Source organism: Myzus persicae, unplaced genomic scaffold, assembly GCF_001856785.1.
Source record: "Myzus persicae strain clone G006 unplaced genomic scaffold, MPER_G0061.0, whole genome shotgun sequence".
NCBI classification, from domain to species: domain Eukaryota; kingdom Metazoa; phylum Arthropoda; class Insecta; order Hemiptera; family Aphididae; genus Myzus; species Myzus persicae.
In genome coordinates this window covers 33,144-177,322 of record NW_019103880.1, presented here as the reverse complement: position 1 = coordinate 177,322, position 144,179 = coordinate 33,144, and the positions used below count along the sequence as shown (strand labels likewise).

The 144,179-nt window shown below is 30.1% G+C and overlaps 6 protein-coding genes and 1 pseudogene across 7 annotated transcripts in view; 4 read left to right on the top strand and 3 right to left on the bottom strand.

Annotated features, from left to right (window-relative positions):
• Positions 1-14,752, top strand: part of LOC111035825 (fringe glycosyltransferase) — a 15,687-nt gene extending 935 nt beyond the window's left edge. The window contains exons 3-11 of the mRNA XM_022317607.1: positions 3,489-3,537; positions 5,630-5,672; positions 5,811-5,870; positions 6,350-6,491; positions 7,587-7,669; positions 12,533-12,603; positions 12,693-12,787; positions 12,862-12,941; positions 13,042-14,752. Coding sequence (XP_022173299.1) covers positions 3,489-3,537; positions 5,630-5,672; positions 5,811-5,870; positions 6,350-6,491; positions 7,587-7,669; positions 12,533-12,603; positions 12,693-12,787; positions 12,862-12,941; positions 13,042-13,099 — 681 coding nt within the window. The 3' untranslated portion in view covers positions 13,100-14,752. The remainder of the gene's footprint in view (positions 1-3,488; positions 3,538-5,629; positions 5,673-5,810; positions 5,871-6,349; positions 6,492-7,586; positions 7,670-12,532; positions 12,604-12,692; positions 12,788-12,861; positions 12,942-13,041) is intronic.
• Positions 14,753-35,138: 20,386 nt separating this feature from the next.
• LOC111035824 lies at positions 35,139-97,854 on the top strand. The gene is made up of 12 exons (XM_022317606.1): positions 35,139-35,792; positions 59,236-59,372; positions 65,988-66,285; positions 79,301-79,578; positions 80,938-81,153; positions 86,146-86,462; positions 86,669-86,872; positions 87,110-87,295; positions 88,133-88,562; positions 88,756-88,971; positions 89,622-89,743; positions 91,681-97,854. The coding sequence occupies exons 1-12, from the start codon at positions 35,465-35,467 to the stop codon at positions 92,006-92,008; spliced, it is 3,060 nt and encodes a 1,019-aa protein (XP_022173298.1). The 5' UTR covers positions 35,139-35,464; the 3' UTR covers positions 92,009-97,854.
• A 5,379-nt stretch (positions 97,855-103,233) lies between these two features.
• On the bottom strand, positions 103,234-107,529 carry LOC111035831 (mpv17-like protein). The gene is made up of 4 exons (XM_022317617.1): positions 106,856-107,529; positions 106,506-106,769; positions 104,461-104,592; positions 103,234-103,797 (listed from the first exon to the last, which is right to left on the bottom strand). Exons 2-4 carry the CDS (start codon positions 106,755-106,757, stop codon positions 103,627-103,629), a joined length of 555 nt encoding a protein of 184 aa, XP_022173309.1. The 5' UTR covers positions 106,758-106,769; positions 106,856-107,529; the 3' UTR covers positions 103,234-103,626.
• Positions 107,530-112,873: 5,344 nt separating this feature from the next.
• Positions 112,874-115,234, top strand: LOC111035821 (snRNA-activating protein complex subunit 3). Its single transcript, XM_022317603.1, has 3 exons — positions 112,874-113,094; positions 113,546-114,191; positions 114,515-115,234. Exons 2-3 carry the CDS (start codon positions 113,582-113,584, stop codon positions 115,021-115,023), a joined length of 1,119 nt encoding a protein of 372 aa, XP_022173295.1. The 5' UTR covers positions 112,874-113,094; positions 113,546-113,581; the 3' UTR covers positions 115,024-115,234.
• A 978-nt stretch (positions 115,235-116,212) lies between these two features.
• Positions 116,213-117,653, top strand: LOC111035822 (small integral membrane protein 20). The gene is made up of 3 exons (XM_022317604.1): positions 116,213-116,477; positions 117,190-117,255; positions 117,334-117,653. The coding sequence occupies exons 1-3, from the start codon at positions 116,363-116,365 to the stop codon at positions 117,375-117,377; spliced, it is 225 nt and encodes a 74-aa protein (XP_022173296.1). The 5' UTR covers positions 116,213-116,362; the 3' UTR covers positions 117,378-117,653.
• On the bottom strand, positions 117,355-128,025 carry LOC111035823 (annotated as a pseudogene).
• A 5,061-nt stretch (positions 128,026-133,086) lies between these two features.
• LOC111035832 (nose resistant to fluoxetine protein 6-like) lies at positions 133,087-143,598 on the bottom strand. 2 transcript variants are annotated; one of them, XM_022317618.1, is made up of 7 exons: positions 137,623-137,720; positions 137,073-137,241; positions 136,818-137,011; positions 135,792-136,123; positions 134,803-134,930; positions 134,523-134,640; positions 133,087-133,246 (listed from the first exon to the last, which is right to left on the bottom strand). In XM_022317618.1, the coding sequence occupies exons 2-7, from the start codon at positions 137,235-137,237 to the stop codon at positions 133,167-133,169; spliced, it is 1,017 nt and encodes a 338-aa protein (XP_022173310.1). In that variant the 5' UTR covers positions 137,238-137,241; positions 137,623-137,720; the 3' UTR covers positions 133,087-133,166. The 2 variants fall into 2 exon arrangements, 1 of the variants encoding a protein (XP_022173310.1); XR_002604685.1 differs by lacking the exons at positions 133,087-133,246; positions 134,523-134,640; positions 134,803-134,930; positions 135,792-136,123; positions 136,818-137,011 and adding exons at positions 137,888-138,072; positions 138,167-138,252; positions 140,190-140,410; positions 141,205-141,431; positions 142,503-143,598 and having other exon boundaries at positions 137,134-137,241; positions 137,623-137,782.
• Positions 143,599-144,179: the final 581 nt, after the last annotated feature.

The following is a 144,179-nucleotide window of genomic DNA, read 5'->3' as shown; positions in this document are numbered from 1 at the left end:
TATGGTATACTTATAATCTTTATATATATCTATTACCTACTCTGCAAAAGTTATTAGTATTAATAAATAAGGCATTTTTCTTTATTCTTTTTCATTTTTCTACACATCCAAATAGGTATGTAATATTTAATTATTTATAAAATGTCATTTATTCCTTTAAAGGCATTCAAATAAAATAAGGTATTGAATATTAATTATTAATATTATATGTCTATGTCATCAGGAAAGTTATTAAGGTTACATAGATACAATCTTATGAGTTATACAAAAGTAAGAAAAAATAAAAATGAATAGATAATTACAGAATCAAACGTTTTACATACCCTTATTTATTTTCTGCTTAAGTTTGTTGTTCTGAATATTTGATGAGTAAATTTGTTATTGTGTTGTTTACAAATTGTTATACAATATAGGTACTTATCTATATTCCAATACAATGTGCCTTATGCCTTTACCGTGTTTAAAACCTTTTAGATATGTAGAAAGTAGTATAACTCTTGGTAATTGTATAGTAACTTAATTGACCCTGTTACCAAGTTGTATTAAGACCAAAAAAAAAAGTGTATAAATGAAAAAATAGAAAAATGTTTGATCTTTTAAGAATAATATGTTTTTTTGAATGTTTTCTAAATTATTATTTATTTAAATGTCTGTATCAATATCATTGTCCTATTTGAATGTCTTGTTTTTTGCTAGCTTACATTTTATCACCTATGTTGTGTTTTGGGGTTAATCTTAATTGTAATAATTTTTTTTAGTTTGAAAAGATTTAAGTTATTTTTCTGGTTATTAGTTCAGTTGATATTTATGTTTTATCTACTGATTGTCTTCTTTACTTTTATGCTTTGAATTACATATCAGTTTATAGAATACAAATTTGAATTTCATAATGTAATTAAAGTTAAAATTTGGTGTTTGTTAAGAATACTCCTCACAACATCCCAAAAACATTTGATTAATACCTATTGTTTGTTGATATTTTATTTTTATAAATTTTGAATTCTGATGTTAGTTTGTTAACATAGGTAGTCTTACCTTTATTTAAAACCATATCATGACTGTTGTAACACACTTTGGTTTTGCAGATGATATATTGATATTATGTTATTGTAAAAATTCTATAGCACTATCATCATACATTTTGAGATATAATAAATTGTTAAACTCATAATTATTTTTAAAAAAAAATTCTGAAAATAACATATGACTTCAAAATTTGAAAATTGTCAAATATTATTATATTATATTATATTATAGTGGTGCCTGGTGATGATTTACAGACAACTACAACGTTTTGGTAGGTGTAAAATGTAAATTGAAAATAATTTATAATAATTAACAAAACACAATACAATATAGAGTCGATGATATGGGTATTACTTTAACAAGGTTTTTATCTTCATATTATTAATAACTAAAATCGGATATCAGCGAGTAATGGGAGGATTTTTTTCAGGTGGTTGTGGAATTTAGGGAGCATTCTACAATGTAGAATCTACATAAGTAGCAAAAAGGTAAAACATTTTGCTCAAAGTTTACCAGGGTTATTAAAATAACTTATATTATAACTGTACTGGTTTTATTAGTTTTTATTTTTAAGAATAAGAATTATAGGTTTTAGAATAACGTGATATTTTAATAAAATGTTATCTAAGTAAGTTCTAATAATAACTATTAAACGTCTAAAAAGCGGTTACAAATTATTCATTTTTACTTGTTGCCTAAATTACCTAATATAAATTTACGGTAAATTTAAGAATCTCTAATCATTAATTATTTTAAAGTAACTTAAAATTTTAAAAGGTTCGTACATTTTTTAATGAACCGTTTTTCATTAAAATTATATTTTGAAGAACAAAATGCATTATCAATTTCAAATTTATAAATATAATATATTAGTATATTACTATCATAGTATCATGCGTTGAGGTAAGTGAAGTGAGGGGGGAGTGCTCTACATGAGGTCTCCATACCTAAAACGACATTTCGCTACTCTTCGAATATGCTTTAGTATATTAATTTGTATTTGTTACTATTTTAATTACCACTGTTCAAAGAAAAAAAACTAGTATTTGCCGCTGCGACGCTGCCCAAGGCTCAAAATCTGGCACTATGATATTATTTTAAAATTATACACTTACTTTCAATACATATGAATATGATTACACTTTTGTCTTGCATATTTTACAAGAGTCCAGATTGGATTTTTGATTTGTAGTATTTTTTATAATTGAATCGAGAGATTTGAAGAGGAAATTATTAGATTCTATGATTTTTCTCACTGATAAAAACTCGGAAAACAATAAGTACAAAATATAAAAGTATGTAACATAATAATATTATCTATTATTAATTTATATTTTAAACGTTATTTATTTTTAATTTCCAAAGTTTTTAACAGTTATTATTCTTATTTGGATCCTGAAAAAAAAGGTTTATTTATTAAAAACCAGTTTATTGATATTGATTCATGTAATCGAACTTGAGACATTAGACTGCAGTAGAAACTTCAATAGTTTTACATGTATTTTATTTATAATATACATATATAGTGTTATAATTCATTCGTATATCTATTGATTGTAATATAGTTAAGGTCCTAATAAATTATATTATTTAATAATTTGATTGTACAGAGAAAATACCGATCTTTTTTTAAAACTTATTTAACCTTCCTAGGTCCAATTTGTATTTAATATTATTTAAAATCACCTCATTTGACCATGTGTTAAGTAGATATTATGGATACTTTCATAAAACATTTTCGAAGGAATACTTCCTCTCTTTATATGTTTGTAATAGTTTGTATTTTCTATGACTTGTAAAAATAACTTTAATTTAAAAAAAAAGGTGAAATAAAAATATTTATTTTTTAGTTAAAAATAAGTTATATTATAATGCGATCATTTATTAGTTTTATTTATTTTTTGTAGTGATTGCTTAGCTCTAATATTTTTTTAATTAATTTTATGCAGTAAATAAATTGTAGGTATCACAATTATTTTGTAAAATTATTTATAGCTCTTGTACAAAAACGAACAATGAAAGTGAAGGATTAATTATATTTATAGAATATGCCACGTTCCCTTGTATTTATAAAATTACTTATGTGGTACCTATATTGGTTAAAATACCCAGGTCCGCCTTGGATAGATATCGTAGCTATTATACTAGGCACATCGCACGTGTCGATGTCGCTGATATTCCAACTGTACATTTTGTATTTAGGTTTCGTTACATTAACTATGTATTTAGTATTTAACTCATCGAGCATTTGTAAGATTTGTAAAGTTCGTAAAATATATTGGGTAACTTATTAATTTTTATAAAATCAAGGTTAACTAGATCAACCGTATTATAAAACCCAAATTGATACGTGCGTTGTGCGAGCATGCACATTCTAGATTGTATATAATTAAAGTCTTTGATGTAATGGTGCTGTGTTATTTTTAATTATAATAAGTTCACAAAAATTTAATTTGTTACAGACTTGGTTTTTTACGGACACTAATGATCAACATTTAAGTCAAGTGACGGGTAAGTTGTATGATTACTAGTTTTTAATATAATTTAGGTAAGGCGTACACAAAATTAATAATTTTCTTGATGCATTCATTTTATGTAATAATATGTATCAAAGTATTATTGATGTTTAACATTTATCCAGCTATAAAAACTCGATACTATTATAAACGCAACGTAAATACAATCTAGCATTTTACTTATGGAAGACTGTACACACTAACACACTGTGATGTATTATTTCAATAAATTATTTTTCTTGTAACAAAACTGCCAAAGCTACACTAATGTGTATAATAAAAGTTAAAACTCAATATTTTGTTCAACGTACAAAAACCACGCGGAAACGTATTATTTTCCACTGGTCATTTGGTAATCTGATAAAATGTTCGCGTTATTAACAGGTGCTGTAAACGTATTATTTAAAAAACTATTTTTTTATATTGTATCCTCGATTTGAGTACAAGTATGCATTGGTACTAAAATACATGTTTATATACTTGATCCTCAGACTTCATCACACCGCTTATTATTTCGGTTTATATGGCTTGAGCTAATCATAGTAATCATGTATTAGTATTCATCGCTTTTTTATAATCTTTTATTATACCTACCTACCTACTTTATTACATATATATATATATATTGGAATAGGACTTTTAATGTTTATACTTTTTATATGTAGGTTGTTTCGCTTTAATACTAGATTTTTAAGAGATTATAAAAATCGTATTTCCGAGTAATTACCATTTTTAAAATGCATATTCAAACTGATAATTTACCAAGTTATACATTTCGTATCTTTATGAACATTTAAATACGTTCACATTTTATAAAGCTATTTTAGTTTATCTATATAATAAAATAGTTTTATAAAAAATAATATCAGTCTTATTTTAGATTTGATTAAAACTAACAGATCTGAGTAAATTATTTCTATTAATTAATTAAATTATTTTGAGAACTGATATTTCTTAATTGATTATTATTTTATGTATGTATTTCAAATTAAAAAATTGATGTTTGAAAGATTTCATTGTAGATATTAAAATAAAAATGCCATAGTTTTAATATTTAAAAATGTATTAAATATTGTCTTATTAACTTTTCAGTCACTAGTCTGTACGTAATATTGATTTTTTTTACTATACATATTATATACATTAATAACTATCTATAACTATATGTTATAACAAACATTTTTCAAAATTAATTCTACCGATGTCAGTAAATATTCGCCATCTGTTTTTATTCACTTTTTTAAAATCTGTACCTACCTAATTTTTATTTTCTAAATAATTAGTAAAATAGGTGATTGGCTAACAATAATAATAATCCATCAATAATTTGTTTTATGTTAAAAAGCTTAAACTATTTTTACATTAACTGGATACAAATATTTTCGTACTTAAATTATATTATATAAATCTTTAAAATTAATAAATACAAAAGCACCATAAGGTTTTTGTATACCTATACATTCATTTTAATCTCAAGTTATTAATTTAAAAATACCAGAATTTTAAATGGAACAATGGTTCTTCTTGTTTTCAAACAATATGAGCTCAACAATGACTTTTTTGTCTGAGTAGGCTAATGTACACTCTAGAAATAATTATGTACAGAAGATGATTGTTCAAAAAATTATTTGCTCAATATTCTATTCAATCTTCATGCTATTACATTTTTAAAATTAGACAGTTCACACCCGATTTTTAAAATCATTTTTTTTTTAGATTTGTAAATTGTAGTCATCTTATAAATAAATATTTTTGACAAAATAAGTATACGTATGTCCTATTTATTTAAATAATAAGTAATTCAAGATTTATTTTATAACATTATTGGAGTTTAATGATAATGTTTGTAGGTTGTAATTTTTTTCCCTAGGCAGTTGACTATGATTTATGATCAATATTTTATCAAAATATTATATATATATTAATTTAGTATAAGTTTTTTTTATAGATAATGGATTCACTTATTCGTTTCATATTAAATATTCATAACGACAAAGATGCTTTTAAAGAAAAAAAAATATAAAATAATTTTATTGATGTGATCGTTTCGATTTATGTTTTTTATGTTATACTATTTCTTATTCTAGGTGGTCACGTCATAAACACTAACTGTTCAGCCACTCATAGTAGGCAAGTAATACATATGCATGTTATATTATTAATAAATCGCAGTGGGATATCAATAAATAATTGTTTTTAAATTAAAATCTTTTTATAGTATTACGATTTTATATAGTATTTGACGCTAGTTTTAATTTGATTTTTTAGACGTGCGCTGTGCTGTAAAATGTCCGTCGAATTGGACGTGTTCCTTGAAACGAAAAAAAAGTTAGTATACAACTATTTAAATCGATCTTGTTTAATATGTCATTGCCAATTGGAATGCAGTGTAAAATTCATGAAGTCGTATTGTTATTCTATGGTATATCTAATTTTCCATACCTAAGAAACGACAAATGTACATTTAATTTAAAGTTTGTTATGTAGTATACTAATTTACTACTATATACGTACTATAGGTTTTTAAATTTTTAAACATTATACGCGTTTAAATTGCCTTGTTATATTAAAGATATTTATGTTGTTTTGAAGTTATACATTTTACATACACTACCGTTAATAGTTGCAATAGAAATAAAAAATGTAGGGCACGATGCTACAGCTATAAGAGTGTTTTAGGGTTTTTTGCTGTTTGATTAAACATTTTTTTCGACGACGCTATCTAAATATTGTTTAACATAGTTATATTGTGCTTTACTTCCGTGCATAATACTTCATTTTTTATTTTATTTTATTATTGATTTAAGGTGGTTTTGTCACGTAGACGACGACAACTATGTTAATGTTCCTGCTTTGGACGAATTATTGAAAATGTATAATCCAATTGGAGATTGGTATTTGGGACGCACTAGCACTCCGAAACCGTTACAAATTCGCGCCAAATCCCAAGTAAGTTAACAATTATATAATAATATACAATTAGTTACATCTATTCCTTTGGTTAAAATAATTGTTTAAAGTTATAAAGTATCTTAAAGTTGATAAAATATTGTTAAGACTTAAAACTTTCACTAAAAAAAAACTTACAATGTCATTCAAAAGATCTATTTATATAAACAATAATACATTTTTAGTTGCAAATCTTGATAATTACGTTGTTAAGCCTTTAAAATGTAGAAACATTAAATAAATAAATTATCAAACAATTTGTTTATGAATTACTTTATAATAGTGTGGAGACAATTTTTCGAAAGCTGTTCTTAGATTTTATATTTCTTTTTTATTCAAAAAAGAACACGAAACAAATCGCATTAGCATTTATTGGATATTTACCTAGTTGCAAAAAAAATTATTTTTCTTCAACCAATTTTAGTTATTTTGTTTTTATTCAACAAATATTGATATAGATGTTTGAAATATTTAACAATACGTTTATAATTATTTTATAAATATTCCGATTAATTTTAATCTATTTATGCGACAACCTATTAATTATAACATCATTATTCATTATATTACTAATAGAATAGTATATAGTCTACAGACTTTATAATATGTTAACTAGCAAGCTATGTGTGATATTTTTAACAAAATTAAGTTTTTCCTTCCGAATTAAGACAGTAATAATAATATTATAGATAGGTACTTAATATAATATTAACTATCCTTAGGAGTATATTATGCTGATTCACCCGTTTTCTTCACGTTTCGTTTTGCTTCGTTCTTAACTTAATCGTTTTTGTATGTTAACCCGATTATCATTGAATTAAAATTTAAAGTAATAGGTATATTCAAATCACATAATCACGTATTACGTTTTATGTATTAATTACAATTACATAGTACATTCAAATCCTACTATACAGCAGATTCTGCTGATTAGAGCTAGTTCCTAGGGTTTTTGAATATGTAAATAATAATAATGTATTCGTTATATCTATTTAATTTTTATTTATTAATAAAGTTCGTGCTTAAATGTTGGTTGTTATGTCTGTTAAGTATTTTTTTTTGAATCTAGTTAATCTAGTTGTGATTTTGTTTTAGAAAACCACATTTTGGTTTGCTACTGGAGGTGCTGGATTTTGTTTGAGCCGTGCACTAGTACTTAAAATGGCACCAATATCTGGGTAAGTTTTTTAAAATATTTATATTTTTTACTTATAACTACCCTTAATTTCATTCTATATTTTAGTTGTAAGAATTTCAAGTATTTATTTTTGAGTAAAATAAAAAAAACTATATCAAATTATGACTAAAAATATAAACCATCGAAAAATATATAAGATTTTATACTATAATATTTCAGACTTGAAGGTTAGGAACTTAGGTTAGGCGTAAGTACTAAAATATAGAATAGAATTTTAAAAAGTTAAGCGGAGATTTATTAAGTGTTTTAATTTTAGTTCAATCCTAGTCAAGTGTTACTGCTGGGTAGCTACTCCCCTCAAGCATTCATTGCCAATATATCTTTACGCGCATATGCTTATTGAGATTGTATAATATATTCTAATAAATGATAAAAAAAAAAGTTCAATCCAAATATGGGTGAGCATATAATATTTTCATTGTCCACCTACAATTTAAAAACTAATCCAAAACTTAGAATCTTAGGTCCTAGAATGTACTTAAATATAATTTTAATGGTTTAAAAGAACTACATTTTTATGTTATAAATATATTATGATCGTGTATATACAATACAATATTTCGATCCATATACAATTTACAAAGTTTGTGTTAAATTTTGTAAGTGACTTTTATATCAAGATAATGCTTAAAATGTTAATTATATTTTAATATTTTATTCGTATGTTTTATAATATGTATGTATAATGTATATATTAATGTCTGAACTAGAATAATGGTTTTATATTTATGACCGTATATATGGTGTCAAAAGAAACGTGCTCATGCATGTCACGAAATTTGAATTTTTATGTATATTTAATCTAAATTAGATGAATATTTGATAGTAGTGGCGAGGCTAAGAGGGAACGTCCCTTTCAATTTATTGCTCTTTCAAATTAAACTATGTACCTAAACTAAAATCGTACAATATTGTTGGTGTACCTGTTAGTTACCACTGTCTAGACATTCTTAGTTAAATTGATACCGATCTAATTCTTTAACATTTGTATTTACATTTATGTGATTGTGTACCTATTCGTATATTTTTATTTTATTTTTAAATCGTTGATACTCGGAGAATCAATAAATGATTTTATCTCTTAAAAATTTAATGCTTATTAAAATACATTATACCTACCTATACTCGTTTCATTGATATTAAACGTGTGAACTGTTGTGGAGATATTATTACTGTTCGAATTCATTTTGATAATATTCAATACAATATCAGGTTTCTAACTGGTTCTTTAAGGTGAATAACATTTAAATACAACTATGATGATTTTTCGATTTATATTTTTGTCATTTTTAGGTAGGTATAATGTCGCTTTTTATATAAAAGTCGACCGATAAAAAATTCAGTTTTAATTGCTGGGATAAAACGAATTCAGTTCTTTCCAATTTAATGACATGCAGTCTCCATGAGTCAAAAGTATATTCGTAACCCGTTTTTTAAATTGAATAATAAATTGGGAGTTCCAATGCAGCTGCCAGTTGACGCCCCTTGTCCCCTCTGTTTTCCTTCATTCCTTGTCGTTAATCAAGTTGCTGAATTGACGAGTTAACCGGTTTATCACGTCAAGGCTCTCCGAAAAGGAGTTGTCCTGTGATGTGTTTTTCGCACTAATAAGCTCAAATTCCAATGGTAACAAACTATTTTTTATTATCATTCGTTAAATTATAGGAAAAAAAAATGAAAGGAAAATTTCCCGCCATTGTTAAAAGAACCAAAATGGGTTTCGATTGGTGTTTGTCGGGGAATGTAAAGCGATTGTCTAATTGGCAGATTTTAATTGGCTAAAATTCTTTATCGAAGTAAAATACCTAGTTGGAATCGATCCAAATGCGAAGGTAATACTTTGAAAAAAAATGTAGTTCCAATAAATAAGATATTATGTTGCCAACAAAATGTTATTGCTGGTGATTTGTTGTAAGCATTATTATTGGATGGTAAACTTAAAACTTAATATCCAAATTTAAATAATTCGTTAGTCATATCCATATGGTAATACGCACCAGCAGCTAGTCGCTAGTTTATAGGTAGTAGTATAGATTTATTATTTTGTAGACAAGTAATGAAAAGTAAACATTGTATACATCAGAACATGTGCCTATAATGTTCTAATTCGGAAAAAAAAATACTAAATATTACCTTTAATTCATGTTTAAATTGTTCACATTCAAAAAACTTTAATTTACAACGATATAATTTACTATAATTTAACACATGCTGAAACATCACGGGGCATAATTTATTGTTATTTCACATGTTATATAATATATGTACGAAATACTATTTAAGGGTGTCATTAAAAAATAGTAAATCAATTTTTGACAATAAAACATTAAACGATATATTTAAAAGACAAAAGTTATCTCTATGAGCGTTGGCTGAAGAATATCGATATTATTAATTTTATAAAAAGTTTGATATTGGCAATCCATAATGAATGTTGTGATGAACGGCCCAACCATAACAGTTATTTTACATAATATATAGACATACAGTATACTGTATACATATTACGTATAGTAAAGAAACATTATTATTAATTAGTTATTATTATTTAGATACGAAGTACGATTATGTAGTTAAAATGTTTATATTTCGTTCAATTTAAATTTACCTGGGAAACATCATGGTTCATCAATTAAAATATTGTTTTAAAAATGCTATTTAATACTTGTTGCTGCGTGTTACCTAACCTTTGTTAGACACCGATTTATTTGGATTGGCAAGGAATTTGCAATCGAGAACAACAAATTTTCCAAAAACGTACAACCCCTAATTAATAATTATGTTGCGTATATCGTAAGTTTGGTATTTAATTCACCTCAAATGTTAGTCAAAAGTTTTAAAACTTGCCGTTCATACCCTTAATTTGTGTACGACGTTCAAGGCGTTACACTTAAAAGATAAATTGATTGGGTACAACAACTTTATAATTAAGTCAGGATTAATAATTTTTAATTTTTAATTGATATTTGTGTGTATATAATGTAAAAACTAAGATATAAAAACCCGCTTTATAAAAGCTGCGGGCTATCATTTTTTTTGTTCCTCTATTTTATTTTAATTATATTTATTTAAAATATCTTACAACAATTCTTTCGCATATTGTGTAATTTTAACATCATTATTTTTGCCATCAAAAAATTAGTTTTTAAATTAATATCAATTTTCAAATAGTATTCAGAACTTTGATTTTTAATTTAATTAAAGTATATTTATTTTCGAAATAAATCAATGATATTAATTAATAAGATTTTTTGCAATGTTATATTTGATATAATTTTTTTCTAGAATTAAAAAAAATAGTAACTAACTTTCTTTTATTCAAATATATCATTGATATAATCATTCAATCAATTATAAAAAAAGTCAAATGTATTGCAATTAGTACATAATAGGTTTTAAAAATATTGTGACTTAGGATATAGGTGCAAGGATTAATAATATATAAAATAATATAAATAGGTACTATTTTAGTAAGGCAATTGGTGCTGGACAGTTTTTAAGTTCAAAATAAGACAATTTTCAAAATGCATGTATGAGTCTTTTGTAAATATGTACGTAGTAAGTGATCATTAGTGTGTGTGTGTGACTGTATATAAAATAAATAGCGAAGCGCTCTCGCACGCGAATGTAAAAGTCATCGCCTTAGCGGTTCACGCGTTACGGTAAACAATTTATGGTTGTTCGTATTTATTTTTTGAATTCGTTATAATGTCTACTTAAGATCGACCTGTCGGCGTTTTAAGATTTTTGATTTTAATTCCAAATAATCGACGTTTGAAAATTCCTTAGTTTTAAAATATTCAAACCAAATTTATAGGAATTTGGGGTTGCAATTGAGAAAAGTGACTGATCGGTATTTAGTAGACATAATAACGAATCAAAATCTGTTTTCAAAAGAATTATTGCATTACTAGTTTGATTAGTAAGATGGAAAAGATTTGTATGTTTTGGATAAAATAAGAAACAACTGATCGCCACCAATTGCGATTATTTTTCCTTATTTTTGTTAACTAAATGCTCTTCGGGGTGTATAATCATCAAATAAAATAAATACACAAAAATATTTAAGTTCTCGATTTTTAAAACTTACATAATTTATTGTAATTTGTATACTATTTTACGATTGCAATACATTTTTACGTAATATAATTTATTGTTCACTGAAAAGTGAAAACTGCAGAAAGTATACTTTACCTGAAACATCTTCAAGTGTAAATCGATGCACGTCCTATTGATTAACTGCAGTAACATAAAAACTGGACCACCCATCAATAATGATTATATTTTAAAATAAATATAATACTATTGGGCGATATAAGTATAACGTACAACTGTAAAAGTAGTTGTGTTTATTTTATTACTATAGGTATAATTTCAAGTGTCTGGTATTTAATAAAATATTATGTTGGCTTTATTATGTTAAAATGTGATTTTAATAAATAAAAATTATCCATGCAATGTTTGAGTTTTCATTAATTCGTGTTTAGGTACTTTATGGGAAATACATTTACCAATATTATCATAATATGGCTTAGTAAAATATTTAATTTGGAACATTTGGAACATATGACGTGTGAATGATCGTTTATTAGATGATTTTATTTTTTCACAAGCCATGTGTCACACATAAAGTAGTTAACTTGTCAACCATCCAGAAAATATACATATATGAACACGTTTAGAATAACAATACTTAATAGTTTCCTGGATGAATAAATTTAAATCCTGGCTCTGGCTCTACGCCGTTCACTATTATGCAGACAGAATCGTAAAATTTAATGGCGTCTTTTTTGTCTTTAAATGAATTGGTTTTAATTAAATTATCTGATTTTGTTTGTCACAGGAATGGGAAACTTATGGCAATCGGGGATCGTATAGGTCTTCCAGATGATGTGAGTGTCGGATACGTTATAGGTATAATATGAAAATCATGCTATGTTAATTCAATTTTTCTTGAACCTCTATCACTTCTATAATAATCAATGGTGTTTTATTTTTTGTAGAACATTTGTTAAAAATACAACTGACTAGAGTGGAACAATTTCACTCGCATTTGGAGCCAATGAGACTTATAAAAAAAGATCTATTTAACGAACAAGTAATCAAAAAAAAAAAAATATGTTCTTAGGTAACAGTATTAATTTTAATTATTTCGTGTTTTTGATAATATAGCTGACATTCAGTTATTCTTTGGACAATGAGCCGAACACTGTGGACGTGGATGGGTTCAACGAAATTACCGATCCTACCAGGTCAGTTTTTTTACTGTTGAATCTTTTCATTCAACTATAATTATTCAGATGTTCGTATTGGTGTATTAAAATATAATATATTTACTATATTATTTTTCAGATTTCTTTCACTGCATTGTTTTTTGTTTCCTGAAGCTTCGAGTTGTGTCGAAAAATGAAAAATACACCGTTACTCGTTATATTGTTCCAGGGACAGTGAGAGTTAATAAAATCAAATTTAGTGTCGTTTAGTAATATTTTGCCCGGTATTTTTTAAGTTTTTGTCTTGTTTGGCCTAACGTTTTATTAATCTGAAATACGAAAACCATTAATCATAAGGTCTTCAGAATGTGCATGTCATGGTTGGTCAGAAGGTGGGAAACCGTCATAATAGTAGCGACTAATATTCGTGTGCTTACAGTTGGATACTCATTTCCCATAATGTGCTCGAATGACAGGACTGATAAAATGCCCTCATTACTATATCGTTTGTTACGATAATGACATCAACAGAGTATATTTTCGATTAATCTTAAGTTTATGTTTGCCTAAATCAACTATATAATAAATACGGCGCATTAAAGGATTTCTTTAATTTTAGTTTGTCTCTCTAGAAATCATAATTGTATTTCGGGTGTTAATATTGTGACACTATTATCGTAATTGATTGGGTATTCAAATGTTATATCTAAAATATTTTCCGTGATTTCTTGTATATAGACTCAAAATGTATGTATAGTATACATAGAACACATTATTAAAACAATAAATCAGTAAGAATAAGTGTGTATACACAGCAGAAACAATGAAATAGTTTTTTAATTATTAGTTTATGTCCAAACGGATCATCGTTCAATGTATTACGAGTAATCATCATTGTTTTAGTAGTGGAATAAACGTTCTAACGAGCAGGGGCGCACAATATCGGTTCATATAAGTTACTTAAATTCGTCCGCTGTTGTTGTGTGTTCATATTAAACGCATTAGTTTTGATATTTTTTTTACCCCAAGGAAACTGACAAGGTCATTACCTATATACACATTGTTATTAATAATATGTCTACCATAGATACCGATCGTCTGCAAAACGGTCACATATATGTCATATATTCATCCGACGAACTAATCACCGATATTGTGTATTTGTGTGTGAGACTCATTTTATTGATGGGACAAAAATTAATGCCGAAGCGTTAAAATAATAATAAATCTAAAAAATAACTCGAATGTGAATTCTACGTGCAGTTTAGTTGACTCTGTTGACTGATATTGTCTTCGAAAGTGGGTGGATTACCGACGGTAATATAACGATGTGTCACCCCGTTGACAGAGTTATACAATTTTTTATTATAATCATAATAATAGCTAATGCTTACACACCGTTTCTAAGGTTTCCCGCTGTTCATCGACCCCCTTTGCATTTGAACAGAACATTTCTCAGTCACTTACATATTATTATATTATTACGTGTAAATATATTATGCATAAAGTATGTAAATATCTCACGTACGTGCCACCGGACGGCGCCTTATTGACATGCACGTTATTTTTATTTAGTTTTTCGTCTGTGATATGTAATTTTAAGTCATTATTTTTGTACAAATATAATTTATTATTATCATTACCTAGATTGTGATTTGTTTGTTATTTAATCAAAACACTTGTACAATACGGAACCGCAGCTATATATTGTGCCTTTAATTATGTATTTTAAGCAGTTAAAATGTTATTTTATTTTTCGTTAATTTAAATAAATTGTTCATTTTTTATACTATTATGGTGTCTACCGCTGATGTATTTTTAATGACAGTAAAGGTTTTTATCAACACTTATTAATTTTCTTTTTTTGTGGTATTATTATGTGTAACAATGAAGCTCATTATAGTCGAGTTCCATTATCTGATATTTCTATCAGATTATATACTGTATAAGAATAAATGTTATTATTATTATATGTAGGCATATAGCAGTATATACGAGTACCTAAGTTATTTATTATCATTTTAGATTAACATACTCCGACGTCGAACGGTGGAAAAAGAAGAAAACTTTTTATCAATAATCTATCAAGATATTTTATTATTGGATTCAAAAGCTAATAACGTTTTTTTTTTCATGTTCCCAAAGCCAGGCGCACAAAGGAAGGGAGAAAAATGTATCAAATCTGTATTCACTATTCATCACTGCGTGAACCGCATCACAGCCGTCGTGTACAATAATATAATATATATATGTCGACGGAAGTAAAACTAACGTTTTATACGTTTAAGTGGTTTACTCCGAGGTGAGGTTAAAGGAGAATGAGAGGGAACGCAAGAAAAAGGAAATGAAACACATTTTTTTTTCTCAAACTCCGACGACGGGAGGACGTCTCGCGCGATAAACGCTGTCATATGCTCGTGTCACGTACAAACTTTGCTTGGGTTTTTATATACCCTCGGGGGCATCAATTGCCTTAGAAAACTAGCCCTTATATTATGCCCAAGATAGTATATATATATATATGTATTGATATTATGGCTTTTTCTCGGCGGCGGTAATAAAGTATTATATTTTTATGTATCGCATCACGCTCGTGCAAAAGTGAAATTTTTCGATCTCTCTGCTATACGCTAGTACCAATGTATACAGAGTGATTCCTCTAGCGGCCTAACATGCAGCGGGTTACTAGGTTTCCTTTAATATTGCTTTGGTTCGTTTTTAATTTTTAATAAACACTGAAGAAATATGTTTAATAATATTTTTAAAAACATTTATTGCGTAGTGTACCAGTTAAATAATTTGTTTTATCATTTAAGGGATAGTTTATGGTGGTACAAACTTCTTTATATCAAATGCGAACCAAATAGAACTACTTTTTTTCATCTAAAAATTGATAAGCGAGTGATTTTATTATGTATAATATGCACCTTGGTCGAAATTCTAACTAGAAGTTTCCGAGTTATTAATCTTTAAGTATCTACTAAATAGTTTTTTTTTTTTTTTTTTTTTTAAAGTCGAAATATACGATCTATATCAAATATGACACAATAAGTATATATGATAAAGGTACAAAAAACATGAGTATACAAAAACAAAAAGTGAATAAAGAAGCCACCCAATGATGACACTTTAATGTTGATTTTTTAATTTTTTAATTTTTTTTTTTTTTTTTTTTTAAATTTCTAAATTAAAATTTGTAACAGGTCTCTGCACCATTTACGTTTTAATCGCCTAGGAGGATTGCCGGGGATTGAGAGGGAGGAAAGGTTAAAAATTAAAAATAAAAGGATTTGAATGGGAGGAAAGACGGTTGTGGAATCTTTTATAAAAGTGTTTGGCTTCCTCGTGGATAGTTTTTAGTTTTAAGTCTGTATGGAGAGTATGGTTAGATATGTATGGGGGAGCATTTATCAACTTTCTTATCGCAATGTTTTGAAAACATTGAATTTTATTTAAATTTGTCTTTTTTGCACTTATCTATCTACTAAATAGTAAGTTCTTAATTTTTGATGATTTTGCATACGATATAAAATCGATGTACTATTTAGTCTAGTACTTATAAGTTATTATACTCAGAACAATTTTTACAAATTATAAAACTTTGGTAGATTATTAATATTATATAATTGATATAATATTAAAATCATCGATACCTATGTCTTCTAAAGGTTCGTATAGCAGAGCGTTTGTTCAATAACTAAGAACTCGGTATTTTTCAATCATGTTCGGTACCAAACTGATAACAAAAAAAATCATGATATCAATTGAAAATGTTGATAACTGAAGCTTCGAAATTTTTTTTACAAAATCCTTCGTATCCTATGATAAAATTTGTTTTTCTTAATCATGTAAAAACACAAAATTTAACATGTACGAGACACAAGTCATTGGGGGGGGGGGGGGGGNTCTTGGACCCCTCCACCGTAAATACACCACTGTCCTAAACCGATTATTGCGGACTATAGTACCCTTAATTAATAACTCAGGTATATTTTCTGAGTTTTTCAATATTTTCAAAAGATCACATGCTTGTTCGTGTGAATCGTTTGTTTCGTCATTGAACACTCCTTAAATGGTAAAATATAAGAATTTGAATAAATTCATTATTAAATAAGGGGGAAAATGGTGGTGAGCATGCTTGGTAATCCACCCTGTATATATGTATACTGCGTAACATTTCATTTTTATTTTATTTCATTTTTCTTTACTTTGTCGTTGCCTGTATGTGGGGTATATGTATCACACACATATTATTATATCGATCTTCATTCGTGCGTGCACTATTCATGTATGTATAGTATAAGTAAATATATATTATTATAGCCGTGTCTGTGTGTGCTCGGATAACTGGTATCGTAAAAAAGGCCCACCCGACCACATTACCACGTTTCGCGAAGACTCCGAAGATTTGGACACTTGCAGTGAGGTCAAATAACTAACAGTTAATACAATAATAATAGTGTAGCAGAGACTAGAGAGACATTTAGTATGAGAAATTTAATTTAAAAAATGAATAAGAGTTGTACCCACCTACTTACCAATATGCATATTATGCAAAAATGAAACTGTAGACTGTAAACATAACATATAGGAAGCACATGCAGTAAAATATTATTAGGAAGTCGGTTAAGTTTAAAAAAAACGACAATACAGGAAATTAAGAAATGTACAAGTTCAGTTTAGCCTGCCGTCGAGTACGACTTCCGGAATACGACCTGTTATATGGTTTGAATACACCCCAAGAAGAATGTACCTAAGCAAAAATAGTTTTTAAACGGTTGTTATTCAAAAAATAAAAATAAAGAAATATCGGAAAAAAAAGAACGGATCGCACGAACCCCGTGGGTAATACGTAATTAGTAGTAAATACCTATATATATATATATATATTATATGTAGCGTACTCGAGATGTTTTGTATACTTATATAATCGGGAAATATTGTAAAGACTATCTGCGTTGTATATATGATCTAATTTGATGTCAGATAAGATACGTCTGATACAGCGGTCGTCGGTGACGAGCGATCGGCCGTTGTTCAGTCGCAGTAAAACCCCGTACCTATGTAAAGTACGCGTCGTATCCGCTCCATAGGTGACTAGCGAATAGTGAAAAACAATATTGATCAAGTCAATAATTTTGTAAATTAAAACCTGAGCTATCGTAGACATTATAAAAAAATAAATAACCTAGGACAAGTACTATTGTAGATACTTCGACGCTCACTCGCGAGAAGCCATCGGAATGGAAGAGAACGTTATTTATTTTTATTGTTGTTCCTGCGTCGGAGCCGTATGCCCACCCATAATAATTGGTGTCTACGGTGTGGGAAATAGTGAGTTGTTAACAGACGCGGTTACTTAAAACGTCGGTTGATTGGCGTCTTCTGTGTCATTTGTGTTCAATCCGCTTTTGGCGAACATATTCTAACGATATCATTAAGTGAGCATAAAGACATCCCACAGAGTTTATATTATGCGAGACTTTCATCCGATCGTCATCCCGCGTTGGATAGGTAAGTACCTATCTCCGTATAGTTTGAATATCTACGTCTCTGTAAGGTTCATTATTATAACATAGACAATATACGCACTATTTTTGCGCGTTTAATATTTTAATGATATTAACCCACATAATATATTACAATGTACCTATCTTGTATATTGCTTGTTTGTGTATGTATGGGAATTTCAATAATTGTTGAACGATCATTCCACACTCGACAATACAAAATATAGTAAATGTGTAGGCAATGTAGGTACAAATACCCAACCTACCTATCATCATGACCGACAGAGCACTGAATATCGTATTGTTTAGCTTTAATTTTATAGAAATGCATGTCCGTACATTAAGAAAATAAAAATATCAAAAAATACTGTTTGGAAAAAATAGAAAACCAAGACCACTCCGAATTCAACGCAAGTCCCGCCCCATATCCCATAGGCATACTCCAAAATAATGACGTATTAAATAGAGATTCTAATATGATAATAAGGAATAACTTTGCTACTTTAAAAACTATTGGATATATACGAGTGTGCATGCGTCGAGAATATATTCATTCAGTCTATATTATATTGTATAGTTTAAAAAAAATGTAGGTCAGGTTAGAAAAACAAAATTCTCATATTGTATATTATTATGATGAATATTCTAACTTTTCCAAAACAAATATCGACGGCAGTGTCGCACTTTCAAGGGTTTCCTACACACACCACACATACACACACACATGCACCTAACCTATATATCTATATATATATATATATACAAATGGAATTCGTTCTAGTTGCAGATATTGTATTAATATCAAGCATCTAAATATGTGAGTATTATTATTTTTAACTCGAATTTTTAACTTTATTTTGTGAAATGTAAATACAAAATATAATTCTATAAATATACTAATGGTATACATGGCATCTGAATTAACTGTCATATAACTAAGCTTAATTTTTTTTTTTGCTTTTGCCAATATCGATAGATGAATCCAAGATTGATGGACAAATCCAGATCGACGGATTGACAGTTTAATGGATGTACCCTGGCTGATGGATTAATACCACTATATATATATAATTATATAGTTAATATCTGTATAAGGATATTATAAACTACTGGTGATATAAGTATAACATATTGTATTTACTCAGCAATCGTGAGGCAAGCTATTTTAACAAAAGCAATATTTAGCAATTATTTTCAGCAAAGATTTTAGTCTACCCACCTACCCAATATTTTATCAAACACATAAAAAAAATGTATAGACTATATATGTTATAATATATTTATAATTTATATCAAAGAAAAGAGAACATTTTGAATTAACTATTTAAAACCAAAAAAGAGAAAATATAATACTGGGCCATTATTATCTCAACATTGGACATTTGCTACCTAACCTAACCTTGCTAAGTTAATGAGAAATTAGTAAAGACAAATTATAATTGGGTTGAATGGAATTGTGTCAAGCAGGTGGTTATAGGCCATAGCATTAATTGTTAGTCAAGATAAGGAAAAGTAACCACTTTTCCAGTAATCTGTTTTCGTTAAATTGTTTTTTTCTTTTATGTGCATTACCAGCTACATCTTATACGACCCCTAAAAACTACAATGAGTAAATCTATTGGTAAAAGTATACTATTAATATGTTTTTGTATAAAATCTCGGTGTGCGCACATATGGAAACTATGGCAATAATGCAATATTGCATACGTATACTCTATTTAGATTTCAGAACAAAAAATGTACTACTTCAGGTTAGCTTTAGGCCAACATCAATATTTAAATTATTTGAGCGTTTCTTTTTCGTTGTTCGACAGGCCCGTATTTAGAGGTGGGAGCGCGTTGGTGGGCACATGTCCAGAGGGTGGCATGTCTTAAAGTCACAAAATATTTCAGCAAAATTAATTTTAAAAATGATATTTAAAAAAAATAAACAAACGCATTTCATTTAATATTTTTGTAATTTGTAGTTGTGCAATCAATATTTAAATTCTTCAATATATTGTACATTAGTAAAATTTCTTCCGGATTGAGTTCTGACGAAGTGGTTATCGCGTTACTAGTACGACGTACCTAGCTCGAAAATGGCCAAGTTCCAGTGACTTCATTGTAGCGCTTTGACCGCACAAAAACAAAAAAAAGCTTAATTTATTCTCATTGGTCGCTAGAGCAGAGCGACAACCGATCGACAACCGAGTGACTATTACACGTTGTTTTATTTAAGATTAGTGCTTCATGACTTATATATTTACTTACCTCTATGTTAGTTTTTAATACTCACCCATCCAAAATTTGGAGGAGCGGCCGCTCTGGACACACTTCACCACGCCATTAGTGTTTAGTATAGACTGTGTACAAACGTGTCATATAATGTGTGACGTCGAACGCTCGTTAATTGTTAAGAACATGTTAAGGTATATAAGTTAATAAAGTTAACGCGACATTATAACTTTAAAAGAATCTAAGCTACTTTAAAGTAAACATGGAGAAAAATACTAACCCAACTCGGTTGAAAAAATATATATTATTACATCATAAAATAAGTTATGTTAAAAATACATTCTATATACTATTTCTTATTATTGCACAATAACTGTAATTGTTATGTTATTTCATTTAAATCGAACTGATTCAGAGGAGATAATATTCATTAAATGGAATATTAAGCATAACATCATATCGATTTCATAGCTTTTGACTAAAAAGTAACAGCTTCGTGGCTCTGAAATAAACAATGGGAAAATTGAACAATATTTACACACATTCATTGAACTGTTCTTGTTGATCTTGGTTTGTTTAAAATTAAATTATGTAACGTAGGGGCGTAGCTTCATGGTAAATATAAAAATGTGATGAAAATTGTTGTACAAATTAAGGATTATAATTACTTCAAAGACAAAGTAAAATATTGCTTTGTTGGGGGTCCAAATTATTAATACACAAAGGGGACCTTACTTTATTCTCACTAATTAATTTAGAGCATAATTATTTATAGTAGGTAGGTGGGTAGGTAGGTAGGTGGGTCGGTCGGTACTGGGGTTTTTTTTATCCACAAAAATGTATAACAACCGCGGTATCCATGTACAAATTGTAATTATTCCTCAATAATGTCGTTTGGATAAAACACACATTAGTACAAAGAACTCACTGCTACGGCTGACAAGTTATTTTTTTTTTCAAAAGTGAAGAAAAATAAATTTTAATCAAACAGAAATGTAGGTTTTTTGCATGTTCAGAATTTTTATACGCACATATCATTGTGTTATTTGACAATACAAGAACTGTGAATAGAAATTATAAATTTCGAAACGCCTTATAAGTGAACACGAAGTTTATGTTGTTTTTTTTTGAATTTACATATTTTATATTCTCGGATACCCATACAATCATACATATTTGGCGAATAGCTCGGTTTGTTTTTTATTTTAAAGTCGTATCACAAAAAGTTTATGTAATTTACTCATTTTGTTTATTTATACGTACACCTTTAAGTTTTAAGCCATAATACCTATCACACTTTTATAAATTCTTTTATTCTGGAAAAATGTTAAGTTTTGTGTTCTAAAATCGTTTCACAATATCCATTATTATGGACCGAGAGCAAAAATTGTTTCGAGGGTTTTCTAGCTAATACCTCCGTACCACGACTAGTGACTATCGAGAATTTTCAAAATAATTTCTCTCACGCTATGTCACTACTTATTTTTAGCCTGCGTTAAACTTCTGACCAAAGTTTCGGATTCTTGTAGATTTGCGACACCGCCTACCTAAGTTCCCGCACTCTTGGTCGGTTGCAGCATTAATGTCATTTGAAAAGTTTTTGTTGAAAATGTCCCATCTCAGAAAAATTGTTCCGCTGGCAATTTTATTGACATACCCAACAGAAGTCTGCAGCGTTATCACTTAAAATTAACTTTAAACGATTCAGTACAAATTATATACATCCATTATGGGTTGCAGTCTTTTATTGTTATTTAACTACTGTTTAAAACACGCGTCTTAAAACTGGTGTGCGTTGAATGTTAATATCTATAATTAATTACGCTTTGGTTAAAATAAATGTTTAGTAAATACATGTTTTCTGTGTAAATTATTATACTCGTATGCATTCATAAAAATTAGATTTATTGTTTGTGTTCTTTCAAGTAGGTATTAAATTCATCGTTCACTAATTATATAGTTAGAAAACAGAATCGAATAATAAACTGAACGCATATAACAGGTATAAAAAAAATACTTTTGATTAGCAAAGTAATAATTCTAATGATTTGATTTCCTCAAAAAAGATTATACTATTATATACAAAAACTACTGTTAACTGTAACTATATATTATGTATAACAAAATATAACAATCAACAACCGAATAACTAAATCTTAATACATTCAGTACCATCTTAGTACATCTCAATACTAATCAGATTTAATGATTCAATAGTGTTACAAATTATTCGAAGAATTTTGGATTATCATATTATGGTGGTTACAATTTGTATTGATTATTATTTAAAAGATTTCCCAGGTAGCCTCGAGGTGTATACAGGGAATGTTACTTTGTAGTTTGCATCTATCTATGCAATATATATGTTCCATACACAGGCATGTTATGGCGGACAAGCCGATAAAATTGGTAGGTCGCAGGTACATTTTGAAATTTTGAATGCGTTCCTAAACTCAAATGTTCAAATTTTGAATAACAAAAAGTATTCCGGGGCGGTCCGCGCACCTGCCGTACCTACTTTGGGGGTAGAGTTTTGTGGCTACAATTCTTATCACGTTTTTCGCGATAAATCTTATAATAAAATGCACATGCATTACGTACCAATATTGATTATAAATATAAGATGGATAAGACTAACCAGATGTGTCCGTAGCCTATAGTCATTGATTGCCTGGATTCACATGTCGCCATTCGCTTATTGTGTTTTTGTATTTTGATCTGTGCGGCTTACATAATATTTGACTTCAATACCACAATCTAAACAATAGCTGACTTTACAAACGGGATTTTTTTTAGTTTCCTCTGTTTTAATTAATTTTAAAATATATCTTCACTTTTTTTGTAAATTGTAATCTATTTTTTCGTTTCTATTCTTTCTTTTCGATAATTTACTCTCGATGCCGCAGCGCGATTTTATTTATTATGTGTGTGATCAAACAAATACCTATACAAATATACAATTACATTACAATTAACTCTATATTTATGCAACTATACAACATTATCACTCGAAAAAGAATGATCTATTATCATGAAAAAAAAATACACTTTCATTCCTATCAAATACTCGGAAATAGTAGGTACTAGCTGGTTGGTATTTATTATTCATAAAACGATTACCAACAGTGCATTAAATACGAACAATGAAATAGGTGATTTAAAATGTAATATTTCAACTAAAAATGTACGGGAATTGATCAATTAAAGGGTTTTAAATAAAAATTTAACACGATTATTCCACAGTTGAATCTCTGTGGGTCTAATTTTAGTAATACAATTATTTAAATCTACACCGAGGTTTCATCGAAATTTCATTACAGTCGACTCTAATATCAGGTGGAATATATATGTTAACAGCCAGTGCTCGTCGCACCGAGTGTTTCTGAATTCGAGTGCTGATATAGCGAACAAGTACAAAGGGGAGAACGGCCCTTTTCATATTTTCATTTTATTGCCCACTATAATTGTAGTATTCACGCGTACCTACTAAGTCTGTTATCATTGTATCCCACAGGATAGAACGCGATTTTCTCCACTCGTGCGGCCAAGTATATTATCACCGAGCACATCGACTTATACGGTAAAAGCCCAGCTAATATCCATCACAGCCGTTGGCCCACACTTTGTAATACGACGGACAGACGAACACGGTACTTGAGTGTACACGTCACTGCGGTTTGTGACGAAACCGATTGTTCCGCGATAAAAATAATCAATAAATCTCAGCTAAACAATAACGTAATATTATTTCGATTTATTCGTGTATAATGTATATTATACGCGTATAATTTTTTAAATGTACTCCCCCCCCCTCCCATTGCAAATAGCTGTGCACGCCACTGGTTCTCGTATATTTGACTGATTTCCATTAGGTACTGGTTGTCTGTACATTATTTTCAACAGAACTCGTGCACTCAAATCTGACGCTCGGATAAAATAAGATCTTATAAGTAATTTATTATAAAAAAAAGAAGTCAGTTAACAAATGACCATCGTTTGCGAATAAATTGTCAACTGCCAAGTTATAAGTATTTTCTACAGATGTAACACTTTCAGTGTTGTGTATATATTGCGTGGCATTATATCACGTGATACAGCTGGTTGAAAGAAGTACCATCATTTGAGTTTGTCCAAAGCTTATACCGAACAAACCGAAAGGCGTTACATTGAAAGTAATTTTATCTTTTTATTATGTATATGTATATGTCCAGTCTTGTAAAAATACTTTTGAAATTGGATTTAAATAGACACGAATAGGTAGGTAGGTAGGTAAACTAACCGTCTAAGCCATTGATGGTGGTCGGTATATATTATTTATGAGTTATAATTAATATACATCTGATAACAGCCGGCCAACTTAACGAAATTTTCAATCCGAGGAAGAGTGGTTGTTTTCTTATATTAGACCAAAATATATAATATGTGATTTTTAAAACACTTCCATGGTTTTATGTAGTAAAAAGCAGAGTGTAACCGCTGCTAACCCGAGGTTTTTTTTGTCAAAACGTACCATCATATTTCCGGTATTCACCTTATATGGTTGGTAATTATGCTACCTAATACTACAATACTACATGCGCAATTTAGGAATGCGACTTACTCGAAATCGAATCCTGCTAGTTCTCTTTGGTCTCAAACATTTTCGGCACTACTTTGTGTATCATAATCCACTAGACGCTCACAACACATCTGAATTAATTTTTACTATTTTTCTCTACAAATTGTGTCGCGCACTTCAACTTCCGCTCGTAAACTCATTTCTTATCCTATCCACAGACGTCATTCCAAGGCCTAATCCACTTTAACATGTATATGTGTCCACCACACGCATTACCTTCTCTCTTATTTCTACCCACTGCAGGCATATCACTCGACTTTTAAACTTTTAGCCGTGATAGCCGTATACATAGGTTCGCTTTTATTTTGTTCGAGTTTTGTTCGCTTTTAACCGCACGAGTTGGGATTTCACCGTATTAATAACGAGTATGTGCATGTTCATTTAGCCTACCAAGTTTCAGGATGATCCACAAAAAATCGCAATACCCCAATACCTATATACCTACTTGTTGGTGCACCAAATACCAATACATGTTTGTAAATCGTCCGAGAGCACAATATTCTATAATATATTAAATTCATAAGATTTATACATTTGAGCAAAGGTGTCTCAATTTCTTCAGTGGTATAATATGGAGTATTATAAAACCATGATCCTATATATATTATAAAGTATCTATATATACTATATTGTGCACAGCAATATTAAAAATAAGTTTGCTCAAATATTTTTCTTTGCGCTTTAAAGTTAAAATAAATAAGCCTCTTTTATATTATGTTTGAGTACAGGATTTTATGGGCGTTTCAAAATATATTCATACTCTACTTTCTGCACATTTAAAAAATGGCCGTAGTTTTGGCATATATATTTTTTAATTTCCTAATAGCTTTTGAAAAAAATCGAGAAAAATAGTTGAAGCTGGCGAAAGAATGTAAACGAGCTCGTTAATTTTTATTATTTTACGTACTTATACAACAATAATATATTGGGTCCCACTGAGTCTCTCGTGTCCACGAGTTTAATCTATAGCATATACAATACAATTGAATCCAAAACGAGCCTGTACATTTAATTAACACACACAAAAAAAAAAACAATTGGAATTAATTTACTAATTACTAATAACAAAAATAAAACACACTAACCATCGTTTCTTGAAATTATACTATTGTATTACCATACTTCTAGGCCCCACTTCTGTAGTGAAATCGGTTTTTTACCAATGTGTTACACGCATTGGTGACGTTCATTTTTGTCATGTTCACGCAATGATCATTAATGCCAATACAATTTAATAATTCGATAATTTTTTGGTCAGCGTGACAGCTGTTTTAGTTATTATATTATCTTTTAATGTCTATTTTAGTACACATTTCTTATTCGATACATATTATTGTTCAAATAATTATCTAGATACAATTTTGCACGACTTTGAGTACAATACATCCTGTAATAATAACATTCTCGTCTTTTGTATTCGGCTTTTGATAGTTTGTAAAGTAATTCATAAGAAATTATAAAAACACACTTCGCCGGTTTCGCGTTCAGTTTGTTTACTCAACAGTCATTAATCAAATGAATATCAATATCAACTATATTGATTAAACGGCTACTACTTGTTTATTAATAATACAAACAAAGTGATTCACCAAGCATGCTCAACCCCGTTTATTCTTTTAATGATGAATTTATTAAAACTATGATTTTTGGAATTTTGAAGTATATTTAAAGACCGCATTTTTTGATATTTTTGTGCTATTTAAGGACTGTTGTGTGGTGATACAAACTTCTGTTTATCAAATTAAAACCTCCTTTTTTATTGTAAATAATTATTTAGTGGATCATTTTTTTGAAAATGTTGATTTACCTCATTCAAAATTCCAACGAGTTGTTTTTTATCATTAAAATGTAACACAGTTTATTAAGTAGGCACTAGAAACGTCAAGAATTTGAAAATTTGCCCTTTAAGTATATTTAGAAATTGCAAAATCTGATTTTGAATGGCTGCGTTATGGAAGAAAAAAGGGAACGGGCAAATGAGCGTACTTGCCACTTGGTGAATCGCTCTGTGCCTGTATAATGTATAGTTTAGGATAACATTTAACGTGTCCACATTCCTGTGAATCACAACTACTGTAATTGGTCATGTTCACAGGATGGGATCCGATCGAATGTGGTAGATATTTATGTCAGCCACTGGCAACTGGCAAGTATTTGGTATGGAGTTGATTTTGATTTAATTGCATTCTTTAGTTTACCGGCACACCCTGATTGGTGAAACTGATCGGAGTACGGTCGGTATTTACCCCTTCCAGGTTCAATTGTGATGAAAAATGTCACCTACCGAACGATTTCTACCAGATTGATATTACTTGAAAAAAAAAAAAAACATTGATCATTGAACACATCTCTTCATCCTTATTTATTTACACTTTCTGTGCGGCTGAATCCTAGGAGAACATTGGTAATATTTTGACATTCATAAGTTTTTTTATGCCTGCGTGTCTGATGTCGATTATAAATCACACCTTAGATAGGTACTTAAATATTTAAATGATCGTTTAACTTTAAATAAATATGAATACTATAATAATGGAATTTATCGGGGGTTAATCGCTTTTTATAATCAGTGTAGGAACGTTTGGAAATCTCTGAAAATCATTGGAGATCTTAGGAAATCTCGTATAAACTGTGGAAATTTGAAATATGGTGTACAAAATAGCTCCTATAATGGTTTACCTTCTAAAATTTACTTAGTTGTTCATTTAAATGTAATTAGTTCCAGTACGCACAGTCACTATAGTGATTACACCTCTGCAGAGATATTATTTATGATTTTCAACTCAGTATTTATTATTTCCTACCCTATACTTACAAACGTCAAATTTAGACAATATAATTTAATTTTATACACGTTTCATAATTAAATGGGAGAAATAATTTCAAAAGAAATAAAAATAAACACTTCACTGCTATATCTACCACCACTACCCTCAGTGTCAGGACATAGTGCTTTTTGTCGTAACTCGATCGGTGCGTAATTACGGAGATCAATAAATCCCAAAAGTTTTCCTTCAAGATAACAATAATTATATATTTTTTTAAATGAAGGGTTACAATGCAAAACAATACTTTTTTCATTTTTTTTAATCAAAAATATTGATTTTCTAAAAACTCAAGTACTGTAGAAAAAATAATTTTTAATGGTTAGAATAGAAGCTCGGATTATATAATAAGATATTATAGATATTTATTATATACTATAGAAGATAAATATTTCTAAATATAAACTTATAACAATTATAAATTAACAACTCACTAATATGTACTTTTATCAATTGAATGTTAATGTATTATTGATGATCGTAAAATTTAAATTGAACAAGGTTTTTCATTTTTTATAAAATAATTACCAGTTGGTAGTTACTGAAATATCCTAATAAATGTGTACATGATATTTTTCCTACTTACATATTTTCTTCTCTGGTTTGGTTATACCATGATGGATTAGTCACAAATATCAAAATGCTTTGAATATTGTCTGATCGCACCTTATCTATTATTAAACATGTGATGAAAGAACATTGTGAAACATAAAAAAAATAACGAACAATAAGTATCAACCTAGATTATTTATACGTTAAGGTTAGGTACATTATACCACACAAAGTATAATATTTGTTTTTTAATTAATACTATTTTTATTTTCTGAAAAATAAATAAATAATATTTATATTTAATTTTTATTCGATATAAAATATTTATTTAGATGTTTGAAAAATAAATTTAACTGAATATTGTAGATCTGATTATGACTATATAGTGAACAATCTCAGATTTATTGCATTTAAATCGTAGCATTAAATAAATGTTCATGAAAATATATTATTATTTTATTTGAAATTAGTTTTTCAGAATGCTATTGTGTGCACGTTTATCATTTTCCGATAGAAGAATATTATACTGCTCGTGTAACGATACACAGTGTAATATTTATTGACACACAGTTAAATTACTCTCTATGTTTACATTTATATTATACTTGTACTCTTTTAAGTTTTAATGTTCTTACAATTTGAGCTACAATGTATTTTTAAATGGTTAACTTAATATAATGTATTTTATAGGTTATGTACTATACAACTATATATACATACATATTACAATTTAATATAGTACCAGCTGACCGAGGTTAGCTCGGGCTCAGTTTCAATTTGGCTATTAAACTCAAATTAGGTGTGCATTACAATAATATGGTGCGACATTTCCCAAAGTTTCTCGGCTGAAAATTTTTAGATTTTAGTGGCGGAAAAAAACTCACAATGGGATCATCCAGAAAAATGTAAGTTAATTCACTCTGGGAAGCAACTTCGACATTTTTTTTTCTTTTTCAATTTTTGTTTAAACTGTACTCGAGGAAAAAACTTAAAGAAAAGCGGTTGTCAAAGTAACCCAGCTATGTTCCTCATTTTTAGAATGCTTAGGATAAATGTACATTTTCTTGGAGTTGAGATCTTCACCGATGAACATCACTTACATCAAAAATCCTGTACAAAATTCTGACAAAATCCTTGGAGCTTTTTTTGAGAAAAAATGTATAGTCAAATACGCAATTACTTGTCTGTTAATAGTAGATATATACCATTTGTAAGTATATTTATCTATTATTATTTTCTTAATTCAACTATAAATTTATAATCGAGGCTAGAAGTGTACACTTTTATTTTAATCGAATACGTCTATGCAAATGTCATTATTCACAGTCAGTGTTCGTTTACTCAATTTTACAAGATAAATTTAATTTGTTTATATTTTGTGAGTACATATCAACTAACTGCCTATTTTCTTTAGTAACTTCTAATTATATCTCATAGATCGATGGAATTTTCTAACAATAACAGTGTCAGTGTGTAGACATTTTAGCATAAAATTATATTGGTATACCTAAATAACGATATTATCAATAAATGTCCGTTTAGGACAGTTTTTTTCTTTTATTTTAATTTTAACTTAGCATGGGTTAACAGCTGTTTGGTATTAACATGTATTTTCCTGTAAAGGATTCTTCGACTAAAATTGAATGGATATTGAACAAGTCTTGAATTTAAATGGAATATGATTTAGGTAACCATCTTTAGTCCTAACTGATATTGAGAAGTACAAATACAAAGTAAGCCACGCCCATATTCTTGTTATTCTGTTTTAAGTTTTTGGGGAAAATGGGAAAACATGATAGCCCACCCACAGAACATATAGTAATTAATCATAAACTGTAATAAAAATCGGTAATTTGTTTTAAATAATGTTCCTTGCACCCTCTAGAATAATTCACGGTCTAATAGCATCCGTATTTATTATTTATCAGAGTTCACCATTAAGTACTTACACAATGAATAATTACTCAACTTTTTTCAAAAGGAGAAGACGATATTAATAATAATAATAATAGTCAGGTTCTAAATTGTAAATAAATAAATCTACTTAACTACTATATCTTTAAATTATATTAACAGCTAAATATTTTTCGAATTTAGATTTTCATTCGAAAATACAAAGTATCATTGTGATTTTATTGTATTTATAATTTTATATTTCCATTTTAAAATAAAATGAATTTTTTTATTACTTTATTTTCCTGCCTTGAATATTTTGCTATACATGTACAAGAACGTCAGAGCAGCTATGGTTGTAAGGTTTCTATGAACTAAAATGCATTCAATTTTCTTTGATATTTGTCTTATTTCAACTATATGATTTCGTATTTAATATATTTATTCTGTTTTAAAAAAAAATTAATCATTTTCTAGTTGCGACACGCTGTTTTTGTTTGAAAACAAGAAACTGAACGCTTAATATCCAACCATAGTAAGTAGGTAGTTGGTTAAAATTACAAATATAAATGAAATCATTTTTAAAATTTTTTTTCATTCTACATGATTCACACACACACACACACACACACACACACACACACACACATACACACACACACACACACACACATATATATTTTATTTCGTTGTGGTGTCGCTGTATGGGGGTGAACGGTCATTTGCAAAATATTTGCCCCACACACGTATAACTGACAACATTTAGTATGGATATAAAATTACTTGCAATTATTCTGTGCGAAATAATTACATATTTACATTGGTTGTATTACTGTATTAGTATATAGTATATAATATATTTAAATTATATAAACAAATACAACTTGAACAGTTGAACATAATACACGAAGGACTACATATTTGTGCTGTACACGTTGCGTGTATCCCATTATCAGTATTATCCCAAATCCGAACGCGTAAGTATTTATTTGATTTAAAAGGATTGAACACGCGTTTGCATAATATACGTACTGAGCATAGGTACCTTTTTATAACACGATTACATACGGATAATATTGTATTTGAATTGTGCAACGTTGTCGTATTTACTTTTACATTAGGTAATATTATAACTTATAAGTCAAATACGAAATGTACGTTAGCTGCTATACCCACACAAATTACCATTAGATATAATATTATGATTTTAATTGACATTCATGTAAACGTACAACATTGTGTAGGTGCACACGTCTTAATAATGATATCAAAACTTGTTTTGAATTGCTTGGCTTGAAACTGTTCAATCGGATATAATGTAAATAAATATTAGCGATGCGATGGAATGAAATAAGCAACGTAAAGCTTATAAAGTGTGGCAAAGACGTATAGTTACGAAAAAAGTGCGTAGGAACTTAACGATTAAAATGTAAGTTCTTACATTGTACCTATACTGTAGTCGACTAACTTTTTGTATCCAATGCCAAGCACACATTCCCAACAATAAATGATTTAAAACTATTAATTATAATAATTATTACAAAATATGAGATGCGATCCGGTAATAAAAATACCATTCTATCAAAGTCATCTCCTCTGTCTGTATAGAGACTTATTGCTCAATAATATAGAAACATAACTATGTATCCGATTTCCACGAGGTTTATTGTTGGTATTTTATATTTTTAGGGCGGTTTTATGTGTTTACAGACCCCAACTAAAAAAAAATGTTTTCTGTGTTTATTTACAAAATATAATATAATATAATATTATGTAAATGTGAAATCATATTTTATGCTTTCAAGGAGAATAGGAATTTACAATATCTAACACAGCTAAAAATGGACTGTAAAAACAAAACAATAATATTAATATAATATTATTCTAGTGGTTGGCAAATAAAATCAAAAACGCAATGTTTTTGATTTTCGCGATAAAAATATTGTTACAATTATTATTATTATTATTATTATGAATTTAAAGATAACGACAAACATGAAACAACTAAAATAAAACGACGAAATGAAACCGAGGGAGTACACGCATATCACACATACAATATTATAGGTGTATTATACATTCTGTGCATTTATACACACCAACCCACCCACCTGAGTAGTACTAGCTTGAATTATAAATTTAACGCTTTAACTGCGTTTGAACCAAAACAAAATGCTTAAAGTTTACTACACCAACGTATCATACACGCACGAAACTTTGACGTTGGACAAGATTAAATGTTGTGCGTATAATAACGTAAAATATTCAAATTTTCGAATGCCAACTCGCAACAAAAAATGCAATAACGCATCAAAAACTCGACACGTCATAAGAGTCGTCATAACCATTGTACCATATTGTATTCATAAATTAATTAATTTTCGCCACACCGTGCATAATTATAAAGAATATTATATATTTTTTTTTACGATTTAGATGTTTTTATAATTATTATTTAATATCTATTACGTTCCGCCTTTTACGTATAAGTCATAGCCAACGATAGTATAATATTATGTATACGGGTATCAGACGTTGATGCTTTTAACACGAAACTCTGGTGTGCGACTTTATCACAATAATACGATTATGATTATAATTTAAGTGTGATATAATTTTAATAAGGAGTTGGAACAACGGGTGATGGATTAACGTTGAAGGAAATCGAAAAATACCTACCGTGCACATGTAGGTACGTAATAATTAGTAGTGGACTTCAACATTTTGGCCCGGAAGTGACTTTTCAAAAGGCCCCCTTGGGATCGTGTTAAGTGGTTGAAACAGAGGGGCGGACAATTTTAATTTCAGAATTTTGCTTATGCAGTTAGTTAGTTAAATAATAAAAAAGGATGCACATTTTTCTGCCAACGTTTTCTAAAATACCAAAATATAAAATTTCAAACTTTTTATAATTAGAGATAGGCTGCAGTTGGTTAATTATAGGCGAAACGGGGTGTGCTATATAAAAAAAAAATATTAAAATTTATATTCAGTACAAAAATAATAATTATAGGGTTACCTGCAACCTATATACTATGGTATTTTAGGGACTATTGTAGCCTCGCTCATCCCTCTTATAATTAAAGCACTGGTAATGATACATTGCGTAGGAAAAACATTTCTAATTGGAAAATGGAAAAAGCTCGAGCAGATGTCTCGGCAAGAAGATTAAATGAAAAGGAAAATTCCTGCTACACGGAGACTGTGCTCCGCCCGTACTCAGGTGGTGGACGTCCGTCACAAGTCGTTGGCGTGGATAGAAAAAAAAGAAAGAATATAATACTCAAGGTGGAGTACAGGAGTTGACATATTACATGGAACGTTAGATTCCTTCTCCTTCGTGCGTGCACTATATTTGGGTTCTGCAGTTGAACTTGGAATACTGCTCCTGCAGTAGATTTATACTCACCGAAACTAGACGAATCTAGATTTAAAAGTAGGTAAATAATGATATAATATATTAGTGCAATAAATAATATATATGCGCAATAATAAGTCTTCGGATTAAAATCGTATAGACTTGGGCTCGTCGACAATTGACAACGCAGATTGATAGACCGGGGGTAGACGTTTTTAGGATCTTATAATAATAATAATAATAATATTTTATTTTTGCAAATATAGGTATACAATGCACAAAATAAAACAGACAAATAAACAATATGCAACATTCCCTGTGAACATAGCTTGTATTGGAAGGATCTTGCAATTATTATTATGAACAATGCGACGTATATATTTTTTCTCTGTTGTTTTCGGGACGGATTCACTGTTCGCCTATCAATTAAGCTAATGCGTTCTTAATTTATTACTTACATTTGGAACTCAAACATAATATTCATTTTTCGTTACTAATTTTCGTGTTTTACAGAACATAAAAATTTAAGAACTAAAATTTCGATCAGGGTTGTTTTTTGTTTTTAGATATTTTTTTAAGTGTCATTCTTAGGATGTTTTATTTCGGGCTTTTCGTGTCATCGCGGTGATTACACATCATATCGATGTACAAATGCGTAGGCATATCGCGCTGCACTCGTCACTCATCGACGAATACTGCAGCAGCCGCTGCACCTTGCGTGTCTGCATAAATGCACAATGATATACACATGTGTGGGTATACTCCGCAATCGTCGTTTGCGCGCGGGTGTGCACAGTGCAGTATATAGATACCCACGTGCAATATATTCGCGGGCGGGTTCGTGATGGTGGGGGGGGGGGCGAGGGGCGAATTCGAAAACGAACATCGAAAAAACCACGGGCCCGTCGGCCGCGGCGTGCGATGATGTGCACACCGTCATCGTATCGCACGATAATTATTGTCGTCGCGGCCGTCGCTTTTCGCGGAGGAGATACGACCGACGCGCGTGCACATACACATCTGGTAGGCGTTTTCACTTTAGGCAGTATTGATTGTACGCAGTGTACGCGTTCGTGCCAACGTCGGGAAAACGGGTCAGGGCGCGGGCTTGTCCGCGGAGCGCTCGGGTCCTGCGGGCGGCCGACGCGCGATCCCGCGGCGGCCGATCGCGGACGACGGCGACGGCGACGACAACGCCGACTGACGACGACGACGACGACGGCGACGGCGAGTGACGACTCCGCCGAGAGTAGGTACGCGGCACCCTCGCGCGTCGCGACGATACTGCACCGAGTCCGAGGTTTTGCGGCCGCCGTCGTCATCGCCAGCGCACGTGCGTCGTCCACCCGACGTCAATCTCGACGACCGCGCGGAGATAGATAATATTATTATAATACATCGAAACGCGTCCGACCGTCGCTGTCACCGCCGTAACCGCCCCCCCTCCCCCCCATTGTACGGACGATGCTTGTCCGAGGGTAGATTTGAAATTTTTTTTTCAAAAGTTCGTTTGCCGCGGTTTTTTCTCGGCCCCCCCCCTTCCGACGACCGATACCGTTGCACTCTGAGAGTTCCGTCGCGCCGACGTCATGACTACGACGGTGGCAACTGCAGCAGCTCCGCGGCCACGACGAACCGTCCTCGTCGGAGTGCCGCGTCCCACGGCCGCGGTCGCGGTGCTGGCCGCTGTCGTGGTGGCCGCGGCCGGTGGCGGCGGCGTGTACGCCAAGCTCATGTCCACCAGACAGGCCGCCTGTACTCTTTCCGAATTCGAGTGCTCATCCTCGTCGTCTACCGTCGACGAAGACGACGACGACGTCACCACAGCCGCCGCAGTACGCTGCGTGCCGTCCATCAAGTACTGCGACGGCCGGCGCGACTGTCCGGACGGATCCGACGAACCTCACTACTGCACGCGTGAGTTCAACAAACAGTTTACAACGATTCGTTTTTTTATACTTTAAGTCACCCGACCCCTAAGACATCCGGTTGCGGGATTTAATACGAATTTTGAACGTTTAGTATATGCATGTCAGTCGTGTATAATATAAAATTAATACAACAGTAAATATAATATAGAGCTACAGAATATAAAAAAAAAACAGACACTTTACTATTCGATTTGGGTACAAGTTGAAGATATCGCGTGATCTGTTCTGAAAGTTTCGAGGGAACGATGTAATCAATTATAGGGTTTTGATCAATTCGGGGTTTATTAGATTTAAGATATTCGGTCCGGAACTTTGCAGCGTTTTGTTTGCAAGTTTTCAAAAGTGCGGAATTCGGTTGTTATGAGGTATTTATAACGTTCTGGAAAACTCTGCACAAAAGTCACACTGCAGGTTCTTTAGTGCATCCGATAATACACTGGACGATATATCATATTATTTCATATTTTCATAACTATAATATATACGTTATGTACGTGCAGTCTGCACCCTTATATACATCGATATTATCGTTATATCGTATTGTGAAGGTATTACAGTGTAGTATATCTATATAGGTACTATAAACATATAAATATATATTCATACACAGGTGCACACGTAAACGGAAGCACGCGGAATGTTTTCGACAAAAACGGATGTCCTGTAAAATCATTTCACTTCACATTACATTTTGCCATGGATTTTTTCCTTTCAGCAGTTGTTGGGGCGTTGAGGACGGATTTTTTTTCCCGCCACTCTAGACGGTCAGTCCGATAATATCATATTATAAAGTACGGGGCCGCCCAGTTACCGCCCCTCGAAATACCTGCACCGAGTGACACTGACCTGCCGTTACGGGAAAGCTTTCGCGGTGTAACATTTTCCCACAGCCTTCCAGTGAAACTAGCTAACACCATCGATCGCATCCAAACCGGTTGATGTTTAATATCTTTATTCTTTTTCGTGTTTGTCGCCTATGTCGCTCTACTCTCATAGTTAGAAAGTATCGATATATTAATGCACCCCCTCCCCCATATATGCACCACTATATCGTATTAAATATTTTCAAGTGTCTCAATATTTTGCGGGACGCAGGTGTTGGTGTGCGTTTTGCATTCATTTATTTAGGTGGGTATTATTTTGCTCAAACATCCGAGTTTCGTAAAATTAGTTTTAGGGGTATGTAGTAATATTTAGAGACGAGGAAAGTGCTGGTCGGTTTCGATCAACATCTGACCATCGATCAACTTTTTATGATTTACCTACAAGTTAGTGTTAAATATTTGCAACCCATAAAACGATGTGAAATGAAGCCGATGAATATGATGTCCGTGGTCACGAATAGTATATTATTATTATATAGCCGTCTCGTTTACCGGGAAAATGGTCGTAGCGATATTTATAACCAAATGAATAATATACGAGTCCCGCAGACCGCGAACGGTCGAAAACTTTCCGTCGACAATCGTCGATTTAATAAATACTGCACGCCACGTATAGTAATGTAGTGTGTATTATTATTTATTAAAATATTTAATATTTATAAACACCGACCGCTCCCTCGGAATATCATATACCGTGATTTCGTCGAAAATCTCTTCGCATTTAATGCGATATTATGTTACATAACTCCCGTGCACATGGTACATCGTAAAAGTTTAGTTAGTTCAAAACTGTATTAAGCCTCGACCGTCTGCTGCAGTTCATTGATACATTTGATTTTATAATTTTTATTTTCTATACTATACCTTCACTCAATAATGACTTCTACTCTTGTTGTAATATTAGTTTAACCCATAACTTATAATTCAGTACAAACGACTAATAAATAATAATAATTAGGTACGCGTATTTCCAACATCGACATTCATATTAATAATATGTAGCACTGCGAGTAGGTACATTGGTGTGGTAACGTAAATTGATAATATGGAGAAAAACGAGTTTTTAAGTTGTTTTAGTATCTTAAATTACCGATATATAAATAAAATGTATTTAAAATGTTTGAAAATTGTATATTATATTATTAAAAGTGTTTACAAAAAATGCATTCTTTAAAATATTAATACATTTGTTGCATTAATTAATAACTTTTTTACCTATGCTATGATGTATTATTTTGAGATGATACACTAATGCAACGGTATTTTTAAACAATCTGTTTGGGCATTGCAGTACCTATAATAGATCAAAATAATACACTATATACACTATACAGTACATACATTGTAGATAATTTATTAATTTCGTTTAATGTTTATACACTATTATGTAGTTTAATGCATTCAATTTTGTCAGTACGACATAATGTGCACGAGCACGACTAGTGCATTGTAAATAATGCTATTTTTACCATAAAAAACATGTAAAATCATCAATTCTCTGAGTTACTACACTAGGTAATAATGTACTCTCAGTGCGATATTTACTTGTACATTACGGGCGACTGGCTAATAAGTGACTTCGTATTTATAATAATATAGAACACGACAGATGTCAAATTAAATAATTTCGATTGAACATAATCGCCACGATATTATATTATTAAATATTCTAGATTAGTATCCAAAAGTACTCCATGGTCGACAATTGATTAAAAAAGATTATGTCAATTTTAGCAATTATTATTTAATAAAACGGAGTCTTCGTCATAATAATATTATATCAATCATCAATCTGTCTCGTACCGTTTCGAAATAAAACACGGTGGTACGATACATATATAGTGTTATATTTTTCTAGGAAACAAACTCCCTACAAAACGTGTCAGCCGTCGGGAACAATAGCTATTGACTATATTTTGAAATCCAATATCGAACACGCGTACATTGTATTTTTGACGGGACCATAAAGTGAGGATGAAAAATAAAATATGTCAATTCTTATTCTTATGGTTGCAGTTTTCGACGTATTCGACTATTTCATTGCACATTTATAATAGAATTTGTATAGGTTGGGACTTGGAATGGATATACAATAATATTGCAACGGTGTTTAAATCAATGTATTGTAAATTAGGTAAACATTTAAACTAGTTATTTGATTAGGTAAGAGAAAAAAACACATTTTTAAAATAAAAATACGTTTTAAATTGCTTGTTTATTTTTCTGGGAAGCTTTTGACATTAAGTAAATACTAAAACCTCGGTAAATTAAAAAAAATAAATATTTTATGACATTTAAAGTTCCTACTGTAAAGTTGGTCATTCACGTAGAAGACATGTAATATATAATAATAATAACGATAATACATATAATATCTAATCTATGGTCTTCATATTGGAATAACTTACCTGCAAACTTTGCCTCGAGATATTACACCTAATATTCCTAATAACATTTGGTTTAGCAAATTTAGATCTGCATAGATCACATATTACACAATTTAACAGATTATGCATATTACCTAGTCATTCGTTCAAACTTGGTTTAAACAACTCTCCATTTTGTGCACTTCATCTCAATGAGTGTCATTAATTCTCTGAGATCTTTATATTGTCCCTTTAATCTCCACTCCATTCTCAATACTACTTGCATCTTCACTATTAAAAGTATTATCAAATTTATTTTGGATACTGGCTTTATTATATAATTACCTATGTGCTTAATGTAATTTAATTTGTTCTCTTCTATTATATAACTGTTGAGCTTTATTAATTGTTACTTAAAGCTATATTAATAAAATAAAAAAAATAAAAAAACGATAATACATCAATCATTCACGATATTGGTTCAACATTACCACTCTTTGTTACCATGAATAATATTGTTTACATAAATATGTAGATAATATTATATTATTATTATAATACGTATCTATACAATTTTTGGCCGGTCGTCTGTATGTTGCCAGCGCACGGTTTTACATATTATTATTATTATTGTACCGTTGATTTCACGCGTGTAATGAGGTCATGTATATAGTTTACACGGGAAGCGACGGTTCAGGGAGTTTGCGGTGAAAATGTATAGATTTTCAGTGACCACTCGAAATGTTCCAGCGTTTATTGAACATTATACACCGTGGGGCCTTTACACAAACTTGCGTACTCCGGTACGTGTAAAAAATAATTTAACGTCGTTTTGGGGCTCATTTTATGCTATCGACTATATTATAATATGCAGCTACCTCGGCGATTGAACATATATCTGTTGTAAAAATCGATAAATCTCATTGTATCTACCCTTTATTACAATATTAAAACCAAAATATGTTTATTTCATATGCAAAACGATCTGCAGGTGAAATAAAAGTACAGCAAACATACGGCGAACGACGTACAAATTGTTTGAAACTATCGAAATATCGACGGAGTAAATATAGAGCCAAAGCGTCAAATACAGTGTACGTACGCCTCGGAGAGCAATAATTTTCTCCAAGTTTTATTTTCCAGGGAAATCTAAAAGCAAGAACACGTATACCTACATTATATATATTCACATATATTTTAAAATAGATAGAATCCATGCAAACTTTACTGTTGGTTAGCCTTGGCACATCCAATAATATTTTCTTCTTTTTTTCGGGCGTAAATCGTTTTGAATCATTCCATGTAATAAAATATACAGATGTAATATTATATATATTTATATATATACATATATGCTCCTCGTGTATGCGCAATGTGCATATACATACATCTGAGTTTTACTCCACATATAGTGAATTTTATATGCGCTTATATGTTCACAAAAATATTTAGATAATCTGTGAATCTTCTCTTATTTTACCCATGTCGAGTTTTTTGTGTTTGAACATTTTTTACGACTTACAATAATAATAGAACTACACGGCGGTGGCGGATGACCGATAAAAATACACTGTAAACTTATACGAAATTAATAATGTAAAACTGAAGTTTGCGACAAAGCTAATAACCTAAATTTGTGTAAGTAGTTTCAAAATCAACTAATTCTATTACCTTATAATTAGAACGTAGATTTGTATGCATTTGCATATTTATTCTGCTCGATCGTTACAAAATTAGCACAAAAGTCGTTCCATGGCGTAGAATTACTTTTTAATGCATATTTTTGCATAATATTTCGACTTTTTGATGTTTGGATTTACTTTTTTACGATTTTATATTTCAAATTTTAGTGGAAATTTGGGCTTTTTCTAGGCATGTTTAAACAACTTAAAAAAATTATTGTCGATAAAAAAAAAATTGAATTTCGGTTTAATACATATTGAAAAATGTTAGTATAAATATATAATACATAGATTTCCCGGATATAATCGCAGACCAGCAGTTAGGAATTACGATATTTTAAATTTAATTTAGCTATCGATACTTACATAGGCAGATACCTAATAAGATAAGAAAATATCGATTCAGATCTCGGACCATTGATATTAAAATGTATTTGTTAAATGTTTGTAATTATGTTTTTGTGAAGACGTTTACAAGTGTATATTTTCATTTATTTTGAACTTTGCTCGAGCATGTATGTTAGTGTATAATAAATTGATGCACTTTTAGTCCATATTCGGCTGATTTTAAGTGCATATAAATCTCAACTAATGTATATCTCCAGATCACCTTGGTTTTAGTATATGTCCATTTCTTTTGAAACATAATTGTATAAAAATCCATTGTACTATGTTTCTCCCTTCGTCCAGAATATTTTCTTATAAATAATTTGTTTATCCGTTGAAATAAATGGAATTATCTCATATTCTATAGAACTACTAACACGAACACTTCGTTTACGGGATTATAATATTATACCATATTTGTAAGAAAACTGAATAACTGTAATAAATCTTTTACCTCGATTAATGACCCATTTAGCTAATGTGGAAATCTCACATTCGCCGTAAACTAACAATTCTATGAACTATCAGGTACATAGTTTAATAATTTTAAAATCTTTACCATTGAATAAAAATGATTGCTTGTAAACGTTTGTTGCTTATCGGTATTGAAAACTCTCAATCACTTCGATCACTTTTCTTACTCTTATGATGCACTTGAAAACCGATTATCATTTTTACCGTTTGCCGCGGTTGGTGTGTATCGAAACGCTTAAGACGCTTAATCTGTATTTTTAATGGCTTATACCTAACCTTTTTCCTTAGAACAGCATTTATAACACAGGCTTACTGTAAAGTTCTGTGTAATGTATTTTCATCGATATTCAATAGATATATCATTATATGTGGCTGCAAATATATTTAATGTACCAAAGTTAAATAACTATGTTAAGTTTAGTCGTAAAAATTGTTATTAATTTTATTTTTCAAATACCTATATAAAAATAAAACACACAAATTTATATATATATATCTTACACACTATAGTTGAAAGGTTTAATGTTTGCATGTGATATTAATCATATTAACGTATAATAAAAATAAAATAGGCACTTAACAGTTTACGATTTCTCATACCCTTATGCACATGCCCACGATTTTAAAGTCTTTATGTAGGTATTACTGATTATTAGGCACTTTGTGAAAACAATAATAAGTAATATTTAACATTATATTATTAATTTATTGATCTATAAACTTACAGAATTTTCATTTTGAGAAATAATTATGATTAATAGTGAATAAATATTTATAATAAATGTCGTTTTGTTTAATCGTAAAGAAAATATTATTATAATTTATAAGTCAATCGTACACTCCGGGTATACTACAATATTTTTATATAATTAAAAATATATAAAAATTACTTTTTAATTTATATAAATAAATAAATAAAATCCTCTTGAAGTTGTCTAGTAGGTATCTATAGTACTGCGCACAGTATGATTAATATTCCACACATATTTAAAAAGAAAAAAACATTTTTATGACTGAAAATTTAGGCAATAACTCCAGGTGTAGTATTATCGTAATATTCTTAAAATATAATAAGTAATAACTACACATAATGCAATTTAAGACGTTCACAATGTAAGAGTTCTGATAAAATGTTGTGTTAAATATTCGTCAAAAAATTGTTTAATAATAAAATTCATCTGTGTTATTGTTTAATATTTAATATGAATGTACTGGAAAGTTAAAAAATAATCATTTTATTTTTGTGAATAAATTATGAGAATAATATTTAAAATAAACACAGGTAGGTATTGACAATTGATCAAAATGAAAAAACATTTTTCGTGTTTTGTTTACAACCGATTGTTATTACATGAGTAAATGGGAGTTAAATATTTAAGTACTCAAAAAATGTATTTTTCCGAAGAATAAACACAAGGATAAAATCAATAAATTCATCGTTCATTCATTCGTGGTCAGAATTTAAAATGAATACCTTTACTGGAAAGTAAATATTAAGAGTTGTGTGGTTATCTGTGAAACGTTTATTTTAAATGTAAATACACTCGAAGGATCAATGATTCTGTATAAACCTATGAATAGATGGATATTTATTTTAAATACATGGTATCATTGGTATCAGTTTATTTCCTGTGTCCTATGATAATATTGCTTTTGTAAATCGCAGTATAGAATTTAAACTTTAAAAATATTTTATTTCATTAAAATATTATTTGTATTTTTGTAATTATGCGCTGTTCAAGTACAAAACTTATTAGTCGTTTTATTATTTTAATTAAAACTATCATTTGTAGATTTGGGAAATATTGGATATGTTCGAATCATACCAAAGCACAACATTTGTCTGGACAATTTGATTATAATACGAACTATGAAAAGCATATTAATGTACTATCCAAATATGATATTATGTAAATAATATTAATTCAACTTATCGGCTGTTGTTATAAGAACAACAATGTAAATATAATATGAAATGTCCTAGGCTGACAAAACGTTACCGCTTTGAAGCGTTTTTCGCATCCAATGATATTGTATCATTGAATTCAAGTTTAACACCATTCATTATTGCAGTGATCCACTTGTAAAATTATAACCGACTGTACAGAAGAGCGTCATCCTCATACCCGCTTTTTATTATTATTTCGTACAATTTTTAAATTATTAAAACATTTTTTTTTTTTTGGCGGCATTTGAGGTACGTTTTTATAGGTTATTAGCGGATTAGATTTATTAATGGCTAAACCATTTAATGTTCATAGTTCATTCAATAACATAACCGATACTCGATAGTTTCCAACTTAAAATTAATTACCTAAGTACCTCCTACAAAAGATAACATTTATGTGGGTATTGTAATGTGTAGGTAGGTATGTACTGCAATATTTTCAGCTTGAGTATACATTCCAATTATTTATTTACACATTTTGAAAACCTAACAACGTTCTACCGGACAGTAATAATTATAGTTTATTATTTATATACATATAACAAACGAAAAAATTGCTATTATTTGTCGATTTAATACCTTTGAGTATAAATTCGACCATAGAGTGTATAGGTGCTTAATGGTAATAGCTATACATAACTATTATCTGTAACACAATCGAATGCATTTTGGAATAGCACCAAAATTGTTCAGTGTTGTTAGTTACTATCCTGTTGAATGTGATTTCTTCATCCTTCTATCGTGTCAGGTTAAAAAAGAGAGGCAAATTGCCAATACTATTTTTTTCTCTTTTTTAATACATTACACATAATAAAATGTATGCCAAATCCATTTCTTTTGACTCGCATTTGTTTAAATGGAAGTACCTACATTTTTCACATTCTTATTTTTTCAGATAATATCTTGTTTGTTTAACGGTTATTCGAATGACGTTGAATTGACATAAACTAACATTCCGTTTCCAGAATGAAAAATTTATTATTATTAGTTTGTAGTTTAACATGATTTATTTTGTATTCATTACGTTTTGTGTTCAGTCAAACGAGGTATTCGTGCTATTCAGTATTCACAATAATTTTGCACCTAAATAACTCCTCCAGACAATAATATCCGGCACTTACAACGCAACATAGGTATAGTTTTGTAACAAAATATCATAATATTATGCGTTGTACGTACGTGCTCACGACTACATAGTGTCCACGTCAAAACATCATGACGATTACGTCTTCTGCCATCATTACAATAAACAGACGGTATCTAATGTTTATTGATTGAAAACTCGGAAGTTAAAATCGAAAACACATTTCACGTGGTTCACGGGTACATGATAAACTCGTAGATGACGTACAGTCCATCGTGTGCAGCTGTACAATGTAAATTTATCACGTACTATGAAGAAAAAACGATTAAACGTCTAAACGATTTTTGTCGTGTTTTTTCTCTACGCCACGGTACCTATGATGGTATGAAGTGTAATAAGTGTTTATGCATATTAAATTCATAGCAAAATAATAAAATAACCGAACATCATTATGAAAACGCGTTTATCGACGTAGGTATCTACCCCTATTTATTATTATTATAAAAGAAAAAAAATATCGTATACAACCCGAATTGTGCCCATACTATACACCTTAAACTATCGCCTTATATTTTTGCTAGAAAATAATACGAGCTAAATAGACGGTCAGAGTAGGTATATTAATCCGAGACCCATTAACTTGGTTAATAGGTCTATTGATATTGACGAACGACGGTTAATGAACAGTCGTAGAAACCGAGGGGAAAGAGAATTTTTAATATTCCATATTTTCGATAAAACCATCTCTGTTTTTCTGTCGTAATATTCTATAATACCTACGTTGTACGGAGTCCACGTGGAAAATATAAATACAATACTAAAAGGTTTTGCTGTTGTTATTACAAATAACGAAAACAACTCGTAGGTACTATGGGTAGGTATCTATATAGTGATTATTGACGATGGGTACCGAATCAAGTGAGTGTTCGTTACTCATTAATCAGTAACGCATACACAGTCGATCATCATACTACTATTGTTCACATTTTAACCGCTTCGGCGAGTAAATTACAGACACACATTAACCCGTTCGAGTTCTCTGTGTTACCCGACGATTTCAAAATGTAAATGAATTATGTTTATGCGGCATCATATTGTAATACCGACAGTGACGTTGTAAATCAGCGAAGGCTATAAATCGACGACTAACGACAGGTGGTATACACCCTTGTATACGGTAAAAGATTGTACGCTTTCTGGTTTTGTATAGGTAACTGTTCGGGAAACGTCGAATGAGATGGGGAAAAATTGTGTGGAAGTAAAAATAAATTATTTTAAAATCGATATTAAACACTGTTTTAAAATTAAATTTTATATTTTCGAACTTCATTCTATAGTCTATAGTTATAGAAATTATAAACAAGTCTTGGGTTGTTAGACTGCAGGGAAAAAAGGGAAGTTATTTGGTTTTATAAAGAAAATTATTTTTAATTTTCATTTGTAGTAGCAGTAGTACATATAGGTGGCGTGTGCAGTGGCGGCTTGTGGTGATCATACTTCTATGAAGTTCTATGGGGCACAAACATTTCCAGCTTCTCTACTATCACAACTTACCACCTCTAATTTCTGTTGATTTTATATTCAACTCAAGTCTTGTATTATGATTTAAAAATGTTTTCAATTAAATTGTACTCTAAATTGTGCCCGAAATAACGTCATAATCATAATTATCTGTCGACAAATAGAAGAAATCTACTACTGTTGATCGGGGCACAGATTAATAAGGTGTCCCTAACCATGCCGACTGTTCCTCGCGTTACATGTAAGCGTTATAGGTAAGAACGCATTCGAACGCATTTTCTTATTTTGATAATATATTTTCAAATACATCATCTGATATTTCGATAGAACTACGGAAATAATACATCATAGAACATAACATTTTAATTGAATATAAAAATAAATTTAATTATTTCAATATTTTAAGTAGCGCTGCCACTAAATGTACATAAACATTATTTCGCCTATGGAATAAATGTTTCAAAAGTTAGTCGAACAACAGACATTCGGTAAAACACCGCTTTGAGCTCATAGTTTTAAGAAAACTCTTGCATTCATTTAAACTTTGTAATAAACTTAGAAACTCAAGGTTTTTACTATTTTCGGATTTAGAAATCTTAAAATCTTTAAATATCTTAAAAGTTTTTTTTGAAAAATACAATCATGGAAGTTTCAAATATTTAAATATAAATGATTTGAAAAATGAATTTAAAAAAATATAATGCTACATTTTAATAAAAGTTTTTAAATTTAGGTTTAAATATGTTCCCCGAAGTATGGGATTCCTGCATTTTCTTATCTATTTATTCGACAACTTAAGTAGAAAAAATGTTCTACAATTTTTAGCATAATCGTGCAGAAGAAGCGAATGACTTTGCAGTATTTAATATAATGCGTATGACATGCATAATAAATTATTCAAATAATAATATTTATTATTTACTACGGAACAGTGAAGCGCCTATGAAATAATAATGGAGTACAAATGCGTGTCGTTCCTACGACTACATTATTTCACGATGGACAATCAATCGATATTGTATAAAGTTATAGAACGTATACAAATTGTAAGCACCTGCTCTATCAAACGTACCATTGTTTTCACAACTACTAGTATATCCCATACTCTATAGGCTATACTGGTTGTGTAATAGAAAATATAAGCATCAAATAATATTCAACATTTTTCCAGACACAATTTTCACACTCACAGACAAATGTAAGCACGCATCAAACAAATTTTTGTGTAAATAAATTCAATTACGTTTTGTTTGAAATAAATCTTTTTCCGGTAGTATTAGTCCGGAATTCTATAAAATTAACGCACAGGTCGATTCGCCTGCTCCATTTTTTTCTCGAGGCACCTAGTGATGAATTTATTTGAATTATGATATTATGAATTTTTATTTTGGTGATTATACTTAGTAACCATATTTTCATTATAAATGAGAAATCGAGAACCAACTTTTTTTACCGCAAATTGTTAAGAAAGAAATTTTTTTGATATGTTGATAAATATAAGTTAAAAGTTTAACGAGTAGTTTCTGAGGCTGTTATTTAAATGTACGTATACACTATTCTTAACAATTGTTTTACTGAAATAGTAAAATACAAAGGAAATGCTATATATTTGAATCAAGTGCGTCTTATCATACTCGGCTACTTTTGAAATATTTCAAGATATTAATTAGAACTATTTTCAATTCATAGCTCCCATATCTATGATCATGGACCTATTGTTCTTGTTACACAAAGTTTACTCAAAAACTACTCGTTCGAATAATTTCGATTTAAACATAATATAAAAATGTACAAAAAAAGTCATCTCATTAAAAATGTACAGGAAAAAAGCTATTTTCAATTGGAAAAAAATAAATTTGAATCACCGCAGAATACTTCTTAAACGGTATATGAAAAAAAATCTTCTAAGTATTTGAAAACAATGCGCTTAAAAATTCCGAAAATCTGAATTTGAAAAATTCATTATTGTATAGGAAAATGTAGAGATGCGAGGTCTTGGTGAATTACTACTCATTCACTCTGTATATTTACACTGTGCATGCGTGTATATTGACTTATAGACACGGCTACAGACCGATTCGCGAGTCAGTTCACAGCGGGAAAAACAAACAATCAATCTGAGGGTAAAATTGAAAAATACGGAAAAAAAAACGTAACGCAGGTACCACAGCTACGTATATATATATATGCTGCGGGGCATACCTCTACGTGCACAACAGCGCCATTATCGTGTGTATAGATTTCGTTTACAGTGTATTAATTATTGTTTAGTCTGTCTTAGATTACATCGAATAATGAAATTAACGGTTATACCGACTCGGTGAAGCATAGTACACGATGCGCCAAGTAATATAATGATATATGTGCGCCTATACTAATGCACCTCGTGTTATAAATACCATCGATTTTCCGTCGACTGATATTATTTTACAACGACGTGGAGAGATGATGAAAGGTCCACGACCGCGTCTTCGCACGTGTGTACCTACGACCCGCTAGACCGACTATCCGGAGCTTATCCACAGAAAAGTCAACGATTATATTATTTTCTAAAGTGTAACATATTATCCTGTTTCTGTGCGACGCAGTCGGGGGCTGTACGATTATAATATCATCGAATTATTAACGGTGCCGACTTCCGCGTATTCGCTCCGCAGAGAGACGACTTCGACGATGTATAATAATACTATCCAAATCGACATGACATGTAATCCAGTTCAAAACGCTTTGCATAGCTTGGGTTAGGTACTATAGCAACAGACCGTTTGTCGATTCGGTGTTTATTGAATATTATTATTCGATGCCGTTTTTCGTCCCGTTCCCACGCGTGTACCGATCGTGTTCACCATATTTTGTGGGACCAAAGGTTTACGATTTTAGGTTGCAGTCGCTGGCAAGTGCGTGTCATAATGCGACTTAAACAGCATACACTTGACGTGAATCCCCGAACTTGGTATATGAGCCGGTAATTTTTAATTATCGACAATAATAATTGTTTTATATAATAAAATGCCGTTTATTGGGATTATGTACGATTTCAAAATGTTTACGTGGACACTAGGACCACATCTTTAAAAATAATTGTATATAATATAATATGGTCTGAAGACTAGAGGTGCTGATAACAGGAAGAGGATGAGGTGTACTTTTCGAAATGAGTTTGAATACCGTTGAATGTTTTATAATTTATGGTATTATTTCAATTTAGACACTTTAAAGTTAACTGATAAACTATTATACACTGTATTAAAATATTTAATTTAGAGAATCCTCCACAAATTGATTTATGTGTTTAAATACAGATATCAATCAACATCTTATACGATTTAGTTAGCTTACATTAATATATGGATTATGAACAAGTTCAAATAACTAGTTTACATATTTAGTTATTATGTGACGATATCAATAGTTTCACATTTTAAGGGTTTACAATGAACATTTTCATATGATGTAATATGCATATAGCATTTACAGTGATATAGAATGATAATAATACATATTGATTAATATTGTGTTTGTTAGTACTTATTACAATATTTATATTTTTCTATATGTAGTAAAATATGTGTGTTAGTAATTACTAATTATACAATAGAAACGATAATGAGTGAAGCAATCGATAAAAAGTATAGTTTAATTTTGAAACCAGAATATCAATATAAGGTATAACACAGAATCGTAAACAATATACCACTTTCTCAGAGACCGAAATATTTACTATATGTCCGGAAATCCAACCTATACAGCATGAATCGGTTAAACTACCTTGTGAGATATCTTTATTTAAAAATCTAGATGCTAAATTAAATTACATAATCATTTTTACAATAGAAACCGATCACACAAATTCGTGATTATGGACTTACAGTTTTCAATGATGAATAGAACTTGTATGGTAGTAATATCCGGAGCGATATCTAATAGTTTGGATAAATGCAAAGTTTTGAAAACTCGAAGGGAGACCACTTATTTTGCCACTTCATGACCTAGTGACTAGTGAGATCGATGAAAAGTCATGAATTACTGTTGGCCAAGAAAGAAATCTAGAGGATTTTTAAGTGTAAGGAAGTACTGTGGGACGCATGTCTAACACAGCTGGACAAAATTTTAAAATCAACGATAAACAATTTGAATTCGGTATTTACAAATGACAATATTTCAAAAGGAGATAGAACTAACGTAGTAGTATTTTGGAATGGAAGTTCACATAGAAATATTCTAAGAAGGTACTTAGATAATTCTTCTATAATAAATATAACGTGTATGATAAGGAATTTAATTAGAATTTCAGCATAGTTTTAGAAAATTTCCATACGAAAGACGTAATTTTCGAACTAGAAATAGGCAGTTTTCCAAAAACAGAGAGACTACCTATTGAATATGGAGAAAACGCATTATATGATATGTTCAAAAAGGCATAGGCTTACTCACGTACATGATCTTAGGACGGATGTTAAATTAACTAAGTATATATTTGATTTTGCTCTAAGGAGAAAAGGGTATGAAAATCTGACACGACTTTTTAATTATAGAATTAAAATGAAAAAAAAAAGAAGAATAACACGATATAAATTAAATTAGAAGCGAAACGTTACTACGAGGTCTTTGTAAGAGTGCTTTGTACATATGGCATATGCTTTTTATTGTTAAAACAAGGTTAGTTGATAATTGAATTGCAGGTTATTAGGTGAAAACAATATTGTTAATTCAATTTTTAGAAGGGTTGACGCCGTTGACATAGAACATGCATAGTAAATATGGATCTGTGATGCGCTTTTATAAATCGAAAAAGAGCAAATAACTGCAATCTGATAATTCAATACGTTTAAACAGTAAGATATCCGCTTATGAACTTCGAAGATTTATAAAATATTATGAACGCGATATCTAACGGTTTCTAATGAAATATTTTACGCAACAGGAAAAACAATATAACCGCGTTAATTTAGGCTAGGTCACACGAGAAACTTATTATAGTAGTTAGTCATGGAACAGGGTCTTAATTAATGGAATAAAAAACGACAGAGAGTGGAGAATTAGTAGTGATCACTTCAAACATGGTTTTCATGTTTAAAAACTTTTTGAGATTCTGTGAGTTATTGACGTGGATAACAACAGTTTGAGTAGATAAAAAATCAACGATGATTAAATGATCATTATTTTTGATATATTTTTGTTTCCAAATATATATATACAATAGGGATGCTATTAAGGAAAAAAGAGCGTACAACTCTGTAAGGAGTTTTGGGAAAAAAAATGTATAAAATAAAAAATGAAGTCGAATTGAAAAATAAAACTAATAACTACATACTTATTTAATAAACAGTAGGTTAATTGTTATATCAATAACATGGTGACAGAGATTATTATTTTAAATATAGATATAGCACTATTATATCAACAATATTGTAACCATTTTAATATTTTTAGCATATTATAATAATTAATTTTATTATTATATCACTAAAATATCAGAGAAATAACATTTATATATTATAAAGAATAAACAACAATATATTTTACTGAATTATATCTCAATATTACTCATCAAATTTTCCCAAATCAATTTTTTCTTTATAAAATCTTTTTCAAATATTTATCAATTGCTTTTCTATATTCTTTTACTTCTACTTCTATTTTATTTTTCACTTTCAACCAATTATTATTTCTCATAACGTTTATACATATAAGTCATATTATCCCGAAAAAAAAATTATTTCGCTAATACTCGCAATATAGTTTATATATACCAAAATCTTCACCAAAAAAAAATATTGCTATACGATGGACTCTAAAGTACCAAAGGAGATGTGATCAGGTGATCAAGCTGACAAATGCTCTACAAAAAAAAAAATACAACGCTGGCCTTCACTGCTTGTTGACTCATTTTCTCTTCTTTTTGACTGCTCCTATTCTATCTTCTGGACCGCTATTTAGATTCTTTTTGTCTCCGGAGTTGAAAGAAGTTCTACAGGGTTCCAGCGGTGATTCTGAGTCGGAAAAAAATTTCCAAAATTTTTCTTGGAAGTTCCTCGAATTGGATTTCCTTGTCTCCTGAGGATCCGTACTCGGCAACGCGAAATGTAGTGGTTTAACGACTACAGGCGTCGTCGAAAGGAAGAAGGTGATGAGTATTTTTCGAAATGAGTTTGAATACCGCTGAATGTTTTATAATTTATTGTATTATTTTAATTTAGAAACATAATTAATTAAGTACACTCAATTAACTGGTGCACTATGACACTGTATTAAAACATTTGATCTAAGTGTTTAGAAAATAACCGGGTTGACTCGAATATTTTCCAAGTACAAATAATTCACTGTTCAAATATTATTCTGAGCCCAAAATAATAGCATCAAAAGACTGCAGACTGGCCTGAAGGTGCTCTGGCTCGTCAGGTCAAATCACCTCTGAATATGGGCGGTCCGGGACTTTCCTATATAGGTCTACCCTCTACTTCTCCTAGTCTCTCGATTCCAGTATCTTTCCCACGGATGTTGCGTCCGTCCGTATCTGCTCGGAAATGCCTACGGGCCAAGCCCCGGTAGTACGAGTGCGCGTTCTGTGTGACAGCATTTTCGATTATCAACTGCGTAAAATGTTAAAATGCGTTATTATAAATGCATTATTACATATTGTATTTTATATTGTGTTTTTTTATAACGAGCATCCCAATGGCTTGTTATTTTCGATACGCTCCTATAAACTGTAAAATGTATGTAGATTTGTCACATAATTTCAAAGACTATTCTTTTGAATACAATCATCACCCTACCTTATTACTTGGACCCGATCTCTCTAGATACTTCCCTAGTATTTTATTTGGTCCACACTATCCGCCACGGAGTTGCGTATACACCCAGTAATCATACTGTAATTATTATAAAGCGGGACGCCAGTCCATAGCAATAATACGCACTGTGTACGTCATGGGTGACTAGAATGGGTAGAGAGGGCTTTGAGAATCCCGACAAAAATCCATAGTTATGACCAGAGAACAGATTAACATATAAAGCATTATTTGCATACATTATTTTGTTGTAAAATATTATTATATTTGCGGAGTGAGCTAAAAATACACTCATGTTTATTTTTTGTGTACAAAAAAGCCAAATTATAAATTGTCCCGAGTTTTTTGGTCATATTTTATTTTTTATTTATTTAGGTTTTCACTTTTTTTTAGTAAGTAAAAAAACAATATTTATTGTTGTCTTTCGTACAATATTTAATCTGTTTTTTAATATATCTGGCATGGTTTTTCAGACGAATTTTTAACATGTGATTGAAGTTATAGTCGCCACTTCAAGCCAGAAATTCCGGACTTTTGCTCAATTAGTTAGTTACTGGAATTTTAAATGTGATTTCTTAGAAGTTGCATTTATACCTTTAGATTTCCGAGAAAATGTTATAAACATTTAAACTATATTCAATTAACACTCGTTGACCGTTTGTTTTTCTGCATTATTATTTTCAATATATTCTAATAAGGTTAAATTTTTGATTTGCTGGTAAAATATTTAATGCTCAAAATGATAAAACTTAACCACCTAACCTAACCATTGGTAGATTGTAAGAGGGTTTTTTTTCATGATCTACATTAATAATTACAATAAGTAAATTTGATCACGGGGAAAAAAACTGACAAGAATAACGTGACTACGTGAGTAAAGGAAATATCCAGCGACATTACTCTGTTATAAGAGAGATTGAAAAAAAATGATTATATTATTATATTCAGAAATGTATATAGCGTGCAGTTGTCTCAGTACGCCTAGTTAGAACTTTAACTCCATTCGAAGCCCGTAAAGTATATTATATTATAAATACAAATTATGTTTGAAAAAGATGTAACGGAAAAAGCGAAAAAGTTTTCGAAAAACAATGAGAAATTAAAGTTTTATATTTTTTATAATTTACGAACTAAATGTTGCACACGAGTTAGAGGAAAGCAATGCTCGGTAGTGGTAGGTACCAAATTCTCCACTGCAGTATAATAACGATACAGCAGACAATATAAGTATTATACTTACGCTCAACACAATAATTTACTCATGTAGTTATTGAAATCTGCCAAGTACGATATACATTATACACCATAAATGATATATTACATACGATATTATACGTAATACTCGTCATTGTAATCGTGTAATTATTTCACGTCCCCGTACGTACATGGGTTTAATTTACGAGGCTGACAAATACCCAATACATATACCTCGACGGTGTGAAACGTTTCGTAGTGTTCATTAATATATAAATGTACATATATGTATAAACATAGTACATACTGTATACATTATTCACATACATATACATGTTTATATATATTTTATATTTACAACACACACTATATATAATACCGACAACCCTCGCATCGGCGGCGGTGGCGGCAATAATAATTCAATTAACGCCACTCGTACCTATATACGTATTTACCGGCGGGGCGGTGGTAGGTACTAGGTAACTCTACTCCGGGGCACTCGAAGTTTCGATGATAATAATATAAAATCGCCGTCCTTGTGTACGGGCGTATTTCATTTACCTACCTTCCTATGAACGTTCAGTCGACCACGTCATCATCAATCACGTCACATTATATCGCGGTCAGCACGTATTATACATTCAATATTGGACATAGGCGGATATTGCCATATCGCATACGCATACGTGGGGCGCGCCTTGCTTATAAAGCATTTTATATTAAAATAATATAATAAAATATTAATATTATTATTATTATTATATGAACGCGACTATACCCCCCGTACCATATTATATATATATAATTTTGGCTCACGTTAAATCCACCGGAGTCTCGTGTGTGCTGATATTTTGCCCAGCAACGTTTTATGTATAATATTGCTGTGTAGAATACCTACCCACACATATATAGTAGGTACATATATATTTTGTTTTCTATATTACTATTATCCGGAAACATGAAAGGCGCCTTTCCCCCTCCATAATCGGTTTACATCGCCGCCGGTTAAGTCACTATACGTATACATAGGTATACACCCGCGCACACAACCCTTTGAAATACGTACATTACACCAATACTAGCGTTCTAAACAGTTCCACCCCTAATATATATATATATATTTGTGCATAGGTATCATGACGGTTATAAGGGCGACTTGTATACACGATCCGCAACACGACCCATGATATACGTTTACGTGTAGACGTGTAGTTATGTATTACACGAGTACACGACGCCGATGCAGTTCCTCTACTGATGCTGATGCAACTATATAATGCACCAGTAGCCGTATGTGGTGTGTAGTAACATAAATGTATACTTTGTTTTACTTGTACTACAGCAGTAAACATAAACCTCTAGCGAACAGCACAACAATAAAAATAAACACCTCGATTTTATAGTCGCAATAAATCCATCGACGATGGGCATCTTCTCCACGAAATGCAGTCGGAAATCCGTCGTCAAACGACTGTGGGCACACTTTTCACAAAAATCGTGTCTCTCCTTCCCTGGTCATCACAACATTCACAACGTCTCTGCTCTGCTGTACTTTACACACCAGACGTCCATAGGCTCACATTAAATCTAAACCTTGAGAGTGCTAAAATTGTTTACCTCAAGGTGGCCGTGAGGGCTTTGCCCCTTATTACAAAACAACTACTCTACAAATACAATATTTTTAAAAAGTTTATCACTGAATATTTTGTTAAATTAAAAAAAAAAAAGTTTAACTTGTTTGGACGTTTCATTAAAATAATAGTACATTGAAAATATTTATTTTAATACAATAAGTAAATATTATGTTGCTGTAGTGCAGCTGTATACTAAAACAACCATGGTCACAGTGATTTTATGGGCCTAGGCCACATGGATCATATAGGCCATTAGGCAAACCTATTAACTATAGCACACATGACAAAGCATTTTTCATTGTTTATATGCGTGTGTTTTATTTCAGCCAGTTGTCTGAGAAATATAAAGTGGCATATTCTTATCATATACATACGCGTTAGACAAATCTGTCGTACGCAATAATAATATATGATATTTTCGTTGTATTTAAAATATTTTAGTTCAAAATAAGAGTGAGGGGAGGGTGGTGTTGCAATTAAATGGAAAGGGAATTTTTAGCACCCCCATGCTCCTACGCGTGTGCGCTTGTCAAATCAGACGTCCACCTGCGTGTGCTCGTTTTAACCACTTCGAAAACATTTATAATTGAACACTATCACTGCTATACTTCTATAGTGCTTTATCACAGAATATATATAAATAAATATATATATAATATATATATTATGCATTAGTTTAATATCATACCGTGCTTTGATCTCGAAACTTGTACCACAATACTTGCTGGGTTGAACATTACCCTCGAGGTGCAGAAAACTTGGCTTTGGCACCGTGTGAGACGCATTGCGGTCAACTTCAGTGTGGCGTTCGCGTAAATAATAATAATAATAAAACGAAATATACGACGCTATTTCACTCGGCCAAAAATCGCCTGGCCCGCTAATAATAAAACAATTATTATGTTAATTCGAGCACAATTCTGTATACGTATTGAAATATCGTACCTGCTCTCGACGCGTACTTTTACACGATGTTTGTTAATATTTAAATGCTATGTGGGTTAAATTTCGGCGGTGGCGATGGTCGAGACGGACTCGCGAGCCAAAAAACACTCACTCACCGGCGTTAGGTATGTTTGGGGGTGATTTCTCGGCTGGTCGGAGCGGCGGTCGTGACATAAAGCAATTATAAATTATAATTCGTCTGCAGTTGATGAATAAATTACGTCAGGGCAAACGGCCGTAATCCTTTGGACGGAATATGGCTTGTAAATTTTCGAACCCGTGGTCTGGTGAAAAGTACCGCCTGTAATAATAATTGTCAGTATATTATTGCACTGCTGCGCACCTCGAGTGTACCAACCTGCATATATTATTAGTATGATTTTGTTTTTTCACAAACCTCTTTATATTATTATATAATTTGTTAGAAAATTTTTAGATTTTGTGCACACAGATAAGTTGAAGAATTCATAACTCTATGTTTGTGGAGTTCTTTTGTTATTACATATTCTATCGTCCTACACGCGTATGGAATAGCAAATTTGTATCCACTAGTTTAAATAGTGAGCTGTTAGTTTTGATATTAGAGTGAATTGACCTATTATTAAACTTCTAAGTAAGAATATTATCATTGGCTTTTGTTCGATATTTTAATTTGCAAGCGAGATATGATCATTTTTAAATTCGTGATAGTTCACATACCCATATATTATCTTGCTTGAAAATTAAAATATCGAAAAATCGTCAACGCTTAGGCACACATAATGTTCTCACCTAAAAGTTTCGAACTAGGACAATTCACTCTAATATCAAAGCTTACAGCACACTGTGGAAACTAGTGGATGAAAATTTGCCATGCCGTACGTTTGTAAGACAGAGACAACAAAAGCATGGATAGCGTCCTCTTAATAGATATAATGCAACTATTTATACCCCACGATCAAATTACATGTGATGTCTTAAATATAATCCCACCACCTGTTCATTATAATAATAATATTATGTAAAAATATAAAGCGCCCTCTCGGACTATCTGGAAATAGTTTTATTTCCCAATGCTAGGAATATAATAGTATTATTACACAAACAAGTTTTGTTTATTTCCGCGGTGTATGAAAATATAGTACAGTCGACGGTCGTCGCAGAACCAATTACTTTATTCTACACATCGCTATTGGCAGGGAAGAAAAGAAACTACTGCAGTAATATAAACTTGTCAGCCGTCGCCATTAAATAATACATCACCGTAACTTCACTGTTACACGTATTGTATCAATTTAAATATACAAATGTGTGTATGTACCTTTATAACGTGTAGGTACTAACTCCGCCGTTATTCGCTGCAGCTGTAAAACCACTCGCAAACTTTTCGCTTTTTAAATCGCGTGTAGGTACGGAGAGTTTTTATTAATAATAATAATTGCGCGTTCGAAGGGAAAACTGTTTTTTCACTCCGACTTTCGAGTAGGTATACCTATGTCGAAACGATTATTGCTGTTGAAGTTGCTTTTTTTTCTCCTCTAATACTTTTCAATAGATAATCGAACGTGATTCGCGTGTTTGTGGTGTTCGGCACACACGGGCGATTACTACAGTTGTTGGTAATTTTGGATAATAATAATATAATATACAATCCAAACAATTAAAGGATACCACTGTAAAGTTTTCTGTTCAACTGATGATTTGTTTGCGCGAATTTGTTGAAACATATTTCATTTGACTGTCAGCCGTATATAATAAGCGATGACGGTTTTATTTTACCCTGCTCTCTTCTTTTTTGCTAAACGAGATTAAGCTGCTGTTGCATGACATGCACGAAACCGAAACATTGTTCCGAAAATAACATTGAATCTTTCGTGTATTGTCCGAGATATAAATTGCATTCCCTGGTTTTCCCCCGCAAAAATTATAACTGCTTTAACTTGTAAACTTTATTACTCTGTTACGCGTCAGCTGCAGTACGAGCTATACGACGAACGGTACTTATTACTGCCGCCGCCGCCGCCGCCGCCGCCGTGCATGTAGTTTTCTGTAATCCACCAGACAGTTTCCTCGAAAAGCGATCCCGGACTAGTTTTGATTTATTGTTATGCCGGGACGACGGTTTTCATTTTCAGAAATCGTAACGATATGTGTAGACGTGTCGATAATTATAATATTATACGGATGATCTACGCCACCTTGGCGTCATACATATTCTATGATGATTAACTAACCAGTGCCTACCACTACCTTGTTCAAGGGGACGAGATAGAATGAGAGAGAAAGAGCCATGCGCTTGGGAGTGCCGTGGGGGAACATTTGCGTTTTGGTTTTTCAGCCATGCGTATAAATGACTTATCCTGCTCTATAATATTGAGATACGTATGGATGAAAAACTTAACGAAAATGGTCCTCCATGATATCACCCGACTCATAGTTGTTTCTCTCTCGGACCTCGTCCACTGGTTTCGTGTATTTTCGTCGGTACACAAGTAATCAGTAATCGGTATTCTAGTAATTAAATTTTTTTTTTACAGCTTGCAATCGAACTTATTACGGAGATGTCGGAAAAACGTACGAATTTGAATTACATCGTCCGAAACCCGACAAGTTGCCATTCGTCTGCTTTATAAAACTCGTGGCACCAGGTCATCATTTGGGAGATCTTATACAAGTGAGCATATAATAAATAAACACATTAGTAATTTTCTTAAAGTTAGAGTCATTTAAGTATGAAAAAAATTAATATGGTTCGTACATTTTTAACTTTCGACACGACAAGATGGAATTTAATTTTTTATTATATACTTAAAATTAGAAGATCCAAATTCTCAGCTTGAAATTCAAGGTACAGCATAATTCTTATAGCAGTATACATTTATTTTCTCAAAAAAAAATTTATATTTTTGAAAAGTTTTTTTTCATATTATTCAAAGCCATTACAAAACAATATTTTTACTATTTTCTATAGTCATCATTTTTTTACATTTTTGTACGACAGTACCTATACATTTAAATGTCATATTCCATGTAGAATAAGTATCTAAGGAGTTCGATGTAGGTATGTTAAAATTGAATTTCGATTTTAAAACAACTAACAGTATATTAGATAAGGTTATAAGTATTTAAAGTTTAAATGTGCGAAGTGGAATAGCATGATGGACGATGGTATCACCTGGAAATGGAGGTTAACCACTAAACTCGTCAAAACTTTTAACGCTGTCATTATAATGTTGTAATTAAAGAATGTAAGAAAAAACTTTAAAAATTATAATGATGAAAAATTGTAACAAATGTAATTGTTTTCAAACATTTGGTTTTATATTTATAGTGATATCAATTGAGTAAAAATTTGCAAAAATGTTATCAATTTTTGAGGTTGCGAGTGTTGTGTTTAAAAAAAATTATCCTATATAAAAATTATTTTAAAGTATAAGTAGGTTGCATATTTTGAATTTTTGAATATTGCCATATTAAGTTATCTATAGAATATTTTGGGGATTATCTATAATTTAAATAATTACTTTAAGTCTTAAGTATTATTTATGCTACAGTTATAACCTTTTTATGTCTATAAATTATAATACATTATTTACCATATGCTGTGTCATGTTACAATACAACTGTTATAAATCACGAATAAATGTAATTTAAAAGTAAATTTAATTATGATATTGTTATTATTATTTATAAATTGACAATTAATGTATTTAATCTCAGGGGGTAGGTACTGCAATAATTTGAAGGAAAGCTTTTACCATTAGAATGAAAATAAGTATTAATAAATATTAAATCATGTAAATTATGTAAATTTGAAATTATTCAAGTATTACTTTTGGAGTAAATAATATTTTAGCATAATGTCAATGACAGTACTATAAGTTATTCAATTCAGCTATAAATCCACTTGAAGAGATAAAGTGGATCCATTTTACTTTTAGAACACAAAATTCAATAAATGTGAATTGAATAATCGTATTAATATATTATATGAATTTTGTTTACTATGCTAGAAACTAAAACGATAAATATATTAACTACAGAAATCGGTTATTCAATTACAATTACTCATATTATGTTTCACATAATATGTTTAGTTATTCTAATGTTGTGACATAAATTAGATTGTTTAAATGCAACAGAATATACTGTATATTATAAGCACCACATAATTGTATAATTAATTGGCAGTGAAAATGTATCGTTTTAATGCGTTTATTTACTTATTTTTTAAATAATTGATAAGATTGACCGTTATAAATGATAAAAGTTATTTTATTCTGTTAAAAATGTACAGAAGAATCGCAAAAAATGAAGACCAACTCGTATGAGGTAGCGAGAAAATATTATTATGGACGAAGAACGTATTGTAATATTAAAAGAAGGATTTTTATAAATTATCTTTATAATATCTTTAACGTGTTCGGGGATCAAGATCGGCCGGTATACTAGCTCCCAGATAGGTGTTTACCATCCGAATTTTTAGTGACGAATCCTCGCCCCATAAACACATGTTTAAAACTAACTGTACCCCCCTCCCCCTCCATCTCGCAGTAAAAACCGTCTAATAAATATTCAATTGATCTTTTAAAAATAATAATAATAACAAATAAATTATAATACAAATAGAGCCAAAAATGTATAACGATTCATCAATTTAGAACAGCTGGGCCGATTTGGCTCAATTTTTTTTTTAATTGTTCGTAATTGTCAGAAGGTTTTTAAGAAAAAAATTTTTGGAAAAATCCTTTTTTTTTTAAGTTTTTGATGATTTATTTTTTGTGTTCCGGAATGTTTTTTCGAATTGAAAAAGCTACAGCAAACTTTAGCTTATAAAATTGTCCGTATGACATAATTAATCGTTAAAATGGGACCCCCGGCCAACACCAAAAAAATTGATCAACATGGAGAAATATGTCGTGTATTAAATATTAGGTATTAATATTATGTTTCACTATATAAAGTAAAGTTTAAATTTTGTAAAGTGATTATTTTCAAATCGTTTTTATTCCGTTCGATTTTATTTATAGCGGTAAGTGCCCTCTCATTACACAGAACGCAACAGTCGATAGTAGAGATAAAATTTATGTTTTATCTATAATTATACGATTATTATTTTATAATTATTAATTTTCCGTTGTTTGCGTTACCAGAAAAACTGCGTGTGTACAATTTTATTTTACAAATAAGCAATCATTTATTTAATACCTGCATTTCTTATAACATGAATGTTTAATTAATTTAATCATTATTAGAAAAAGTAAATGCCAATATTGTTTAAATTTTTTGTTGTCATAGTAAAAAAACAAATTAAAAATTATCCATCAATATAATATAATATTGCTGACATAAAAATAAAAAATAAAAAAATAATATTACTATAACTAAAATTTAAACGTAAGTTACTACATGGACTTAACAATCTTTTTACGCTCCCATAATTCCAATTCATTTAAGAGACATCTAAGCAAATTATCAACAATTTAGTTGAACAGTCCAAATCAAAGGCCAAGATTAACACAAAGTTAGATTGAGGGCAACCTAACCGATGCCAAACGAACCACATACATTTTTACAAATTTACTTAACACGTTAAACGCCGACGTCAATGCGTCGTTGACACGACTAAACGGGAATATTAATATTAATATTTGGTTATTTTGTTATTTTTATAGGCCGTAATCACATTGCTCCATTTCTCTTTCAATCATATGCCAGTATACAACATTCCCACACACGCACACAATAATTTTGGATTTTTAAGTTATTTTACAAAAATATTCTTTCGAAATAATTTATATGGCAAAACAACTTTTACCGTAGGTAGATTGCCCAACAGATAATATACTGCTCGCATTATCACAATCAAGTCTATAATCTCATGTGGAGATTTGAATTTACTAATTTAGTAAAAAATATTGATTTGAGTGAATAAGTGAAGCTATTAAATTTGTAGATACCTATTTGAAAAAAAATATGTATACAACTTTTTTTTGTACCTGCAGACTAAAGTATTATAGATACAGTATATTGTTTGTGATAAAGGCTTGTTGTATTTGATTGAAAACAATTTATTATGTTAATGGATAGTTATATCTAAAAAATTACTGTTTCGATTGTGAATTTTAAATTGTGCATAATATAATACAACTGTTTTTGTTCAAAGATCACATCTGTATTTCAACCCATGTTTTTAATGAATCAGTTATTTTATTTCATCAGCCTTTAATTAAACAATAAAGTTGTATGAATTACTTTCAAAATATACAAAATTATTGAATATGAAACATATATATAACGCATTGTTAATAAGATAGAGTGAAATAGTACCAATTGTTTATTTTAATGGGATTGATTTAGTTGTAATATTAATTTAAATTTAATAAAAAATAAATGTAATATTATATAAATAATTTAAAAACAGATGCCGTAGTTAACTATGATTGTCTCAAAGGTTACTTTTAAGTACAAGAAGAGATTACGACAGCTGTTGAAAAATATTGAATAAATATCAGCTAGCGGTTTAATCGAATTCAGCCGAGAATCATTTTTCCAACTAAATGATTTATTATGCAATTGCTTTGAAATTTAATACACCGATATCTCGGGTCATAGTGAACAAAGCGAAGCGAATAAGTGAAAAAACAGTTTTGAAAGTTGTCAGCTGTTTTTTAATCACCTAATTGAGGATATTACATTTATTTTTAATTTAAATTTTTAATTATGATTTGTAAAATCAAAGACAAAGTGCGTCAATAGGTATAAAATTAGTTTAGTATTTAACCAATTTAAGTTTTTAAATTAATTATCAATGGAGGATTTAATTAGTGAGTAATAATATAATATAATAACTATAATATAATATTTTAAAATAATATTAATTATATAATATACTTTTTGAAAAGAACAAAATGGGGTAAAACAAATTATGATACGTGGTAGTGATATTGATCAATGTTAATGTCCCAGAAAATAAAACAGTCCGTGCCAATTTTACTTTTGCGAAAAAGGTCGTGAGATACATACATATGTTGTATTATAATTTATTCGGAAAAGCAAACTTGCATTTTGAGAACGGCGAATTTTGATTACAGTGCGGACGGGTATTTGTGTTCGGTTGGCTAACGTTGTTACACTACAAATGAAACTAAAGTGAAAATCGTTTAAATATTTTTTTTTATTAAATTCGAACGATTAAGGTTCGGTAAAAATACATTTTCAATTTAAGAGAGTACCACATCTCGAGTATGAATTACGTAGCATACATTACATTTAAGATTATACTCTTGTATAAATAGAAAAATCGGTTTTGTGTAGAACCTAAAATATATATAAGTTACCAAACGTTACTAGACTTTATTGATTTAATATCCTGGTAATAAAATATCAACTATAAATATCGCGGGGTGTAAATAATAATTGTTAAGATTTTTAACCGAATTGCCTGTAAACTTTATTTAAAATTAAAACATTATGCCACGTTATATACATATACAGCTATATCCTGTGTTATATCGTAAGCAATCTATAAATACAAATAGAAGACGTTAAAAGTATTATAAATAATTTGGTATTTTGAACTTATGATTGAAAAATTATAATAGTTTTCCTTTTAGTGAATATATTACAATGGTTTTTTTAGGGTAAATAATATGAATATTACCATTAATCTAATAATTAAATTATTTATTTCCTTTATACTTCAATTTCTCTGTAGGCACATTATTTAATCACGACTGATAATCCGTTTCAATATTGTTGACCTGTCGTAAATCTCGCAAAGTCTTCCAAAAGTTCGATGACGAAGAAAAAGTTTTTCAGCACTATATCTATACATATAGTCTAACTTCTAAAATCCAGTATTATATACCTAGCGACAAAGTATATTAAAGTTTTTTTTTATTGAGAAAAAACTCATCACAATGCTCTAACGGTTCAACTAGAGAAAATGGAAAAAAAATGGCCGCATGTCTCCCCTTAGCCAACCCCTAGAATCCACTCTTGACTATGTACGGTACTTATATATAATATAATAGTGAGGGAATCTGGGCCACCATCCGTCCTCAAATGTCTGGATCAATTACAGTTTTTAAAACATTTATTTTTTTTCTGTCGGCATAGTGGAGGCTGTGTTTTTTCTACGAATAAATACACACACACACACGCACAAATGTATATTATATAATAGGTATATATATAATTTATATTTTTTTTTTTATAATCAAATAAATTCCTTGATTGTAATAACAATTATGAATAAGCTTAATTAGAAAATTCTAAATACAAAAAAAGGCAGTAAAATGTTGGTACCTATAATTGTATGTTATGATAACGGACCAACAGATAATGGCAGCGGTGTACCTAAAATGCCTACCCATAACGCCGTGTGATCATAAGGATATTTATATTCTGTATTATTGAAACACGTCGGGACTATAGATGTTTAAAACTCCGAGTACCAAGTGAGCGAATAAAAATATTATAAAAAACGGTCATATTATAATCTAATTTATATAAAGTGTAACATGTTTGGTCAACGAATATTTTAATTATGTATAGTTTTTGGATACATTAAATATTACGTATAAAATAAAAACACGTCAAATACATAATGTGTATCTGAATTTAATTTATATTAGTATACACAATTTTAAATTTTATTATTTCACAGTACTTGATTACCATATTGGATGATATTAAAAAATACAACACGTGCCTCTGAGCGTCTTACAGACGTACAGCATGGCGTGTTGATATGTTCAATATTAGAGTGTGAATTTAGATATTACTAAACTTAAGAGTAAGAATATTATCCAGGGCATCTCATAGGTTTTTATGGCTATTTAAATTTTAAAGCCAGTTTATGAGTGTTATAAAATTTCAATAGCTTACATTGTTATATCTTACTTTTTAGTGAATGTATTTATAAAATTAAACGAGTTGCCTCAGATAATATACTAGATTGTCCTACCTTCAAATTTGATGACAGGTTGATTCACTCTAATATTAAAGCTAATACCACAAAGTTGATTCTGCTGAACGAAAATCGGCCATATTGCACGTTTCTACTACAAAACGAATATCCTGCAGGTTCTTTGTTCACTTATATAATAATGTTATCTTATAACCCTTAAATATCACACCTTAAAAGTACATAATATTATACTAGAATGTACTTAAGGGTTCGAGCAAACATTCAAACATATTTTTTTTTACTCATCACTATAATAACATATTCATGACTATGTATACGCAATACTTACCTTATTATGTGTATTTTGTCACGCAGGTAACTTTGGACAGTTTTACTATCGGGAGGTTTGCTTCATACACAAACGCTGGATGTCCGGATGGTGACCTGCACATCACCGAATCGGACAGGCCGGCCGTGTCAGGTGGCTGGTGTGGCACATCTTGGGCTCCTGCCCACTACTACAGTGAGACGAATTCCATTACTCTGCTGGTTCGGTTGTACACGCTGTCCAGCCTCGACAACACGGGTTACAACTTCGACTTCCGACTGGGCTACAAAATGCTCAACCGGAACCGCGCGGTCGTCCGATACGGCGAGCAAAAAATGTTTGCGAGTAAGTAAAGTAAGCCCTCGGGACTCAATGAATATTACTAATAATTAGAATATAATTTGTAATTGTGGTCGCACTATAATACTAAAAAAAAAGATAAGATTAAAAAAAGCGGGTATAAGTGGATGTCGCTTTGCTGTACAGTAGGTTACAAGTGGGTCACTGTATAATGGATGGAATTAAATTTGAATTCAATGATACAATATCATTGTATAAGAAAAACGCTTCTGAGTGGAGACGGTATGTCAGTCTTGGTTTAAGACATATTAATATTTAATACCAATATATCTAAGTCAAAATTCGAATTTTAAATGCTTATAAAAAAAATTGTGCCTATGTATTTTAAATATTTTACAATTGCTATTGTAAAAATATATCAGGAGCCTTGCATTAAATTTTCAAGCTTTTTCACCCAACAAATAAAATTTTATTGGTATTTATAAAAAAAAAACAAAAAAATTGAAAATTGACAATGTCCGTAAACATCTCAAAAAGAGTCAAATTATTTTCAAAATTGTATCGTGTTTATAAAATGCTAATATCAACATTCAGTGAAATTTTCAAGTATCTACAGCCATTCGTTTTTTAATTACAACAAAAACAGAAAATCGTTACATGAGAAATCGAGTGAATATCAAATGTTGTAAAAATATGAATTTCAAACGCTCATAAAAATTTAATTTGACTTTCTTCTAAAAATTTTTTTTTTGATAAAGGTAGACAAACTTATGAAGAATCTTGTATTAAATTTTAAAATCTTAGATTTAAAAACAAAATTTTTTATGAATTTCTAACTTAAAATAATTTCCAAATTTTCGTCGTTTTTACGTATTTTGTCAATATTTGAACTTCAAATGCTTATAAAAAAAACTGTGACTAAGGATTTTTAATTCTTTTCATCTGCCTTAGAAACAATATACTAGGAGCCTTGTATTAAATTTTCAAGTTTTTTTAACCAACAAATAAAATTTTATTGATATTTATAGAAAAAAAACTAAAAAAATTGAAAACTGACAATGTCCGTAAACAGTTCAAAAAGAGTCAAATTATTTTCAACATTTTACCGTGTATAGAAAATGCAAATATAAACAACCTGTGAAAATTTCATATATCTACGGTAATTTGTTTTAGAGTTACACCAAAAACCAAAATCGATTTTGCATAAAAATCCCCGTTTTTCCTTAATTTTTCTTTTGTTTTTCACGTCGCTTTTGAAAATTATTGGAAATTTTTACTTTTGACCCCCCAAAGTACCAACTAGATTCACTTTCCAATCAAAAAAGTTGCTGTTGAAGAAAATCGAAGCAGTTTTACTGTCCTAAAAGGTGATGACAGACACAAAAAAAAATAAAAAAAAATAAAAAAACACGCATCATTGTAAAATCAATACATTCATCGTTCCACTCAGAATCTAAAAATAATAACTCCGAGCCAAACGACCTGGGCTGACTAAGTCTGATGATTGGAGATTTGAAAAGAGCGAAAAATAATCTTGACGTTTACATATATAAAGTAATATAGTAATGAAAAAAAACGTAATATAAGTACAATACACATAGGTACTCGTTACTCGTTATATTATTCAATATTATGTTCTTTGTATGGCTTAACATCTCCATCGTCCGAAAACTGTTGTACACTAACTTGTGCCATGGGCTTATATTTCATATTTTACAATCGAAAACCCAATGACAAACTCCATATTATCACTTAGAAACTTTAATACATTTTTTAGACGAGATTAAATTAATATACGAATGCACAAAGCAAGAATCCAAACATATTTTTATTTTCAACTTGAAAGTACAAAATGTACGGAGCTATCTAATGCATACATTATTACATCCATATAATATGTAAAATTATCTTGAATATGTGAAAAATTCATATCAAAATACCATAAAAATGTGAAATAAAAATTGCTTTTTATTCTGAATCGTTTTACATAATATTATAGTTGTGAAATAAAATGTTTTAAGTTTAGTTACCATTTGGTAGCACTTGTAAAAAAAAATAATGCAAAAATTATAAAATTCTTATATATATATGCATTATTATTATTATTATTATTATTATGTTCGAGAGAACGTGATTTAAATCGCTAACGTTGGGAATTCCAAAATATTGACGATAATATTCCATCCGCGGCCGGATGTGTGCTGCTTGGGGTGGGTGGGTCACGTATGTGGGTGGCGTTGGTCCCTGTGTATTATTAATCGGCCGATGTGTGTTACGCAGTATCATTGCAACTCGTTAGAATCCAGTATATTACGTCCACGCACTAGATTATTGAAACTTCTAAAATGTATTATGTATACACAAATGCTCGGTGCAGGCATTTACACGAAGTGGTTCCACTATTATAGGACTGCAGAAACGTGGCACGCGTAACGATATAAATAGCCGACGGGTAATCGAAATAAATAAACTCTTTGAAACAAGAGACTTATATTTTATTACCGACGAAATCGAACGGTATACGACATAATCAAAATTAATCGTCGATTGCCGCTATAAAAACACATATTCCGTTTAGCATTCGAATATTGTGCATATTATAGTTACCGTAAAAACGCTGATAAGCCGTAATTACACTAATGTTTATTACTGCAGCCCATTAAAACTTTCAGTAGAGGTTAACTTTTTAATTAACTTAAATTTATTGTCTGTACGCTTTAGCCCATTAATTGTTGAAAACTATTGTGGCGATTCCGAATTCGTCATTATACGTGTGTATATCAAAAAACAACCTTATAACGCTAAACCAAAGACCAATATTGGTGGGTAAACTGCCAAACTATGACCAACTACCAATGAAACCAATTAAGTGGCTTCATAATTTATCTGATTGCAATTTATAATATTATGTGTATAGTTGAAAGCGACAGATATATTTGTATAAGTTTCAAGTTACGACATAATTTCTAACACAAACATTGTAGATGTAGGTACACGCGTAAATATTGAAGTAAGTTATAATAAACGGAAACGCTTTTGTGTAAAGTCGCGCGTATGTGAATATAGTGTGTGCCTATAGGAGTTTATGAATATTAATGTGCATTGTGTGGTGCGAACACTGACAAACGATGTTCAAAAGTCGTGGGTGATGAAAACCTATCAGTTCGATTTTATATCAAGAGACATTCATAGGAATCACCAACAAAAGTTTCATTATTTTTATGACGGGTCGGAATGAAATATGTCAAAGTGTTATGTCGGTTGACATTTTTCATCGTCATAGACGTGGAGATAAGATTTAAACTATAATTATTTTATTATTATTATATTGATGGACAAGCAGAACTTGTGTGTAATATAATGAAACATTAGGTAGTTATATCCTTATATTATACAAATGAAATTTCGTAAAACAAAGATATTCTGTTAATGATAATTAATAATAGGATAGGATTTTGATTACTTAACGAAATTAATTCTTTTGTTCCAATATAAGACAATAATTACGTACCCACCTATTGTTGTTGGTTAATGGCTATATCACCATCTTGCTTTTTTTTTTTTTTTTAATTGATCCTGAGCCCGGCAACTGTGGCCATTAGCTATTAGTAGGTACTGTAGATTTTTGTATTGATGGTTTGTAGGTTTTTGGAACGGTAGGGGGAACACGTGTGTGTTTGTTTTGGCAGAATTTCGAATGGGGCACCCGTAGGTTTCTGCGATGCCCCGGGGGTGGGGGATGGCAGCACTTGCTCTCCGGTCACCGCGACTTGTCCGGAGAAAAATGCCGCCCGGTGGCCGAGGATCGAACCGCGACCGGCTGCGTCGCAGCGGAAGAGTCAGACCACTCGGTCACCTCGTCCCCCCATCTTGCTTTTACTTCATAAATGATGAAACGAATGTAGGACATTTATTTTTCTTTTCTTTCGACGAAATAATAATAACTTGCCTGCAGCAGTTCAATATATTTTACGGTATTTTTTTTTTTTTTTATCGGGATTCAATATTTATTATTAAATTATTTACACGTGACCTGGAACGAAATATTTATTTATGAATTAAAATAACATAAAATAATATAGTTTTTGTACGTCGGGCGGGCCAAATGGATTTATTCGAACCATGACATAAGGCACACACACTTACTGGTAAAAACATGGAAAGATAAGTTTCACCGTTCCTCCATCTCTCATGCCAAGACTCTTATAGTCTTATTAGTTTGTCGTATAATTGGTGCGCAATACTGCAGTGCAGTCAGTGTAAAATTATGAGATGATTTTCAGAATTTGCATGAAATCTGCAGTGTTTTTGGAAAATGAATTGTTAGAACAAAAGAGAAAAAGTAAAATGATGTTTATCTACCGCGGCGACAAATTTTAATTATTTTTTGACCAATAATATTGATTCGAATTTTTACCTAGCAGAGATAGGCTGACTGTAAGTAGTTACGTGCTTGGCAAAGTGGCAATATTTTATAAATTATGCAAACCGAAACCCCTCTGGTAGGCTGATTGGGACAAATTCATACAGGAATTGCGCACTTATTATTTGTGAAAAAATATAATATGAAAATATACGCGTTTGTTAAGGGATTGGGTTGGGGAAACGCTCACAAGTCTAAGTGAATAGCAATAGATGCTGCGCAGATAGTCGTCGTCATCGCACTCCATTCGCCACCACCGCTTCAACCTATCAGCTACCATCACCCCCTGTATACATTAAAATAATTCATATTGTTTTAACTATGACAATGTACTTTTAGGTGAGGTTAATGCCGTCCCTAAGAATATTTCACAAATACCTTCGGCTCGAATCCCGCCCCAAGCTAGAGATGGTATATGTTTATTACTATTGTGTATATAATATGTATATATAATATATACATCATATTATGCCCTCGCATAACGACGGTATCGATTGCTGCTTAGGGTATAAGTATATGACTTCAAGTCCGTAGAGAGGAAGGGGAGATATGTACGGTTTAAAAAAAAAATTACGTCGTTTGAGTGCACTACCAATTATATATATATATTCATATTCATGCAGACCATTGCTGACAGCAACTCAAAGTGCGTCAGATTATGTAGGTCTACGCGTTCTCGTAGATTCTGTTTTTAATCTTACGCAGGTAGATTTGTTTTTCTCTTTCGCGTGACTAAAATTTGATGTTGCTTCAATCACCAGGCCGGTCACAGTTGTGTATTTACACGTTTAAAAAAATGAAACCATGAAAATTAATCAGTAAAAGTATCTGCAACTGCGTAGGTTATAATGGTGCCGGATATTATATTATTTACAATGTATTACATAAATTATCTATACTCTTATTTATAGTTGGATATTTTTATTGTTACATTGTTTTACTTTAATTAAGATTCGGACACGTTTATAACATGAAATTTATGCTATGTATATTATACTATTATAGTACTATGTATATAAACGTGGAAATAAGAATATAACTACCTATAAAATATACAAATTTATAAAACTATATTATAGTATATAGGTACAATCGAGTAGCTCGAATCTCAACAGGAGTAGTAATAAATTCGACTTATGTGTTTTTCGAGTTAAATATCTCAAATATAACATACAAATACTTCAGGGAGCAAGAAGAAGCTTAGAATTGTGAAGGTTTTCGAGTTAACGCGACTCGACGGTGTATACATACAATTTTATAAATGGACATCGATCGATAGATATAATATATAGGGTGTATCAGAAAATCTGGGATAGTGTAATCGAATTTTTCAAATAATTAATATATTTTTCATGAATATCGATCATAACCTGAAAGTCGTTGCAGGGCTTTATGTAATGGGCGTATAAATTTAATCAATTTCGTGAAGTGAAAACTATTATTTTACACATAGAGTATTTTTTTTTAATATGTCGTTGATTGATTGTCCATTTAGAAAATTTGCAGCCTGTTTGGGGACGAAACAAAACTATTATTTTTTTTTACGTTGCTATTTGTACTATTGTTTTGATTCTATATTTACAATCGTCCGATCTATATCTTAAGTTAGAAGCTCATTAAATACGATTTTTTTATTATGGTAGGTATTCATTATTTAACATTACATACAGTTTGTATTAAATTATTATTTTATTTGATTTGATTTCTCAGTGCTAAATTCTAAATAATCTGTCTAGTACATATTTTTTTATAGACCGTTAAATGTATATTATAGACTATAGTACGTATAGATACGATGAAATAATAAAGACAATGCAGTTGCACAACATTGCAATTATACTGTTGTTGTTGGTCAAATAAGTTTGTAGTTTGTACGCGTAAAAATGTACAGGATACATCTGCAGCTTAAGAATTATTTAAGTATGTTTCACGGTGTGTACCTACATAAATTATTTTAAACATTTTTTTTATAAATCGAATATACGCGTTGTACACGTTTTACAGTGTCAAATAAGTCTACGTCACGTTTTACTGTATTTGTATTCTAGTCGTCGAAGCAATATAGGTATATAAACAAAAAATAAAATGGAAGAATTAATATATTTAGTCAATTATTATTGCAGGCATTCGCATTTCATTTGTCAAATGTAATTATATATACAACTACCATAGCGACTACTGTACAATTGAAATAGTAGGTAGAGAGGTGTATATAAATGTACGTACGTAATATGTATGTATTTATGTACCTATGTACGAATACAGTATACACCGCTAGAAGTAAATAAATAGATGTAATTGAGTAAAACGAGTGATGTATAGCGTGACATAGTGCTACGCCGTTTAGTGAAAGCTGTTAAAATAATTTTAGACGCTCAGTCAAATGAATAAAAGTCGTTGAAATTTTTAATAAAGTCGGCAACGAAATGTAATTATATATAATTTGCCAAAGTTACGATGAATTATATTATTCCGGTATAGTTTTGTACTGTAAGCATTCGGCTTTAACTTTATAAGCATAATTAAGTCATGCCTGTCAATTAAAAAAAAAAATTTAAGATCCATTGATGGGACATTCTATAGTGTATTTACCTATATATGGATATTGATTACTGGTATACTGTTCAATATTTAGACACGTCAAAACCATAATTTAGGTATAAATAAGTATAATATGGGTAACCGATATTTTACGTCGACTTAATGGGTCTTAGGAACTGTCAGAAGTGATTATGAATGATTAAAGTGCGCGTACGTAACTTAAATAAAAATAAGGGTGCAAACGTTTCCCTTAAACATAAATTTAAACTTGATAAGTTATTAATACAGTCATTTGAGAAATAATACATGGACCGAAAGAAGACGAATTAATTAACGTACTATGCTTATTAAAGTGATTTAGATGTAATGAAAAGTGAGATCAAACGTGACACATGATATTATACGTTGTATCTGTAGTACTCTGTACGTATAAAATAACAATATATTTACTTTTATAAAACGCACAAAATTGTACGAGTTAAACGGTTTTAATTATTAATCTACATTAATGTTTCCTCTGATCAGACAACTGTGAAAGATTGAATTTTAAATGTACTAAATTCAAATAATGCAATGATCTACGAGTGTTTTGAAAATTATTTAATATGCGATTATACAGCATAATGTGAACGTTTTAAACGGGTAATGCGGTAAATTGACAATTCATTTTGGCCCATGAAAATTGAAAAGCTGTACTACATAAACGTATACATAAAAGACTTATAAAGGGTTATACTTCAGTTTTTTTTAAATGTAAACTTTATTTTCAACTTAATAAACTTGATTGTATGTTAATATAATATAATTATTGTACAAGTACGTACTCATGTAAAACGTTCCGGAAATGATTCAATTTCATCGAGTTATGTACACGTGTTTAAATAAAATAAAATAAAAACACAATTAATCTTAATTAATAAAAAGGATTATATTTTAAGAGCAGGTGTTGTGTATTGTTTATAAGTTATACACCTAATAAAAATACTATAACAATTTATTTATTAAAAATATATTGATATCGATATTAAATTAATAAAAAATTGTAGTAATGTTAAAATTTATAATTTTGAGCTCAACGTTAATCTAAGTGAAAGTAATAATAGTAAAACTCTATATCAAAATTGAAAAATAGAAACCAGTACCTATGACATTCTTTATTTTTTTCTGGATTTTATATTTTGATGTATCGAGGGATACATAATTTACAAAATATTATCAATAATAATTAATGTTATAAATAAATCTGTTGATTTTGTTGGTGAATATAAAAAAAATAGGTTCTATTAGGTAGGCAAAATTTAAAAATAAACATAATAAACGTAGAAGATAATGAGAGACAATACGGAAATACCCATTATCATTTTTATATTTATATTCATCGATAGATCATTTCATTAATATTTTTTATCATGAGTTTACCAACACATAGAGTGTTGCATTTGATTTAAAACACTCATTGTTATAACTTATATACAATATCACTGTTTTTAAATATATTTATTTTACATAGTTTTAAGTAATTACAAAAAAACATTTTTTACTATTTTATTTACACCATTAAAAATATTTTTAGTATTTTGAATGACAAATGACAATTACGTAAGTTTGTAATTTCTTATTTTGAAGCAAAATATTATCCGAAGTATTAAAATATATCAAAATCAAATTTTGAGACAGAAAAAAAATTAAATTAAAATAAACTATAACGATAAAAATAAAGTTGTAAATCATAAATGTAAATTTGTTGGAAAAATTTTGTTTTTTAACTACTTAAAGTTATGTAAAATTATTTTTTATACGAAACCCTATTGGTTTTTGAAATAACGAATGTCACACGTTAAATGGAATCACTCCTTGTCCTGTAATAGGCTTACGCTATTCAGAATATTCTAATTTGATTCTATTAGCGTAAATGTTAACGATAAAATGATCTCGTCTTTCAACAACTTTATTGTTTATATTTTTATTATTATTATGGTAATCATTGTACAATACTAAATACCGTTCCTCATCAATCATAGTGATCGGACTTCTATAGCATTAACCCACCGTTATATTCGCTTTGAATGCTGAAGAGGCCAAAAAAACCTCCCTCATCAGAGTTGTTTCGAATCCTTTAAACACATCAATCCCTGTATTATAAATATTTTTTGGTTTTTTTTTTATTGTGTTATCTTTAAATGCACAATTTTTAAATTTTATACTTTTTTATTTTCTGTGTGGAGCGATGAATGTATATTGGTTTAAGAATTATGTGTAGGTACTTTTTATCTACTATCATTTTTTGGAGCATTAAAACTCTTTCAATCTTCAAATATGTCACTAAATGAGGCTAGACCGGGGTAACAAATTAAATTTATTTGGTACTAAGGGGGTGAGATTAAAAGTAATTATCGGCGCTTTTCAAAATCATTGGGAAAACTAGAATATTTATACAAAACCAGTTTTCGACAAAATCGATTTTTTTTTAATTTAAATACTCATATTATCATTTTATAGATATGATATCATTTTAAAAATATTTTGGTCTGTTTTTGAGAAGCTTATAGACATTTCAAAATTGTATAAACGCTATAAATTCAAAATTTGAAAAAAATCGGAATTTGTACGAAGAATAATAATCTTTCTTTTACTTATTTTGTTGGAATCAAAAATATATTAATAGAAGAAACTTGAAACTTTTTGCCATTTCTTTTATTATTATTTCCTATACACCATGACATTTTCAATGTCAACTAAATTTAAACTATTTTTACCATGGGCTTATTTACACACTGTTCGTTGGTATCATAGATAATAAAGAATGGATAGGCCATTGCTATATTAACCAAATAGAGGGTCGTGTGCCGGAATGGGGAAGAGAGAAGGACTGATTTTTTCAATGCCTCTCATTCTAATAGCGGTCTTATCACAGAATAATCAACAGAATAGACCTCTATATCCTCAAAATATTTTCATGTTCGTTCCTCAATGATAAGCATACATGGCCTATCCATTCTTTATTATCTATAGTTGGTATCGACTTATAACTTTATCAGTAATAACAATAATTTAATAATATGCTTTGCCAAAAATTAGTTGAACCTACCTCATTATTACATTGATTAGATCATTTTAGCATTGATTATTTTATTATAAACCATTAATTTGTATTAATCAATGCTAGCACTTAAGTAATAATATAATTAATATAATTAAATGATAGAATATCTTTGCAACTTGATGTTCACTATCTTCGCTTAGATTTGTTTTTTGTATCCAATGATTGAATGATTTTACATAAAATGAACAAATACATGAAAAACACTTATTTAAGGACACAAATACACAAATATACTATGCAGCAGAGTGGGTTTCCTGTTCTTTGTAAGAAGTCGGATTATTTAAAACATGTTGGTAATATTATTATACTTTCAACCGTACAGTATAGGTACTAGTACTGTTGACTGTAGTGCTTGTTCAGCTGTCAAATTGAAATTTGTAGTTTGGACTATTTGAATAACTTTCCATTAGCGCATAGCGCAAACATTAAATAGATCAAACAATTTGGAAGAAATCCGTGTCAGTGAATGCAAACTGTGCCTCCTAACCGCTTAACGGGAACTTGATATATACAATTAAATTTACTTGAGAAATTACCCAATGACAATTGATGTGTTTAACAGACATTCAAAAATCTAACACGCAGTAATTTGCTCGTCAACATTAATTAGTTTTATGGAGTTAAATATTTAGTTTACAAAAGAAAAATGAACATTATATAATGTAGTGAACCGTTTAGACGGTATTATTACATCTTACGCCTTATATTATAATTGTTTTATTAATCTAACAATATTATATCATGTTTTGGTAGTTTTACAAAAATATTCAAACGTTAATGTACATAATATCGTATTCATTTCACAATTTGAATTTTTTTTGCATAATTTTATAAACGGTGTTTGACATTTACATTCAAAAGCAATCGATCAAATAGACTTGAAAAGATTTTTTTATTAAATTAATACACGAATAACAATTTCAATTAAAATTATAATCGTGGTCTAATTGCCGTTTGTTCTTTTCTCGGATTTAAATTTGTTACGAGCTATATAATATTATGTATAATGTACATCATAATACGGCGGCCATTGTAGGTCGATTAAAATTATCCACTTTTTTTTTGGAGGGTATGGTGTATTTAAATTAAAGGCGGTGTGGATTTTTTTTTGCACCCATATACTTATCTGCTTTAGACCGAACAGAAATATGAATATATCCGTACGGAAAGTGTATAATATAAAGCCATAGGGTTTTATTCATGGCGAATATTGTATATAGGAGGTACCACTAAATCCCACCGTTCCCGATCCCCCGTATACCAGATAGTTTTCAATGTTTACTTTTTCGTCGGTAGTCTGCGATAATAGCTTAACGCTTGATATGGTACGGTCCCAGAGGTGTTTTTCGCACAAGCATTTGTTTAAATATGTTGATTTTTATTTGATATAATAGTTTGAGCCTAATTAATATTGGTATCGGACATCGGTTGAAATTTGAATAGATGATTTTAATTTAATTTTCATATTATGTAAGGGTGTTTTACATAATAATAATTATACATTTTGATTGTCACTTTCAACAACATATCGGTTAGGTGGCCTGGTGAGGCGCGGTCGTACGCTCAACCTGCGGAAGCGCTCTGAGTGTACGTACGACGTACCGACCGACGTTGATAGCTCCCGGATGGGTGACCACCCGAGTTTTTAGCGACATATCCTTGCCACACATACACAAACACGTGTTACAATCCTACCAACATAAAAACTTACTAAACCTATACAATAAAACTCGCTACATTTACAGAGTTTTACTTTTTGAAATTTAGTTCTATCTGATGTATCTGCGAACAACAATATAAAATTAAATTAAAGAAAGAATTAAAAAAACCTGTACATTTAAACTTCTGTATGTCAGAAAATATAACTCCCGATGAGGCTTATAGATATTGTTAAGTTTTAAAATATAAAATAAGAAATTTGAAATTTTGGTTAATTAAATTATATAGTGACTGCTGGCATAGTTTAATTACAAATAAATAAATAGTAGATTATGTATCACAATATGTATTATTGTTATTCCATCACCAATAAATTAAAACAATTTAAATTAATAAAAAGTAAATGTCTAAAAATTGACATTTTTAGTATTACATAAAAGTATATTTTTAATTATATTTTGTGACTTACCACATAAATTGTGTGAATATTTGTTTTCTTCTTTTTTAAATATGTATACTGTACAGTGTATACATAATCGCTTACTATACTATATTTCAGAAATTAGCAATCACTCCCATTACCCATTGTAAGCACATTTATATTAAATTAAGACGACTACGATTGTCTGTTATATTGTGTTTGGCACATAAATCTGCTGCACTATCGGTCCGTCTTGCGCTTTTCACGACGGAATGATAAACGACCCGAAATGGCCATAAAACAATACAACAAAGATTTTATGTATAACGGGAGTTCCCACAAATGACCGTCGTCATCGTCTCGGCTGAGTTTGGAGACACGCAAATATACATTACAATATTATATACTTTAGCGAACCTTTATAGTTAAATAATACAATATAAGAGCAACTCGTGATGCAGCCATAACTTTATTTCGTGGTGAAAAACTATTCCTTTTTTTTTTATAAAGTACTTATAACAGTTATCTCTTACCACTTGACGAATCGATTCAGGCTGGTGTGAGATAACACTTATAATAAGACCTCGCGCGTGGTGTAGAATTTATGTAAGTGATGGCCGGTCGCTGTTTTCATAGGTCGTGTAAACCAAACACAAACCGTCTGTTGAAATAATATCACAAGGTTGAATATTAGGTATAAGTATGTGAAAAAATAAACAACCTTTGTTGAATGTCGAATGGCCTTTTTAGAAATTACGAATTTGTCGCCTCCAACGCCCACGTCACGGTATATATAGGCAGGCTTGAATAATTTATATCGTTTTACGCCCTATTCGACATGTTTTATTACATTTTTAACACCCTTTACGCTCAAACCTTTTTCGTGTGCTTATCTCCCGTTCGTGTGCCACAGGAGTAAACGAATCGTTTCACATGGGCGACCTGATGGAGGGCACATACTGCTCGCGGATATTCAGCAACTGCGACAAGAAGAGGTGCGTGCTGCAGTCACCCAACTACCCTGGGCTCTATCCACGCAACTTGACTTGCTACTACGCTATCCGGCAACACTCGATACCGTATGGCCACCAGGCTCTAATATCCATCACCCAGCCGTACAGCCGTCTGGTGTCGATCAAGACCGACCGGACCAATCCAGAAGGAGCTGACCCAAAGCCCGTCGAACGGAAGGTATGGACAGCCACCCCTGCGGTTTATATCGATGCACGGTGGGGTATTTTTTTCCAATCTCCTCCTCGGCCTCTAGACGAGACATTAAAACCGAAGTAGTGTGTCATCGTCGGGTTTATCGGATGTCTCGAGTATAATATTATTTTGTCATAATATAATAATATGAGCATGACGGTCAATAACAAGAAACAATCAATATCATATAGACAAGGGTCTGAAAATTCGCCAACGTCATAATATTTTGTTGATAACAATACTTAGGCTTATCCAAACAAACGAAATAGTTATAAAACATTGCAACGATGGCTCGATTTCATAACAACCGCGAACGACGTATTAATATTTTCCTATATCAATCGACCGGTTTCTTACCTATTCTATTCTGCTACGCTCGAGTAGATTTGTCTCAAGTTTGGGACGTTTTATCGTTTTACCGTGAAGTTTTTGTCGTACAAAAACCAGTCACGTAGATATTAAATTTCGTATCCCTACATAGTATTGTATTCAATCGGAAATTGAAAGAACTTACTTACGTCATAACTCATAATATTATTCTAAATCACTATAGGTAAGGTATGTACAGTGTATTCGCCATAATAACCTATACCACCATATATATAATATTTCAATCTACGTATTTGAATAAAGGGCAGTATATTTTTTAAATTTTTGCAGGATATAATATCACGTATAAGTGGGTCTTTCGTTTAAATGACAACGTTTTAAAAATAAAATTAGATTTTAACGTTGATGATTTATATTTATAAATTCAAACAAAAGTGTTCAATTTCACCGACTAACCTTGTTATTTTTACTCTAAATCCATTTTGAGTTAATTAACTCGAGGTACAAAACAGTATCCAGCAAAATATTGTTATAGCAATTAATGAACCTATATAAGGCTGTTTTCCGATGGAACCCTTTTAATAATAAATTACTCCGTATAAATAATTTTATGCTAAACTGTTGAAAAATTAAACTTTGAGCGCTTCGCATGATAAATAGTTTACTTTAACAAATTCCTCAAAAAAGGAATATTGAAACAAAATATAATAGAACCGGAAGTTAATTATAGTGAACCTATTACTGCAAAATACAGAGTGGGCCACGAGATAGGACCAACAATATATAGACACGTAACTCTATTAACCTTTCCGTGGCCCACCCTATATTTCAAAAGTTTTACCTGATGATAGTAATGAACAATAATTGTTGATGATCTAATACCTTAGGCTTGTGAAATTTATTTGAAATACTCACATGTATCTTAAAATGTGTATTGTATTATTACGCAAACCAATAGGTATTTCGATTGTACTTATGTTTTTCTAATTAAAAAATAAATAAATGTATGTACAGGACTGGAGCAAGTGCGATAATGTACCAGATTTTGTGACCGTTTATGATGGTTACACAACTAGAGATCCAATTTTGTTGAGATTCTGCGGATCTGGTGAAACTGTGCCCGTGACTACGTCTAGTGGGCCTGAACTGCTAGTTCAGTTTTCTACGTCACCATATGGCACTCTAATGTACCCTTTCGGTCCACTTCACGGATTTCAACTTCAAGTTCAAGTGAGTGCGCATTTCAAACGATAGACATTTCAATGACTTTATATCAACGCTAATTTCTGACAAACATTATGTAGTCCTCTCTGATGAGTACAATAATAATAATAATAATAATATGACGTATTATACATAGTGGTGGTTATTGATCTATATTTTTCATCATCAAGGTACACGTCATTTGCATTACGATTATACTCACCCGCCTATAATATATTATTTATAAAATGTAATTTTTTATTTACAAATATTATACACACGACTACGATATTAATAATTAAAGTCATTTTTGATTATATATAATCTTAGAATTAAACCAAAAGGCCGATTTGAAATACAATTGTCGTTAGAAAGTTTAAAACTTATTTATCTTATAAATTCGCACCGATATAGGGTGACCTATTCGTGCCAACATTGCATTTAAATTCACAATGATGAATTTCGTCATAATATATGTGTAATAGTATTATATTAGTATAATAAGTACTATAATGACGTTATAAATGCAGTAAAGTTGATATAATTGTCTTGTTTATATCTGATTGAATTCTTATGAGTTTCATCTTAACTTTTTAAACAATAGAATACCAAATATTATACAAATCTTACACTCAAATACACCGTTATAACTTATAACTTTTAATATATTTTACGTTTCGTAACTTATTACTTATCAAGTTAATTTATAAGTTTTGCACGATAAGAAGGTCTTCTAAAAATAAATTGTAGCTAAGTATTAGTCAATTTTAACCTAGTTGATATAAAAAGAATTAATGTAAATAAATAAATTTATAAAGAATATATTAAAAAATATATTTTTTTAAATATTTAATTTTCAGTATAATAATTGAGTAGAAAATACAAATTATTTTGATCAATGTTGTGATTTAAATACGTTTAAAAAAAATAAAACTGTAGTAATAATAACGAAAAATGTGGTAAATATTATTTAGTTAGTTCATAAATGTAAACGGTATGTGTATTGATTATTGGATTTATATGTTTTAGTAGCAAAACACTTTCTGCTTAAGAAGTTGCACGTATACTATGTGTTAAATATTCTGAACAATAATGTAATTATAAAATCACTTTAAGAGAACTCTATGCTGACATTTGATATCTCTGTTTTACAAGTGCGTACCATTACACATTTTACGCTCAGCAGATCACGTTTAGCTCCGTTAGTTCAAAAATTAGAGATTCCCCCCTTATAGGTAAGATTATTATCTGGGGCATCTCATGGCATCCAGCCTCTTTATTATATTTGAATTTTAAAGCAAGTTATGAGTATTTTAAAACTGAAAATTGTTTGTACATTTTGAAATACATAACTCGCTTCAAAATTAAAATATAATAAAAAGCCTATGAGATGCCCTAAATAATAATCTTACCTTTAAATTTTATGAGGGGTGAATTCACTCTAATTTTCAAACTAATGGAGCTAGACGAGATCTTCTGAACGTAAAATTTGATATGTTTCGCACTTGTAAGATGGAGACAAGTAGACAAGAAATGTTAGTGTAGCGAGCTCTGAGTCTCAAAGTTTAAACTTTAAAGTAAACAAAACTCATAATTATAGTATGAGTTAATTTTATCGGTACCCATGATGGCCCGTCAAGCAGTGCGTATCAAATTTGCCAATAATTTAATAACTGATTAAATATATGCTTGAATACATAAATATTAATATATATTATTATAATATTATTCTCACTCGTCGAAAATCATTTAAACGATTTCTTTCTGTTAGGTATTACATACCGATACTTATGTCATCCGATAGGATATTAATATTACGAATTCTTATCATTTGTTTTCCATTTCAAGATTTAATTTCTGTTCGTGTGCATAGAAAAATCGATTTCAAAAGTCGTACCGTAATTTGAGTGGCCTCACAAAATCGAAATAAATACGCACGGCATGGCTTGGCGTGAAATATATAGAAATCTGCATAACCGGTATGATTTACTCCAGTGATATTTCACCCTTTTATTTAAAATTTGTCGAAGGTTCGTGTAGTATGACCGATGACTATAATGAGCATCACGAGCTAAGTGTACTGTATAATGACGTGTATAATTGTGTCAAAACGATTTTATATTCACATTGACCAAGACGAGGTATCAGGTGGGAGGGGTGGTCTTATATTCTGAATTCGTTTAAAAATTGATTTTTGTCAGACTGCAATATACTAATTTGGTTTATATTACTAATACATTTATATATTTACTTGTACAGTGTACATACTACTGTGCTCATAATATTTTATAACAATAATAATAATAATAATAATACATTACAAGAACAGTTGGGAAGTATTTATTTTTGAAACACACAATATTCTTCTAAAATGTCATAATAATAATTAATATTAAGTTTAATACTTAATTGTAGTGCACACTTTCGACCAGGTTTTTCTTTTTTTTGTACCACCATGGGGACCATTTTTCAGGTATCTCTCAAGCCATAATAATATTAAAAATGTAAATAATAATAATATAGTGTATGCAATACTCATTGGCCATATTGTGCCCTTCATTTTAGCTTTATATAAATATAATAATAATGTAATACATTTTTCCGGTAGCATTTCATTATATTTGATTTAATTACTCAGATTTTTATTTATGCTACTTTAAAAAGTAATAATAAACTCATATTTTAATTATTGTTATTATTTATACATCAAGTTATTTCAATAATATGCATTGTATTATTGTCACATGGCGTTTTAGATCGACTATTGAGGTATACATCGTCTTCGTCATATTCGTGATCCCAGTATTTTAATATTTTTTAAGTGTGATTTTTTATATGTTATGTCTAAATACGATATAAATGAGTAGGAAATATAGTAGGAGTTGCCTATAATGGTAAAGCGAAATAAGTTTGTTTAGTATACTATATGGCGACTGAATGCAATTTTTGGTACCTATTGAAGTAATTAGCAATTACAGTTTTTATTCGATAAAAATTGTATTCAAAATCGTAACGAATTTAATCATTGAGAAATCGAATCGGATTTATTTTACAGCCACTATATTATAGGCCAGTCGCCGGTAAAGTTTGCTTTTAAAAATAAAAATAAAAACCCTGAAGAACTTGCCGTATGAAAACATATGATAACTTCTCCATTAGAATATTTATGTAAACGGAAAAGCTAACTTATAATAAAAATCAATATCTACTCATCGGTAGACATCCTATCCGCTGTTGGCGTACGTGTAATATTTACATATTGTAGTGTGTATTGAGTATTCAAATTAAGGATATTTTAATAGATGTTTGACCAAGCGATAACATTTACAACACGAAATGTTTTATTTTGCTTTCCGAGATAGGGTTCTTCTCGTTAGACCGTATAGGCATAATATTATGAAAATTCTTTTCAAAAAAAGAAAAAAAAAGGAATACAAACAAACCTTTCAAACGCAGTTCACGCTTGAATAGAAAATTATGCGGAACCAAGTAAACCAAGACAGGACTCTACATTATGTAAATACTGCTGTCGTTTTCCGAAATACACGTATAGATATCAAAAAGGTGAATGTAAAGTTTAAAACGAGATTGTGAAATTTATCTCGACGAATAAAAAACTATTAGAAAATTGAAACAATACTTTCCTTGCAGATTGCTTGTGCGGAGTGATTAATGTTGAAATTAAAAAAAAAAAATGAAAACGTAATTACATCCATTCAAAGTAAATGTTTGAGTTTTTAATAACACACAGTTGTGGCCGTTGTAGGTAAGGGCGTAATTTCAAGTACTCCACTGCTACGTAATTTATGCAACTTAATACAACTTAAATAAACCTCGTTGATTTTAGAAAGCAACCTAAAGGTATAAATTTGAATCTGATAATTAAATAATGGTTTTTTAAGATAACTATTAAATTAATTTAAACTAAAAATATAGAAGTAGTTTACTCTATAAGTTATAACTAAATTTATTTCACACAATATTATTAAACTATAATACTGCCATACGCTCGGGCATGTCAAAGTTTACGAATCCTACGTAATGTTATATAGCCCAAAAATACCATAATCTTTTGAAAACGATATTAAGCTACCGTCGAAGTTAAAATATATATTAAATAATATACAAATATATATATTATATTATTATTTTACATTAAATGATAAAAGAATAAAGTATTAAAATAATCTATGAAAATATTTCAAAAACTCTTTAGTAATATTTTCTGAGATATAAAAAATGACCAAAGTACCTACATTTAAAAAATTAAATTCACTATGGTTCTAAAGAGAGTTAGCCATTTGAAAATAAATGCATGATGGGTAGCACTCGTGTATTAAAACGAGATGACCAACAATCGGTTTCAAACAATAAAGTTAATTAATTTTACGATAGGTAGGTACAGTTGGAACATTTCAATATCATATGAAACATGACCATTATTGGTTATTAATTATTTTATTATGTATCTAGTAAACAATGAAATGTTAATCAACGGAACAATGCTATGGATTCGTATTTCAAGTATATTACAAATGGAAATATATTTTTAATATCTAATATAATACAATATCTAGAATAGGTATGAATATAGGCGAACATTTATTTACTTGTATCAAACAGTATTCTATTCAAAATTATTACATATTTTAACAAAGTAAGCAAGTGAATAGAAATATAGAATAACCTTTATTAAACAAGTACCTATGCGGCTATACTTACAAAATAAAGAAGTTATAAAAACCGAAGAAAATAAAGAATATTTTAAAAATTAATTATTTTAAACTGAATTCTAAGAAAAACGAAATGTTTGTCAAATGTTGTATGACGCAGGCATTTAAAATACAGTTTTTTATAAACACATCCGACAAATGATATAATATTATTATTTTTAACATACACCCAAGTATTAATTTAAAAATGATAAAACACACTGAAATTTGGAGAAATAAAATAGTATGATTTTATTTCGTGTTTAGGACTTTGGTGTTTAATAAACACAATGTTTCGATTATTTAGGTACATTTTGTGGAGATCGAATCGATCAAGTACACCAAGAACAAGCGGTGTGAATTTTGGATACGGAACACGGGCCGTGGTTGGTTGCATGCGCCTTACCACTCTTTGCCAGAAAACACGACGTGTTGGTATCATCTACAAGCTACCCCAGCCGGTGTCGCGGCTGCCGGATATCCGGTGGATCGTGAATCCGGCTCCGGTCCTAGGTACAAGGTGTGGGTATCCGTACTCAAGTTCTACGTGACGGGCCCCCAAACCCGCGACTGCACGACCAACCTGATGGTGTGGGATGGAAACTCTTCTTGTCATCCATTCTGGTGAGTTGAACTGTTCGGTGTATTTCGATGCTACTATTTATTCTTTCACATTCAAGTATCCGTTTGGGTGCAGTCGTGTACATACACAATAAAATAATCATATAACGTGTGCCCTTAATCCCTATTGTGGTATTATATTATCAACGAGTGTTTGTGACGTGCTGTACAATGCCTATATACATATTCTTTTATGTATAATCGTTCAGTGATTCGAGAAACGCCTCGTCGTCAGCGTACCAGCAAAACAACAGCACTCTGTTGGCCAACTACTGTCCCGGCCAAACCCCACGGTCTTGCGATCATTTCCTGTTGACCCGGCAACAGCGTCCATGCACGCTATCTGAGAGTTTCCTGTCCACGTCCCGGTCGCTCACCGTCCAGTTGAACATACAACACGCCACGGCTCTCAGGTAGGTCGTTTTTCGTATAAGATAAATATTCACCACGTATAATCAACACGTATACATAGTGAACAGGTTACGTTTTTATCGACGGATTGATGAGTGTTTTAGACCTTTTGCTTTTGTAGTAAAAGGTCTAAGTATTTGGTCGGTCAGCCACGGTAGTGGTGGTAGTAGTGGTCGCCCATTATTATAGGAGGTAGAGGGGGCTAACGGCCGTTTTAACGCCATCATTATTTTCCACAGACCGGTATCGTTTAAAGCTCTATACGAATTCGTCGACCTGCACCAGGACGGAAGCTCATGGCCTGAAACAGGAAGTATGTGCTCCAGGATTTTCCGAAGGCCCAAGCACTCACCTTCTAGTACAATAGCCATCCGCTCGCCGAAAAACGTATTCTTTTACGGAAGAGGAGGCAATAAAAATTTAAGGTAAACTTAATGCTTAATATTACATTCACGTACTATAAATTATATATGTGGCAGGCATACCAGCTATACCATACACATATAGATGTATAATATACTTAGGCACGCAATTGTATTCAATACACATGAACAATACCTAGAACATATTATCATTGTTAGTCTTATATCTTCCAAGTCCAAACAATACGAATAATATCCCCGTTTAATATTATCTGAAACTCGAAAATTTATTAGTTTGTCTGACAAGAGATTTTATTGTTAGAGTTTCAACTTTAGATATTTTTATTACTGTTGCCATTCTTATACCTAAACATTTGGAATATTTATCGGATATAATGTTATGTATTATATTTAGACTGTTTTCGCAACCGTAAAATAAATGACCAAACGGGAAAAATCATTATTTAATATAATATATTTTATTTTAAACACATCACTTAAATAAATGTACATTTTCTCTGTTTTTGTTTGAACAACTGTAATCGTATATTCATATTGTTTGTGTTCATGCTAATGTATTTTAACTTGAAGTCGCAAATATTTATTTTGCATTCCATTATAACGTTAAAAATGCCTTGTAAGTTGCCTTTAAACGGAGTTAAGCTAGAAGAATAGAAAATAACGCTTGATATTCTTCACTTTTATTTTTGTCTAAATAACCTATATTTTAAGCGTAAAAAAAATTGTGAATTTTCAAATCACTAATTGTTCTATCCAATTGATTTCAAACGATAAAAAGCTGATTAAACTCCAAACATTTCATCGACGCAAATACGAAAACATCAATAGTGGAACGATGAAGGTCATTTTTTAAAAAAAATTTTTAATGTCGTTTTAAAGTTGCGTATTCAGACTGGAAGGACAGCCCGGAGATGTTGCTAAGGTGACAATACTTTCAATCGGCTCGGGAGACCGGAGTTGTTATAGCCGTTTGAACAAGGACCGTGGAACTTTGCAGTGCGTGGGCGACATCGGATCGTCTCTGAGTGTTTTGGATGAGGTCAACGGCCCGAAAACCATGCTGGTGCCAAGGCACTGTTTGTGTTCAACCAACGCGTCCCTGTTACCGTACACGTTCGTCACGTTGGGCTCGAAGGCTTCGATGGTTTGGGACGTGTCCAACATGAACTCTACCGAAGACTTCCGACTCCACTACTTCGAGGCCAGCGTGCAGTTCGTCAGGAGAGAGGTGGTGCCGAAACGGTGCGAGGTGAAGAGCAACCTGCTGAGCGGGCCTGGCGGCCATTTCACATTCCACTCACATCACAATGTAAGTACCGATAATCATGCACAATACTGCAATAATGCACTTAATAACCTTTGTAATACGTAGTCTATATTCGTTTCTATTTATTTTTCTGTCCCTTGTCGAATTTTCTAGTTTTGACTTGTATGCAGATAGATTCAGCGTCGCTTTCGCGGCAAAACGACAACTGCAATAATATTTTATCGTTTCGTTTCAGACCACGTGTGAATCTCACTTCGTCATACTCACACAGAAAAAGTACACCAACAGTTATCTGTACGCCAAGTTGCCCGGATTGGCGATGCCGGATTCGTCGCACGCGGTGCCCAACAACACGCAGCACGTGCATTGCCCGACCAACAATCGGTTCATAGTACACGCCGGCGACACGGTCCACACGGTCGTTTGTCCGGACCCGTACTACACAGTCGAGGTTTGTCGTCAATAATATTATTTGCCATCTAATTAATATATTATAATAAAATATTTATAGCAGAATAATCTACGGTATACTCATCGTATTATAATAGTAATAAAAAAAAACACTAGGGGTGGCAGTGGGTTTTGACGAATACATTTTGATGTATAAGTTCGTAAACCAAGCATCAGATACAAAGCATATTTTATTCATGGAATAGGTAATATTTTAATTTAATAGTTACAAACGATTAAGTTAGGTAGTTAAATAACATCACTTAAATGGCCCATTTCATTATTAAATTATTTACATGACTCCCGATGGGAATATTGAACTTGCTTCGAAAATGTCATTTTACGGTTATTAGGTATATTCAGTATTTGGTCATAACGACAAATACGCGTGCAGGTACAAAGTCAAAGTTTCCACGGGACCACGACTACTAATAACGTACAATTATATATTATTATTACCAACTTTAACCGAGCAACAAATCGTTCTATCCGATCAATTCCAGTGCGTGACCACTGCAGCGCTCTTTAATTCGTCGAGACCCTTTGCATCAATGAAACACTCTGAATAATATAGCATAATATTATCATCGTCAAAGCCCGAGAGAACCGAAAGTTTGTGATCATCGCCTATATGTACTGTGCGTGTCGCAGGTGTTTTCGGATGGATGGCACACCAGAGACGTCATGTCGAATTCTTCGCGAGACATCGTCATCGAGTTCATTCCAATCGATCCGGGCTCGTACACAGTGTCTTGGATACAACTATCGTCCAGGTATTGTTTATTCTATTGTATCCTCTAAACAGTTAAACCAAAACCAATTACTCGCATTACCTAAGTTTACTTAATCCTCGGTGTCGTCAAACAGTACACCTATAAGGCCTTAACATAATTTCGTGTTTGCCACTAAATACGGATTCCTAACTTAAGACCCGTGTATTAAACTATAGATTAATATAAATAAATTACAACTAAAGACTTATTGATATTGTATTAATATATAAATTACGCGTTATTTCCGGACTAATGCATAAAAAACCAACAAAAGGTGGTATTGGTGAAACGAATGTTATTTTAACTAGTGCCTGAATTGCTTATAATTATTTAATTGTTTATAATATATTTAATGCAAATGGTTGTACGAGCTGGCCATTCACAAAATAATAAATTTTCTGTTTCGAAAGCATAACTCTTTTCCTAAAATTGTTTCGTCGTTAAATTTTTCTGTATATTTTAAATGTTTAGATAATAATTCAAATTAAATAAATTGTTTACACAAAATAATACTTAACCTACGCGATGGATGTGGTGAAATATGCCACACTGGTTGTGTAACGTTGCATAATACCTCATGAATTACTAACTAACTCTAATTGGGACCTAGGGACTCGTTTGCTTAGGTCGTTAAAAAATTATTCCTGCAAGCGATATACTTCTCAGGTGTACACAATATATCGTTATACAGTGTTTCCGCATCATAAAATAAAGAGGGTCTGTAAAAAATAAATAAATCTAATAAATAATTCTCGGTTAAACAATCAAAAATATTTCGCTTGTTTCTATAATATTGTTATTTGATTCTGGGCCAAATTTGTCATTATATTATAAAATATCACGAAATTTCCAAGAGGCTTATAAATAATATACGGTCAAGTTAGTATACCTAAATATGGTTACCGTGTAAACGGAAGTATACACGTCTCGTATTTTCTCTTTATCTGTAATTTTACGCTCAGCGCACTGTATCGATTTCGACAAAAGTGCAAAATATATTTTATATTGGGTCCACAATAATATACAGTATGGGGTTTAGAGAGACTTAGTCGACCTCAAAAACGTAAAAAAAGAAATCTACTAGTTGTGCAGTACAATTGACTCGTACATTATGGATATAACAAAGTCTGCAGTATATACCTTTAACCCTTATACTATTCGTATCGTATTTACTATTTACTACATATATATACGAAAAAGCACAGAGTGACAATTTTTTTCTCTTAAAAATGCAGTTTTATTTTTACCATAAAATAAAATACAACAACGAGATCTGAAACACTGTGTTTAACTGACGACGCGATCGCCGCTGTAAACACGACTGACTTCGACAAAACAGTAATAGAAATCGCAAATAAAATTATTACAAATATAAACTATAGGGGTCTACGTTAAGTGCTTAACTTCTTTGCAGGCTTTATTAGATGTTTTAATTTTGAGAGCAAGTTATTGACATTTTAAAATCGTTTTGGTTTTTTTTAAATGCAATGACATACGTCAAAATTACAACACCAAATAAATCCTACGTAAGACAAAGACACTAACACAGGCGTGTTTATAATAAAACATGGACCCTCTTATTTTTTCCATGTGCTTGCGTGGACTGAAGGTGATCTTGACTTCCCCCCCTTCCATGTGGGGATCAGAGCCACGTATTACAAATAACAATTATTTCATATTATAATAAACAGATATAAAGTGTATATAGCGCACATACAATTACCTGCATCTCGCGTATTCCCTACTTCCTCACCTACATATAATCAAAGGGGATAAAATGAGATTCGTACCTATAATCTGTGTAATATGCAAAATAAATTTAACTCCATCGCAACCCCTTGGTCGTCATAAATCTTCGTGATGGGTTGAATTGGTATCTACCGTATGTCGCCGTTACAACCGTTTTGTGTGTTTTTTTTTTCCGGAAACGAAAATAGGATTCGAGCAGACGGACCCTACTGCCACAGCCAGTGCCCGGAACTAGATGCGTGCATCAACGAGTCGCTGTGGTGCGACGGCGTGGAACACTGTCCGTCCGGTTACGACGAGTCGTTCGGATACTGCATGCACCTGCTCTATACGCACCTGGTGTACAGCATCGCGCTGACCGTGGCCATCATCATCGTGGCCGTGTCGTCGGGGCTCACGGTCCTGTGGTTCCGGCGGTTCCGGTCGGCGTCGTCCGCGGCGGCCGGATGCCGGAGCCCGTCCGCCAAGTCCGCGGAGACGGAGGCGGTCGTGTCGGCGCGCGACGTGGTTTACTGACATAAGGTCAACGACGTAGTGCACTACGTCGAATACGATCGCGTCACCACCGTCTGATCGGCGGCGGGCGATCGACTCGAACGAGAAATCACCGCCGTCGTCGTCATCATCGTCATCGTCATCACTACGAGCGCGCCTCATATTATACATAAAAATATTGTAGCTCCTCTAACTTGTACCATTGCTGTCGCGTTTTGCCCGGTCTACACGTGTCCAGTACTTCATGCTAGAGTAGCGGGATGCTGAAATTATAGTGGCGCCGATCACCTAATTTATCTATGACAGATGTCGTTGTAGATTTTTTAGATGTGGGTGGCCCCTTCATCTGGAACTCTTAAATCAATACGTTCATCGATTCGCTTAGAATCATAATTGTATTTGAACATTTGTTCGGCTAAAACGTAAAAATAAATGATTGAACATGCTGTGGGTGCTTTGATTTGCATCTAATTGTTAAATTTAAAAATGGGGATGATGGGGCCAATTGATGTACGATGTCATAGTAAATTTTAAACAGTTCGGCGTCACCACTAAACACTGATGTAAAGGTAGTACCTATGTCTATAACTGTGTTATAAAGTTTGCAACCTATACTGGAGAATCTACTGTCTGGTTAGCTATATGGGCATATTGTTTCTCAAGCCAGGATGGTTTAATAGGGTGGAGTTTTGTTTTTTGGCTATAGTAGCACCACCCCACCCACTTCGCCCGCCATCGGACTGGCTTGAAATTCTTAGCATCGTGTAAACCGCTCTAGTTTGTGCCAAGCCAGGATAATAGTAAGCCAGGATAGTCACCGGAAGTACTATCACCATCATTCTATCATAGCTTGAAATATTGGTCTCATGTAGACCGGGCATTAAGGAGAGACATTTATTTTATTTTTTTATGCGATTATGGAGGAAAAAATCTCATCCGAAAACGTCCATTGAGCGGGTTCAGCCCATTTGCTATACCCATGTATACATTTTACATGGTGTGATGTGCAGTGGTACATCGTTTTCGTTGCAGGAAAAGTTGGTGATTTATACCGCCAACGAATACCGTAATCGTAGACCGATGCGTCACAGACGTATCAAATATTTTTGGAAAAAAAAACATTATGTCACGCGTCGTGCGGAAAAGACTTTTGGTTTGAGGGCGTGCGACTGATGTTGTACGTATATTCTTTATTATTATTATTATTATTATTATTATTTTCTCTCTCCGTCTCTCTTTCTTTTTCGTCCAAATCACATGGTTCGCAGAATTCGGGCAACGGAGTGCCAACGCCTCCTCATGCTGCACCCGTCCCACCCCACCCAAAGCCAATAATATCAGCCCTGACCAGCGGGGCGTGAAATCGACGTTATTGCTCGGTCCAAACATATATTATCTGACCCGACCTAGTTAATTCTTTTTACGCCACAGACACCGCCACCGTTCGACGGTCGCCAAATTTCGGTCGTAATTTTCTGACTTGTAAAAACAAAATATCCGAACCGTGCAATATCGTTGTTATTACGTACACCGCGCGCTCTCTTCGGCTGGCGGTTAAGAAGGTTCGGGGTGAGGGTGTAAATCTTTATCCGGCGGCAGATTTGTTTCGCACTTTCGTCTGAAAGTCCAATATTATTACAGAAACATATTATATAACGAACTCACGGACGTGCGAGAATATAAGCTAATATTCATGATACGCACATGCCGGATACGTTTAATAATAATACATTATACCTATGACGGTACAACTTCCGTTCGTTTTACCATATTCACGGTGTATACACCAACGGAACTTTATACCTAAGCATAATCTTAGAGCAATAGTAATGACGCACATTATTATACGCTAAGTGATTTTTTTCATCACTTAACAGTTATTTTCTCGGAGAATATTTTGTTTTAACTTTTTCTTCCGGTTATATATTATAATATTTTAAACTACAAACTACATTTTAAACATCACTCAACCGAAATATTTTCCAATGATTTCGGTGTATAAAAAACGAATTTCGAACCAATAGTCGATTAGAAGTATAATAATTAATAACATTTTATTTTCAGATGTGCGGAGTGGGGTAGATACCCTGCAAAATGTAGGTGCACTTTGCCGCTTGTCTAAACTTTAAATAGGTACCCTTATATAATTATTTTAAGTTTGATTCAATGTTTGAAGTTCGATTCATATATGTATGAGCACAGTCTGCTTCGGAGTATGAAGTTAAAATGTAAATGGTAATATTTACAAATTAAAAAAAAAAATGATTACGATTATACAAACGTTGTGTTGTGAGGACTTCAAATTATTAATCTAAAATTATGTTTTCAAAAACACTCACGTTTACCAAATAAATGACAGTTTTTTGATTAAAAAAATAGTCACCTATATAAGTATATACCTAGTTATATTAGTTAGGTATATGAATAAGTCAAAGAAACAGGCTTTAACGCTTTTTCCATTAAACATACTCCACAGTCTCCACATATATATGTATGTAGCCTTCTCAGCCTACCTCTATATATAACATACACATTATTTCGTGTTTCATTCGGACCTAGCCGCAAAGAGTTCTTAATTGAAAACGTTTGAACAGTTCGCGCAGAAGAGCATCTATATAACTACCAGCTGTAGAGCATATTGCGAAGATTTACTAATTTATGAAATGGCGGTGTAATTGAATCTCCACATTAGTTCCCCCCCCTGGCATTTTAAATTAATTAGTAAATAGTACACGGATACCAACTATTATTTTCCGAGCACATGTATAGTGTAGGAGTAGCCTACCACATGGGGTCACGTATAATTGTTATTAGGTACAATCATGATGTATACAGGGTGGTCCACAAAACACGATCAACCCCTTACTTTTTATCCTTTACTAATGCAGTTGCTCAGAATTTTGATATTGGTAATTTTTTATAAATAGCATTTAGTAGGATAAGTAGGATTCCTACCTTACGCATAAAGATCATAATTAGATTTCGGTTAGATATATAGGAAGAAAGTACCTATTTCGTGACGGTACGAATAATTTTTTTGTCGAACGAGAACCACCTTTTTATTTTGTAAATTGCCAGTCGGAAGAATTTTTTAAAAATGTTTACGAATCTAAATCGAAATTCAAACTAGTAGTCTCTGAGTTGTTAAACTCTATGTAATCAAGAATAAGGAAAATAATACATCATGTTCTTAAAAACGTAGCATTAAAAAGGTCCTCCTCATTTGAAAAAAATACAGTTTGTACCGCGGCAGGACAATCCTTGAAATACATAAAATATTCCATATTTATGTCTTTGGAACTGCTTAGGTATTATACAATATTATTATATGTATAATACTTGCGCCAGATTATAACTTTTAACTATAACTATAGTCAACGAATTCCTTGTCGTTGAAATCCATTTGCCTTTTCTCAGTTCTCTGTTGTTTTGGATAGAATTTGTTATGATTATTGTTTTGTTAAATACTACAAAGCCATCGCATGAAAATACGTTCATATCTTTCAAGATGTTGTGTATACTTTTGCGAGGTATAAAAGTATTTAAATAACTTTGTTGTTAAATAGTTTTTAAGGACGTCAAAGCAAAAGTTGTATTATTATTACGGGCAAAAGCAAAATTTATTAATAATATAAATTATTCATTTAATGTTACATATTATTATATTCTATGTATACAGGTATTTACTCAATATTTTTCAAACGCTCCGACGAACCCAAGCCGGGTGCTTGGTGAGTTTATTAAGATTTGTTTTGTTTTCGTAATTCACACTAATGGATTTCTAAAAACTATCGTTTGTGCATTATACTTTAAAGGCGATTACGATAAATAGAAAGTTAGGGCAGGTCAGTGATCAGTATATTATGTATATTTATACTACTTTAATACATATTACATATGTGCCATGTGCGCTAACTCCAACAAGCGAATTAGGAAAGACGAATAAAATGTTTGATACAATTTAATATAAAGAGGACACTAAATATATAATGGGAAATCGATCTGGAATAAATAGACCGGCGACCGTAAGCATATTATGTAGTCATGGTTTTTTCTCTTTTGGGACATTCCGCGGTATTGACCAAACGACCAACTGAAGTCGTTGTGCACGATAGCCGATAGGTATAACTTACAAGTATTGAGGGTTTACAAAAGATCAAAAAGATTGAAACGATTCGGTGCAGCTAGCAAAAACTAAATCCGGCTTTCTGTTTCATGTGATATAGGTATACTATTTTTATATAATTATGTAATCTTCTGCATTATAGTCAAGTAATATTTTATCCAAGCAACGTATTTTGATAAGCGATTAGAAATAGTTCAACTAGTTGCTAAGAGCTCATTCTTGTTTTTATTTATTTATTTATTTATTTTTTAATATCGAGTTGAAAGAACGGTTTAAGATTACTTAAACAGTTCAGTAGACGAAAGTACATGATGACGTACAGTTACGATGTTTAGCAATAACAACCGAATATTCTAATATACACACTCACATTAGGTATTTAATATTTAAGAGGGCGTCAGCGCAATTCTGTTTTCTGACTCTCTGACACCCAAGTGAAACACAGACAATTTCGGGCAGCATAACCATATTGGTGTTTTCTTATAATTCTATCATTAGAGTGAATTGACCTTTTGCAGTTAAATTTTAAGTTGAGGAAGACTATCTGTGTTTGTACGTTGGCATTTTCGTGATATTTTCAATTGTTCTCTACGGTATAATATGGGCATTTTTAAATTTTAATATTTTTACCTATCCCTACTCACAGCACTTGCATAAAGATTGAAATATCGTAAAAATCTGACAAGCAGATACGGATAATGTTTCTGACTTTAAATTTAATCGTTCGCTCAGATATCGAAGCTCACAATATTACACAGCACAGATTGGTTTGAATGAGCTCGAAATAAATATTGCTATGTTGTATGTTTTTTGGAGATGAAACGGTGCGCACGCATTCTGTTAATAATTTAATTCATAATCGTTTATAATATTTTGTGTGTATATCATTGTAATCGGACTTTTGACTTTTCCGATAACGACTAAATGTTCATTTGTAGGTGGGGTACCTATAGTTAAAAATCAGGGTAAAAATTAATGATTTCGTGTTATATTTTATTGTATTATACCCACCAAAATATACTAGATATTGTGGGCTAGATCGTCAACGTGGTTTATAAGTACATACTTAACACTCCACGACGATTAGTATGTAAATTAGAACTCACCTACATAATATTTAAATGTATGATTGATTTATGTATTTTACGTAATATATATAATACATATATATATATGCGTGTGTGTGTGTGTGTGTGTGTGTATACTACGCTTAGGTAAGTGTTTTTGTGTAATACGCTTTGGCGAGTTGTGCGTAAAGGAGCTTTTTGTTCAGTCATGCTCGTCGGAGCGATTTTGTCCTTAAAAGGAAAGCCTTTACAGTTTTTTTCAAGCCATAATGGGTGGGGGAGGGGGGTTATGAACGCAGACGCCGAGGAAATCATTTTCGTTTGAATAAGAGAGCATAAGACGCATTGTCGCGTCGATTGAAAGTAGGACGGCGAGACGAACTTCGGTCGACGAATCAAATATTTCATTTTTGTACTCTCAGTTTATTTATATGGTTTTAGTATTAAAACGCTCTCCATAAAATCGCAGCGCAATGTGTATAGTAATAAATATTATAAAACATAGAGAAAATAGAATTATGTACTCGTACGCAATACAATAACAATGATAATAATAATAGTAATAATATGTATTATGTGTTTATAATTATGTAGGCGCCCATAATGTTTTTTTAATATTGCGTTATATATGCGCCCAAGGGCAATATTTGTAATTATAGTCGTTTTTTTTTTTTTTGAAGTTGTTAATTCCGAGTAAAATGTTTAATCCGGAGTGCTTCCAGGTTTTAGTGATACTGTGTACCTTACTCGTGGACAAAAACTGTGTTATATAAGTGTAATAATATTATTATAAATAAGTATATATTTTTTTAATCTATTATTCTATACATAATATTATAATGACAGACTATAGGTTGTGTAGTGTACATAATATATTGTACATCGATATTGAACATATCGTTAATGTTTTGTTATAATGTTTTAAATAATATACGTAGGTAGGTAAGTAAATTGTTGTAATGTTGTTGTAGATACGAATCATCATTTATCACACAGCAGCGAATTATATTTTCGTAGTGAATTATTATGTCAAGTACAACCAATAACCGTATTATATTATAGCTATTGTTATATATAATATATATAAGTATCAAGTCAATAATTTTGTCTTTAGAGTGTACAGGAACTGTATTGTGTACATTGATAGTTGATTTTATTATTTTTTTTTAATTCAATGAGTTCATCATATAATTGGTTAACATTTAAATTATTTTTCCATATAAAATAGTTTACACCATCTCCGCATTGTTAGATGATAGATAATATACATTATATTGAATACATTTAAATTCAAAATGTTTTTTTTAATTATTATAGATACTATCTATTGTTGAAAATGCTAACTCTATAAAAATTAAGTTAATGTATGAAAAAAACGTTAAAGTACTTACCTATAATAGCAAATACAATATACAAAATAAAATTGTATAGTTTAATATACAATATACGCCTATACAATATATTATTAATTATTAACATTTAATTTTAAAATCTCATAAGATCTATAATCATTAGACTAATCTTTTAAAGTCTTATAATTTATATGAGATAAATGTCAAAGCCATGTCATATAATGATGGTCACTGAAATTAAGAACATGTATATATATATAATTGCATTTGTACATTCACTTGTTAACTATTCACTTAAATAATTGTTATTTTTCATATAATTCAAAAACTAAATATAATTATATTATATTAATTATTATATAGACGAATTCGAAGTTTGTTGTTAATTTTGTATTTAAATATCTTCAATTTGTTATAACTTAACCAATTTTATTATGGTACATATTTAAACTGTAAATGTACGTTGGTATTATTCATAGTATAATATGTCAAAACGAAAAAAAAACTGTTTCACTGGACAATTAAATAAAATACATATAGAAGTCATGTCTTGGTTGAAATAAATACCTTTTGCTTACCTATATCATACCAAATAACCCACTATAGTACATTGTTATCAGGTACTTATCACTATTATTATTCACTTTCAAAGTAAACATATACATCACTATAAAACCTGTTATACATGAAGCGTTTATATTGTACATCAAATGCCCCCCCCCCCCCCACAACCGCAAACCTCACTGCACCGGACTACCGACAAACACTCCGCCAACACCTCTGCAGTAAACGCCAATGACAAATTAATCTATTTCGTATGTTTTGGATATTTTCTGAAAGTGATTTTATGTTGTTGATATCATTTTTTAGTGAAATAATATGTCGGCGCAGAACCCCAATGATAGGTATATTATGTTTGAAATTGAAGAACACTGGGCACAGCCCCTTAGTAATTCTACATTAATTGCATTTTTTTACACATTTTGTTCGTTATCCGAAATATACCGAAGTTCTCGACTCCTAATACACTATAATATATACACTTATAATAATTTGGTTTTTCTGCTTTTTAAAATTCATTTACATGTGGGGACCCCTAGACGTTTTTAGTTCTTACATTAATTTTGAATGTAACAGTGAGCTCGTGGTAACAGCAAATTTGTATTGAAGTGTATGTAATAATCTTAAAAAAATTAAGAAACATATATTTGTAAATATTACGTAATGTGTGCCAACATCTAAATGATAGGCTACGCTAAAAATCTTCTTTAACACTACTGATGATGATTATAACGTAAATAAATCGTATTACATATAGGTACACCACAAACATTATGTGAGGTCGGGCGTATTGTATAGGCAAAATAGATACATTACTGCAGTGTTAATTAATATTGTCCATGATCATATTTTAACTCATCATAACAGGTATTCTCCGTTTGCCGAGAGAAAGTGGTTGCACACAATCCAAGACACGCCATACCCATCCGAACCGCAACGATCGAAATCCATACTCCTCGGCTCCCGTCGTACGCTCAAAGCAGTGGCGTTAACCAGGAGGGAGGTTGAGGGGGCTGCAGCCCCCCCCCCCGAAATGTTAATAAAATTTAAAAATTATTTCAATGGTCTATGGTATTCGATCAAAAACTAAGCCCGCGCTGTGTAAAAAATTGATCAGCCCCTCCCGAAAAAAAAAAACCTGGCTAGTGGCTACGCCACTGGCTCAAAGTAAGTACATTCTTTCGACGAACGGTGTATAGTTACGAACGCATGATACATGTAACCGATATCGTGTACACAATCAAAATAATAATATAAATAGGGAAGAACCACCTATGTACGTGCCAGATTGTCGCACACCTCTCTCAGTCTCTCACTATCAAACACATCATAACGGAATGATCCCCAATATGCTATCATCTCTTTCTCGTTGTTCGTATTAATTTTTGTATTTTTTTTTTTTTTAAATGTGTCGACATTTTCCAATTTTTTCATTTTTGAATGTTCGTATTTTATTCGCGTTCCTCTAGATGTGTTAAGTCCGTGCGTGTTCGGGTTTCGTCCGTTTTGAGTCCGTAGCGGCCGCAATCTCGATCGAAAACGGCGCCGCCCGCCCGTATTTCTCGCTTTTTTTGTTTTTTCTCGATCGGTTTCGTCTTTTCGTGCACCGATTGTGTCCGAATCGCGTAGTAAACTTCTTTTGAAAGAAGCACTTAAGCGGTTTTCGTCCGTTCGTACGCTTCGTAATCGCGTCAAGAAATGACGCGGGCGACGGACCTTCTATACACGTATATATTATGTATGTCGAATACGATTTCTGTGAACAACTCTCAACGCAGGTGGCTCCCCCGGCGACGCTCCGAGAGCTCGTAATAAATAAAACCCGCTGAATAAATGTAATTATCTGGATGAATTTATCTAGATAATGGTGATTTTTATGCTGGATAAGTTTGTAAATTAATATTCTCTAATTGTCTAGATAAGATAATAGATGAAAAATAATTATCCAGATAAACTCAACACTGACGGCGAGACATGGAACAATACCACGATATGGTACATAGTTCATAGTTTTGTTCCATTCAAAATAACAATTTAAGTGATATGCTTTTTCATTAATTAATATTTTACAAAGTTCGCTTTAATGATTTGATTGAACTATTTTTTTTTTTTTATGGGGAAGACCGCTCATTATGACACTGTCGCAAATATATCTCACTGTAGCCCGCGGTCTCCCCTGCAGATAAATCATTGCTCATTATAAGGAATAGGATGTTGATGACTTTTGCATTTTTCTATACTTTGATCCTTTAAAATTCTATTTTGTTTGAAAATTTGTTTCATGCTACTTTGATTTAGAATATACTAATTTTTTTTTTTTATGCGTGTTTAGGTAAAGTTGAATTTATTTGTATTCTTATGTCGTTCTCTTTTTGTATTTTTACATCATAAGAAATTGTCTGTAGTTTTTGTTTAATACGGGGAAATTGTTCTCAAATTTATGATTTGTGGGTTTTGCAATGTTAATATATTATTTTTATTTTATACTACCAGCATAGCATCCGCAGCGGTGTATACTACTGAGTCGTGTCAACTCACCCCTAGATTATTTTGAATTAATTATTTATTGCTTAATTTTGCATTTCTAAGATTAAGGTTGTATTGGTAATGCATTAATGCCAGGCCATAAGTGTATTTCCCGTATGTTTAATATATTTGAATTGACTAAAGCAAAGAAAATATGATGAAAGTAGTGAAGATGTAAGTGCCCCGATTGCATCCCTTGTTCATTGAAGAATGCAAGAGCCGCTGCAATAAATGGTTAAGATATATTGGTCAATAAGAGATTCTTCTTTGAAAATCAAGTTCACTACTTCAACTTTTTTTAACGTAGTCATTTATAATTTTGCATGAAATTTTATTAATTTATGCCTGATAATATCAGTGGCGGCTTGAATGGCTGTTTTATGAGGCAGCTGCCTCGTGAAAAAGTGGGAGAGGGTGCTGGGTACCCCAATGACTCTAGTCCCCAAGAGCCAGACGGCTAGACTTATAGGTTATAATTTATATTCGAGTATAGTAACATAATATGATCTAAGTTTAAAATGTGTGAAAAAATAAGTGTAAAATGTGAAGAAAAAAATTGGTGTGTGGGTAGGAACTTATTTAAGGTAGTAGTTGCTTTATAGGAAAAAAAAGACGCTACCACTGCTGATGTGTTTAATCATACAGCTGTATATTGGGCGAGAATCGAAGAGACCCATAGGTCCCATAACTCACATTGCGGTAAACAATGTTAACTCAAATATTACAAAAATGTTTATAAAAATAAAATCAAATAGAATTTAACTATAGAAAATAAAATGGGAAGGGGAGCATGGACGCCCGGAAGCAAATTCCATTTTAAGAATTAAAAAAAAAATATTCATTTGGCACACACTTTATTTTTTTTAACACTGCAATCTACAATCTCATAAATCTTAAACCCTTAACATTCTTTCCAATATGTATAGACTTAATTTCTTATTAAGTGACTAAAGTGACTCAATTTCAAAAAAGTGACTTACTTCCAGCCATGCACATTTAACATAATGCAAAAATATATATTTACAACCTCTGTTGAGAGGTCAACAACCCTAAATACTTCAAAACTAATTGATTAACCATTGTACATTTTTAATCAACTTTTTTTTTGACAAGGCCTGATCACAGGCTATATCCCTATTTCTATTAAATATAGATTTTATATCATCAAAATAAAAATAAATTATAATAATATTTTTATTTATGTATCTGTTATTATTGAGAACATTTTATATATAATGGAATGGTAAAATAATTTGGGTAAATCAGATGTACTGACCATGAAAGTATTAATTAGAAAACATAAACAATTATAAATAATACATAATACATAAAAATAATTAATACAATATGTAAAATTCAAATTAACAAAAGTTTCACTTTTTACCTACATTTCAATCAGTACAATAATGGTAACATAAAAACAATTATGAATATTTTTAATATAAGATCGATTATGAACATTTCAAGATTTAAAATGCCGGTCCATTAATATCAAACTGAAAACGCACGATCGGACTTCATAATATAACATTCAATAAATAATTGAATTTATATAAATTATTTAACTAAATAACAATTCTTTTGACTAGTGTTGTCAAATAACAAAAATAGGAATTTACCAACATTTTAAATGTATTGCAACTTTTCAAAATACAAATTTCACAAGTTGTAACACTATGTTATTCAAATGGTGTATTTACAATTTTTTTGGCAGGTAGATTTGAGGTGAAGAAATTACTTATTATAAAATGGATTATGTTGACTGAAATTATTATCAAACATTTAAAAATATTTAAATATAAGGTATTTTTGATTTTTAGGGGTGGATGATATCCCCTCTACCCTGTAAATGCACCACTGATCAAAGTTCAGACATAAATTATATTTAAGTAGATACAATATTTGGCAACAATAGTTTAAAGAGCTAATAACAATAACAATCAATAATAACAAAGAATGTCAAAAAACTAATTATATAACAGTCAAATAAATGTAAAACGTTAACTATCAATCAGTTGTTTTATCAGCTGATTGTATAGATTTATTCTTTTCATACTTTTTATAGGCTAAAAATGTAGTCCATATCAATCCAGCGAAACTTACAAATATCAAGCGATTTTGTGTAGGAATAACACAATAATTTATTGTCTGTAATACCGGCCAAACCATTACAGCTATCTAAATAAGAAAAAAAATGTCAATTAAATTATATTATTCAGCATATAAATTATTTTGTGCCTATTTAAAAATGTAACTATTATAATACTAGTTAATGACATTAATAATTAATAATGTGTATACACAAACTCTTACTATAATAATTTATAATATGTTCAAAATATTTCTTAATAAAACCTTTAAGCTGCCATTAGTGAATAACTATTATGAAGAAAAGAGTGAAAACAGAGATACTAAATGAAATATGCCCAGACTATTTCCAAGAATTTATAACTAGAAGATGCCAAACTCACATGTATTGACTGTATCTTACAAACATACAATATAACAAACTTAGGATAAGCAGCATTAATTTTGCATTATTAGATTAATATTAGATTGAATTATCAAGGTTAAAGGTAAGAATATTTTACCTAAAGGCTTTAATTAATGTTTTAACCTTAAAATGTTATAGCTATGTAAAATATTACAATTTTAAAACGCTCATAACTTGGTTTCAAATTTAAATAACAATAAAAGCCTATGAGATGCCATAGATATTATTGTTATCTTTAAATTTAATAATAAGTATGTTTGTTAGATAGGAATAACATATTACGTGGCTTTTACGTCCTCTTAATATGTATTTGAATATATAAAAAAAAAATATAAGGAATTTTATACCTTCCAGGTAGAAACAAATTTTTCTCTAACTTCCATTTTTGCATCTTCTATTGTACCTCCATCCAAAAGTGTCATGAAGAAAAAAAAACTAGCCATTGCAAATGGACCATATGAAAATTGTTCAACGACTGCCTGCAAAATTAAAAATAACAATTAAATTATAATAAAAATAACATACTACATACATACATAAAAAGAGTTATACTTATAGTAACCTTCATAACAAATTAAATTTATTCCTAATTTGAAATAATTTATAATAAATTAAGCTCAAACATTTACATCATTCAGTTATTAATTTGTTAAGAGAATAAGACAAATTAAATTATTCATTTTCTAAAACTGAACAAAATAATTGCTCAATCAAGCGTTTTTTATTCAATTTTATATTTTAACAAATTGAGTGATTGACAACTAATCAATAAACTAGTTATTGATGCCTGACAAACAGAATATGTATTATAATTTATCTAAAACTGCCATCTGATTAGACGTATAAAATAATATCAGTATGTTTAATAATATATAAGGCTGGCTTTTTTAATTTTCTGATAGAAATTCAAATATTATTACTTCACAATGACCAAAAATGAAGATAACATTTTTATGGAATTTAATCTTATTTGTCATTTATTCTTCTTGTAATGATAAAATATCATAGGTCACCTATTAATGATTTTTCCTGTTATATTGAAGTAATCCTATCCGGGTGGTTCATTATATAGAAAAAAATTGTTTAAGGCTTCTCTTGAACACATTTTTTTAAAAGTATTAATTACCATATTATTATACCATGATATGATGTAATTAATAAGTTTATAAAAAAAAAAATAGTACTTACATAAGTGTATTATTCTAGTGTTGTAGTACCTACCTACATAAACAAAATATTTTTGATAATTTCTAACTAGTGTCAATGTTTTAGAAAGAAAACTTTTATAGTACCTAAAACCTACCAATAATCAAACCAATTCAATCATTTTTTTCCCTCGTAGTAAAAAACATATGATTATTGATTGTATTTATTATTATATTGGACCATTTAAAATAATGGCAAAATATAATAAAACTATAAGTACCTACAATATTGTTAAAATAATACTTGAAATCTAGTTTACAACCCAAAAATTGAATTGTCTATTATACAATTACATCGATAATCACCACATGTAAACATATTATATTAGTATGAAGTTATGCCATGAATAAAGTATATTATAAATACCACCTTAGAATTTTACAAGTATAATGAAAAATTATAAAATGTATTATCACTGTTTGCAGAAATATTTTAGTAGATAATAATTTTCATCTAGATATTCATTTAGTTTTTAGATTTATGAACTTAAATTGCACAATATGATAATTTTATACTTTATAATCAGAATTTAAGACATGAATAATTCTTGTGCGTAGTAATATAGTAGTTATTTATATTATCAACTTATACTTCACACGCTTAAATTTAAAATATAATTTTACTTATATTTATTGTTTAATAATAATTTCATAGGATCTACGTAAGTGCACTAAGAATGTATATTATACCCTAAATTAATCTAAACTAATTTTTTTTTAAATCCTTGGTAATAAATACATTTTAGTAAACCACTATTATATACAATTATTGGATACCTGCCTATTTAGAAGTAAAATTGTTAGTTAAATTATATAATTAAGTAACTTAATTACCTTTAATTTATTGAAATTATACATAATTAAAATGAGTAATGGTTAGGTATTTAATAATTTATAATTTAAAATAAGACTTATAGATATACCTCAAACTAATTAATTTTTTTTAATAAGCAGCAACAGGGACTTTGAAACTTAACTATTAAGTAATTGTATAGTAACATTTTTTAAATTTTGTTATTGATATTTGTTACATTTTTTTTTCTTATGAAAATACAAAGTTAAATTTTAACATAGGTAATATTTAAATGGAGTTACAGTTAAAACAATTATGTTACTGCAAGCTAATCTTATCTATTATTTTTATTAACTGTTATTATTAATAACTATTAAATGAAGATTATGCTGACCTTAGTTATATGACTAGTAATTGTCATCGAAGGCCAAACATAACTGGCAAATCTCATCCACGCATACAAAGTGGGTGCCACATAGAGTCCACCATACATGCTAAACTTTGCCGCTCGCTGTAAATCAATATTTTTGTTGCCGGACGGCTCTAGAGCCTGCTGTATTAAGCTGCTCACCGGCCAAGTGACCGAATATATGGCCACGCCGCGGACAAGTCCATGATTGCTGGCTTTAAATATTTTCGACCACATAATTACGAGACACTAAACACAAAATTAATTATAATATTGTGAGTTTGCAGTAAGCTTCAAGTATTAGATTTGGCTCAACAGATATCTCGCATACTCACGTTTTGCGAAAATCAACAATGGGCGGGTAGGCAAGTACAATTCGTGTGTAGGTAGTGGAAAAACTTCAAACTTGATGAAAAAATAACGGTATTTACGTACTCACCCGTACTCAAGGTAAACAGTTGTACAAAAAAATAGGTACTGGCACGATGGTGAATAAATAATAATTATAATAATTTATACGTAACCGTAAGACAATATTATAAGTAGGTAGTAGGTAGTAAGTAGGTAGTACCTACCTGTTATACGAGATCACGATCCACGAAAAAAATTATAAAAAAAAATACGATAGAAATGATGTTGATAATAACTACGAACGTTAACAGGCGGCGGCGGGCATTAGACTATTAAGAGTGAGCGCGGGCGAATGCCAAATCGATAACCTATATTGTTCCGGACCCGAACCCAAACACAAAACCACCGACGACGACGCGCCAGCGACTACTGACTGCGGCATTGCGGTCAGCCGCGAGTGCATGGTGGCAAAGCAATGGCCACAGTGATCGAGACACCTGGTGTCCAGTGAACGCCGAACGACCAATGGCAGGTGGCCACTGAGCACGGGCCCGCGTGGACAATGCAGTTAACCGTGGGTGTAGATCAAAGCCCGGCGTCCGGCTGGCTGGAGACGAGCCGCTATCTCACAACCACCGTTGTTTAGAACGATTCATAATCATTAATCATAAACCGATTTCGTTCATTCCGACTCGGTGGACTGGAGTGATTAGACCATGGTATCATTTTTTTTTTCTGATATACCTCATAAATATTAAATACAAGTACTTTTACGATAAACACTTGGTTTGAGTGTTGCCAACGCTTGTGTTGAAGGTAGAGAATTATTTCCTCACTTCTACGAGCATTTATCTGAATAAATTTACAAAAATAGAAATAAAGACAAAAGACGGGACAAAAGACAAAATAATTTCATAAAAATTTCAACTCGGATGAATAAAAATGTCATACAAATATACAATTGTATATGGGTAGGTATATGAATATTATTATTTACTTTACTATACTATTATTATTTATTTAAGATATTCATGTTTAACTGGTACTTATCACTAGGTAGGTAATATAACTATTCGTCTATTCATAATTCATGAATAGAGGTATGAGTCATTTTATCTTTTATAGTTACCTAGTTAAAGTTTTATCATGGAGCTGGTCATTCCTTATTCCTACAAATGTTTTGGTACGAAATAATAATTAAATTATGGCTGTTATTGCGTTCCCGAAATAATAATAATATAATATACCTACTTATTGGCCATTACCTAAGTATATAATTATAAATTTGTAGTAACATTCAGACATTCAATAATCCTTAAGTACTCCATCATGCTCGTAAAGTGTGTAAGTACATTTCATCAATAGGTAATCTGTAATCACCGATAAAACTATTATTTACCAAATGTATTAAGAATGTTTAACTAAATTAACTATTCAATATTTTTTTTTTAAGCATTAATTATTATTATATTATTCACAATTCACAATTCATGCTTATTAAAAAGATGATTAGTGTGCAATTTCATAGTTATTCTGGTTGATTGTATGATATTATGCTACCTAATTGTTAAATATCAGTGCCGTGCTCACTGCTCATCTTTTTTTGAAAGGAGGAGATGTGAATTTTTGACTATATTATCGGTCATCGCTCCCCGGATCACGGTACTACATCGGTAAAAATACTTTCATTATTTTATCAAAAATTGTATATAACAAAAATAAGCCAAAGGGACACCCTCGTCCACCACTTGTGCACGCCTTTGATGATTAGCTAAGTAAGCACAACATTTATTTCATGACACATACAGATTGAAAATATGAGATTTTTTTAGGGCATACTTTTACCGAATTTGACATAATGTCGTTAAGTTAAAAGAAATAATTTTACAATTGTTACTGCATATTTCATTTTAGTGCAAATTGAATTAATTAATTAATTACCATAGAATTTCAAAAAAAAATTTATGTTAACAAAAAAAAAAAATATTACAATTGAAATTTTGATTTTATTTATGGATTATTATTGAAATAATTGTACATGGCTTTAAATTGTACAAGACATACACTTACAGATTACAAGTGTTATCGATTCAGGTTGTATGATTAACGGCGATCGCCGCCAACTGTCTTTGACCCACCATACATTTTAAAAACTCTTGACGTATTTTTTTTTTTTGTTGGAAGAGGGAGTGAAGCTTACAAAAAATAATATAACGAAAATTACATTTATGGGAATGGAATAAATCCTTACAAAGTTACAATAAAGCCTGGCGAATGACCAAATATGTATATCCGGATATCCCGGTTCCCGGTTCCATAGTATTTTGCTTTTGGTACATACTGAGATAATCAAATATTGATTTGATTATTAGACTATTGATATTGTTTTTTAATTAAATATAAATGTTATAATTTTGATTCGTAAAAAAATGAGTTTTTTTCTATTTAGGAATGCATACTTTTATTTGTATGCATATTTGGCTTCTTTTTACTTTTTAGTATGCGTGTAAATCCTCTTTGTATAATAATAAATAAATAGGTATGATGTATGTTATTAATACCTACATGACATTTATTTTATATTTTTTTTCTATAAGAAAATAAATAACATAATATCTGCAGTAGAAGCATACAATTTATAGTTCAATTGAAGATTATAAAAATGTTTATTCCCTCCTTTATTGACTAGGGGGGGGGGGGGTTATAATTTTGAGATTTTAAGAGAAATTAAAAAATTTCTCCAATTTTCTTCGCTATTTCTCACCCCTGGGTACATACGATCAATAGGTGTTCTGAATGTGAATATAACTTATAGTAAGTTATAACTTGGAATTGTGTAAAACAATACAATTTAAAAATGCACTCTTCAAAATTAAAGTATCAAAAAAAAAAAAAATACTATTGTCTTCCACCTAACAAAAGAATAATATGTTGTTTCCCTTAAGTTAAATAATGAATAATAACTATACATTCTAGTATTCTACCCAGTGGCGTAGCCAGGATTTTTTTTCGGGGGGGGGGTGGGGCTCTTCAATTTTTTACACAGCGGTGGTTTAGTTTTTGATCGAATACCATAGACCATTAAAATAATTTTTAAATTTTATTAACATTTCGGGGGTTGCTGCAGCCCCCTCAGCCTCCCCCTGGCTACGCCACCGATTCTACCCTACACTCCACCTATATAATATTTAAAATTTCAACTAACAAAATATGCTAAATGAGAACCGCTGAAAGTGAATTTGCCATGATTTCAAGCATTTGTAAAACGGTGACAAGTGACAATACTGATGCTGATGAGATTTCCTCTTATAAGTTTATTTCCATTTATGAAATTTTGATACAATGTCTGTGCTCCGTGCGGCCTTGCGTCTTGCACTCTTGCTGTACTACCGTTTGCCAGTGCTGCTCCACTGCACCAAATTATTAGGTATTCATTTTCTTTATATTTTGTATATAATATTACAATATTATAATACGTTCATTATAGACATTAGTTCATTACCACATATCGAGAACAAGGTCAATGTCCCTGTACGCGTGATACAGAAATTGAGAAATGCGCACACGACATGTTATCAAAACGTGATTCAGGCTGTTAGTATTTCAGTGATTGCAATATAATTGTCCGATTGTTATCGACTATCGACTTGATTATAAATCCAATAAACAGTACAATAATGATGTGGTTAACGAAAAAATGTAAAATAGAAAATCATCTCTAAAAAGGCCACGATGTATCGTTAAAAATATAATGTGGTTTTGACGAAACTACGAAAGTATAATATTATACAAAATTAAAAATGGATAAAATGAATTTAATACATTTTTAATATAATGTCAAATTTCAATAATACTTGAATAAATTATATAAATGTAATAAAAATATATAAAATAAATAAATAGGTACAGTAATTGTGTTGTACAATGTAATTATCAATAAATTTGACAATTTTAATCAGGACTTCAGACCGAAAACATTTTTTCCAATTTTAGTTTTGAATACAGGTATTTATTTTTTCAGACTTCGATATCAATTTCAAATTTACAGTTATTCCAAATCCAAACAGGTATTGAACTTACTTTAATATAGGTATATAACCGGTATTAACAACGTGCAGAGAAACAGGGGATACAACAGATAAATGCATCTTAAGAAGCAATAAAAATGTAATTTACTATATAAGACATATAGGTAGTTGTGGAGCTACAGTCACAGAACAGTTGTCGAAGTCATAGGTCTTTGCAATATGCTAATATCTAGTCTATTTCAAATAACAATTAAACGAAAAACATAAATAAAAAAAGGAGGGAAGTCCGGAACCGGAAGTAATAAGTAGGTAAACAGGTTACCGCTCTGTATAGTTGATGTACAGTATACCTGGTATACCAAACTATATAACCTATAGGTGTCAAGTACAAAGTGCATATCGTTAACTAATGTGGGATTTTGTATTACACTTTCAAGCATTTTGACCGAAATTAAAAATTTTAATCTGTACTTCAAAAAAAAATTCGAAATTTTAAATGCCTAAAAAATAGCTAAATTGTGTTAAACATTTTTTGAAAATTTCATTTGGTAAAGAAAATGATAATTTTATCGACAATGGAATGTTCCAAGTTTCAACGATTAAAAGTTTTTGAAATCAGAAAAAAAACTAGAATCGTTTGATAAGAAATTATTGTTCCAAGCGTGAATACCTGTCGGAGGGAGAAAGAAATTATTTGATACATCTTAATTGCTCAAAACAGTTTATTTTTGTTCGCCAGGCACGTATACAGGGGGGGGGGTTCATTTTACCTAATTATGAAACATTTGACGCAGAAATTAAAATATGGCTAGCTAAATGGAAAAATGTATCTGATAGAGACCGTCCTACTACATCATTGACTACTTTGTCTGCAATGTCTTATGATTTTTTCCCAAACATTCACAGTCTTTTGACAATTTTGGCCACATTGCCTGTTACAACTGCTACTGCTGAACGGTCATTCTCAACTCTACGAAGACTTAAAACATACTTACGAAACAATATGGGAGAAACGAGACTTACTAGATTGGCCTTACTAAACATATACCGAAATATTGATTTAAATGTGGAAGAAATTATAGATTGATTTGCTATGTTACCACGAAAATGGGATCTTATACTTAGGTTTGTATTTTTTTTTTTTATAAAACATATACATTTTTTTGGATTTTTTTCTTCTATCTACTTAAAAGTTTAATATACCTGGGTAATTGTATGTGCATATAATAATCAAATACATTTCTGTTCTGTTCGACGTTCATAATACATATTATTTAAAGTTTCATTTATTATTATTTCTATTATTATTCCTAATATTCATATTTCCTAAATATACTTACTTCAGAACACTGAATAAATGACATAGGTACATAACGTTTGAATATTTAGCATAATAATTGTCACATTAAAAATAGTGAGTAAGTAGGAAGAAATTGTTTTATTATGTTGCTGTACAATTTATATTGCTATATTTTCCCCCCCCCCCCCCCCGAAATTGTATTCTGTGTACGTGCCTGTTGTTCGCATATTTACATGAAGGCAGAGCTAAGAATTTACCTACTTACTTAGTTGAGGTACCTGCAAATAGCAAATGTATAATTAAATAATGGTAAATTATTAAAATTAATAATTATTATTTTAATCATAAAATTGGATAGTGAGCTCACATAAGCGGTTAAATTTAAGATTTATTTTATTGCGCCTACCAATAATTATTTTTGAAGTGAAAATTTAGAAATTAGAATCACATTTAGAATCTGGAAATTTTTCAAAGGCCATCACAATTGCTGATGTCGGTAAAAACGTTAAGATCAAAAATTGTAGGTAACTTACAAATTTACAACACGTATACTATTAACGATTTTTACTCTTTTATTATTGTCGAAAGGCATGATAAAATTTGTTCGCGGGCCGCATGTGACCAATGGGCAACAAATATGATAGCTTTATCAAAAACCGGTAGTCTTATCATTCAAGCACAACAGCGTTCATATAAAAATAAATCTGTGTGACTACTACTACTGACTGACGACTGTGTAAAAAGGGAGACAGCATGTTGCGTTGTTGCATACAAAACAAATTAACAAAGTAAAATGTAAATTAAGTTACTAGTTATTAATTAACTAATTTATTTGTCATCGCATTAAGCCAGTTGAATCGTGGACCACCGTCTTACCTTATGTCCTTGTCGAACAGTAAGTAAAATATTTAGTTTGTAAGCTGGCTATATTATACCATATTATATTATATTTGTATACTGTAATTATAGTTATCTGCTTAGACATTTGTGTATTTAAATTAATTTGTTCATTTAATAGAAGGAATCAACTACATAGGTAGTACATACATATTAATATTTAGTGCATAATTATATTTTTAGATGAATTTAAAATATAAATTATTAGTACCTCAATGCCTTAATTTAAGTCTATTTAATTCCTGTTAGGTAGGTGACGTTTATCAATAATTATTACCTATAGATCAACAAAAATGTTTTTAAAATAATCATAAATAAGTTATTAACTGATATTTAATACACTTTAGTACAATCTATAACACCTACCTATATTAAAGTAAATATTTGAAGTACCTGTTGCTATTTTATTTTTTTGAAATAATGATAACCTTTAAACTTTATTTTTACAGAATAAATAAGTGGGATAACATCAATCATCAGTTTCAATGGAGTTCAGCGATTCACTTCTTGGTTGTTACATATCTAAACCAATTAACCTAAGACAATTTAAGACAGAGAATGCTTATAAAGTTGATCAAGTTAAAATGTCAAAGATCACTGATCGTCTAGTATTTGAAAAATTAAAATCAATTAATCCAGATATTGATTTAACTGATTTACCTGATGAAGTAAAAAAATGGGAAACAGAATTACAGAAATATAATTTTCAAGATGTTTTTGATTCACCGGAGACATTATGTGCTCGTTATGTTTTTCCTATTTACGATACTACTAGTAGTAATCTCCGAACGCTTGATGTCATGAAAAGTGATTTCTATCAGACTAAGAGAACAAAGTTGTATACTCCACTACCCAGTTTTACTCCAAGAGGAAATATTGTGCCTGGTGAAACTTTATTAATTACAATTTCAATGTATTATCCATTTCACTGGACACAAAATCAAGTTCCTGATGAAGCTGTTATTCCACATTGCCAAAAATCCCTTCAATTTTATGACACACAAACTCTTCAAGATGTTAAGCAAAGATTTAAGTGTGAAAATGAAGAAAGTGAAATCAGTGGCGATGTAAGCAAAAACCCTCATAAACCATTGGGTAACTCAACATTTTTTTTTATACATCCCTCTTGAGTTTTTATATAGATATGTAAATTATAAGTGGTCAGTAGATGGTTCAATGATTTATGGATGGTTAATAAACTCTTCAAAGTAGTACCATCTAGAATCGAAGTCTGATCTTTAAAGAGATTAGGTACATGCAACTTTTTGGGCACTAGTAAAAGATAATAACAAAAATGTATATCAGTGTACTTACCTAATACCTCACAATATTTTATATTCATACATTTTAAACATTTTTATTAATTTCTTTTTACTTAAAAATATAATAAAATGGATTATTGTTTATTTTGTTTTTAGAATTCATAGCGAACTCAGATTTGAAGCATGGTATGTTTTATATAAATAATAATTTATATGTCGACTCTTTACCTGATAGATGTACATTGGAGCATGCTGAAACAATGAAAAGTTGGGCTAGTCATCATGGCCACACCATTGAAAATATATTATCAATGGATACTCCTCTTTTGGATTTGGAAATATGCATCGGCCAACCCTATGTTTACCAACATTTAGGACGTTGTGAACATCTATTTATATTTAATGAAATCAACGTTGCTAAACCTAATGATTGTCTTGGCCAAACCAATTATCCAAGAATCATAAGTGTAGCTAAAGAAAAATTAAAGTTCTGTATATTTTGCTCTAAAAGCGTAGCCAGTATTGTTATGCTGAATGATGATGACAGAACCCCGTTAACTGTAAATCATATGTGTGAATCTTGTTTTAAATCATATAACTATGATCATTTAGATGATAAAGTGTCAAATTTCAAAGCTTATAGATGTATAAAATGGAAAAAATAACACAATAATTTGTTAACTTATAAATATTAATCCAAATAAGTTTTTTTTATGAAAAAATTGAATTGAAAAATTATATTTTTAATGTTTAGTTGTTAACAAGTACTAGATTAAATATCTAATCTCAGAATTACATAGCTGAGATATGTTTTTGTATAATTATTAATTATATTTTTTTGCAAATAAATAACTGTAAAATGTAAATACATTTTTATTCATAGTATTTATTTTTTATAGATCAATAATAATGATTGGTATGTGTTGCTAACTATTGAACTATCAGGAGTCTACAGAGGGGTCAGAAAAATGACTCGAGCCTTCATCTTAAACCTTTACTGTAATATAAAATATAAATGTACTTATTAATTAATTAAGCATAAGAAAAAGTTATACATAAATACATTGCCTACTTTCTACGTCATGTACAGATGTATCACATGGTGATAATAATAACTAATAAGCTTCCTTAGGAAAATATATGGACCTAAACTGGTGTGATGAGCCAAGAAAGAATGCCGATTTGAACTGGCTGTACAATGGACCCAACCTCCTTGATTATCTAAGGATGTTTAGGCCACGTATGGTGTGCGGACTCAGTAACAAGTCAAATAAAAAACAATCGGTGGGAAGATCAGAGGAGATTGGGACAAAGAAATGGGAGCAATAATTGAAGATGCCGAGGATCAAGAAGTTCGTAGAGCTTTGGTAGAAGTGTCAAAGGGCAGAATGGTCTAAAATACATTTTTTTTTAAATACTTTTATTTTACTTCTACCACAGTGATATATACAACCGTGCTCATTAATATATTAATCATAAACATTAATATATTAATCCGTGTCATGGACAGAATGTTAGACTTTGGAGCCACTGGACTCCTACAGATATGTCATAATGTTGTATTATACATTTGTAACTAAATTAGAATACACAAAATACTTTTCTATAATTAATAGCTAGAAAGCAAAATTATATTTTTGTTCGTGTAATATTTTTTGACATCAAACAGAATATTTGAATACTTTACACAAGCAAGGTAAACACACAAAATAAATAAATTGGTACCAACCATAGATAAGTATTTAGTACCAACACATTTTTCATGTTAAATACTTAATGACATTTTAAAATTTAAAATTTGATAACAGAGGTATCGAGATAATATTATCTATTTTTCAAAACTAAAATTATAAATGATAATGTAAAGTATTCTCATGAGTATGAGAATGAGATAGTACTAAAATATTCTTTTCATAATATTAATAATATAATAATATTGAGTTCTTTTACTTTTTTTAACGAAAAGTTGAACAATAAAACTTGAGTTAGGTACTTTCAGTTTGAATGTCTCAGCTTAAAGGATGGAAGTATGTTGCCTTCCTATCAGCTTTTGTGGGCAGCATAGGGATAGCAACTTACCCAATCATTATTTATCCAATGACCCATGTTGAAGATTATAGTAAGTTGAATTAAAAATAATGTAGTAGTATAAATGTATAGTTAAGGATTTAAAATCATTTTTATGTAGCTATGTCGACATATTAGCTATTACTATTTTCAAATTAAACTTAATATAAAATGAGTATAATATTCTCAAACATTACACAATACTCTGCAATTTCTAAATTTTTTCATAATTGCTCCCATTTTTTAAGCTATTATAATTGCTAAAATGCTATATACCTACTCTAAATATTTGTTACTATCTATGTGTTTAATATCTTGAATTATTAATTACTTTTATGAAGAATTAAAATTGTTAAAATATAATCATTCGTTGTTAGTCTGACGTTAATAAGCTGTACTTTGGTTTTTTTTAAACGTATTAATTTTCATTAAATTTAAATTAAATTAAATTATTTATATAATTGATGTTGAGCCCAGAAACTATGGCCATTCGTTGTTGGTAAGGGAGGGGGTATTTTTTGGTTTGGAACTCATCCATGAATTAGTGACACTGGCCAATGTTTGCACTCAGAACACTTTCCGTGACTGAATACAACCACTGCACCACATTAGGTCACACATTTAAATTTATTTAAAAACAAGTACTGCAAATCACTATTTTACTTTGAAGTGAGTGCAATTAAGATGGGTTATTACGTTATTTAAAAGATGGTCTAATTTGATTTTTTTTATACAACTTGTCTAAATTTAAAATATTTTTTTAGAAAAGTCACAAGAAGAAAACCGTGCACAATTAGATCAATCTAGAATAAGGCCTGAAGCTGCTGGAAGTATGTAATTTTTTTTTTATTGATTATTAGCTTATTAATTTATAAAATTATAACCTTATCCGTTATGTTTTATTCTAGATATGAACAAATGGACTGATCCTTTTGAACGGAAAAATGAGTAACTCTATAGTAGACCAGAGCAACAATTTTTCTTATTGAGAATGTGTAAACATGTGCATTTATTTACAGTTGAGACAGATAAAAATGATCATTTGTTGGTAAATAGAGGTATCACCATAGATAATATAAATAATATAATATGGATATTGTATAGTGTAAATAGCATACCTGCTGATATTTTAAACAAATAAAATTTTTAAATTGGTCTTATATTTATATTGTAAAAATGTATGCATGGATAATCTGAAATTAAAGACTGCAGACATCATTAAAACCAACACAAATATCAGTAGTGAAATCCTGTGAAACATCTTCAATTCTGATCCATAGTACAATATCCGGATCAACAGGATCTATAGACTCTAATCCATTATTTATAACAATTAATTACTTTTAAAGTTTCAACTGCTATGCATTTTTAACAACTTTATAATCTACATTTGACATATCAATACCGAGAATGCATCCTATATACAATATACTTAGAAACATGAAGTAAAGTAAATAAAAAATGTTTAATGTTTGACAATGACAACAATTCTGAAATAAACTAGAAAATCAAAACAAATATAACAATAATTATACAATAGGTATTAGGGTATTACAATCTAATATCTATAAAGGAACATTTTGTTTCTTAATTTAAGTATTTTTAACTTTATATCCTGGTGACATGGTACATATATTTAATTAATTAATATTAACTATTTATTTCTATTGTATGTGGTACCATTTCGACAGCATTGGGTATTTTTTCTTCAGTTTCATGTTTTCCTGAATTAAAAATTGTAATTAATTTTTTTTAAATTGTATCACCATACATAGTATGTAATTAAAATAGTTTTACTCCAAGTCTGATGTTTGAATAATTTGATGATGGTAATAATAATGTACTATGTATAGCCATATCAATAAAGACAATCTTATAATTATAGCCTATATCAGAGATGGCAAACCTATGACACGTGTATCACACTATTTTTGTGACACACACAAATGTGTAAAAATTTTTTAAAAAAAGATCGAAGGTTTATCGAACGAGTTGACACTCAGGGAGAACAAAATCCAACCAACATTTTTATTTGACACGCTGGCACAAAAAGGTTTGCCATCCCTGATCTATATGTACCTAGGTAAGTAGATAATATAAAACCAAAAATATGTATATTGATCAATTTGTTCAAATAAATGCACATTTTTTTAATACAAATTAGTTTCACATATAATAGGTAGATGGACAAATAATTGTATAACTACTAATAAGTGTGGTAGCTACCTAAAAATATTAAATGCTTTGTAAGCAAATATTAATAACAATTGTGTTATAACTTTGATAATCACTTGAATATCCCAAATGATATTTGTACCTACTGTATAATGTTATTTCAAAACTATTTTTAAAAATTAATGCCTGACCTTTAATTTGAAATGACATATACCTACATACTGTAATTGTACCTAGCTGGCTAATACATTTTCAAAAACTTATTAGTTATAATCATTTCTAAAGACTAGTACTCTAAACAACTGATAATAATTGATCCACCTTTCATATTTACCTCCTTTTATTTTCTTGATCAATAATTTCAATAGATTTTCAAATGGACTCTCGATCAACATGTATAGTATGAATGCAATGATAAATCCATATATTAAATCACCGATCACGATCCATGACTATTAATAAAAATGTACACCATCGATTAATTGTCAAGAACTTAAAAGAAAATCTGGGCTTTATCTTGAAGCTAGATTTTTGAGGTATATCTAACTACCTATATATAGGGTCTGAGGGTCATTTAACAAACATGCTCACACCTATTTTTTCCTTAAATAATACATTTACTGGAATTATGATTTATTTAAATCTTGGGTACCTATGTATTATATTGATCATATTTATAATTGTCTTTTGTACCATGTAAAAACTTCTTTTTTTCAAATGAGAACCAAAATCTTTTTTGTACATTAATAGCTACTAATAATAAGCAATAAATTTTTTTTTGAAAATGTTGATGAATCTTAATCAAAATTCGAAGAGTAGTTATTGAATTCTTTAACTTTGTGTAGGTAGTTATGATAGATGGGTTAAACAATTTGAGGCTATGATGGTTTGAAAATAATAACAACTACCTACCTAATATTAATTCATAATCTATATCTTATAATATTTGTAAAAACTGTCGAGTATAATAAGTTGTAGATTAAATGTTATAACTATTTTATATTTTTATTAAATCATTTTAAGGATTATTATTCTTGTATACATTTTGATTAAAACTACTTGTCCACATTTTGATTTAGTTAGGTAGATAGAGAAATATTTTCAAAAAAATTATAAATAAGGGTGGTTCTCATTCACCAAGTTGGTATCATGTGCACAGCTGCACAGAACACTTTAGTCAACATGGTCCATTGGTTAATTTGTTTAATTAATAATTCCAAATTCTAGAATTTAAATACATTTATTAGGAAGGTTCCTAATATAGAGCATAACGTGTTATAAGGAGTAATATTTAGGCATTTAAGCATTTATTACATTGTATACCTATATACGTCTATACATTCAGTCCGTGTCAAATGTCAATGTAACAACGTGAGAGAACTGAGAAGTAAATGCAAAACTGTTGGCAGTTATCGTTTTTATAATAACTTAAATAAATAGCGTGACATTGAAAATATCCAGAAATACATTAATCTGAGTCACACTGATTGAATGTTTTCAATAAATATACAGTAAAATTTAAAATAGAGTGTCGTTTTGTTTTTATTTTCACTTTTTCAAATGAGATAAAATAATTAATGAAATAAAAATAACTTAGATTTTGAGAAGCACGATGAACGTATTAATTTACAATGATGTATGTTTATTTTTTTTGGATAAATAACTTTTGGAGCCTTAAAAATGAGTTGATTTTTAGCTCAATGGTAGCATAAATCGGATCCAAGCAGAAAGAACAGACGGTGCTGATTGAGCATGCTTTGTAAATTATATATTTATTAATTATTAAATATCTTGTATGTTATGTTTTATGGGTACGCTATAGTATAGGTACCACTATAATAGTAGAGTAATATTACTTACAACTAGGAATTGATTGAAATATATTTGAGTACGCGCAGAAGACACGTAGAACAATTGTATTGACAATCCTCCTAGATACACTCCGTACGTGAGTCTACCCAACGGCGCGAGTATCAATGTCCAAGATCCTAATTGTGTATAGGTATATAACATATGAGGCCAATATTATTATTATGGTATGATTATAATGATAAATAAATAAATGGTTTTTGGAGGGACATCTGTCGTTGTGTTCGGCTACCTACCTGTGTAACAAGTGTTTACTGCGGAAACGACGATAAACGCCGAAATCGCTGCCGAGTATATGAGACGGAACACGAGCGCGTACAAAACGCTCGCCCACACGCTGTATTCGTGTACGAAAAAGTAGAAGATGGACATCATCCATAGTACACAGCCGCCGACTAGCGTCCATAGACACAGTGTCGGAAATGGGAACCGGAAGTTGGGCTTCCGGGCTCTCGTGGTCCGGTACACGTGACCTGCGAACATTCCCACCAAGTAAGGCGTCGCTCTCGTGTGCGTGGGTATGTACAGCAGAGTGAACTCTTCGTGGCTCGGCGGGTATTTCAAGTTCCTGCGATCAAAAATAAGCTTTTTTTTGTCCGGTAAAATTCAGAAGTTTACGCATATTATTGCTATAGAACTAGAAGTACTTATCTACATCCCTTCCAATAACACATACTTAACTATTTTTCATAATATTCAATGATCAAAAATTAAATTTTGTGATTGAACCTCTGTATAATATTGAGTACCTAGATACTTATATTTAACTTTAAAATGTTAAGTCTGTAAATAGAAGATTTGATGAGAAAATCTTGTCGGGGTAAATAAAGTTAAAATTAAAACCGATGTTACAATTATTTTTCTTTTTTGAAAATTGTGTGAACTATAGACAAAAAGTAGCCAATAGTCAATAGGTTTTCGGTTATTTTTTGAAAAAATCTATTATTAAAATTACAAGTTTTAGAAAATATCTTGTTTTGAGTTTCATATACCTAATTTATACTATTATACTAAAGTACTACTTTTATCTTATTTCATATGACGAATACAAAAAATTACAATATTCATGTTACATGAATCATGTATTACATATTTTAGAAATCTATATTCACCGCATAAAATGATTTTTGTTGTATCAATAAGTCTTGAAAAAGATTTTGTCCCTTATTCTTAATTTAAAAACATATTTTATAATATTCCCAATAAAAAATAAATTATTTTATGTTAAATAAATAATAGTTTATTTTTAAGTACCTATTCATTTTTTTAATATTTAAAATAAAAAAATTTAATACTAAGTATTACTTTCAAAAATGAATATAGCAATAAATTTACCGTACTTTTCAAAATAACCGGGAAAACAGGAATTTATGCAATACCATCTTATTTTGACCAAATCGATTTTGTTTTTTTTTTGTTGTAACTCAAAAAGTAACAGTTGTAAAAACACGAAACATTCTACTTCATGATAATACAATATTGTTTACCTAAAATACCTATTTCGACTAATTGTAAGCTAATTAATGTTGATAAAAATATTTAAACTCGATCAAAAAAAGCTTGAAAATGTAATTCATTTAGTAGTTTTTACTGAAATCCAAAAATCTTAAAAAAATATAGTAGTCTATGAATATCTCATATAATTTGTGCACTTATGTATAAATACCTATGTTGAATAATCGCCTGTTGTACTGTATAAATATTATGCACTTACGATATGAAACCAAAAAACGTCGGGTAAAATTTGTGGTCGTACACAACATAAGCTGAAATGAAACACGATACCACTATTGCACTCATCAGGACAATTCTTTCGCACTTCGGAAATTTCCAAACAAAATACACAATAAGTATGCCCACTGCGCACAGATGCAAGTCGCACGCCATATACCAGGATTGAATCATGCACTGTTGGCATGAAATAGTTTTAATCATACAATAACAATATTGAGCAGTCCCGGAGGCCGTAAGTACCTATTCTACAAAGTAATATAGTATAACATTTCTGCACTCACTGGTTGATTGACATTGACGTAATTGTTTACAAACAGTAGGTTGGTCCACCAATTTGTTTGACAGCTTTCCGACTCTTTAACAGCCATATGCTTCCATAAAGGACCGTCAGAGAGGTGCATTAAAACGAACGAATAAAACGCGATCATCACACCGTATAGAGGAATGAGTCTGTAACGGTTTTATTATTTTTAAATATATACTTTGATTTATACAGAACAAATTTTATCCTAGAAATTAATCATGATATAAAATATAGTATGTATATTAGATATAGTATATAGTATGGTAGGTAGCGTTATTAAATCCAGTTACAAATAATTGAAAATTAAATTTTACAAAATCAATAAAAATGTAAAAAATAACAGTTTATTGAATTTGAATTTTATTCCCTCACCATCCCGAACAAAATAATTTATTTTTACTCCTGCCTAAATTATCATCCATGTCACAAAACTATATCATTTGTCAAATATTATTTAAAATCATAATATTTGTCAAAAATCGACCAGAGGTTTGATTACGTCATGTTTTACGTCTATGTTTATACAAGTGACAAAAAATATTTATAAAATATATATATATATATAATAATATAAATAAATATTTTATTGATTTCGGATTTATATTTAATTGTAGTAACGTACATAATGTATCAAGTTATATATTTGGTAGAAACCTATATAATATGTGTTCTTAAATCAAATTTGCCTCAATAATATTTGCTATAATATATCTACCTACCTATTTTTAATATTCATTATGCAATTTTCTAATAACTACTAATAATAATCTTAAGAAATAAAAGCAAAAAATATCCACTAATTATTGATAAAATTACGAGAACCCACTTCTACAAGATTAAGTACAAAAAACTAGTAGATTTCGAATTTTAGATTGTTACCTGCACCATCTCCAAAATAATATAAGTGGCATGTTAAATCGTTTGGTCTTCACTAATTCGTTGTACATACTAACAAAAGTTAGAAATCCACTGATTGTAAAAAAAATATCTACTACCAATGGTCCGTTATGCACTATTCCATATATCATCATTCCAAAAGTCTAAATTGAAAACACGAATAAAATAAAAATAAAAAACTTTTACCTAATTAAAATACATCCAATACTGATTACCTCTTCAATTTTGTTGGTATTATAAATTGGATGTGCACTAATGTACATCAACCGGTGTCCTAATAAAACGACTAAACAAGCTATTATTTTAAGGAAGTTACAGCCCGCGAATTCCGCAGTCTTAGCACTGTTGTAAGACAACTTTTTCAGGTTTGATTGAATTGAAAATGCTACCAAGATAGGTTCTAATAAAACATACTTACATTATAAAATAATAACGATAAAAAAATCGAAACATTTTTATTGAAAATTAATATTGCACTAATATGCACTTACTGGACTTCAATTCAGTATCTTCCTTTGGATATAAATCTTGTAGGGTTCCAACAATTGTTAATACAATAATAACTAATATGGAGCACCTGAAGAAATAAATAATTATGAAAATAAGTTATTTTTAAATATGATGTAAAAACATACGAATGAACGATTGATATAAAGTATAAAATGTTATTTAGATGTTAGTGCTTATTAATAAATTATGTACACACATTGCATAGGTATAATATTATTTGTAAAGATTTATATGACTCAAATCTCAATGCACATTACCAAAAAATTATAAATCCTAATGTCTTGGGTGGTTTGTCATCTTGAGTGGTGCAGTACAGCGAGTCCACGGTAACGGTGGTGTTTATTTCTTCTTCGTTAAACGCAGAAATAATTTTCTGAGATAAAGTCGACTGTAGATCCGAATGGGTGCACGAGGATGGAATACAAATCGCAGTGTTGATCTCATTACGTTGAACCTTTGCCGGATGAGGATTTAGCTGTGTATACGCATACATAAATACATTAATATTAGGTAGGTACACGAATGATTGATTTAGTAAAATTGCTCGACGGGGTAGCTAGGTAGGTACAATATGTGGCTGTATTTATTTAGCCAATAGATGGGTACATATTTACCGCTAGTTAATTGTCACTTCAATATTTTCGAGAGACCTGATTTAAAATAGCATTGATTATTTTACACAAAGAAAATATAAATGTAAAATTATGTATAACACCTATCGATATTGATTATCATGATTTAACAGTAAATATATAAATTTTATTCAGTAGTATATATCATATGTCCACTGATATAGTTTTTTTATCATTTAAATATGTACTATACTGATATATATATATATATATTACAATTTGCTATACATAAACAAACAATAAATAACATGGTTGACAGAAGATTTAGAACAATGACGAGAAACACACACGGAGAGGTGACCATTTAGCGATAAAACCGTCAAAACCATATAACTTATAATATACCATATAGTAATACCATTATGGCAATAGTAATAGACAATAGTATTACCTTTACAGCTTCCCACGCAGAAATTGAAGAGTTTAAAATATTGAGTGGAGTCGTGTTGTAGTAATTTGGATACAGCTTAACAGAAGGTGAAAAACGTATGTTCACAATACAGTACTGAGGTTTAAAGTCCAAACTAATTGTGTTGGTTTCCAAACATTCGTCATAATCACCAAAATCGACTGATTTTCCAGATAATATTCCTGTTGGAAACTTTGCTGAAGCATCATACACTAAAAAGGAAAAACAAATAAACAATACACTTAAACATTTTAATTTAAACTTGATTTAAATCATAATTTAAATAGGTATAGATCAAGTAGGTAACTTTTTCACAACTTACAAATACCTACTTTATATTATTATACTTGTACATTTCTTTAAACACTGAAATTCAGTTTTTCGAGTTATACTTAGTACAGTAGTACATACGTACTTATATAATTGTATATTTTTATGAGTAGTACTTTTAATGATATTGGACTATAATAAGAATATAAGATAGGTACTGGACAATTATTGTTTATTATAGGTATCGGTAATTATTACAAAAAGTCATAATGAAATTTACCTAATTATTATGTCTAAAACGTGTATAAAAAAAGTAAAAAAATAAATTCAACATTATAAATTTATAAATCTTTGTTGAGTCATGCATGATATGTATAAGTGTATAACATCAATACATTATCGTACTAATTGGTGTAGGATTAAAATTTGAAGTCATTTTAATACGAGGACAGAGCTTCATCACAAATGGATGTCATTTAAGGCTAAAAATATTCAGAAATATCGCTTACAGAATTTTAGATACCTATTAGTAATACTAAAATATTTAATAATATAATAAATTGATAATGATATAAATAAGTAAAATATAATAAGTGAATATTATTTGAATATTATTTACATATTCGACGATTCAGTATACTGTATAATGCTGGTAAGAATTTAACTTTTAATTTAAAAAACAAATAAACTACGATATCCTCCTATATCCACATATTTAAAATTGATATTAATATGTTGGCTAGCATACAAACATTAGTGTAAGTAATACCATGCTGGCTAATAAGAATAATATTATACTGTTTTGCACACACTGCGTAACTGTCTAATTTAATATAATTAATTTGTTTATACTGTAATATTATGACAGAGAATAGTTTTGAATGTATCCCCAATAATTTTTGACTAATTTATTTTATGGATTTAATATCGAGTGTTTAAAATGTAAAGCAATGTTATGAATTAATTTAATTGTTTTTTCTCTACTTAAAATTTACAACACAGTCTGTACCATATGCCTAAAGTGATATTCTGCCAACCATTAAGAAGTGTTGCAAGTCGTATGTTATAGTTTATTAGTTAGTCCATATTTTACTGCTCTCAATCCATCTCGCTGGTTATAATCAGAACAAGCATGGGCGAGGACATTTTTTACTTTTTACTTTTAATTTTTATGCATTATCTAAGTTCATCTCATTGAGAACTTTTTTTGAGGACAAAAAAAAATTTTAAAAAGTAAAATATATAGTATATAATATATATATATGTAAATTGCAAATTAAAAAAAAAACACATTAGGTACTAATAATGCATTAAGGATTTAAAAATATTTCATCATACATATAAATGAAAATAGTTGGTGACGAGAGATAGTGTTTTATATATTATTAATTTGTTTTTATCATTATTATTAAATATATAGGTATCAGAAATGTGCTGATTTTATATGGATATAATTACTGAATAGTGAGCGGCTTTCAATGCAAATTTCATTTTTTCTGTCACAAAGCAATGCTTCTAACTTTCAAAGCACATAACTCGTTTTATATATCAGAGAATTAAAAACCGAATCTTTTATTTTAAATTTGTTTGCGTTTGTAGAACTTAAGTAATTTTTAGAGTATTTTATTAAACATTTTGAAGAGCATTTTTAGGTTTTTAAGGCATTTTTTCTTATTTTTAGATACCTAATAGTTCATAACGTTTAAAAAAAATTTGATTAAATATATTTTGAGTTCCCGCTAAAAGAAAAAAAATTCACTTTTTTTATTTTTTAAATGTTGGTACCTACCTTCCACACTAGGAGATTAATCGCTCGAGCCCCTATCACCACAAAATTGCTATACCTTACAATATATTAACAAATTGTACCTGTCGTGTTGTTATAATTTTTTTGTTTTTTGAATGAAAATACTCACAACATGCCTCTTTCATTTTGATTTCATATTTTGAAGTAAGATATTTTTCAAAGTACTTCGATACATAAATATTGAATTTCGTACGAATGGATAATTACCTGGGTACCTATCTGTAATTGTGATTACTGATAAGTATTTAAAGGTTAGATGAGTGAAACAGTTGACCAACGTTATGCGTGATACCTTTGTGCCACTATACCACGCGCGTCAGCAATTTAAATAATTATAAGTTATAAGTTCGAACGATTATTTAATTAATTATAACTTATATAACTTATTAAACACTCGTAACTAACTAAATCGTTTATTTAGCCGCGGTAAAATCTACTTAGTACTTTTGTGCAGTTTTACAATTGCATGTACTGAAATCTAACAAAGATAACTGAACAATTTTTTAGCGGTAAAAATCGGCAGGAACACCAAATAAACCTAATGTGTGATCATGACTTCGATAGATTCTGTGGATTCTGAAAAAATGACCGAGTACTAACAAACGCACAATCAGGTATATACCATATACCTGATTATGTATAGATGATATATCTATGGTATATTAAACATAGATATGGTTATTAAATTGTATTAAATATTGGCGTCGTGACGCGAACTCACTCTGGGTTGCCCATAGCCTGAGATCCTTCAGTCCTTCGCGGTACGTCTGTCCATCCCGCCTGCACGTCGGTCCGCCGTCCGGGACATAGTTTTCGAGCGTATCGTACAGTATTTTCGTGACCCATCGTTGTGGCCGGTTTTCCGTCTCGCCGGAGACAATCGCTAAAATCGACAGTAGGACTGTCGCCGACTGCATGGTTAAACACTCACGATCGGTGCGAAATGCATCGCGATAAATATCGATCTCGAACAAAAGTCTGCGCACCTGACATTGATCCACGTGTTGCTTGTTAACGTTACATATTATTATGAACGGCAATGTCAGCAATGTTGGATCGACTTAATTGCAGGAAGTTATCTGTTCGAATTACAACATGAACGCATATCGAAACTGTTATAGGTAGGTATTGTATTGGATTTCCACAAGATAAATACGACCGGTGGACGAACCGTCGGTATCGTAATAAATGTCCACGTTTCTTGCATTTGTTCGAATCGGTTACTCAACCGTTTTCATGGAGTATACTCGCATTGAGTATTACTCATGCATTGTATATTAGTATCGAATAATATAATCGTCGTGCCTAATATAGTTTTCTTATTCGTTCTTTTATTTATATTAATAATGTGTAATAACACTAAATTACTGGGATATGGGATGTAGAAAAAAAGATGTTTCGTAGCATAAAGAATTCACCCACTGGAAAGACTTTGACAAGCAGTTACAGTTCAAGTAGTTACAGTTACAGCTTATAATTAGGTAAGTACCTATAGTTATTATTATTATTTTTAATTTTTTTATTGAGTGAAGGCTTCAGTGCCTGAGGTATTGGCGTTGGTTATTTTAGATTGGTTATAGCATGTGTATTAAATGTGGCGAGGTTCGTCACTAAAAAAAACCCGGTTGATCACCCATCCGGGAACTAGTGACACCGACTGATGCTTGATTTCAAAACACATTAGTGACTGAGGTCAAATACCGCTGGGCACTTCACTGGTTCACCCTTTTTTTTTGTTGGTAAACCATTTTCTACTACTGAATCTTGACTATAGTTTGTAAGACCGTTATTCAATTTGTCAACGTTTGGAAATAGTTACTTATAAATTATCGTACACATGTAATCGTAGGTAATTATTTTTTAATTAAATATAAGTTAACTTAATTAGGTACAATTATTGAATTTGTTATAATTATTGTTTTTAAATTAGATATCAAGTATAAAGATCCTTGTGTACTATAAATGCATACTAATATTTGCAAAGTGTGCTTAGAATTTATAAACAAAATGTCGGTCACTCAATCTTTCATAAAAATCATATTGCCTCCATTTTTTTATCCATAAATTATAAAACCATAATACGAGTATTATATAAAGAATCATGCCTTTATTTGAAATTGTTCTACTTATTATTTATTATTAGGTACCGTATTGACACTTCAACAATCGTCTGTAATATTTTATATAAGATATATTAAAGATACGTGATTGCGTTTTTTTTTATAAACCATCATTAAATGCATGAGCATAAATTAGTTCATTTAATATTTGTTAATGAAGTTTTCATACATTTTGATCGACAAATAAAATAAAATTAAAAATTTCCTTTCTTCGATACCATAATATTTTATTACAAAACGTGTTTAAATAAAATCTCCATATTATTTGCAATTGCAACCTGTTTTCAATAGCCTTATTAGCTATTACATATTATATAACAAAATTATTCATTACGAGTTATTCTTTAATGAACAAAACGTGTTGTATTACACTTTACTATTTACGCATACATATCGGCATCTACATTCTATGTGCAGATAACCGTGGTACCAATTAACAATAAACTTGTAATTTTAATTTAACAAAACAGTTAACACTTATTTAAAGTATCTATTATTTTATTTTATTAAGATTACAAACATATTAAAGTATCAAAATATTTCTTACAGATTTCTTGAACATAATATTTTATTTTATTTTTTATCTTTAAGCCCCGCAAGGGTGAAAAATAATACTATAAACAAGGTAGAAATTAGACATTATTTTGAATAAATAATGCACAACACTAAATATCTATCTATATTATGATCTATACAATGAATAACCAGATTAAATTTTAATTTCAAACTCAACACACAAATTGTAGTTCATTTATTATTTTATTTATTTAAATAAGTTCATATAATATGTATTATTACTACTATGATTATGTTTTTATTTTATTTGTTATACTGTATTTATCTGTTATACACCAATAACATGCAATATGCAATAAAAATAACACAAATTCAATATTTTACTCATAAATAGAGGTCGGATTTATATTCTCTTAAAACCCTTAAAATATGATGTTTTTATGTCACATAAAATAGGCAATATATTCTCTTAATATTCCTTTAAAATACCAGATATATGATAGTTTACATCCTAAAATATGCAAAATATTCTTTTAATATCAAAAAAAAAATATTCAATTTAAATTTATTTAATTAAATTAATTTTACAATAACAATTAATAACTATGTATTGTTCGATGGATAGTCGTGACAGCTAACGAAATAACCGGATGCGCTGTCGTAATCGATAAGGAATACCTGGAAATTAATTTTTATTAAAACCCAGAAATAAATAATTTAGTAAACATTGTATTTATCAAGGCGCTGATAAAAGGGAAATATGTTCATTATATATTTATATGCCGGATATTACAAAAATATTCTCAAACATTCTCTAACGTGTTAAATATTCTCCAACACCTAAAGTATGCTTTTTTATGCAAAATAAATTTTTTCTTGTGAATTCTGTGTTTCACGATTCTTAAAGATTTCTCACTCCCATTTAACTGCATGGACTAGAAACAAATATGTAAAATCATAAAAATCCGACCTCTACTCATAACTCATAAGTCATAACTATATAAAAACAATATAAGGACTTGTGGGTTAAGATACCGAACGACTGAATCTAGTTGGTACTTTGTTAGGTGAAAAGTAAAAATGCATAAAAGTTTCAAAAGTGGAAGGAAAAATGGGAATTTTACGGAAAATCGATTTTCAACCAAATCAATTTTGGTTCTTGGTGTAACTCTAAAATAAATTACTGTAGATACATGAAATTTTCACTGAAATATTTATACTTTCATTTTTTATACACTATAAAATTTTCAAAATATTTTGACTTGTGTTAAACTGTTGAGTGTTGAGTATTCTTATAACATTAGATATTCACTCGATTTCTCATGTTGCGATTTTCTTATTTTGTTGTAATTCAAAAATGAATAACTGTAGAGATTTGAAATCTACTCCATAATAACTTGATAAATTTTCATTTTCATTTTTTTTGTTTTTTTTTTTTCTATAAATGTCAATATTTATTGGTTGGGTCGAAAACATGAAATTTTAATAAAAGATTCTTGATATCGTGTTACAACAGTAGTTGAAAAATATTAAAAATAAATAATCATTTTTTTCTTTGAAAAATGATTTTTGTAGTTAAAAATGTATTAAATGTTCAACTTTTATAATGAAGGAATGAAAATTTAAAGCAAGGTACAACGTAAATATTTAATTCTGTAACCGAAAAGTCTAAAAATATTTTTTATAAGCTGTACACTTATTAATTTAACTTCTTTTCTAGATTTATTCAGTTTTTTTTATTCTAATTAGATAAAAATCTATGTTCAAGAAATTATTCTAAATTGAATAAATAAAAAAAAAGATTCGATATTTAATAAAACGTATACAACTGGAATAAAAAAAGACGATGAATGGAAAATCTTATTTCATTATAAAAAGTCAAGTTGAGGACAAAAATCTATATTTTAACAATTAAAATGTAATTTAAATAAAAAATATTCTTGATTAAATAAAAATCCTAAATTAATAAAAAAATGTGATATTAATAAATGAACCTAAATTACTAAAAATAAATGTAATATTAATAAAAATCAAAATGAATAAGAAACAGCCTTAATTTAAAATCCTAGTTGAATATAAATGTTTGACACTAGGTTCGAATGCTTAGGTGAAAAAAGATGAGCCATACAAATTCTAAGTTCTTGAGTTCAAGTGTGGGGGCTGACTGCTGTGGTGAAGTTGCCCCCCCCCCCCAATGAAAAAATTTGTTTTCTAGGGAAACCAAAACCATGCAAATTCTAAAAACTCCATAGCAAATTCTAGCAAATAAATAGCAATTTTTCTAAAGTGGTTTGAAGTTCCCGGGTTAAAGTGGGCAACTTCACACTTCACTATTAATTCAACTTACCAGTAACCCGGTAGCCACTACCGTATTAATAATAAGTAATAACAATATAAAATATAAAATACCTTAGACCCAGAGCCAGAATCGTTTTTCGTACACAATGATATTATATAATTGAATTCAAATTTAATATTATCCATTACAGCGACCTTCTAGACACCTAATGAACAGCAGAGTGACACCCATTACCCGCTTTATGATGATTGGCACATCTTAAATTGCACAATGTTGCACTGCTTTAACATGCACAATTTGTTTTTTTTAATCAAAACTTATTAACATAAAAAAACGTAAAAATGTTTCGACTAGAATCAAAAAGTTCTTTAGATAGAACCATATGGTTGTTAATGCACATTTTTTTCACGTAGAACATTTATTTGTTCTGAATTACAATATATGTTTTTACTAAGACGTTACCACTCTCAAAATAATAAATTGTGTGACATTGGCTTTTCATTTAAAAATATACCTATTAACAAGACCGTATTTGGAGAGTGGACGATGACAATATTAATCTTTAAAGCCCGCTTTTCCATAATGACCACCCACTTTTCCATAAGGGCCATCAAGCTTTCCATAAAGAATGACTGATGAGCCATATTCTTACCTGTGAGTTTGGAGTTTATAGGTATATATAAATTAATAATGTTTTCTATACGAAATTCGTACAATTGCAAAAGTTAGTTATTATGAAATTAAAGAGTGTTTAATTACTTACCTGCATTTTAGCTTAAATTTTACAATTTAAAAATACTAAAAAATTTAAAAAAAATTGTATAATGTGTGTATAATTTTTTTTAAGTCATTAATTAAATAATGTATAAACCAATAGTTTAAGCAAGTTTGTGTAGGTTTAATTACGAATTATAATGATTATAAACATTTATATTTAACTAAAATAAATTATGTTGTTAAAAACCTGAAAATATAGTTATCTAAAAAAGTATTTCATATCATTTTAGGTAGATTACTTAATATACATTAAGTATAATATTTGTTTAGATAAAATAAAAATTAATAATAATAATAATAATAATAATAATAATAATAATAATAATAATAATAATAATAATAATAATAATAATAATAATAATAATAATAGGAAAAAAGAGTCTTCAGTTGGGACTTTAATAATGTAAATTAATTACATCACATTATCTAGACCGGAGTGTTCTGAGAGTTATCTTCCTGGGAACTGTAGAATCTGTCATTGTTTTACTATTAAACATTATTTCTGAAAAACAAAAAATCCATTTTAATTGAACCATGTATATAATTTAACTGTACTAAACATCAAATCTATTTACCTTTAGTATAACTATAGTCTATAACATGCTAATATAGTAACATAGTAAGGTATATTACATGCGTAATAATCTAGAATCTAAAAATAAAGTTAGATTTTAATATGTACAAATGTATAGTTAGTGATTAGTACACAGTTAACTGTTTATTGTGTATAATATATTTTAACTTTAAATTAGTGAAACTATCTTATCCAGACATTAAAAACAACATATGTACCAGTTATCTACTGAATACACTACCAGTTTGTCTCCAATTTAAAATTAAGAAATAATATTCACCACAATAACACTATTTTAATCATACAGGTATTTACACATATATATACTACCTATATAATAAACTTGTACTTATCGCATTTATATAGGTACTTGTTCAATATGTTAATTATAATAAATGTTTTAATATTTAATTTAATAGGTACCTACCTACTTAAAGAAAAAGGCTACAATCTGTAATAACGATTAAAATAAAAAGGATAATCATTATTAAAAATTTGTTTTTATTAAAATTAATGGCAAGCAGGTTTAAGTAGATCTACACTAAAGGTAAGTGAATTTGATTCATGTAGGTAATTTGAGTCTAAATTAAATACACTCAATAATTAATGTTATAATTTATATAACCTACACAAGTAAATTACAAAATATGTTAAAATGGACCATTAAAACTATTTTAACTACTAAAATTTCAAATTTATTTATAAGTAATAAAATATTGGATCTCTTATTAATTCCGAGTTACATAGATAGTCTCTTAACATATTTTAAGGAATCATTACTCAATTCAGTGCTAATGCTTAAACATGTTATGGATATGACTATACTATGAGATTTATCCATTAAATTGTATTTAAACTGAACCCACTTAAGTGTAAAAATAGTAGATACTTCAACTAATTTGCAATTCCAACCAAACAAGAATGTGTCCGACATCAGTTTAATAAAAATTACAAAAGACAATACAAATCCCCATGAATTAACCCGAAAAATATCGTTGAATATTATATACTATATAGATATGACAACGATCCACCATGCATAGACGATGTATCGATGTATGTGTAGGTGTATTTGGTATATAAGTACCACTTAATAGGAACAAGGTTTTAGGTTATATTTGTAAGATAGTCACAAATAAAATATTAAATGTTAGTTTATAAATTAACTAAATAGATAATTTAGTTTTACAATTTATTATTTTACTTGGGCTGATGATGATGACCAATTTTTTTAGTAGTATATCGAATGGTGATTCAATTAAAGTATACAACAAAAACGCAAGTATGAATCCAAACACAGTATCTCCGATTGCTAACCATAACTATAGGAAATACAATTATAAAAAGGTAAGCTTAAAAATTATTAAGTTTCTATGCAGGCAATCAGTACTAAAATTGTACTCATAATTAAAATATTAAGCACAAATAATATTAAATAGGTATTTAAAAAAGAAAACGTTTTATTTATTAATTGCTTTACTTACCAAAAAACTATCATTGAAATATGTTGGTGATTTCATCGATGCTACTTGTAGTAATTGCATTGATAACCCTCCCAAATATGCTCCATACGTTAATTTACTCAATGGTATAAATATACGTAACCACAAACCTATAATTATAAAATACACTTAAGTTATTGATGAACGTTTCAATATTATATCTATTTTTAACTATGAACGATAACTTAAGATGCTCAGCAGTCAGCAGATGTGTGTTTTATTACTAAAGTAACAAATTCCCAGTTCTTACTTTTCAAAATAACCGAGGAAAACCAAATTAAGTTAACCCTAAACGGCAATTTTAACTTCAGACACAAATTTTGACAAAATTGCTATTTTTTTGGCTTAACTCAATAACAAATACTCCTTATATACTTCAAATTTTTACCAAATGCTTCTATTAGCATTTTTTATACACGAAGTTTTCAAAATATGTTGACTCTTTTTAATCTATTTATAGACATTTTCATTTTTTTTTTCGATAAAATATTTTTTGTTTTGTCAAAAAACTTGAAAATTTAAGGTAACTTAGGTAAGATTCTTTATCGGATGTTGTTATTAATATTTAAAAATATTAAAGATCTTTTATAAGTATTTTATGTTCAAATTATGATGGAATTCGTCAATACCGCAAGGCACAACTATTTTCCAATAATTTTGTTAAAAATGTATAAAATGTTCAATTTTTATAGCTAAAGATTGAAAATAATATCATAAAATAAATATAATAATATAGGTTTTTAGACTAATTTCGCACTTATTATTCAATGGTTGAATCAAAATTTAACACATTCACATTATAGCGACTTGCTCCTCAATGATGAGGTAGATTCAAAACCTAGCTATACTGTACAGCAAAGCGTTTACCTACTTCCCCCATTTTTTAGTTGATGAAAATGTACAAAACATAATTTAAAAAAATTGAAGTAACGAACACTGAACCTAGCTTAACCTTTTAAACGATATTATACCTTTAAAAAATCCATTTATGGCAGATATTATAATAAACATGGATACAATAGTAGCAAACACCATTCGGTACAAGAACGTGTATATAACGCTAAGCCATAAGTTATATTCGTGGACGTAAAACACTTGAATCGTCATTAGAAATAATGGATACATTGTAATGAGTATCGTTATCAAAGTTTTCGAATACGGAAAACGAAACTTTGGTTTATCGAGCCTCAAGTACCGGTAAACATACGCCGCAAATATACCCACGAAGTACGGTGTCGATCTTGTGTGACTAGGCACATATAGCTTAGTGTAACTTTGGTGATCGGGTAGATAGTTTAAGATCCTAAAAAACGCAAAAATACAGTATTATATGTAGTGAAAAATGAAGATGCATCAAGTTATATAACTAATTCGCTAACCAAGTTTTGAAGTTGAAGAAACAAGTCTATAATATGTACATATTTTGTTTACCTGTTTTTATTTACCATATATAGTAAAATCGCTTATTTTATAGAAAAAAATAGTTCACCGGGCAGGCGCTAGGCATCCAATTATAGGAGATAATAATACACAAAGCTTAGGAACAATAAAAAGAAAATGCATTACTATACAATTCAACCTATATACCTAGTACCTATATAATATATAAATTAAACTCTTCCTAGGTCAAGAGTAGTTAAGGAGACGTGTAAGCAACACGATAAAAGACAAGAAAGCAAGATTATTAGTTGTATTAACAGGTACCTATAATTATGTACCTTTATTTGCATAAGTTCACCTCTATATTTTTAGTGAAATAAAATAATATCCAATCATAATTTTTCATTAAACCTCGAATTTTCGACCGATGATACATTATATCTTTAAGAGTGAAGGAATAATCTTTTTAAATTTTATATTCCATTTAGATAATAGAAAATAATTACAATTTGCTATTAAATCAACTAATTTACCGTAAAAATTTAAAATTTTGGTTTTATTTATTTGATTTTAAAATGAAATAGACAACAATTGACGTTTGACATGTGATTACTTACGAAATATAACTCAAAAATGTCGGATAAAACTGATGAGCATAGACGACACAAGCTGGAATTAGACACGACAGAAATATAGTGGCCCACATTAAGAAGACTCCATACTTTTGGTACTTCCACACGAAATACACCAGTATGATACCGGCGATGAAGAATTGCATGTCACACGCCAAATACCACGATTGAATAATACACTGGAAATTGTTAGGTCTTCAAAACTTTTTTTTAAGAACTCATAGAAAATGTATTTCTTACTGGACGGTCGGCGTGTACGTAGTTATTTATGAACAGAAGATTGCTCCACCAACTATTTTGACAGTGATCTGATTCTTGAATAGCTATTTTTTTCCATAATGGTCCATCAGCCAAATGTAATAAAACAAATGTATGAAACGCTATCATTAAACCATATACAGGCATTAATCTGAAATATGTGTGGAATCAGAATAATTATAATGTACAAGCATCCTTGGTTTAAAAGTACCAATAGTATCAACTGAAAAATAATGTATTTAAATTTTAAGGGAATATAATCTTAAATTAAATGGTACACAGCAGGCACCTAGATTGAATTGAATAGGAAAATTATAATTTAATCTTAAAATGTAATCATTAGACTCAAAATTGTATCTTATAATAATACAATAGTTGATAAATGTCAAACCAATTGCTTCTTTGCTATTATTGAAAACCTAACAAATTAAATTTATAAAAAAATAAGTATCAAATAGCTATTCAAATTTCAAACATTAAAAATACTTCATAATATGTAATACAGTTGTTATGTTATTCTTATATGTCTTACCTCAACCATCTCCATAGCAAGAGTAATGGTACATTTATGATTTTTGTGTTGACTAGTTCATCATAGAGAAAATAAAAAGTTAGGAAACCACTGAAACGAAAAAGAAATCGACAACCAATGATCCATTGCGAATCATAGCATACGATAAATGTAAAGCTACCTAGAAACATCCGAGTGTTATTATAGTTAAACATAGTAGTAGTTAATTGTATTTGTTAGTAATTAATGATAAGAAATGTGTATTATATATTATGCATTTATACACCTCGTCAAACTTTTTAGGATTTTGCAGTGGCTGTCCAGTACTGTACAACATTCTTTGTCCAATTATGATTAGAACGCATGCATGAGTCTTTAAAATGTCAATACAAGATAGATTTTCGGTTTTATTGCTGGCCAAAAATAAACGTTTTATGTTAGCCGGAAATGAGAATGCCATGAAAAACGACTCTAAAAATATTATTTAAATCATCTATTATATTCATCATAAGTAGGTAGGTACAAATTATTATTTTTGTAACTTTACATTACGTTAGGTACTCACTGTAATCATATTGATTTTCTTCCTGATTGTATACGTCACATAATGATCCGATGAAAGTCAATAATATAATAAGCAACAAGACTCCCCTAAATACAAAACATAATATTTAAAATTAAAATATTATTATGAACAAAAAAGTTATTTTCTAACATAATTGTATATGAATTATTTGAATTGTGTTGCATTTCGATGATGAGTTTCAAATTTAATTCAATATCAATACGAAAAAAGCGGGTAAATGGATGTCGCTCTGCTGTACATGAGGTGTCTACGAGGTCGCTATAATGGATGGTATTATTGAATACGAAAAACAAATGGTAGCCGGAGAGTTGAATTAATATTATTCTTAAATTATCAGTGATGCTCAAAAAATATTAAATATACTTATGTAAAATTGGGCTGTTTTGAAACCGAATTACAACAAAATGATAACTGTTATTCTTTGTGTTAATATGCAATGTTGTCTAAATTTGAATTAAAAATGTTTGTAAAAAATAACAGTATTGTCAGTATTCATACTTTTTTTTTAGATTTCTTAGTTAAGGAAAAAACTGCTTACGCGGAACCTTGTTTTAAATTGTTTATCCTTATAGCTATACAAATTGAACATTTTATACATTTTTAACTACAAAATCATTTTCAATTTTCAACTTGATAAATATTGTCAACATTTGAACTTTAAATGCTTATAAAAAAAAAATAGTGCCCATGTATTTCTAATATTTTTCAACAGCTATTATAACAATATATAAAGAGTCCTGTATTAAATTGTCATGCTTTTTGACCCAACCAATAAAATTTGTATTGACATTTATAGAAAAAACTAAAAAAAATTAAAATTGAAAAAGTTCGAGAACAGTTCAAAACGAGTCAAAATATTTTGAAAATTTGTTTAAATATATGAATTAGTAAAATAAATTTATTATGTAAATTCCAAGTATCTACATTTATTTGTTTTTGAATTACAACAAAATAAGAAAATCGCTACATGAGAAATCTAGTGAATATCCAATGTTGAAAAAATGTCAACTTCAAACGCTCATTAAAATTTAATTTGATTTTCCGGTAAGATTTTTTTTTTGATAAAGGTAGAAAAACTTGTAAGGAATCTTGTATTAAATTTTTAAATCTTAGATATAAATAGAAATTTTTTTATGAATTTCTAACTAAATATAATTTGCTAATTTTCATAATTTTTTTGTTAAAATTCTAAGTTTGAATGTTCGTAAATTACTGTGGATTTTGAGCTCAACGTTTTTTTAAATTTCCATTAACAACAGCTTACAAGGAACCTTGTATTACAATTTAAAGTGTTTTGATCGACTTGGGTTTAAAAAAAAACAAATAAAAATCGAAAATTTCATTTGCCTATAAATAGTTCAACACAAATCAAAATATTTTTAAAATGTTATGGTGTATAGAAAATGCTTACACAAATATTCAGTGAACATTTTATGTATCTACGGTCATTTTGATTAGAGTTACACTAAAAACCAAAATCGATATTTTTGAAAAATGATTTTGCATACAAATTCCAGGTTTTCCTTAATTTTTTGTTTGTTTTGAAAACTATTGGGAATTTTAAATTTTGAACTCCCGAATGTAACAAATAATTTCACTTTCCAACCAGAAAAGCTGCTGTTTAAGAAAATCGAAACACTTTTACTGCAAGAAACCGTTATGACTAACACACAAAAAAATATGAATAAATATATATAAAAACACACATCATGGTGAAATAATCAATACATTAATCGCTCCCCTTAGAATCTAAAAAATATTTTGGTTAATTTGATCATGGTTTATGCTTTTTTTATCAGTTACCTACCGGCTACCATAAAAAATATTGACTTAAATTAACTTCAAAGTGTTTGAGAGAATTGAGAAGATACCGAAATTTTTAATTTTTGATATGTTATTTTAAAAATAACATTAGCTTAGGAAATCAATTAGAGTATGCCTGCAATTTAATATTTTTAAACATTTATTAAATTACAAATTTATGGTTTTTGATGTGTCTTACCAAAATATTCGATATCCCAATAACTTTGGTGGTTGGAGTTCTTGTTGAGTAGTACAATAAATCGAATTCACAGTAACAGTGGTAATAAGTTGATGTTTATTAAATGCAGAAATTATTTTAGGTGATAATGTTGTCTGTATATCTGAATGTGAACATGACGATGGTATACAGAGTGCCGTATTGATTTCGTTGCGTTGCATTTTTATTAAACCGGAGTCATTCTAAATAACATATAAACATATTAAACTAATAACATATAACAATTGGAAAACTGAAAAATCAAGACTAGTAGTTGTTAAAAGTGATTTTACTTTATTCAAATTTTGGTCAATAACCAAATGTATGAATGAATTAATGAAATATTATTTATTAATTCATAAAAAGCCATTGTTATAATTTAAAATAGGATAATTTCGATAGGTAAAATCATTTTCATTAGACTTCAGCTGTTAAGTGATATTTATTGTAATTAAACATGAGTTAGTGTATACCTAAGTGTACAATTGTATAGTTATTATCGTACCTTTTATACTCCAAAGATTGTAATTTGTAATATTGTTTTTTTTTTAATCGAAAACTCGGCTTTGCCGTGACCATTAGCTGTTTATGGGGGGAAACGGTTGGTTTGTGTTGCTAAAAACTCAGGTGGTCACCCATCCGAGTACTAGCAACGACGGCCAGTACGTAAGCTCAGAACTTTGCGGCAGATTGAGCGTGCGACCACACCTCACCAAGCCACTTAACATTGTTTTACCAATTCGGTTATTATAATATAGTTAGCTGATATTAATTGAATATCATTATATAAATATTTAAATTACGTAAGAAATTGTAAATAGGTAGTATAAAAATTGTTTGTACCCTGCACTTATGATTATTGCATGGTAAAATTAGTATAATATTAAATATAATATAAGTTTAATTAAATATTACTTCATTTTATTTATTTCAGCCTTCAAGAATATTGTTGATCGAATAAAATATTTAAGTTGGAATCTATGCATGGATAACTAACCTTTGTCGATTCCCACACAGAGTCTGTTGGATTTAGATTAGTAGGTGTTATGTTGTAATATTTTGGATACAATTTTGCAGTAGGTAAAAAACGAATGCTTATAATACAATATTGAGGACTTAATTCCAAACCATCAGTAACAATTTTTAAACACTCGTCAAAATTTCCAAAGTCATAAGATCTCCCAGCTAAGATCCCCGTAGGAAATTTAGATGATGCGTCATACACTGAAAATAGAAATATTTTTTATTTTAAAATTTCATTCTGAATAACATAAATGGTAAAACAAAACAAAACCATAAATATGTTTGAATGGATAATAGTCGATTCAACAATAATACAATTTATTACAGTGGTTATTACAGCGTTCGTCATGACAGAAACCTAAAGGAGCCTAAATATATTATTGTGCCAAACAGGAGACCGAATGAGGCTTTCACCCTACTCCCCGTCATAAAGCAAAATTAACAGTTGTCATATACCGTGGTACACAATATTTTCATTTTTTGTTGAATTAATGTCATGTACCATAAATGAAAATCAATATAGGAACACTCATTGGAACAAATCATTTCACAATTACAAATCGTTTGTTTTAAAATTGAAAACGGTTTCGCTATTTTAATGTAGTTTTATTTCTATCATCCAGGAGTATTATACAAGTATACAACTCCATAGTTGTAACAACTGATACTGTGCATATTAAACGGCATATCAAGCCCTAATACGGGGAATATATAGAATCTACCGTATTATTCTCACCGTCTCGTCAATGGAAATAATCCAATATATGTTACATTTCATTATTTAAATTATCTTTTCTCTCTCCATAAAATATATAATACCGGTATAATAATTTATTCAATCGTTTTGTTTAAGTAACTATCGATTATAGGACAACATACAAATTATTGGCCCAGACATAATTGACCAAAATTATAATATGCATTAATTTTAATGGGCACAATTTGTATATTACCATATAAGACTCTACGCGTAGGTTCTTAAACACACTTAATTATCTACCAAATATAATCAATAATGAACGTATGAACTCAATTTTTAATAATAATAGACCTTTAATATTGAAAAATTACATCATTGTTCGCTATAGTTATTCCTGTTCCTTGGGGATCGGAGGATAGGTAAAGTACACATCAATTTAAAAAAATCTAATTATTTTTCTTCCTTTGTCTGATTTTTTTGTTTCAATTTGTAAAACATAAATCAATCTATGTAGCGCACTAACGCAGACTGTATACAATTATAATCAAACGTATTATTATACATAAACTCACTTTGAGTAGCCCACAGTTTAAGGTCTCTCAACCCTTCTCGATACTGCAGACCATGACGCTTGCAAACTACACCTCCATCGGGTGTGTACTCGTCCAGAGTGTCGGACAAAATTTTCGTGACCCATAGTTGAGACTGAAGATTTGATTGACTGGAAACGGCCAACACAGAAGTCATCAAGAATATTGCAAACATAATAATATTACTGTCCGTCATTTCGTATCGCACACACGATGTCCATACAGTAAGTACTCATATACTGGACTCATCTATAACTGTGTTTAGTTCAAAACAATACAATTGCATAATACAGTCAAGGAAAACGGCATTGCACACGATCGAGTTTAACGGAATTTTCCAATAAAAATGCCCTCACTATTTCATAATGTTTTCAGTCAAAGCTTAACGGTATGGATACTATTATTATGTATCTTGACGTAACAGTTGAATAAATATTTGTATATACAATATTACTCATAGTATAATGTTGAATTGTTCCTGGTATTATATAAAAAAAGAAATGGATTCCGGAAGAAATGCTAAGAAATCAACTAAATTGGTCTTAGTATGGATTATTTGTTTAAATCTAAAATAAGTTCCTACCCATCGAAGCAAGTGCACACACCATAAATACATACCGATTTGTAGATTATAAAATTAATATTTTTATTGACATTTAGATAGGAATGTGATGGTATAAATATTTGTACGTGTTTTTAGAATAAATGGTTCAGGTAGTAGAACTTCTAAAATATAATTTAAGTTTTGTACTTTTATGTTTAATGAATAGGTTAGGTAACTACGAGTCTAATGCAAAATTATTTAATCTTGTTTAAGTTTCCTTAAGTAAACAAAACAAAAACATTATAATAAATCTAAAAATAAATGTCTAATAAGATATATTAGTGTTGCACATTCTAACCAGTTTTTTACAGCCATAAGTCATAACTAGGGAGTACGAGTATAAGACGAAGTTCCGGTTATATGGCAATGAACAGAATAAATTCAGTACACGTAATTTTGCAAAGAGCAAGTATTCACAATTATAAAATCTAATTTTTGAGTTCTTAAATCATGTAAACAAATAAATTCACGTCACTCGATTAGGTATATAAAACATTACAATTTTTAATACCAAACATAGCGAATAGCATTACGATAATCAATATAACAATTATTATCATAAACAAAATTATGATATTATTAAAATAATATTGTTATTAACTATTACAATTACATCAAAAATCAGAATAAATCGTTAATTTTAAATACACATTGAAGTTCCTCCAGTGGGAGGATTCTTTACTCGGGGAAACATGTGTTTTTTTCTTTTCTTCGTTATACATCTCACTTTACTTATTGTTCTAATATAATATCTGTAACAGATTGTGTAGTAAAAATAATTTTAATTAAAAAAAAAAAATTAACTCAAATTATGTTCACATATAGAATGGGTGCTGAAATGTATAAATTAAAAATTTAACTATAGGCACGTATAGGTAATTAATAATAAGTCAATGAACTTTAAATGGAATTATATAAATTGGGCTAATAAATAACAAATGGCCAGCGGTGAATGTTTTAATCATTATTATAATCGATATGAATGCAACAAAACCAGTTTATAACATAGGCCCTCTAACATTATCAATTTAAAATGTATTCTAATACTTACAAAA

Excerpts from the sequence above, each read along its gene's own strand:
- LOC111035821 (XM_022317603.1), top strand. The coding sequence starts at position 113,582 with ATGGAGTTCAGCGATTCACTTCTTGGTTGTTACATATCTAAACCAATT. Across the intron at positions 114,192-114,514 it reads AAACCCTCATAAACCATTGG|AATTCATAGCGAACTCAGAT; the intron begins GTAACTCAACAT and ends TTTTGTTTTTAG.
- LOC111035822 (XM_022317604.1), top strand. The coding sequence starts at position 116,363 with ATGTCTCAGCTTAAAGGATGGAAGTATGTTGCCTTCCTATCAGCTTTT. Across the intron at positions 116,478-117,189 it reads GACCCATGTTGAAGATTATA|AAAAGTCACAAGAAGAAAAC; the intron begins GTAAGTTGAATT and ends ATATTTTTTTAG. Across the intron at positions 117,256-117,333 it reads AAGGCCTGAAGCTGCTGGAA|ATATGAACAAATGGACTGAT; the intron begins GTATGTAATTTT and ends GTTTTATTCTAG.
- LOC111035831 (XM_022317617.1), bottom strand. The coding sequence starts at position 106,757 with ATGTGGTCGAAAATATTTAAAGCCAGCAATCATGGACTTGTCCGCGGC. Across the intron at positions 104,593-106,505 it reads TTACTAGTCATATAACTAAG|GCAGTCGTTGAACAATTTTC; the intron begins GTCAGCATAATC and ends TTAATTTTGCAG. Across the intron at positions 103,798-104,460 it reads AATTTGTTTCTACCTGGAAG|ATAGCTGTAATGGTTTGGCC; the intron begins GTATAAAATTCC and ends TTTCTTATTTAG.
- LOC111035824 (XM_022317606.1), top strand. The coding sequence starts at position 35,465 with ATGACTACGACGGTGGCAACTGCAGCAGCTCCGCGGCCACGACGAACC. Across the intron at positions 35,793-59,235 it reads CGAACCTCACTACTGCACGC|CTTGCAATCGAACTTATTAC; the intron begins GTGAGTTCAACA and ends TTTTTTTTACAG. Across the intron at positions 87,296-88,132 it reads GGAGGCAATAAAAATTTAAG|TTGCGTATTCAGACTGGAAG; the intron begins GTAAACTTAATG and ends GTCGTTTTAAAG.
- LOC111035832 (XM_022317618.1), bottom strand. The coding sequence starts at position 137,237 with ATGCCTGTATATGGTTTAATGATAGCGTTTCATACATTTGTTTTATTA. Across the intron at positions 137,012-137,072 it reads ACGTACACGCCGACCGTCCA|TGTATTATTCAATCGTGGTA; the intron begins GTAAGAAATACA and ends AACAATTTCCAG. Across the intron at positions 133,247-134,522 it reads GGTCATCATCATCAGCCCAA|AAATAATGTTTAATAGTAAA; the intron begins GTAAAATAATAA and ends TTTGTTTTTCAG.